This window comes from Leopardus geoffroyi, chromosome B3 (genome assembly GCF_018350155.1).
Source record: "Leopardus geoffroyi isolate Oge1 chromosome B3, O.geoffroyi_Oge1_pat1.0, whole genome shotgun sequence".
Taxonomy (NCBI): domain Eukaryota; kingdom Metazoa; phylum Chordata; class Mammalia; order Carnivora; family Felidae; genus Leopardus; species Leopardus geoffroyi.
Window position 1 is genome coordinate 97623666 of NC_059337.1, and position 104307 is coordinate 97727972.

The 104307-nt window shown below is 40.2% G+C and overlaps 6 protein-coding genes and 1 non-coding gene across 16 annotated transcripts; 2 read left to right on the forward strand and 5 right to left on the reverse strand.

Annotated features, from left to right (window-relative positions):
• Positions 1-19071: 19071 nt before the first annotated feature.
• On the reverse strand, positions 19072-20901 carry RPS29 (ribosomal protein S29). The gene is made up of 3 exons (XM_045450890.1): positions 20766-20901; positions 20432-20531; positions 19072-19207 (listed from the first exon to the last, which is right to left on the reverse strand). The coding sequence occupies exons 1-3, from the start codon at positions 20825-20827 to the stop codon at positions 19199-19201; spliced, it is 171 nt and encodes a 56-aa protein (XP_045306846.1). The 5' UTR covers positions 20828-20901; the 3' UTR covers positions 19072-19198.
• An 8142-nt stretch (positions 20902-29043) lies between these two features.
• On the forward strand, positions 29044-40243 carry LRR1 (leucine rich repeat protein 1). 4 transcript variants are annotated; one of them, XM_045450900.1, is made up of 4 exons: positions 29044-29758; positions 33074-33172; positions 35623-36344; positions 38102-40243. In XM_045450900.1, the coding sequence occupies exons 1-4, from the start codon at positions 29456-29458 to the stop codon at positions 38340-38342; spliced, it is 1365 nt and encodes a 454-aa protein (XP_045306856.1). In that variant the 5' UTR covers positions 29044-29455; the 3' UTR covers positions 38343-40243. The 4 variants fall into 4 exon arrangements, with proteins under 4 accessions (XP_045306856.1, XP_045306858.1, XP_045306857.1 ...); XM_045450902.1 differs by having other exon boundaries at positions 29077-29569; XM_045450899.1 differs by having other exon boundaries at positions 29078-29758; positions 33071-33172.
• Positions 40244-41702: 1459 nt separating this feature from the next.
• On the reverse strand, positions 41703-42103 carry RPL36AL (ribosomal protein L36a like). Its single transcript, XM_045450904.1, has one exon. It carries the CDS (start codon positions 42101-42103, stop codon positions 41783-41785), a length of 321 nt encoding a protein of 106 aa, XP_045306860.1. The 3' UTR covers positions 41703-41782.
• DNAAF2 (dynein axonemal assembly factor 2) lies at positions 41703-56525 on the reverse strand. 3 transcript variants are annotated; one of them, XM_045450892.1, is made up of 4 exons: positions 52799-56525; positions 49602-49745; positions 42865-48089; positions 41703-42134 (listed from the first exon to the last, which is right to left on the reverse strand). In XM_045450892.1, exons 1-3 carry the CDS (start codon positions 54686-54688, stop codon positions 47586-47588), a joined length of 2538 nt encoding a protein of 845 aa, XP_045306848.1. In that variant the 5' UTR covers positions 54689-56525; the 3' UTR covers positions 41703-42134; positions 42865-47585. The 3 variants fall into 3 exon arrangements, with proteins under 3 accessions (XP_045306848.1, XP_045306847.1, XP_045306849.1); XM_045450891.1 differs by having other exon boundaries at positions 52694-56525; XM_045450893.1 differs by having other exon boundaries at positions 53961-54159.
• Positions 43566-47674, forward strand: MGAT2 (alpha-1,6-mannosyl-glycoprotein 2-beta-N-acetylglucosaminyltransferase). The gene has a single exon (XM_045450903.1). It carries the CDS (start codon positions 43566-43568, stop codon positions 44904-44906), a length of 1341 nt encoding a protein of 446 aa, XP_045306859.1. The 3' UTR covers positions 44907-47674.
• A 4094-nt stretch (positions 56526-60619) lies between the features above and the next one.
• POLE2 (DNA polymerase epsilon 2, accessory subunit) lies at positions 60620-91927 on the reverse strand. 5 transcript variants are annotated; one of them, XM_045450897.1, is made up of 19 exons: positions 91807-91927; positions 87893-87993; positions 86673-86748; positions 83491-83568; positions 83266-83359; positions 79457-79531; positions 76535-76618; positions 75880-75936; positions 75409-75457; positions 74704-74776; positions 71592-71764; positions 70643-70732; positions 70413-70467; positions 69559-69615; positions 69394-69471; positions 67492-67600; positions 66262-66438; positions 64488-64555; positions 60620-60734 (listed from the first exon to the last, which is right to left on the reverse strand). In XM_045450897.1, exons 1-19 carry the CDS (start codon positions 91872-91874, stop codon positions 60716-60718), a joined length of 1581 nt encoding a protein of 526 aa, XP_045306853.1. In that variant the 5' UTR covers positions 91875-91927; the 3' UTR covers positions 60620-60715. The 5 variants fall into 5 exon arrangements, with proteins under 5 accessions (XP_045306853.1, XP_045306852.1, XP_045306851.1 ...); XM_045450896.1 differs by having other exon boundaries at positions 69559-69618; positions 91807-91926; XM_045450895.1 differs by lacking the exon at positions 91807-91927 and adding an exon at positions 91316-91437.
• On the reverse strand, positions 63595-63756 carry LOC123584690. Its single transcript, XR_006705637.1, has one exon. It is a non-coding gene; the product is annotated as a U1 spliceosomal RNA (small nuclear RNA).
• Positions 91928-104307: the final 12380 nt, after the last annotated feature.

The window sequence follows — 104307 nt, forward strand, 5'->3', positions numbered from 1 at the left end:
GGATGTGGACCAGCATCTGGAGAGCGCCTGTGCCTGGCCAAGGGCACAATCTGGCCACTGGTCTGGTAGAGAGAGGATCTGCCGAGTCCGGAGGTAGTGGGGAAACCAAAGGTGGCAGAGTTCAGGAACCTGGGGGTTCACATGGCTGGGTCAGACTGGTTCTTCCTCCAGATCACCGGGAGAATTTGTGGAGGTCAGAACTTCTGTTGCCCTTCCTTGGGACGCTGTGTTGAGGCGACTAAGACCCTAGCCTGTCCCTGTTTGTTGCAGGTAAATCATACCCAAGGGGGAAAGGTTTGGGCAATCTCTAACCAGGAGTCGATATATGAGAACTGATCAGGGTGACCTGGGTCCCCCGTAACAACATGCCAGATGCGGCAGACCATTGGGACATCTAAAGTTCTCTCCAAGGGCCATCCTACACCAAAAGTGGGCCATTCTAGCTCACATAGTGTCCTTAACTTGCGGGGGGGGGGGGGTCATCTTAATTCCATAGTCTCCCAAAAACCCCTTTTTTGCTCTGTCCTGATCCCATAATGTTCCCGTGAGATGGAGTCACAAAGAGAGGTAGGGGTGCCACCTCTAATGAGGAGAGCAGACAGATGCCCGTCTGGCCATGTCCCAAAGGAACTTAGGTGACACTTAGGTGTAGCAGTCTCAGCTTTGTGACTTATGATCAGAAACTATCCCAATGCCGCCGTAGACTATATGCAGTTCAGCATGGAATCGCAGACGGGCCCACTCAGACTCCATGAGCTTTGGGGGACCTTAAGGGTGCCCGCCCATGGAGCCACAGAATCGAACTCAGCAGGCAAGCTAGACTGAGTCACACATTCACACTCACATACACACCAGAGGTTATTACATTCCCTCCCACAGAATTCCTACCTGTGAGACGTCTGAGGTCTCCGGGGAATGATCAGGTCCCCCCTTCCATCCCTATGGGTGGGCCGGACTGAATTGGGGCCCGTACCTTACTGGTATCCGAGGTCGGGTCCAGGTCCTCACCTTCCAAGTCTCCTCGACTCCGGCGGGAAAGGCGGAGCAGGGCCAGCCTGAGGCGACGGGGCAGGAGACTGCCGACATTCAGGTAGGTCACACCTCTTCCTTCAGAATTCCTCCTTCATCACCGCCTCGCCATTTTCCCAAACGGGTGGCAACAACGGACCAGCGTGGTTGGGTTCTGGGTCAGGGAATCAAATGTTACGGAACCTGGCCTGGATCAGCCGGCGGAAAAGCAAGCGGCGCCTGGAGATCTTGGAAGGCAGGAGGTTTATTTCACACTGGCAGGGTCAGAAGAGATCACCCTCCAGAGGTCTGAGCCCCAAGAGCATAAGCAGAGGGAACGATTTATAGTGTTACTTCCGCATTCCGCATTAATAGTAATTTGGCCTGCGCAGCAAGCAGGGCAGGAAGAAGAACCCGGAAGGAGAGTCTTCGGTCTTCGGTCCGGGACTGGAATTTCCCTATCAGTCCTGTTGGCCATCTTATAACAGATTTTTCCCTTTCACCACATTATAGACAAATTGCTTAGCCCAGTGATAACTTCTCTTTTCCTTAAATAAAGATATTCCAAAAACATACTCTTCCATACCATGGATGTAGAAACTCATACAATCAAACCATACCCAGAGTTTCCCTAAAACTAAGACATCACTGGGAGTGGGAGTGGGGAACACCACAATTTATTTAACATCCCCATGTGCTTAGTCAGCAGGGCAGCGTAATTAAGACCTTACACTTTGAAGTCAGACAGCCTGAATTCAAATCCCAGCTCTACTTTTGAGCAATTGACCTGACTTCTCTGAGCCTCAAATTTGCTTGTGTGTAAAATGAGAATTTAAGTTCTCCCCTCTCAGAGCATTTGTGAAGACTTAAAAGTCTCTGGCAGAGACAGATGGCTACAAAATCCTCAACAAATGATGATGATGATATTATTCTAAACTTTTCTTTTATATAAAACATATAACTAGACTATGTCACAATAATAAATAGGGTAGGAATTGAACCTAAAGACTTTGTGATCAAAAACAAAAGGAAAACACTTTTGTTACATTTGAGACCCACCTCTCCCCCATTCCTAAGTTCTCCTCCAAAGTCTAAGCATCACTTCTTATTGTTGATATTCTCAAAAGCACTGCAAGCTTATTGTCTCCACAGAAAGAACAAATTAAGAATACCAGTGTTCCAGCTCCATTTCCCACCGATACTGAACTCATGAGGACTACTGGCTCCCAAAGCAACTCTGGAGGAACTACAAAAGGAAAACATCAAAACACAGATAATATTTTGAGAAACCCTTGGGGAGGGTTTGAACTGAGGATGGGGGGATGGGCAGGAACAGCTTATCCTGAGGCAGGAATTAGTCCCATTCAGCTGAAGGAAGAATAAAGAGAGGAGATGTTGGAGTTTTGTAGGAGAGGGCAAAACAACTCTTCCTTACTCTCCAAGGTTCAGTGGCTGGAGACCGCAAATCAAACTGATAAAGGATGTATAAACAAGAGGAAAAAACAGGGTTCATGACACATACACACAGGAGCTTACAAAGAAAAGTGTGGCTCAAGAAATAAACCATCTTCATCCAAACAAAGGAAAGGTGTCTTTTGACTTGAGGAGAAGTTGGGATGAAGAAATGTTGTAGGAAAGTGACAAGGAAATATATTTAAATTAAACAAGGCTTTTTAGTAAGGTTTGTTATGCAGATTTAAGTCAGTGCCTTCTCCATTTGTAGGAGTTATTAAGAGTCTTCCTCTTATGTGGCAAGAGAAATGGAAACTTTTTTACAAATAGAAATTTCCTTTATAAATGTAAACTTCCCTTATGAAAAGGAAACTCATGCTCTCCTTTCACAGCTTCTCAAGTATCTGTTGTTTCTCAAGATAATCAGCTCTAAGCAATCCTTTGCCAAAGACGTATATTCTGAGGTAGCATATTCTAGTCCCCTTTGAGTGCTATTCTTATTTATCTCTCCCCATAGCCTTGGGACATTCCATACCTGCCTCCATGAAATTAAGATTATTTTATGTTAGGGCACAAAACAAGTCTTAATAAATTTAAGAACATTGAAACCATATCAAGTATCTTTTTAACTATAGTGATATGAAATTAGAAATCAATAGGAGGAAAGTTATAAATTTCACAAATATGTGTAAATTAACACATTCTTGAAAAACCAATGCAGGGGCGCCTGGGTGGCTTGGTCGGTTAAGCGCCGACTTCGGCTCAGGTCATGATCTCACGATCCGTGAGTTCGAGCCCCACGTCGGGCTCTGTGCTGACAGCTCGGAGCCTGGAGCCTGCTTCAGATTCTGTGTCTCCCTCTGTCTCTGCCCCTCCCCTGTTCATGCTCTGTCTCTGTCTCAAAAATAAATAAACGTTAAAAAAAATTAAAAAAAAAAAAGAAAAACCAATGCAGCAGATAAGAAATGAAAGAATATCCTGAAATAAACAAAAATGGAAACATAATATACCAAAACCTATAGGATGCTGTAAAAATAGTTCTAAGAGGGAAGTTAGTAGTGATAAACACTTACATCAAGAAACAAGAAGGATCTTTTTTTTTTTTTTTTTTCAACGTTTATTTATTTTTGGGACAGAGAGAGACAGAGCATGAACGGGGGAGAGGCAGAGAGAGAGGGAGACACAGAATCGGAAACAGGCTCCAGGCTCCGAGCCATCAGCCCAGAGCCCGACGCGGGGCTCGAACTCACGGACCGCGAGATCGTGACCTGGCTGAAGTCGGACGCTTAACCGACTGCGCCACCCAGGCGCCCCAAGAAACAAGAAGGATCTTAAATAAACAGATAAACCTACCTTTATCTGGAATTAGGAAAAAAAAAAAAAAAGGAAGAATAAACTAAGCCCGAAGTTAGGAGAAACAAAATAATAAAAATCATACCAGAAAAACAATAGATCAAGAAAACTAAGAGCTGATCTTTTGGAAAGATTTTCTATAAATTGACCAATCCTTAGCTGAACTAAGAAAAAAAGAGAGAAGACTCAAATACATAAAATCTGAAATGAAAGAGGAGAAATTACAACTGGTACCACAGAATGTATTCTTTTTTAACTTTATTTTTTATTTTTTAAAATTTACACCCAAATTAGTTAGCATACGGTGCAACAATGATTTCAGGAGTAGATTCCTTAGTGCCCCTTACCCATTTAGCCCATCCCCCCTCCCAAAACCCCTCCAGCAACCCTCAGTTTGTTTTCCATATTCATGAGTCTCTTCTGTTTTGTCCCCTCCCTGTTTTTATATTATTTTTGTTTCCCTTCCCTATGTTCATCTGTTTTGTTTCTTCAAGTCCTCAGATGAGTGAAGTCATATGATTTTTGTCTTTCTCTGACTAATTTCACTTAGCATAATACCCTCCACTTCCATCCAATGGTGCCACAGAATTTAAATACAAAGGATCATGAAAGACTTCTATGAACAATTATATACCAACAAATTAGATAACCATGAAAAAACGGACAAATTCCTGGAAACATATACGTACCAAGACTGAGTCATAAAGAAATAGAAAATCTGAACAAACCAATAAAAAAGATTTAAGCAGTAATCAAAAACCCCCAATGAAGAAAAGTCCAGGACCAGATGTCTTCCCAGGTAAATTCTACAACATTTAAAGAAAATTAATGCCAATCCTTTTCAAACTCCTTCAAAAAATTGAGGAGGGAACTCTCCCAAACACACTTTGTAAAGCCAGCAATACCCTCACACCAAACTCAAATAAGGACGCTACAAGAAAAGAAAATTATAGGCAATATCCATGGTAAACAGAAATGCAAAAATCTTCAACAACATACTAGCAAACCAAATGCAACAGTGCATTAAGAAGATCATACATCATGATCAATGGAGTTTATTCCTGGGTTTCAAGAATGGTTCAACATATGCAAATCAATCAATATGCTACACCACATTGACAGAATGAAGGATAAAAAAATCATAAGATCATCTCAATAGATGCAGAAAAAGCACTTGATAAAATTAAACATTCTTTCATGATTAGAACTCCCAACAAATTAGATATAGAAGGAACATACCTCAACATAATAAAGGCCATGTATGAAAAACCCACAGGTCTCATATGCAATGGTAAAAAGCTGAAAACTTTTCTCTAAGACCAAGAGCAAGACAAATGTATACACTCTCTCACTTCTTTTTTTTTTTTTTTTTTTTTTTTTTTTCAACGTTTATTTATTTTTGGGACAGAGAGAGACAGAGCATGAACGGGGGAGGGGCAGAGAGAGAGGGAGACACAGAATCGGAAACAGGCTCCAGGCTCTGAGCCATCAGCCCAGAGCCTGACGCGGGGCTCTAACTCACGGACTGCGAGATCGTGACCTGGCTGAAGTCGGACGCTTAACCGACTGGGCCACCCAGGCGCCCCAACACTCTCTCACTTCTGTTCAACATATTGCTGGAAGTCCTAGCCAGAGCAATTAGGCAAGAAAAATAAATAAAAGGAAGGAATCAGAAAGGAAGAAGTTGTCTGTTTGTAAATAATAGGATATTATATATGGAAAGCCCTAAAGACCACACACGCAAACACACACAAACCTGTTAGAACTAGAACTAATAAATGAATTCAGTAAAGTTGCAGGATACAAAATCAACATAAAAAGTCACTTGTGTTTCTATACACTAACAACAAATTGAAAAAAATATTAAGTAAACAATCCCATTTGCAATAGCATTGATAAGATAAAACACTTATGTATAGCTTTAACCAAGGAGGACATAGATTATACACTGAAAACTATAAAATATTAGTGGAAGAAATTAGACACAAATAAATGGAATGATATCCCGTATTCATGGACTAGAAGAATTAATATTGTCAAAATGCCTATACTACCCACAGTGTTCTATAGATCACCACAATCCCTATCAAAATTCCAATGACGTTTTTCATAGAAATAGAACAAACAATCCTAAAATTTGTATGAAACCACAAAAGACCCCAAATAGTGAAAGCAATCCTGCAAAAGAATAAAGCTGGAAACATTACATTTCCTGATTTCAAGCTAAAAAGTGAGAGTAATCAAAACAGTATGGTACTGACATAAAAAGAGACAACATAGACCAATGGACCAGAATCAAGAGCACAAAAATAAGCTCCTGCATGTACAGTAAACTGTATATGTTTACTGTATATTTAACAAGGGAGCAAAGAATATTGAATGGGGAAAGGGTAGTTTCTAAAATAAATGGTGCTGGGAAAACTGGATAACTACCTGCAGAAAAATAAAATTGGACCTCTGTCTTACACCACTCACAAAAATTAACTCAAAGTGGATTAAAGACAAATATAAGATTTGAAACCATCGAATTCCTGGAAGAAAACACAGAGGAAGAGTTCCTTGATATTGGTATTGGTCTTGGTAATGATTTTTCAGATATGACACCAAAAATAAACACAATCAAAGGGTCACCTATGTGGTTCTGGTTAAGCATCTGACTCTTGATTTCAGCTCAGGTCACGATCTCATGGTTCATGAGATCCAGCCCCACGTAAAGCTCTGCGCTGACAGCACAGAGCCTGCTTGAAATTCTCTCTCTCCATCTCTGTCTCTGCCCCCTCCTCTGCTCATGTGTGCATATTCTCTCTCTCTCTCTCTCTCTCTCAAAATAAATAAACTTTAAGAAAAAACACAATAAATAAAAGCAAAAATCCGCTAGTAGGAGTATATCAAAAAGCTTCACCACAGCAAAAGAAATGATCAACAAAATAAAAAGGCAACCTAAAGAATGGGAGAAAATATTTGCAATTCATATATTTGATAAGGAGCAATATCTAAAATATATAAAGAACTCCTACAACTCAATAACAAAACAAAACAAAACCCAATTAAAAATGAGAGGATGAACTAAATAGACATTGCTCAAAAAAAGACATAAAATGGCCAGCAAATACATGAAAAGATGCTCAACATTACTAATCATAAGTGAAAATCAAAACCACAGTGAGATATCACCTCACACCTGTTAAAATGGCTATCATCAAAGACAAGAGGTGACAAGTGTTGGCAAAGATGTGGAAAAAGGGAACCAGTTGTGCACTGTTGGTGAGAATGCAAACTAGTGCAGCTGCTATGGCAAGCAGTATGAAGGCTACTCAAAAAATTAAAAATAGAAGTACCCTATGATGCAGACATCCCACTTCTAGATATATATCCAACGGAAGTGAAAAGATATCAGAATAGATCTGCATCTCAATGTTTTGCAGCATTATTCACAATAGCCAGAATATAGAAACAACCTAAGTGAAAATTGAAAAACCAACCTGATAGAGAATAGAATGGTGGTTACCAGGAGCTAGGGATAGGAGGATTGAGGAGAAGTTGGCCAAAGGGTACAAACTTGCAGTCAGAAGATGAATAAGTTCTGAGGACCTCATGCACAGCATTGTGATTACAACAGTACTATATTATATATTTCAAAGTTGTTAAGAAACTAGATCATAAATGTTCTCACCACAGAGTAAAATGATAATTATGGGAAATGTTGGAGCTGTTAGCTAATGCTATGGTAATCATATTGTAATATATAAATGTATCAATTAACATGTGGTACACCTTAAGCTTACACAGTATTATATGTCAACTGTATATCAATTAAAAAAAATTTTTTAACACACAGATCAATTAAACAAAATAGAAAGCCCAGAAATAAGCCCACACTTACATGGTCAATTAATCTATGACAAGGGAGGCAAGAATACTCAATGGAGAAAATATAGTCTTTTCAGTAAATGGTGCTGGGAAAACTGGACAGCTACATGTACAGGAATGAAACTGAACCACTTTCTTACACTATACGCAAAAATAAACTTCACATAGATTAAACACCTAAAATAATACCTGAAGCCATAAAAATTCTAGAAGAAAACACAGGCAGTAATTTCTCTGACATTGGCCATAGCAGCATTCTTCTAGATATATCTCCTGAGGCAAAGAAACAAAAGCAAAAATAAACTATTGTGACTACATCAAAATAAAAGGCTTTCATACAGCAAAGGAAACCATAAAAAAACAAAAACAAAAAACAGAGAGGCAACCTAGTGAATGGGAGAAGAAATCTGCAAATAATATATCTGCTAAGGGGTTAATATCCAAAATATAGAAAGAATTTAAACAACTCAGCACACACACACACACACACACACACACACACACACACACCAATCTGCTTTAAAAATGGACAGAGGGGGCGCCTGGGTGGCTCAGTCAGTTAAGCGTCCGACTTCAACTCAGGTCACAATCTCGCGGCCCGTGAGTTCGAGCCCCGCGTCTGGCTCTGGGCTGATGGCTCTGGGCTGATGGCTTGGAGCCTGGAGCCTGCTTCCTGCTTCCGATTCTGTGTCTCCCTCTCTCTCTACCCCTCCCCCGTTCATGCTCTGTCTCTCTCTGTCTCAAAAATAAATAAACGTTAAAAAATTTTTTTTAAATAAATAAATAAAAATGGACAGAGGACCTGAATAGACATTTACCCAAAGAATACATACAGATGGCCAACAAACACATGAAAATATGTTCAACATTATTCACCATCAGGGAAATGAAAATCAAAACCACAGTGAGATATTAACTTACACCTATCAGAATGGCTAGTATCAGAAAGACAAGAAATAGCAAGTGTTGGTGTGGAGAAAAAGGAACCCTCATGCTCTGTTGGTGGGAATGTAAATTGGTGCAGCCACTGTGGAAAACAGTATGGAGGTTCCTCAAAGTATTAAAAATAGAACTATGTATGATACAATAATTCAACTTCTAGGTATTTACCCAAAGAAAGGAAAACACTAAGTTGAAAAGATATATTCACCTCCTATGTTTATTGCAGCTTTATTTACAATAGCCGAGATATGGAAGCAATCTAAGTGTCCATTGATAGACAAATGGATAAGGAAGATGCATGCATGTGCGCGCGCGCGCGCGCGCACACACACACACACACACACACACACACACACACACACACACTGGAATATTATTCGTCCATAAAAAAGGATGAGATCTTGCCATTTGCGACAACATGGATGGACCTAGAGGGTATTATACTAAGTGAAATATGTCAGATTGAGATAAATACCATATGATATCACTTGTATATGGAATCTAACAAAAGAAATGAACAAACAAAAAGCAGAATAAGGCCTATAAATACAGAGAATAAACTTACAGTTGTCAGATAAATGTGAAGTGGGGGGGGGGAGGGATGGAGAAAAATAGGTGAAGGGAAGTAGAAGATACGGACTTCCAGTTATAAAATAAGTAACTCACAATAATAAAGTCACAACATAGAGAATACGGCCAATGATATTGTAAGAGTGCTGTATGGTAACCGATGGTAGCTACCCTGTGGTAAACATAGCACAATGTTTAGAGAAGTTGAATCACTATATTGTACACCTGAAAATAATGTAACATTGTGTGTCAACTATACTCAAAATTTTTTTTGATCTTAAAGAGAGACATACCATTTTGAAAAAGTTTAGAATGAATTAAAAGGATAAATGTCAATAAAAGGTAATATGTGACAAACACATACACAGAAGATATTCTTGTTGACAGTTTCTCAATGCTGACCCCTTGATAATTTGGTTTTACTCACTTTTTTCCTTCCTCAGTGTGATGTCCTGAGATTCAAAGTTCAGCCATCTCAGTGTTTTTGTCTAAGCAATGCCACAAACCTTTACCTACAGACCCAGCACCTTTGTTTAGATCAAGAGCCTGAACGTTGCAAGGACACTGGAGCAAGGAAAGCAGCAATGAAAATAAGACACTGGTCTCCAGAAAAAGTGAGACCCCTTGGGATGCTCAAGGCATTCATTCCATAATGCTTTGAGATTGCACTTCCTAGAACAGCAGTACCCAGAAGGGCCAATACACTCTTCAGGCCCTTGGGGCCATCATCATTCCAAGTCTGGGTTCCTATTTGATGGTTAGATGGACCAACAAAAATGAGTGTGTGCTCCTAGTGTGTCCAGCCTCCTCTTGGATCCTCAGATGCCTGAAGGATGATTCTAGCATCAGGTCCCCACCCTTTAAGGCCTTGCACCACCCAAAAACATCCATAGTCAACTATCTGTGCACTTTTACCCATTAACTTATTGGGTACTTGCAACCCTTCAGTGGGTACATAAAATCAATACACTTATTTTATAGATGAAGTTATTCCCTTCTAGAATGACCCACATTTCAATAACATTTGATTAGGAAGACAAATATCCAATTATTGTGTTTAAATCTAAGAGTGGGGATTTTTCACTATAAGAGTAAGAATTTAGAAAACAGTGTAAATCAATTATTTTCCGTGTACATATAAATTAAAGAAAGAGAAGTTTAACCTTGAATACCAAAAAAGGAGAGATTTTGAGGGATATTCTTTTGTTTTGTTTTGTTTTGTTTATATTTTTTCTTTTTCTTTTTCTTTTTTTCTATTTTTTATTTTAATTTTTTTTTTTTTAATTTTTTTTTTTCAACGTTTATTTATTTTTGGGACAGAGAGAGAGCATGAACGGGGGAGGGGCAGAGAGAGAGGGAGACACAGAATCGGAAACAGGCTCCAGGCTCTGAGCCATCAGCCCAGAGCCTGACGCGGGGCTCGAACTCACGGACCGCGAGATCGTGACCTGGCTGAAGTCGGACGCCCAACCGACTGCGCCACCCAGGCGCCCCTATTTTAATTTTTTTTAAATTTACATCCAAATTAGTTAGCATCTAGTGCAACAATGATTTCAGGAGTAGATTCCTTAATGCCCCTTACCCATTTAGCCCATCCCCCCTCCCAAAACCCCTCCAGCAACCCTCAGTTTGTTTTCCATATTCATGAGTCTCTTCTGTTTTGTCCCTCTCCCTGTTTTTATATTATTTTTGTTTCCCTTCCCTTATGTTCATCTGTTTTGTCTCTTAAAGTCCTCAGATGAGTGAAGTCATATGATTTTTGTCTTTCTCTGACTGACTAATTTCACTTGGCATAATACCCTCCAGTTCCATCCACGTAGTTGCAAATGGCAAGATTTCATTCTTTTTGATTGCCAAGTAGTACTCCATTGTGTATATATACCCCATCTTCTTTACCCATTCATCCATTGATGGACATTTGGGCTCTTTCCGTACTTTGGCTATTGTTGATAGTGCTGCTATAAACATGGGGGTGCAGGTGTCCCTTCGAAACAGCACACCTGTATCCCTTGGATAAATGCCTAGCAGTGCAATTGCTGGGTCATAGGGTAGTTCTATTTTTAGTTTTTTGAGGAACCTCCATACAGTTTTCCAGAGTGGCTGCACCAGCTTGCATTCCCATTGAGGAATATACTTGCCTGGCGGTTGCCACTGCTAGATCAGATGCTGAGCTATCCTACTTTTTAGGCTCTCAAGAAACAAGCTTCACAAATTATACCTCCCAACTCCTCCATCTCCATCTCTCTCTCCCTCATTTCCAGGGAGGGTTTAGCTTCAGTCTTGCCCAAAAGGAGAAGAATTACATTACCTACTAACTTTTCTCTTGGCCCAGGTATCCACACGGTACAATCAGGCTTAAATGAAGCCTCAAAACCCACGGATCTGTGCAATTATAGCAAGACAGAGGCTATGAACTTAAAAGCCCATTTCTCTCAAGAAATTTTACATTGTCTCATTTTCCCACTTTAGCATTGCATTGAGAGAGGTAGGAAGTAAACATTACCCTGCAGGTGACCTGAGGACTCCCAAGGTGTGGCTAGTATCTGAAATGAGGGCAGTCTCATTCAGGACCATGCTCTTTAACTTGGGGAATCTGTGCCAGAATTGAATTTCAGTATACCAGTTGGTGTCAGCATACTTTCAAATTGTTATTACTTTTATAAGCTTCCTTTTATTGCTTAATTGGTATACTTTTCTATTTGTGAAAATTACTTGAGTATCTTGTGGTGCAATGGAACACATCATAATTTTTTTCCAATAAAATTAATGGAATTGTAAAAAATCTAACAGCTTTTAACTTAGTGGGAGGGTTTTTAGGAACAAATTAAAGTCATTAACAAGGGATAAGATTATTTAGAAAACCCATAATGAAGGACCCAAATGAGAAGCACTCATTGTCATGATTTGCTCCCTTGGTAATAAAGAAGCTAGAATACTCTGAAATCAGATAACAAACACTCCCGACTATGTAGAAAACTTTCAAGGAAATTGTGTTCAAGGAGATTATCTACAAAAAAAGTTCTGTGTATGAATTCATTTTCACAAACCCTTTCCTGTGGTGATTGGCTGAATATGTCATCAGTGCTAGATGTCCACACTTAATCTTCATGAATAGTCATAGAAGTTAATTAGCATCCAAGGAAGAACAGATGCACAATTGTCATCATAAAATGGAATTGTGGGTATGTAAAAAGAGAACACAAGGTAAACCAGACCCAGTCTATGAAATTCAGCTAATGAGATTGCCAAGAAACAGGTTCCATTTCTTATTTTGTGCTTTGATTGATTTGTCTATACCACCATGAATGTTTATCACTTTGTCAACTAGTCCTTTGGTGTGTAATTTCTTTATTATTTAGGAAATAAAACAAACCCTCCTTCAGCATTAACGTAATGAAATCTTATTATTTATAGGTAACTGTTAGGAGTTTTAGTAACCTACATATCTTTGGTTCCCTGGGTGAAGGCTTATTGATTTTTGTAGCGCCTGCTGTTAATGTTTGATGTTTGGTGATGGAGGCTCAGCTAATCTACACAGGGGAGCTGTTTACACGATCAGCGTAATTATTATCGGGTTGTATAATGTGCATGAGGCTACTGGTACTTACATTCTTACAACTTTATTAAACAAAATGGTTCTTTCCTTTCATTGCTACAACATCTGAAACCATAAACACACCTACAGGGATCCTTTTCTGAAACCCAGATGATACAGAGTAAGAGGTTACAAAGTTAGCTCTTGAATTTGGACCTGTCCTAAACTGTGTTCAGAGAAACCAATGAGGCCCTGTATTACTGGGCCCAGAACCATGGTAATATACAAGCAGAAAGTAGGCATGATTTTTCTAAGATTGTCTGAATTAACAAAGATTTTACAATAAAACAGCTGAGTGGCAACCTGCTGCCTGTCCAAGAGAGCTGATCAAGGATATCAAAAGCACTGGTCAGGAGGAGTCAACCAGAGAGAGATGGAACGGTGAGGGTCCAAGGAAAGGAGTCCAGGGAAGTCACCAATGATATACATCCAAAAGTGAAGGCAATGTTGGTCATTTTGGCCCAGAGCACAGCTTCCTTAAATGTGTCCTTTGAACTCTAGGGCTGGAGTCCACTTGATGTCCACACAAGCCACTTCCAAGGCCAGCGATGTTTTAGTCCTTGCTCCAAGATCAGTGGTTCTCAAACATACAGGCAGGCAGGGATCTCTTTCTAAGTAGATGGAAAGGTGTCCAGAGCAAAGAGCTAGTATCCAAAATCTATAAAGAGCTCACCAAACTCCACACCGAAAAACAAATAACCCAGTGAAGAAATGGGCAGAAAACATGAATAGACACTTCTCTAAAGAAGACATCCGGATGGCCAACAGGCACATGAAAAGATGCTCAACGTCGCTCCTTATCAGGGAAATACAAATTAAAACCACACTCAGGTATCACCTCACGCCAGTCAGAGTGGCCAAAATGAACAAATCAGGAGACTATAGATGCTGGAGAGGATGTGGAGAAACGGGAACCCTCTGTTGGTGGGAATGCACTGTTGGTGGGAATGCAAATTGGTGCAGCCACTATGGAAAACAGTGTGGAGGTTCCTCAGAAAATTAAAAATAGACCTACCCTATGACCCAGCAATAGCACTGCTAGGAATTTACCCAAGGGATACAGAAGTACTGATGCATAGGGGCACTTGTACCCCAATGTTTATAGCAGCACTGTCAACAATAGCCAAATTATGGAAAGAGCCTAAATGTCCATCAACTGATGAATGGATAAAGAAATTGTGGTTTATATACACAATGGAGTACTACATGGCAATGAGAAAGAATGAAATATGGCCCTTTGTAGCAACGTGGATGGAACTGGAGAGTGTGATGCTAAGTCAAATAAGCCATACAGAGAAAGACAGATACCATATGTTTTCACTCTTATGTGGATCCTGAGAAACTTAACAGAAACCCATGGGGGAGGGGAAGGGAAAAAAAAAAAAAAAAGAGGTTAGAGTAGGAGAGAGCCAAAGCATAAGAGACTCTTAAAAACTGAGAACAAACTGAGGGTTGATGGGGGGTGGGAGGGAGGGGAGGGTGGGTGATGGGTATTGAGGAGGGCACCTTTTGGGATGAGCACTGGGTGTTGTATGGAAACCAATTTGACAATAAATTTCATATATTGGGGGAAAAAAAAAAAAGGTGTCCAGAGGCTAAGGGGACTAATGAGAACAATGGGGGCTGTAAGGGTGGGGGGCAGTGATGAACAGAAAAGGAGGGCACTGTGGTCCTACAGGCCTTCAATACGTCTGTCAGGGAATCCAGCATTTGTTTATAGGAATCAGAAGGTCCAGTCTGGAAGCAGCTCAAGGGATTGGTCACCATTGACATACATAATGGGCTAAATTTAACAAAGGATTTTCAGTAAACACAAAAGTCAGTCCTGGTTTCTTTAAATTGTTTTCTAATTAACCAAATGACTCTAAATTGAGATACCAAACGATAGTTAGCCCATCTAGATTAAGCTTGTCACTTCCAATCTGAATTCTTTTAAAGCTTTGAAAGACAAAGGACACCTAGCACTAGCACAGGTAATAATCTAGTCCAATCTTTGGCTCCTATATAGCTTTGATTCCCATATACACATATATTCAGTGATATCAACAAATTGAGCCTTTAATTTTCTAAATTAACCCTTGAGAAACACCTAGTAGCTCAGCCTTCTCTTCCTTTTTCCTGTTTTCAACTTCTGTGGATGTTAAAGAAATTCAAACACCTTGTTAAGCCCTTCTTAATTATACCACTAGAGGGGTGCCTGGGTGGCTCAGTTGGTTGAACGTCCAACTTCAGCTCAGGTCACGATCTCGTGGTCTGAGTTCAAGCCCTGCGTTGGGCTCTGGGCTGATGGCTCAGAGCCTGAAGCCTACTTCCGATTCTGTGTCTCCCTCTCTCTCTGCCCCTCCCCTGTTCATGCTCTGTCTCTCTCTGTCTCAAAAATAAATAAATGTTAAAAAAAAAATTTAATTATACCACTAGAAGAGCTTTGTTTTGCCCACCTAAAAGTCCAAATCTCTAAGGCGCTAAGGCTTAAGGATAGTTTTCAAAAAGAACTATGTCCTAAGCAGAAGTTATGCAAAGCAGACCATTTTAAAACTGTCAGGGGCATTAGCCATGCAGGTAGTTGTCCAATATGGTCTCTGGTCTCTCTGTAATGGTAAAAAAAAAAGCGCCCATAAAAAGTAAAGACACACTGATACCCAACCAAATTACAATCGTTACCAAACCTGCTCATTCACTGAATCATTCAACAAATTTTTACTGCATGCCTGCCCTGTGAAATGTGCCATGGCAGGCACTGTCAGGATCTAGAGGGAGTGGAATTAATTCAGAGAAAACCAGAGATGGCTTAAATCATGTCCTATGAGGGACAGTTGAAATAATCACAAATTAACCTAAAATAAAAAGATTCTGGGAGAACATAAGAGCTCCCATGCTGAACTTTTTTTTCTTGCAGAAAAGAGATTAGACTTGTTTTGCACAGCACCACATAGAATTAATATCAATGGGTGGAAATCAATGGAACCAATCATAGCAAAGCTAAGAAAGAACTTGCCACCACAGCAATCTAAAAAGAGAATGAACTGTTTGGGAAGGGGTATGAGCCTCACTGGCAATATTGGTACCTGGGGCACTATATACTGTAGTGACTGGATTCTCCCCCCTTAAATAAATCTTAAATCTGAATGCTTCAAATCAAATCACCCAAAGGCAATCACTGCTAATATGCTGGTATGTTTCCTTCCTTTTTTTCTGTGCATTTTTTAACATATTGAAATCGTACCACATATAATTTCCCACTTTGTATTGAAAATTTTTTCTCTAGGCTATTTTGTAAACTAAAATTTACCAAAGCTTTTCGTAATTGTTGGGACATTTACAATTTAATGATAAGAGCAGTTCTGGAGATACTCTACTTGGTTTGAACCTCACTTACTTACTATACTATCTTGGTAAATTTACTTATTCTTTTTGCCTCAGTTGCCTTATTTGCAAAATAGGGATTATACCTCACAACGTTGAATTAAAGCAGCTAATTCCAATAAAGCACTAAGAATAGAGCCTGGCATAAAACATGCACTTGAAAATTTTACCAATTATAGGTAAAAATCTGTAGAGAAAAACTGTGAAAGATTTTGACATGGACCAAAAGTTTGTTGGGTGTCTTTCAAGGAAATTAAAGCTTTTGTCTAGCACAGTCTTGAAGTGAGGGATTCTGAGCCTTTGTGTTCAAGCTATTCCACAACTTTGAAAGCTGTATATAAATTATACTTGCCCGTAGACAAGTTCTAATATTGTTTGATGGATAGTTGACTTCCTCTCATTAAAAAAGCCAGTTTTACATTTTTTTGTAAGTTTATTTCAACACCCACTAGTGATGTTTTGAATTCTTTGAATGTGCTGAAACAGTTTACTGGTTTCAGTAATGAGCTAAGTAAACTCCTTGACAGGTTCTTTGACAGGTCCCATTTAGATCTAAATTAGTAAGGGACTCAAACCTAAAAATACATTCTGTACGCTCCATTGGTTGTTTGGACCTCTCTCATAGGATCTATATTTTGCCATTGACATTATTGAGCTTTTACTAGGTTATTTCTTCAGTTAAAGACCTACTATTAATATATAAGGCACCTGTTATGTGCTGTGGTAAATATGGAAATAGTCCCTGCCTTTCTGTAATGGTCTCTGGGGAAGAGTATGGAGTAGGCATTGAGAGAATTAGCTTTGACATCAAACAGCCTCAAGTTCTAGTCCAGTTCTCATCCCTTTCTTACTTCGGGAGACTTAGGGAAAATTACTTTCCTAAGCCGGTTTCCTCAGCTGTGTAATGGGCACGTGCATGAAATAGACACTTGAGAAAAATAGCACACATAAGGCACTTCACACGTCTGGCACATACATTTAAATCTTAAGACAGTAAGTTATCCAACCTCTAGCAGAGGAGCCAGACTACCTGTTCACACCAAGCCTTCCCACTCACTCCCACCACATACACGTGGCCAGGAACGTCTAGGGTATGTTCCCTTAGCCAATGCTACGTACATGAGAATTTACACAGCGCCATCCCACTAGACTGGAGTTTAGTTCACCCAGGAGTCTCATAATCAAACTCTTCTCACCACCTCATTTGCCTAAATCACTAGATGTAGGAGCCTATCTCATCTTCACCTCAAATTTTTACATTTGCTCAGCTAACACAGGTTCTCACCCACTGTCGTTAACACCAGCTCCATTCCATTACCAGAAACTTTCTTACATCTTCAAGCTCTTCTCCCAATATTCTACCTCCTTGATGTTTAACATCTGGCTCTTCCCTAGACATTTAATCTGCAGTAACTGCAGTTTAGCTCATACTTCTAGGCCTCAAAGGTTAGGGGTAGAGATGGATTTCCTATAAAGCTCATGAAAGTTAAAGCTTCAGTTGTCCCCAACTTCCATGACCCCCTACAACAGCATGGTTGTCTTACTTTGAAAATCAATTAAGATGCTTTTTCCACTCATTTCTAGTCACATTTCCCCTCCTGTGAGATGATGTTAACTGGTTAATCAGAAGCACTTAGCTGACCACTCCCTCCTTGTCTTCTAGTATGCCACTATCTAGGTTCTCCTTCAGTCTGCTTTACTCATCTTCCCACCTGTCCCTAGAGTAACCCAGAACAGTCCTCTTCACATATTTATTCCCTAGACTTTAGGAATTGATCTTTCACTAACAAAGATCCCAAAATAGTAGCTATTATGCACACCCTGGGGACAACAGAAGCTGTATTACCAGTCCCAAGTAGTCATGGATTCCAGAGGAATGTGTACAAATAAATGCCTACCTCCTTGGGAGCTCCATATCGTATCTAAGAAGCACTCAACTTACCATGCCCCAAACTTAACTTTCCCAAACTTGTTTTTTCAGTCCTCACCTAGTAGCAACTATAACCTTCCAGTTGCTCAGGCCGAAGCTCTTGCAGTCATTCTTTATTTTGTATCCCCCACATCCATTCCTTCAACAAATCCTGTCATCTTCCTCTTCAGAGGCCATTTGTTTGTAGACTACCTCAACCACACTTTTATCCTAGCCCTAGCTAAGATCCTTGCCTAAACTATTCCAACAGACAGGCTTCCCTCCTTCCATCCTTGCCCCACTGAAGTATTTTGCTCACAAGACCCATTCGGTGAACTTTTAAACACTGGTCCCTTCCACATACAAATAATTGAGATACTTACAAACTTTTATCCATGAATTACTCCAAAAGCTAAGACGGCCACCTCTCCACCTCCAGGAAATTCCTAGAACAGGGTTTTCCTCAAAAACATATTTCAACACTTTTACTTCTACTGCCCTAGCTCACTATAGCAAATCAATTACTTCTGAGACAGTTGCGCAGGTTACATGTTGAATGCTCCTACATATAGAAGTTGCTTTATGTAACAAAAAGTTTTCTGAAGTGTAAAAACAACACTGGCATTTTTTCCCAGATTTCAGCATGGGTACTTTTACATAACTGAGGGAAATTAAGCCACACATTTTGAAGATGAACACATTGAGATACATTTTAAAATAGGGCATTTTAATTTTTTTTTTTTTCAACGTTTATTCATTTTTGGGACAGAGAGAGACAGAGCATGAACGGGGGAGGGGCAGAGAGAGAGGGAGACACAGAATCGGAAACAGGCTCCAGGCTCTGAGCCATCCGCCCAGAGCCTGATGCGGGGCTCGAACTCACAGACCGAGAGATCGTGACCTGGCTGAAGTCGGACGCCTAACCGACTGCGCCACCCAGGCGCCCCTAAAATAGGACATTTTAAATAGCACACTTTAAAAAGACTTCTATAATCAATTGACCATTCCATTCACATTAAAACACTCATAATTGAAGTATTTTTATTTTATGTACAATGAGTTGGCATTAAGATAGGTTATCTTGGATATCTTCAGTTAAGGTAGGGATCTTGGATGACCCATTCAAGGAAGTTCACTTAATCCAACTGAAAAAAAAAAAAAAAAAGGAAATTAATTCAAAATGTTTAAGTATCCTATTTTATTCTCACAAACACCAGCTCATTTTAGAAAAATGAGGTTTAAGCTGGATATGACCGACCCAAACTAGTTACCAAGATCGCAGTATTTACTGAATGCCCACAAGCCATTCCACAAACCACAACAATTACATATTTTAGACTGTAAACTTCAGTATTGGTATTCTCACTTCTTTCCTCAGTTTCCCACTAGGAAAATACTAATACATAAAATGATCTTTACCAAAACCTCTCGATAGTTATTAAGTAGGGAACTAATTACACAGCTAACGTTTTGGTACTGTGTGCCAGAAACTACTGTAGGAGGCATTCATACACTCATTTAATCTTAACCTGAGAAACTGAGGACACAAAGTTAGCTCCAAGGTCTGAGTCCATTCTCATCAGGGACACACTCACCACCTCCCACTAAGTAAGACATACAAACTTCCACACTGTAACAGCAAGCATATACTTGTTCTTTGGTCAAAATTAAAAGTCTAAGCTTAAGATACTTTGTGTCTGCCAGAGATCACACATTAATGCCAATGACTGTTAACGTATCCCAGAGACAATGAAGTAGTTTTCCCCATGGGAAGGGAGGGGGACACTAGCACGAAGAATCAAGACAGCTCCATATAAACATATACAAATTTTGCAACAATCTTGCCGTTTATTTTTCTCAGGCAGACACTGAACTTCATGACCCTGGACCAATGTCATAGGACTATTAAAAAGCAGCCTTCTGTCTGAATCCTAACAAAATTTATCTAGACCCAATCCTCAAGCTCATTCCAGTACATGATACTATTCAACATTTCAGGGCAGGAGGCAACACATGTATTTTGCTGGAAAAAAATGTCTGGGTAAGACTAAAGAGATCTAAAACTAAAGAGAACTAAAACCACTTTCAGTGGTTTCTGAAAAAGCAAGTAATTTCATCCACTATAATGCATGGCACCTAAAACTGGCAGACACTGGTCAATCGGAGTCAGACCGTTTATAAAGTCTACATGGTCCTATCCCACTGGCCTAACTACTACAACTATTTTAGCAGGGTCATCCGTCACCAAAAAAAGCCCGGCTCACAGCCAAGACAAAGAGGAAAACGGTGTTGATCGCAAGCTCACTGTAAGGAAATACTTGAACGTTCTCCGCTCACAAAACACGAGTATGGCATCCGCGGCCGCGTACCTTAATGAAGCCTATATCCTTCGCGTATTGACGGAAACACTGGCGGCACATGTTGAGGCCGTATTTCCGGATCAGACCGTGCCGGTTTGAGCAGACGCGGCTGTAAGAAAAGAGATGGCGCTACTGGAGGCCACAGAAATAAAACGATTCCGCACTCTGGGGCCACCACCCGCACCGCCCGTCTTCCCCGACCCGTCAGAGGCCCGTAATGGCGGCAAGCACAGCTCTAGAGTCGCTCTGCCCTCACGCGCCGCCTGCAGGCTCCTCTACATTAGAGTTCTGGCCGCGTCACATGCCAGCGCAACCCTTCCTAACATCACATTCTGTTTCTCACCAAGAACGAGAACCCTGGCCAAATTTCCTCGGATGGCTCCAGTAGAGCTGCTGGTGACCCATCTTGCTCTCCCGGACGCAACGAGGCAAAAGGAAAGAGCTCGCAAACGCATGCGCTCTTCAAATGTTTGAGACAGTTTACCCAGAATGCAGTGCTGACAAATGACGCGAATGCTATGCGGCCACTCTGTTAACAGAAAGGTCTTGGAAACAATCCAAGCCGGCACAGCTGATGACGTCACCGCACCGCAACCTCTAGTATCATTTTGCGCTGCCTCCGAGCGCCGGGCGCGGTGGCGCGCGCCTGTAGTCCCAGCTACTCGGGAGGCTGAGGCAGGAGGATCGCTTGAGCCCAGGAGTTCTGGGCTGTAGTGCGCTATGCCGATCGGGTGTCCGCACTAAGTTCGGCATCAATATGGTGACCTCCCGGGAGCGGGGGACCACCAGGTTGCCTAAGGAGGGGTGAACCGGCCCAGGTCGGAAACGGAGCAGGTCAAAACTCCCGTGCTGATCAGTAGTGGGATCGCGCCTGTGAATAGCCACTGCACTCCAGCCTGGGCAACATAGCGAGACCCCGTCTCTTTTGAGGCCCCTAAGGAATGAATTTTAAACTCTTAAAAATATGGACAATTTCATAATCTAAACATCTTTTCGTCGCCCGAGCCACTTACATCTCTAAAATTAAAATTTTACCCTTGGAAACACGATTTTTGCCTCAACTCAGCACTGACACCTGCTGGGACAAATTAATAAAATAACTTAAAGTCAGCTGTAATAATTAAGAGTCAACAGTAGGAGTTTCTGTTTTGTTGAACAGAATACGTTTTCAAAGCGATTTCTTATTTTTTAATTGACACACCCTAATTTTTTAATGGACACATCTACACCAGCTCAGAAAAATGATGAAAGGCTTGGTGTGTTTGATATTTAAATGTAGTTAAATTTAAAGTGAGAAGTAAATGCACAATGTATGTTCCTTTGACCAGATGATTTGGTTACAACTACAAAAAAAAAAAAAAATGCCATCTGAAAATCTGCTGGAAAATGTCTAAATTCCACAGGGACATTTATAATGTCTCTAGATAAAACTTAACTGTATATGGCTCTGAAAGCTTTGATTTATAAAATGTACCACAGGGTGAAATAATCTAACAACATTTTACACATGAACTTTTATACTGAAAGTGAAAAATACAATGCTTCTCCAAGGCATGGTATGTCAAGATTCTGGTAGGGCACCCCTCCCAATCATTAAATTAGGTACTTTGGTACATGATGAAGGAAGAGACATCCAAAATTTAAAAACCAGATGTGACTTGATTCCTGCCCTTCAAACTTGCAGATGTAGGGAGGAAAACAGGATTATCTCAAAGAGCCCTTCCTTACATTTCCAGATTGTGTGACTCAGTGACCTGTGTACAACTAAGTAAGCAGAACTTTCTGTATCCAATGGTGGGTATGCTTGTGGTGTACAAGAGGAGCAAAGAAGAGAGAAATTAATTCTAGCTTGAGGTATATTTAAGAGGCCTTTGATGTAAGCCTTAAAGAGTGGGATTTATACAGGCAGCACTAGATGGAAGGGAATGCCTAGTGAGAAGAAGACTTTAAGCCAAAGAATGGAGTTGGGGGAGGTGAACAACCTTGTGTAACTGGAGTTGAGGATGCACAAAAAACCTCGTGATAGGTAACATAGAAAAGGTATTTTGTCATAAAGCCTGATTGAAAAGGGCCCAATGTCAAACTTCTATGATTTTCCTAGAGTTTATATCAATCACTGATGTGTAGTTTCCAAAATCACGGGCTTCTCGAAAATTAATCGAATACTGCCCCAACTATAGCTTTCCCAGACATTTCCTAGCTGGTCTACATAATTTTTAAATGATTAAAATGCTTCAGAGATCAATTCCATAAATATTCAACACTTTGGTATAGAAACCTTTGGGCCTAAAGAAGTGTGAACTGATTTAAAAGCAAAAAAGAAAGGATAAATAAGCAAGAAACAATTAGTTACACTTGAACAGTCTGCTATACTATCTTGATATTCAAGTAGTTCTTTTTTTTTTTTTATAAAAAAAAATTTTTTTTTCAACGTTTATTTATTTTTGGGACAGAGAGAGACAGAGCATGAACGGGGGAGGGGCAGAGAGAGAGGGAAACACAGAATCGGAAACAGGCTCCAGGCTCTGAGCCATCAGCTCAGAGCCTGACGCGGGGCTCAAACTCACGGACCGCGAGATCGTGACCTGGCTGAAGTCAGACGCTTAACCGACTGCGCCACCCAGGCGCCCCCAAGTAGTTCTTAATGTTGAAGCCGGTGCTCACTGGCCACTCCAAAAATCATAGAGCCCTCAAGAATTATGCTAAATCTACCCTGCCTACGCTCTACAAATGGCATGACAAAGCCTGTATGACAGCACAACAATTTATAACATGGCTTACTGAATATTTTAAGCCCACAATTGAGACCTCTGCTCAGAAAAAAGGATTCCTTTCAAAACATGACTGCTCATTGATAATGCCCCTGTTCATCCAAGAGCTCTGATGGAGATGTACAATGAGATTAATCGTTGTTTTCATGGCTGATAATACCATTCATCCTGCAGCCCGTGGATCAAGGAATCATTCCAAATTTCAAGTCTTTTTATTTAAGAAATCTATTTTGTAAGGTATGGCTACCATACATAATGATTCCTCCATTGGATCCGGGGAAAGTGAATTGAAACCTCTTGGAAAGGTTCACCATTCTAGATGCCATTAAGAACATTTGTGATTTATGGGAAGAGGTCAAAATATCAACATGAACAGGAGTTTGGAAGAAGTTGATTCCAACCTTCATGGATGATTTTGAGGGTCCAAGACTTGAGTGGAGGATGTTACTGCAGATGTGCTTGAAATAACAAGAGAGCTAGAATTAGAAGTGGAGCCTGAATATGGGACTGAATTGCTGCAATCTCATGAGAAAACTTGAACAGATGAGGAATTGCTTCTTATAGATGAACAAAGAAAGTGGTTCCTTAGGATGGAATCTACTCCTATTAGAAATGCTGTGAAGAAACAAGAGAATATATGGCAAAGGGAGGGGGTAGAGAAGAGAGGGAAATAAACCACAAAAGACTCTTAATGATAGAAAACAAACTATAGTTTGATGGAGGGAGGTGGGCGGGAGATGGGCTAGATATGTGTTGGATATTAAGGGGGCACTTTTGATGAGCACTGGGTGTTGTATGTAAATGATGAGTCACTTAAACCAATATTGAACTATATGTTCAATTTAAGCAAAATTTAAATTTAAAAAAATTTTTAAAAAGATACTGTGAAGATTGTGTAAATGACAACAAAGGATTTAGAATGTTATATAACCTAAGTTAGTAAAGCAGCAGGAGGGTTTGAGAGGATTGACTACAGTTTTGGAAGAAGTTCTACCATGTGTAAGACTCTATCAAATGGTATCACATGCCACAGAGAAATTTTTCATAAAAAAAAGAATCAAATGATGTGGTAAATTTCACTGTGGTCTTATTTTAAAAAATTGCCACAGTCACCCCAACCTTTAGCAGCCACCAACCACCCTGATCAGTCAGCAACCACCAACACTGAGGTAAAAACTTCCAAAAGCAAGTGTCCCTGAGTGGCTCAGTCTGTTAAGTGCCTGACCTTGGCTCAGGTTATGATCTCACAGTTTGTGGGTTTGAGCCCTGCATCAGGCTGTGTGCTGACAACTTGGAGCCTGCTTTGGAGTCTGTGTCTCCTTCTCTCTCTGCCCCTCCCCCAATTGTGCTCTGTCTCTCAAAAATAAATAAATGTAAAAAAAGAAATTTTTTTAAAAAGGAACTTCCAAAACCAAAAAGATTACAACTCACTGAAAGCTCAGGTGATGGGTAGCATTTTTTCTTTGCTATAAAGTATTTTTTTAATTATGTACATTTTTTGGACATAATGCCATTGCACACTTAATAGACTACAGGATAGTGTAAACATGACTTTTATATGCACTGGGAAACCAAAAAATTCCTTTGGCTCTCTTTATTGTGGTATTTGCTTAATGTCAGTGCTCTGGAACTTAATCCTCAATATTAACAAGGAATACCTCTATCTGTTTCCCCACAATCTTCCTACAATGTATATTAGCAAACTTCTTTATGTTTGTCCTTCTGCTAGCCTAAAAATGGTAAGTATTGCTTCAGTCTGAATTTTGATGAGGCAGAGCATGTTTTCCTATGTTTATAAGCCAGCCATGTGTATTTGGGAATTTCTCCTTTGAGCCCACAGGCCACTTTCTTAAAGTATTGCTGATCTGTAGTTTATATATTAGTAAAGCTTATGCAGAAGAAAATGAGCACTTTGACCTTTGTATTAGTTGCAAAGTTATTTTATATTGACCATAACCCCAGATTCTTAGTAATTACTTTGTTTCTGGTATATCCTTCCATGCAGAACATTTACATTTTATGTATTAAAATTTGTCAACTTGGGGTTATGTGGGTGGCTCAGTCAGTTGAGTGTCTGACTTCAGCTGAGGTCATGATCTCATGGTTTGTGAAAGCCCACGTCGGGCTCTGTGCTGACAGCTCAGAGCGTGAAGCCTGTTTCAGATTCTGTGTCTCCCTCTCTCTCTCTGCCCCTCTCCCTTTCACGCTCTGTCTCTGTCTCTCAAAAATAAACGTTAAAAAAAACTGTTTTAATTTGTCAACTTGTTACATTACTTTTTTAGGTAGTGTCAAAATTCTAAAAAACTTCTGTGTTTTCATGTAGCACTTTTACATTTTCAGTGTTTAAGTCTTGGATCCACCTAAAATTTATTTCACTGTTCTCTAGGAGTGAAAGAGAAAGCAAGCTTCCTTCCCTTCCAAATGGCTACTTCCTTTCTCCAACACAAACAATGGTAATTGAATGCACATTAGTCTGTGAGCTTGCTCTATTTTAGCACAATGCCAGCTCTCATAAATATTTGTTACATGAATAAGTGAATAGCATATATTCATTTACATATTCATTCTTTCTACAAATATGCACTGAGTACTTACTATATGTGAACACTATGCTAGGTCTTGCATGTAACAGTAGTGACTCAGAACCCAAGGAGCTTGTAGTCTAGAGGTGAGGATAGGCATTAAATAAGTAATCATATAGCAATATTTTGGACAAGATAATCTAAGATTCTTCTTGAAGCGAACACCCAAAAGTGCTAGATTAAATATCATGTATTCCAAAATGCTGAGTTGAGCTTCCAGGAATCCCAAAGAGCTGGTGCTAAGCAGGAACTGAAAACCACAGAAACTGCCCTGGGGAGATTTGTCCAGCTAAGTAATAGGGACTAGATTCCAAAGGGAACAAGAAACAAGCCTTTGCACAACTGTACTTAATTAAATTGCAAAGAGTGGAAATCCATGAAGGTTTGCGGGGAGAATTAAGTACAGGATAGGCGACAAGTCCTAGCACTAACACTGTCTAGAAGTAGTGAGCAAATCCCTTTACTCTTTTCAGCCTCTATTCCTTTTGTGTAAAATAAGAGAATTGAATTAGAATATGTGTAAAGTATGTCTCAGCTGTAAAAGTTTAGGATTCTGTGATAGGAGACCCCCTAAAATAATTTAATTTGGCAGTAGTGTAGATGGTGGATTATTGCATTAGCCTTTCAACTGATCCCTGCCTCTAGGCTTGCTCTACCTCCTAAGTAATCTCTTTAGTGACCACAGTAACCTTTTCTAAACGGTGTGAATTTTATCCCCTGTTGAAAATTTTCAAGTTTCCCAGAACCTTCAGGCTAAAGTTCAAAGGCCTTGGTTTAGCAAACAAATTCTTTTCATCATCTGGCTACTTTATACTCCTCTAATGTCTTACACGTATCCAATTGTGGTACAATTGTTGGTTTGCTTGTCTCTCCTAAACACTGTAAAATCATCTCTGCCGTCTAAACATCTAACATAGGTACTGGCATACAGCAAGAACACCATAAATATTAAATAAAGGAATACATTTTGAGGCCAGAAGACCTGGTAAGTTTAGGAATATCTCTGGAGGGAAGTAATGCAGCTTTCAACTGACATGGTAGCACTAACAAGGGAAAATGGGTAGTAATTAGGAAATCATAGTGGAAACACAACTTATAAGATGTAATTACAGAGCATCAACAGGGACAAGGTAGCACTATACAGGTCTAATGCTTAAGTGTATATTTGTTAACTATTTAGCTTTATTTAATTTAGATGAAGTTTATGGTTAAAAAACCAACTCGAAGATCTGGTCCCAATGTGCCAGGACAGCCAAGTCTACACTGTCCACAGATGGTGACCTCACTGTTTGTTTAATAGTATGATACGACTATGATTTACCAGTTTGAACCCAAATGAGCCATAAACCTAAGGAAGTAAAGTTTACTACGGGTGCAAATGAAGGGGAAAGTCCGAGATTCAATTAATTAACTGTTGAATGCTTGTTATGGACTGGAAACTCAGTGAAATAAAAGAAATGAAAGGTAAGTTTAAGTGCAATTGAATTTGCAGACTCCAAAAAAGGAGAACAAGATGTTAGAGACAGCCAGTGGAAACTGAACAGGGTTTTGAAAGATTCATAGGGTTAATTAGTATGAACAAAACAAAAAGGAGAGAATGAGTGTCGTATGTAGGCCAGGCAGAAAAGGAATCAATTTCACAAAAGAAAATTGATCTAGATGTTATTTCTCTGACTCCTTTTGTCAAAAACTGTAGCCCACTTTAAAATGCCTTGTATTTCCATGTTCAGTCAGTCTGCAATTCAAACTAGCTTGAGCTAATTAAAGGTAGAGGAGGTCAACAGGCAGATTCTATTTGTATGGTGGTAAAGACAGAAGTGTGGATGGGCAATCAAAGAATCTTTTCTATTTTTTTAAGACTTTAAGTAATCTCTACACCCAACATAGAGTTCAAACTTACAACGCTGAGATCAAGAGTCACTCGCTCCACGAACCGAGCCGGCCAGGCACCCCTAAAGAATATTTTGCTTGGTAAACAGTCCAAGAAGACCAAAATAAACACCAGATCCAAGTATTTCAGCTATTAAAAATGAGGGAACTAAGGTGAAGATGTTGGGGGGAGGTGGAGGTGGGAGTTAAGATCCCAAAAACTGATATATGTTTATTTTACTTTCAAGCCACTATTATTTTATGTAATCTTATTTAATAAGATAATCTTATTTAAATATTTAGGGAAGCACACGCCATATTTGAGAATCTGGCAATTAGGAAGATACATTTTTGGCAATACAAACCATTGTCCTACTCCGAAATCACCTTGGAACTTTCATATGTTTAGATTATTTAACATTTACTGAATTCACTGAATCCGTGTTTCAACAACCCAGGTAACACCAAATAGAGGGTTGAGGCTTTGTTGTTGTAGTCTTGTTTTTTGTACATTTCTATTCTAATCAAAATTACATTGGTTTATACATGTAAGATTTCCCCACCTCCCAACTGTTCTTGGAAGTTCAGAGTATATTTATCGTACTTGTAATGCTTTAGGCTGGCGTTTTATTATTTTCTTCTGTATTATTATCCACTCAAAGAACAAAAGTGGGTAATTCTTGAAGTCTTTGAAAACTCTAAGTTGTGTTTGGCTTATTGTATGTTTTCACTGGCCACATGATTAACTGTTGCTAAATGAGGAGCCGTGTTTTCATGCTCTCCATGCAAGAATACTAAATAGAAAAAAAAAGAAACGTAATGTTTTATTAATTACTAATTTTTAGGAACCAGTTACGTTTTTCAGAATGAGAATCAACAGATAACACTTCAGGTTCAACACTTTGTAAACAGGGACTCACACTTAAGGATAAATCATTATATTGTCATAATTGAATTGAAAATCCGTATTTCTGTAAGCCATTTCACATTTGCAAAAGTACCGCTCAAACAAAATGAATGTTTGATAAAAGACTGGGTTTAGGATGAGGCGAGAGAGGCGTCGAGGGCACAAAATTTAAGGAGAAAGGACTGTGCTCTCAGGGAAGCACACGCCATTTTTGAGAGAGCCTCCTTAAATAAGATGTGCGCCCCGGGCGCCTCCCTCCACCAAGAAAAGTAGAGCCGGAGGTGCTTATAGGGTCTGGATAGTCTCTCCTAGTGTCAGATGTTAAACCAGTCACTCTATCCAACCTAAAAGCGGTTACAAAGAGGGAACCTGTTCAACAGAAATTGCCAAGTCAAATATTGTCCTATCAAATTCCGTTCTGACGTGGCAGGTGTTGCCTCCGGGGGGGAGCCACCCAAACCAAAACAAACACCAGCCCATCAGCACCGGGACATGCTGGCCCCGGCTGGCATTGGGCAACTCCCCAGTTCCGAAGCTATATAGGTAAGCTGACTTTCCCTTTTAACACGGGGATACCGGTTTAGCGACCCAACAAGTGCAGGAAACGCGTTAAGTTGAACCGCGGAAAACAGAGCTCCGCCCCCAACAATAACCACCTGTGCCTCCAGCCGCAAGCGTTCCCGGGAAAGGACGTTGCGGCCTCGCCAGTCGCCGGCTCGGGAGATGCGAGCCAAGTCCTCAAGGGGTCGGTATCCGCGCTCCACCGACCCGCAACCACAGTGAGGACTCGGCCCTGCAAGTGAAAGGGGAGGCCGTCCTCCCCGCAGACCCATAGAGCCACCGTACTGAGAAAACCCGAGCTGTTGGCACTCCGAGCAGGCAGGCATATCCGGGGACAGCCCGCATGCTCGAGGACCCCGGCGGCGGCGCTGCGCGGCGGGAAGGGGGCAGTTTCAAAGCCGAGTTGTGGAGCTCTTGCCGCGGGTGGCGCAAAATGAAGCTGCACTGCGAGGTCGAGGTAGTCAGTCGGCACTTGCCGGCTTTGGGAATGAGGAACCGGGGCAAGGGCATCCGGGCGGTGTTGAGCCTCTGTCAGCAGACGCCCGGGAGTCGGCCGCGGCCTCGGGCTGGAGGCGAGCGAGGCGGCCCGCTCCCTACCTGCCTGGTCATCTGCACCCTGAGGGACAAGCGCGGGACCCGCTATGAGGTGCGTGGACCGAACAGGCCCTGCCTCGGGAGTCAGCCCCGAGCTCTTCCCCTTCGAGCCTCGCGCGTTCCAGAGGCTGGAGCCTGTCTGTGGGGTACCAGCGCCCCATCACCACCCCCAGTCCTGGGCGTCTCCCTGTGGACCCGAAAGAGGAAAGCTTTTGAGAGCGCACCTTCTCCTTATTTTTCTTTCCCGTTCCTTTGGCTTCAAATTGACAGCGTTTCTGTTTAGCAGTAGGTGGCATCCCTGCTGTCTTAAAGCTTCTGGAAATTCGGCCTGCATGAAACTAATCTTCAAATGGAATAGCAATACACTTTGGGGGAACAGTAAAATAATTGCACTTTTGTTCAATAAATTATTTTCTCCCATGGTATATTCGCTAGCTTTTTTTTTTTTTTTTTTTCAAGGCTTTAAGCGATGAAGGATAGTATCCAGGATCGCTAGACCAGATTAGTACAGTAGTAAAGCAGTAGTGCTTTGGGTTGCATCTTGATATTTATACTAATGTTATTGCTCACTGCATCTTTCTTTTCCTTTCCTTTTCCTTCCTTCCTTCAAATGTTCTATTTCCTAAGACTTGACTTTCTAGGACCAGGGCTTTTTCTCATCTGTCTAGCAGTAGTAAACTCTAGAAGCTGTTGAAAGTTGAAATAGAATTTCCAAAGCACAGGTTTTATAAAATCCTTTTTCCCTCATTTCACCAGGTACTATGTTATTTTGTCAGAATGACTGGAATACCCCTGTGTCTACTGTAAGTAAAGTCGAGGGGGCAACTCATCTCCCACCCTTGCATCTGACTCTTCACTGGACTTTATACAGTTTCTAGGATTATTTCCCTTAGTGTTGTATTCCACAGTGTATACTCAGAGGTTGAGGAGAGGGGGCATTACCATCTTATTTAGGGACACTTAACATTTGATATAAGCAGTTGAAAGTGTAATTTTCCCCTCTTGTGGAATCAACTCCTATAAAATTTTCAACTTGAAAGGACTTTAGCAATCACCCAACATTCTATAGGTTAGAAAACTGTAAGGTGACAAGCAAGCTCATAGCAAGAATTGGGTCTCCCCTTTTTTTTCTTCCATTGTCTTCCCCAAACCCTCTTTCATGGTCAGTTCAGGTTCTATTTTAAGTCTGCAATGATCGCCCTTAAAACTTCTGCATTAATAATTGCAGGTGGTAACCTTAATCAGAATTTTATTGTGAACAGTGAGTTGAAGACTTGTTTTGGTCACTGTCCTTCCAACACTGGAAAGGAAATAGAAATCAGTGCTTACATTACAAGGTGGACTATGTAAGTGCTATAATAAAGGTAGAAGTAGAGCAGAATAAAAAAACGAAATGAATTCTGATTATAGGGGCTTGAGAAAGTGTTGTAGAAGAGGTGGTGCCACAGGGTTTGGGACATAGTAGGTGCCCAATAAACATTTCTTGGATGAATTAAAGTGGTGTTGGTCCTGGGCCTTGAAGACTAGGTATTAGTGCTAAGTGTGGGAAGTACCTTGGGGATCTTTCTTATACCAACTTTTCTGCCCCATGATTCAGCTGCTGCCTATCTCACTGTGATTTGCAAATCTGTATCTTTAGCTAGTCCTCTCCCTTAACTTGCAACTTGAATCTTAGTTGGAAATCTTCACTTGGATGTGTTGTAGCATTTCAAACTCAAAATATCTAAAAGTTAATTTTCTTTGCCACCCCGAAACCTACTTTTCTGATCATGTTCTGCAACTCATTAAATATTCTGCTCTATCCAGAAACCTTAAGGTTTTTGCATCCCCATGTAATATATTTTTGAATCCTTAAAATTCTACCTCCTAGGACCCTTTCAGATTTTCATACCTCCTTCCATCCCAGCTGCAGTCTAAACCACCAGAATCCCTTGTCTGGCTAGTCTCTTAAAAGATGCATCCCCACATGTAATATATTATTGAATCCTTACAATTCTACTTCCTAGGATTCTTTCAGATTTTCATACCTCCTTCCATCCCAGCTGCAGTAGAAACCACCAGAATCCCTTGTCTGGCTAGGTCTCTTAAAAGATATCCTTATGTCTCTACCAACCTCATCCCATTCTCCCCTCTCCCAAAGTTCATTCTTAGACTGTGGTTAAAGGGAACTTCCCAAATCCCAGATCTAGGATGCCTGGGTGGCCCAGTAGGTTAAGCATCCAACTCTTGATTTTGGCTCAGGTCATGATCTCATGGTTTGTGAGACCAAGCCCCACCAAGCTGATAGCACAGAGCCAGCTTGGGATTTCCCCCCACCCCTCTCTCTCAAAGTAAATAAAGATATATTTTTTAATGTAGGTGTAACTATGTTCCCAGCTTCAAGTCACTCAGTAGATATCATTTTCAGAATAAAATCCAAAATTCTTGACATGGTCTGCAAGATCTTTCACCATGCAATCCCTGTTTGCCTTTCCTGACTCACCTGCCTTTTTCCTGGATCCTTCAGCCATACTTCTTTCACCTCCTTGGAGCTGCCAAGCCCTCTTGCCTTGAAGGCTTTGCACACATTTTTCCTTATTGGTATGCTATTCTCTCTCTCTTCTCCCACTATCTTCATTTGCCCGACATCTCCTAATCCTTCAGTTCTCATCTTTAAGGTCACTTTCATATTCCTTTGCTACATAAGATCTTAGAGCAGTCTATACTTCCCTTATCTTAATATTTGTTATGTTTGTAACTACCTACTTAATAATTGTCTCTCATCAGACTGATAGCTTTATAAACATAATTACTATGTTGGTCTTATTCAAAACTATTGTTTCAAGCCCCCTATCATAGTACATGGTACAGAGTGGCTTCTCAATACATTATTGTTGAAGTCTAAAACAGAAACATCAGTCATTAAAAATTTTTGAGCACCTATTATGTGTCAGTCACTGTTGTAGCTCCATGGATACAATAGTGAACAAAGGAGACAAGATTCCTGCTTTCATGGCGTTTATAATCTTGTGGGAGGTGTGTCCACCCGAGACTACTGGACTGAAGTGAAGAAGGCAAGTAACTACTATTGACAACTTCTACAGCCACATAGTTAGAATGGGAGAAGAGGAGTATTCTCCCAAATGGGAGTCACAGGAAAGAGTTACTGGACTGATCTAACAGCAATATCTACCAGAAGCTAGATAAGAAATGTAGCTACCCAAATGCTAAAAAAGCCCACAGAAATAAAAACTAAAACTTAAAACAACAAAACATGCAGACTTAAGGAGTAAAAGCCTGGGAAAGTGACTGGCATATTCTAATTGTAATAAATATTACTGAATAACAATACCAGATTTTGTCCTTTTTTCTCATTGGTTTTAAGCAGCTAAAGGAGAACATTGAGCAATTCTTCACCAAATTTATGGAAGAGGGGAAAGCTACTGTTCGGTTAAAGGAGCCTCCTGTGGATATCTGTTTAAGTAAGGTATGGTATTACAAACACGATTAAAGGGGCAACTGGGCAGCTCAGTTAAGCATCTGACTCTTGATTTCGGTTCAGTCTTGATCTCACAGTTTGTGAGTTTGAGCCCCTGATTGGGCTCTGTGCTGAAAGTGAAGAGGCTACTTGGGATTCTGTCTCCCTCTCTCTCTGTCCCTCCCCTAATTGCTCTCTATCTCTCTCTAAATAAATAAATGTAAATATGTATAAATAATAAATGAAAATAAACTTAAAAGATTGTTTAAAAAACATAGCAATTAGGTTGGTTGGCTGTATTTTCTTTAAAGAAGAGACTATTTGAGGATCCTCGATATCCCACACAACTGAATAGAGATGTACACTTGGCAGGTGTGTTTGAAGAAGCCGTGGCAGGTCTGTGGTGGAATTCAAAAACTCACCAGACACATACACATACACAGTTTCTCTGGTATGCTGGCATGGCTCTAACAGTGTAGAGTCAGCCTGCTAAGGCGACAGGATTAGGAGGAAGGAAAATGGCTTACTTCCGTGCTCCAGATGGACCCTTACTTAGTGTGTTCCTAGAATAGAATTCTATAAAGCCAGTGGCACACGACTACATTTGCCAGCAAAGTCACCCATTACAGATCAAATTTGGTGTAAAAAAAAAAAAAAAAAAAAATGCAATTAGAACCATTTGAGGGGTATTTTTTTTTTTAATGTTTATTTATTTTGAGAGAGACAAACAATCTGAAGCAGGCTCTTTGCTGTCAGTGCAGAGCATGATGTGGGGCTCGAACTCAAAACCATGAGACTGTGACCTGAGCCAGTCAGACGCACAACTGACTAAGCCATTCAGGCCCCTCCATTCTGGGGGTATTTTATTTATTATAATTTTTAAAAATACTTAAACCACTAAAATAAAACTTTACTGTGCCCTATCCCCTTTTCCTCCCCCTCCCCCTTTCACAGAGAGTAGAAGCAATGTCTTATTCAGCCTTTCATTATCCTTAATCCAAAGCAAAGTGGTTTGTAAACAATAGAGTTTAATGACTATTTAAGGTATTTGTATTGAATGGAAACATTTTGTTCTACTTCCTCCTGTTCTTATAGTTTTTCATTTTCTCTTGATATTCAGCTTCTCCTACGAACTTTTCCTTCTACCTAAAAAAAGCTGAGGTCTAACCAATCAAAATAGAATAGACAAATTTCCCAAAGACAAGGTTAAATCCATTGCCTCCACATACTGTCTTTCAACCTTTGTTTTCAGTGGTTTATCAAAACTGTCTCAGAGATCACTGGTCTCCTTCCTTTTTTTCAATCACATTGCCATTATTTTGAGGTCTGTAGATTTCGACACTGATGACCACTCCCTTCTTAATAAAACTTTCCTTTCTTGGCATCTGACAGGACACTATCCTGGTTTACTCTTGGTTTTCTTAGCCACTCCTTTGTCTCCTATCTCTGGCATCTTTTTTTTCTATCCCCAATTAAAGGCTTTATTCTAATCTTCTGCCTATTCTTTACCATACCTGCTTTCCATTCTCATAACTCAGTCTTTACTTATATAAACTCCCAAATCTTTAAGCTGGTACCCTGTACCAGACCTACTTGACCCAGGTCTCCAGACTTCACTCACACTACTTCACTGTGTGTATTGCTGCTGAAATAATATTTAGCTTTTCTCATGTAATTCTCCTGTTCCAAGTTCTTAAAAGATTTCCACAGCCTGATCATTCCATCCTCATCATGGTATCAGGTTCATCTATACCATCTCCACACTGCATTTCTAGTCTTTTACACCTCTACAAAGCTCCCACATTCCAACTAAATAGGATCACGTACTATTCCTCAAACTTGCTGCAAGTTACCAGTCCTTCACATGTAAACTTTAGGAAACTTCTGAAATGTCCTGCAAGCATTAGATATTTCTGTTGAGAACTTAGTTCCCATACCACTTTAATAGTGATTTTTCTGTCCAGCTGGAAGCAATCTGTCTTGCTCTTGATGTTTTCCAACACTTCTTACAGTGCCATTTGGCCCTGCTTTTGAGAGGACCATTGCTTTTCATAATTCCAAGTCTTTGTGAATGGCAGCCTTGGGTATTTTGCAGTGCACAGCACCATCTCAGTCTATGTCAGAGGCACTGGGGATTTGCCTCAGTTCATGATAAACCCAAGTCTTAAGTGGAATCTTTTCATGTATTCCTGTCTTATTTTATACTCTTTTGATTCCCTTTTAAATGGTTTAAATTTAGAGTATGTCTCTCAACATATTTTTTCAAAAACTTTCAAATTTTTTTGTGTCTATATTGAAATTTATCAAAATAGTAAAAAATTTATTTTTACAGCCATTTTCAAGAAATGAGTCCATCATTTGCATGTATAACTTTATAGAATTTGTTATAGGGTAAATTAGCATGCATGTATTATCTAAAATGGAATTTATAATTGTACAACTTATTTTTATTTATTCAGGCCAATTCCAGCAGCTTAAAGAGTTTCCTGTCAGCTGTGAGACTCGCTCACAGAGGTTGTAATATTGAGGTACCACTTTCAACCTTCACACCAGTGAAGACTTCAGAATTTGAAAAATTTAAAACTAAAATGGTTATCACATCCAAAAAGGACTATCCTCTAAGCAAGAACTTCCCATATTCTCTGGAACATCTTCAGACTTCTTACTGTGGGCTTGTCCGAGTTGATATGCGTATGCTTTGCTTAAAAAACCTTAGGAAATTAGACTTGAGTCACAACCATATAAAAAAGCTTCCAGCTACAATTGGAGACCTCATCCATCTTCAAGAACTTAACTTGAGTGACAATCACTTGGAATCATTTAGTGTAACTTTGTGTCAGTCTACACTGCAGAAGTCACTTCGGAGTTTGGATCTCAGCAAGAACAAAATTAAGGCGCTCCCTGTGCAGTTTTGTCAGCTCCGAGAACTTACAGATTTAAAACTTGATGATAATGAATTGATTCGATTTCCTTTCAAGATGGGACAATTGACAAACCTGCGTTTTTTGTCAGCCGCTCGAAATAAGCTTCCATTTTTGCCTAGTGAATTTCAAAATTTATCCCTTGAGTACTTGGATCTTTTTGGAAATACTTTTGAACAACCAAAAGCCCTTCCAGTTATAATGCTGCAAACGCCATTAACTTTATTGGAATCCTCTGCACGAGCCATGTTATATAATAGGTAAGACTTTTTAATAGTCATAAAATGCAGTACCTCTGATAAGAGTCTGGTATTCTCATCATCCTCATTGTAATAGTCATAGGCTTTAACATAGTTTATAGTGCTGTGCACAGTCTGACATCTTGCTCCAGTGGCCTTCTTGTTGCTCCTTACCTCTACTTGGAATGCCTTTCTTCCAGAAAGTTCCATAGCTCACTTTCTCACTTCATTTAGTTCTTTTCCCAAGTGACACCCAGAAAGGCCTTTCCTGACCGCCCTATCTAAAGTTTTATCTCCACCCCCTTTCATTGCTTGACTTTTTGGTTATAGGATTTATTATCTGGCATTAATTTTTTTTTAATGTTTATTTATTTTTGAGACAGAGTGTGAGTGGAGGAGGGGCAGAGAGAGGGAGACACAGGATCTGAAACAGGCTGGAGGCTCTGAGTTGTCAGCACAGACAGAGCCTGACATGGGGCTCGAACCCATGAACCGTGAGATCATGACCTGAGCCAAAGTCGAGCACTTAACCGACTGAGCCACCCAGGCGCCCCTTTACTTCTTTCTATCTATCCCGTCACTTGTATTTATCAAGTGTTTTCAGCCCACTTGTTATAAAAAGGATACAGATCCAAAGCTATGAGAATAATGCCTATTATCTAGCCTTTGGTAACTTGTCTTCACTACTGGTTACAAACATAAACTTATGGTCTATTAGAAAAATACGTGGGAATTTAAATTATGTTAGATAGAAAATACAGTTTTTAACAGTATTACACTATTACCTCTTTCCTTAGGGTATAACTAGTAGCTTGAAACAGGTTAATATACACATGTGGTAGACACTTCTTAGACAGTTTTTTAAAAAATTGTTATTTATAGAAGGAACAAACTAGTACATGTGAAAAAAAATGAATTGCCAACAAGACCAGTCCCAAATCCCTATGAAATGCAAACTTTTTTATTTGATATGTATCTTTTCAGACTTTTCCTGATAGGGTTTTGAACTCCAGTTTAAATTATAGAGTAGGTTTTATTTATTTGTTGAAAAAATATGAACACCTATTATGTGCCAGCCTAGGCTAGGGACTAGAGAACAAAAAAAAGACTGGAAGACAAAGTGACTTGGGGCATGGTTGAGTCAGGAGTTGGGCAGTGGGCAGGCAAAACAGTGTCTCGGAGATGAGGGTAAAAGAGTTTGACTTTTTCGGGTTTTTGAGTTTGACTTGATTTTAATAGCAAGTAAGTGATTTAAGCAAGGTGAGGTCAGCACTTGCTCAGCCAGTAAAGTAAAAATACCTGAAACAATATATGTTTTAAATCTGTTTCACAGTTTAAAATTCCCTTTTAAACAGTTGATGCCTAGGAGAGTGTTTGGATTTATTTAAATAAATGTTTCTTCACAGATAGAACTCAGTAATTCTCCCATTGCCATTATGAGAATTGTATACTAGAGCTGTAGCTTTAAATGATCATGTTATACTGATAATACAATGTAGATTTCTTCATACTATTCCATGGGTTATGGTATTAGGTGACAGTGCTAAAAGATACTTTATGGAGTAGTATAGATACTCTTAGGTTTACAATATGCCATATGGTGTTTTCCCCATTCTTAACAGTTTGGAAGAAAGAACAATATACTGAGCCACTTAATAGAGTAATCTTATTTTTCCATGGTTATAATTCAGTATCCGGTAATTCATGACCCAATACATGAAGTTCTGAATCTAGTAACATGCTAAATATTTTTTCAACTTTTTTTTTTTTTCCAATAGGATTCCATATGGCTCTCATATCATTCCTTTTCATCTTTGCCAAGATTTGGATACTGCTAAAACCTGTGTCTGTGGAAGATTCTGTCTAAGCTGTTTTATTCAGGGAACTACTACCATGAATCTACACTCTGTTGCTCACACTGTGGTCTTAGTGGATAATATGGGTGGTACTGAAGCACCTATTATCTCTTACTTCTGTTCTCTAGCCTGTTACGTAAATTCCTGTGATATGTTAAAGTAACTGGTGATAACACAAAAACAAATTCCATTTAGTTACAGATGACCTTGGGATTCATTTATGGTTTAATAGTATCAAATTAGAGAAAGGGAAGCTTTTTGTATACTTACTTGAGGGCAGGAATGTATTACTCTAACATTTTCAATCATTTGACTGTAAAACCTTAATTTCATTAAAACCTATAATTTTACTGTGAAAGTAGACTTTTTTCAGTTTATTTCACTTGTGTTGATGTCAGCCTAGTGTTTCCAGAATGAGTTGTAGGGCTATCTTTTAATGTTAAACAGATATTGATCCCTATCACTCTGGTCATAGAATTTTCTTACCAGTTTCCTTCTTGAATTTCACTTAAAGAAATTGACTTTCTGTATACAGAAAATATATGTTGGAGGACTAATAGAGTCTAAGTTTTAGAGAAAACTTGTTTGCTGTGAAACTTTGTTTTTCAGGTATATTAATCTACATCTGGAATTCTATATTCACCAAGCATAAAGTTGGAGTTGCTTTGGGATAAGCAGGCTTCAGCTTTTATAAGTTTTATAATGTTAATCACATAATCTTTGTTGTGATTTTTGTAACTTTTAGAGTTGGAACAGGATTTTAGGGTTGGGTAGGAAGAACAGAAAATTGCTTTTTACTGATTATATCCTATATTTGAGGGTTGTTCTTTTTCTGATTATTATTTTAGTTAATATTTTCAAGTTAAAAAAATATTTTTTTAATGTTTGTTTATTTTTGAGAGAGAGAGAGAGAGACAGAGCATAAGTGGGGGAGGAGCAGAGAGAGAGGGAGACACAGAATCCAAAGCAGGGTCCAGGATCTGAGCTGTCAGCACAGATGCAGGGCTCAAACCCATAAACCGTGAGATTAGGACCTGAGCCGAAGTCAGATGCTTAACCAGCCACCCAGGTGCCCCAATATTTTCAAGTTTTTACTTTAAAAAGTGGTAGTGATACACCAGCTGAACTATGATCAGAATTTTAACTAGGTTAGAGGAAATATAAAATGTAGCTGCTTGAAAGAGATGTGGAAAATGGAATTAGTAGAACTCCATTCTATACATTTACACTGCCCTTTTTCAAATCAGCCTCATAACTGGTTTCTGGGAACAAAAGAGGTGAAAGAGTAAAAGTTACTGGAGAAAACCCTCCCTAGTGTTAGCATATCATTTTTGTTCTAGGCCTGGAGTTACAGGTTGAGTCTGCGTAAGACTGTTTCTTATGGCTTTAGGTAACTATATTTCCTCTGTCTTCCTAAAATATTTATTTGGAGCATCTTACTCTTTTTTGAAAATACAAGCATTGAGTAAATACTGTTTTAAATGTTAGAATATTTAAAAAAAAAATTTTTTTTTTTTCAACGTTTATTTATTTTTGGGACAGAGAGAGACAGAGCATGAACGGGGGAGGGGCAGAGAGAGAGGGAGACACAGAATTGGAAACAGGCTCCAGGCTCTGAGCCATCAGCACAGAGCCCGACGCGGGGCTCGAACTCACGGACCGCAAGATCGTTACCTGGCTGAAGTCGGACGCTTAACCAACTGCGCCACCCAGGCGCCCCTAAATGTTAGAATATTTTTAAGGAATTTTTAAAAAATGTTTATCTTTGAGAGAGAGGGGGACACAGAATCCAAAGCAGCTTCAGGCTCCAAGCTGTCAGCAGAGAGCTTCACACCAGGACCAAACTCATGGACCGTGAGATATGACCTGAGCCAAAGTCAGATCCTTAACTGACTGAGCTACCCAGGCACCCCTAAATATTAGAAGATTTTTATTAAAACTTTATGTATATGATCTCCAAAATATGGTTTCTTCTCAGAGCAGATTCTTTGGTCCAGAGCCATAATTCTTTGGGTGACCTTAAATTTGTATTGCTTGTGGTCAATTAAATTCTTCCTGCAAAAATTTCTATATTCTGGTTTTTTATTTTAAAAAATCATATATATAATGCAAACATGGCTTACATAAAAAGAGCTGCCATTTAGCAGAGTATTTGTCACAAGTGTTTTACATAATTTTATTTAATCCTCACAAATTACCCTAGGAGGTCAGTACCATAAACCCAGATCAGATTTTAAGTCCAGGCTTTATACTGCCTTCTAAAGTTAATTCACTTTTGCTCTTTAAAACCAAGAATTCTGTAAGTATAATATCTTAGTTTTTTCTGAACAAAACGGCGAGGAATTACCCAGGTTATGTGACTACTTTAAAACATAGTTCTTTAAAAAATGTATTGTGACATATTTAACTTGTATCTGATTTTTACATGTTCTTGAAGAAAAAGTTCCTTCAATAACAAATGCAGATGTGTCTGTGTTGGGACTAAGTGCTGGCCATCTGTTACTCCTACACCCTAGCCCTTTGTCTTTGCATCCTTACTCATCTAAAAGCCATCCCATGCAACTATCTTGGCCAACTTAAAATTCTTGTACAGAATGCAGAATTTGTCTTCTCATAACCCATACCCTTTGTCAGTTTATTTCTCCTTTTGATTTTTTTTTTTTTTTTTTTTTGCCTTTCATGGGTTATAAGTTTCACTTCTTTGAGTTTCAGCCTTCCATTCTATTTTCAGTAGTAACTGCTTGCTTCCTCAAACCTCCCAATAACCAAGTTGTAACATTTGAGTACCTCCCAGAATAGCTTCTAAAAGATTCAAAAAGCAGTCAATACTATTATGGACTCATGGTTCTTCACTAGCTTCAGAACATTTTGCAGTTAGAAGTCAGTTTTTAACTCCTGCCTTACATTCAGGACCAGTCTAAAAACCATGCCATCCAAAAAAACCGTAATGGAAATGTTCTGTATCTTTGTTATCCAATAGGGTAGTCACTCAGCACATGTGGCTATTGAGCACTAAATGTAGCTGCTAGTGTTAACTGAGGAACTGCTTTTTAATTTAAATATCTGTATGACTAGTGGTCCTTACTGGACACTAATTTGCAAAAAGTCAGCTCTTTTTATCCCTCATCTTTGATACTCTGCCCCACTGAGTCTGCTATACACAGGCTTAATTTAGCCTGTTCACTTTTTTTTTAAATCTGATTTGACTTCCCAGGAGCTCTTCAATCATGATTATGAATTTGCCTAACCTATTTGAAATTGACCAGAAAAGGTAAAGAAGGTCTGAGTTTTTTTCCCTGATAGAGTTCCATAACCTAGTTGTAAAGTTGGAGGTGGTACTCCTGTCTTTGTGTGTGTGTGTGTGTGTGTGAGAGACACATAAACAATATTCCAATTCTTATGAAACTAAATTTAAATAAATTTGAGAAGAGGATAAATCTTAGTTCAACAAATTTGCTGTTATTTCCTTAATTTTGAATCACATTAAATGTCATTCTATTTGTATTTCAGAAAACACAGAATATTTGAGCAAAAATATTACTGCATTTATTTTCATACAGATAACGTTGCTACAAGTGTCAACGAAAAGAAGAATCCCAAAGCTTAGAACTGGATCACTTGGCCCTTTCTCTTCTTATCTCCTCCCAGTTCAAAATGCTTGCATCTTTTAATGGCCAGCATCCTCTTGGACCTGCAGTTAGGTTCGACACATTCAAGCCTCAGCACAATCTTCTTTGTGGTTTTAGCCTTCTTCCGGAAAATTGGCTTCGTCTGCCCACCATAGCCACTCTGCTTCCGATCGTAGCGCCTCTTTCCCTGGGCATACAGGGAATCCTTGCCCTTCTTATACTGGGTCACTTTGTGAGGCTGATGCTTTCCACACTTCTTACAGAAAGTCCTTCGGGTTTTCGGAACATTGACCATCTTTGCAGCAGGGCTGTCAGCACGATTCAAACTGGTAAAACATTTAAAATTACAGTGGCAGACGTTAAACATTTTGAATAAAACGTTTTAAAAATTCAGGAAAACATTACATGTATCACTAAGGTATAGACCCACCAAGTACTCATTTCATATAAGAATAAATTACACAGAAAAGTGCACACCTTTTGGAATGCTTAAATTATCAGAGCATGTATAGAATGAGACTCAATAAAAATTAGCATGCAATGCAGCAGCACAGGGGGCTCAGGAGCCAGTTTCCCCGTACAAAGCGAGTTCCTTTGGAGTTTAATTTACTGTGGCTACCCCAAAAGAAAAGAAGTGGTTTCTATCTAATTTTCTTTCTCAGCGAGGGCCAAAGCTAGAGCCTCCGGCTCTTCCTCGCACCCTCTTCCCCCACGTTCTAGCGCCCGGGCATTCCCGGTTCAGCGCGCGATACAGTGGCTTCGGCTACGGCCCGCCTACGCTCCTTCTCCGGGAACCAAATCAGTCTGGTTTCACTTTTCCTCTCAGAAGCACAGCCACCCGTCAGAGCAGCCCTGAAGGCTGACGTGTCCTTAATATGTGCCTCCCGGCCCACTAGCCGCCATTCCTGAGACCTTCCAAAGGGAGAAGCCAGTTCTTTGGCTCTAGCAAACCAGGCAGCGGGTCTCGCCCTCCAGTTCCCACAAGGGCCTCGTCCATCCCCAGGTTCCCATCACTGGAGGCTCCTGCTGAGACGCTACACTACCGTCTTAGCTCACCGGCAAATTCGGCGTCCGCGATCCTCGCCTGGCCTCGCCTCGCCTCGCTCGCGCCTAACAGGAAAGGGAGGAACAAGGCGGAAGCAGGAACTGTGCGTGAGCGACAGTACTAAAGGCCAATAGGCAGCAGGCAGCGGCGGCCTGGCGTCCCCGGACGCGTCCGGGAAGCTCCAACCAGGGGCCCAAGGGGCGGGCCGGAGGGGTGTGGGCCGGAGGGCCGCGGCGCTCCGCGGGCCAGTCGCGGGTTGTCAGAACGGTCGCCGCCGGAGTGGGGCGAGGCTGCGTCGCTCGGTCTTGGCGGTGTAGGGCCCGTGTAAGGATGAGAGCGCAGAGGACGCAGGGCCGCTGGAGGCGCAGGTAACCAAGCGGGAGTGCGGTGGGGCCGCTGCGGGGCTTCTTCCGGGACCCTTGCTGAATGGAGAGGACCGAGGCGATGCCGAGCCGCGGCTCCTAGCCGCGGGGCCGCTGCCCGAGCTGCAGCTGCCAGGCGAGGATGTGTGGAGCCCGGGCGGCGCGGGGGAGCTGAGACCCTTCGGGCCCCAGGACCCCCGGGGCCCGGGATGAGTTAGCTAGGGCAACCGCGGGGTCCAGTTCCGACTGCCTCAGGCCAAGGCGACGGCCGCCACCCGCCCGCCCCTTCTGTGCAGAAGCCGCTAGCTCCTTTTCGCGCCCGCCCGCCAGCGCTCCCGGCCCTGGAGACCATGAGGTTCCGCATCTACAAGCGGAAGGTGCTGATCCTGACGCTCGTGGTGGCCGCCTGCGGCTTCGTCCTCTGGAGCAGCAATGGGCGACAAAGGAAAAACGAGGCCCTCGCCCCGCCGCTGCTGGACGCCGAGCCCGCGCGAGGTGCGGGCGGCCGGGGCGGGGACCATTCGGCTGTGTCCGTGGGCATCCGCCGGGTCTCCAACGAGTCGGCGGCTCCGCTGGTCCCCGCGGCCCCGCAGCCGGAGGCGGACAACCTGACGCTGCGGTACAGGTCCCTGGTGTACCAGCTGAACTTCGACCAGACGCTGAAGAATGTAGATAAGGCCGGCTCCTGGACCCCTCGAGAGCTGGTGCTGGTGGTCCAGGTGCATAACCGGCCCGATTACCTCAGACTGCTGCTGGACTCCCTCCGGAAAGCCCAGGGCATCGACAGCGTCCTCGTCATCTTTAGCCATGACTTCTGGTCGACAGAAATCAATCAACTGATCGCTGGGGTGGATTTCTGTCCGGTTCTGCAGGTGTTCTTTCCTTTCAGCATTCAGTTGTACCCCAACGAGTTTCCAGGCAGCGACCCCAGAGATTGCCCCCGAGACCTGGAGAAGAATGCAGCTTTGAAGATGGGATGCATTAATGCTGAGTATCCCGACTCCTTTGGCCATTATAGAGAGGCCAAGTTCTCCCAAACCAAACACCATTGGTGGTGGAAGCTGCATTTTGTATGGGAAAGGGTCAAAGTTCTTCGAGACTATGCTGGCCTCATACTTTTCCTAGAGGAGGATCACTACTTAGCCCCAGACTTTTACCATGTCTTCAAAAAGATGTGGAAGTTAAAGCAGCAAGAGTGTCCTGAGTGTGATGTTCTCTCCCTGGGGACCTATACGGCCAGTCGCAGTTTCCATGGCATTGCTGACAAGGTAGACGTGAAAACTTGGAAATCCACAGAGCACAATATGGGTCTAGCCTTGACCCGGGATGCGTATCAGAAGTTGATTGAGTGCACAGACACTTTCTGTACTTATGATGATTATAACTGGGACTGGACTCTTCAATATTTAACTGTATCCTGTCTTCCAAAATTCTGGAAAGTGCTGGTTCCTCAAGTTCCTAGGATATTTCATGCTGGAGACTGTGGTATGCACCACAAGAAAACCTGTAGACCATCCACCCAGAGTGCCCAAATTGAGTCACTCTTAAATAATAACAAACAGTACTTGTTTCCAGACACTCTAACTATCAGTGAGAAGTTTGTGGCAGCCATTTCCCCACCTAGGAAAAATGGAGGGTGGGGAGATATTAGGGACCATGAACTCTGTAAAAGTTATAGAAGACTGCAGTGAAAAATCACAATTACAAAAGCAAAAGTGACAGTCTTCTATTTTTGATATTTGTCCAAACAGGATAAACAATTGAATAAAAAGGGTTTAGGAACTGGTTTCTGCTTTAATACAAAAAAAAACAAAAACAAAAAAATAATTCTTGTAAAAGATGTCCAAATATAGTAATCTTTTCCTTCTATGTCTGACAAAAATTTAAACAGAAGTTTTCATTTCAGGAGTTGGGTTTTAAAGTTCAATCTGTATCAGCTAAAGGTAATCATTGTTAACCGGTAAAAGAAAAGAGGAGAAATTTTATTTAAATTGCATCTCTTAATCTTTTTATCTGGAACTTTGTACACTTTTCCACTTTCAAAACTTATTTTAAGTACAGCAAACTTTATTTAAAATTGTCATAACAGTAAAAAGTATTACAATAGAATCATTAGAGTATTAATGGAGCAAGCCCAATTTCACTCGACACGGTTACTAGGAAGGGTTTGCTTCGCTGGTTTTATAATTCAAAAGTTATGTTTGTTAAACACCCTATCAGAACAGACATTTTCAGTATTACAGATTCCTGTATTATTGTGTTAAGATTTGCCTGTGCTTTGGAACCTTCATAGAACACACTTTCTTTTGGAATGTATTTGATAAGAAAGTTGAAACACTGTTTTCACCTCAATGTAGAAATACAGTGGGTTTTTTTTTTTTCTTTTAGTGCTGCCAAAATAAAATAACTCATTTTTGCATAAAAAGTTCCTAATCATTTTGTAGAAGAAATTTTGTTTACTCTTTACACCAAAATTCAGTAAAGGCATTCTAGAAGTTTTATAGTTTGCATCATATCTTCATATGAACCCTTTGTACATCATACAACTGAATTTGAATTAAAGAAAACCCCACTCTTGACAATGCATTCCCTTTGGAAGAAACTGGCTTTCAAATTAGCCAAGCATAGCCAATGAACAATAAAAAGCTGCCTTGTAAGTGAAATACAGCCTAAATTGTTTTCGAGAACCAGCAATGATAGAAAGTTCAGTCATGCTACAGTGAAACATGTTCTAGTGCTGGCTTTATTTTAACTGAAATCATACTTTTTAAAAAGGCACACACAATAATAGGAAACAGGCTTAAAATTTATTCTATATTTAATGTGGAAGTTTCTCTTAACAGTATATAATTGCATTCAACCAGAAATTACTCAAAGATTAATTTCTGTGTAGATATGACATCATTTCAACCCCATGGAAATTATGTATTAAATGGACAGTTTTGAAATGATTTCATCAAATTAAGAGTCATTATGGCGGAAAAATGCATACGGTCATTTTAGGTGGACCAAATAGTTCTCTTACTTTATATGCTACCTTTATATTACCCTCATAGCCCAATCTGGTTCCAGATTTTAGAGGGGTTATAAATATAAATCAGGATGAATTGCCAGGTTTTGTACTACCTTTTGGTGCTCTGATCTGACTTTCCCCAGTTCAAAGGACTAAAGAGATTAGGTAATTTCCAGGACTAAGGTAGGGCCAGACCTTTGAATTAGTATCTTTTTTTGAAACATAGATAAATCAGCTCATGGTCTTGGTGTCAGCAATTAGATCAACAAATTCTTTCCTTTCTACATTCATGCTGTATTAAAAATTTTTGTGAGAAAAAAATTATTCGGATTTTCTCCTGGCCTCCAATAAAAATATTATTCCACAAAACTAATAATTTAAGATACATTATCTGCTACCCTTTTTGAGATATTGCAAGAAAAACTAACTAGAAACCACTGGCTGTTTTGTTTCCATGTAATACAGCAAAGACAGTTTTCCTATGGGAACAAATTCCCAGATTTTTTATTATTCTAATATTAGTAAATGTAGGCTGGCTGGCTGGCTGCATCAGTTGGAGTATGTGACTCTCAATATCGGGCTTATCAATTCAAGCCCCACGTTTGGGTGTAGGGATTACTTAAAAGCTTTTAAAAATATTCATAAATGTATTCTGTAAGACCAAGAAATGTCTTAATACTGCAATAGTAACTTCCAAAAACACCTTTTAAGAAGTTCAGTTTCCAAAAGTATCACTATATCACCTGTATTTTGTGTGTGACAGATATGAGAAGAGTAAAATACAGAGTTGAAGCAAAAATACTAAATTTCATTCAGTGTATTTGTATTGTAATTGTTTGGATCGTTAATATTGGTTGGTAAACTTCTAAGAATCTCTGTTTCAAACATAAATATGTTCTATTTAGTGAAACTTATAAATGCATAGTTTTGAGATTCTATCCCACCACACACACACACTGATTAATTTCCAGTTAATTGCATTCTTGAGAATTTTTGTAACAGACACAACTTAGTGAATATTTACTTTAAAACTTTATTAAAAGTTATGGTAAAGAAAAGAAGCCAAAAACAAACAGAAGCAAATATATACAGGTTGTATTAAAACTATATGTTTAATAACCCTCCATTAGAAAAAGTACACATCTATCAGAGGAATCACAAAAATCACCATAATTAAGGAAACTCTGTATAAATTATACATGCAAAAAATATCGCCAGTTTCCCCATTAGAATCAAAATTGAAAATTTTAATTTTATACTTTTTTAAGTACTTTGTTTTACAATAATAGTTAACAGAAAAATAATCTAAGTCCAAAAAACTTTACTCTTAACTTTTAAATTCTAAAATTATATAGAATTAATCCAAGTCATACAGCAAAGAATTATGAAAACTGAATGCACATTGAGTCACATGATCTTTAATAAACTGCACACTACCATCCTGCATATTGGTTTCTTTTATGTTGTCAAGACCAGGTACATTGTGAACTGTTGTTTCGTTTAGTAATGATTGATGGTCTCCATGTAATTCTTTCTCTTCTGTTATCACTGGTTCTTTTAAATTATCTTTTTCCTCATTTGAGTAAACGGGACTTTTTTCTTTTATAAATTCAGGTTCCATTTTTGACTCAGGTTGCTGAGACTTTCCAAATAGCATATGAGAAACATCAAGAGACTCTTGTTGCAAGCATACAACTGAACCACAACCGTCTGTTTCTAGTACTTTAACTGCCACAGATGAATCAGAATCAGTTGTTGAGGTGGTAGGATGTTCTGTATTTTCTTTTTCAGTTACAGGACTTCCTTCATTGACTTTTTCTTCCTTTTCATGAAGCTGCTCAGAGTTACTACATTCTTGCAACTAGGTCAAGAGAAACAATAAATTAAGAATTCTTTGAAACAAATAGAAAATTAAATTGTAGTACTCTCTGGGTATAGATTTTTTTTTTAATTGGGAGGGAACAACCCTTGCAGAACTGCGGATTTCCAGGCTTCTCCCTCAAACTCATCTTCCAAATGCTGCCAGTTATTTTTTAATAATGCAGACAATGCAAACCTGGCATTAATTCTTGATTAATTCCTTCCAGTGATTCCTCATGTCCTTCAAGATAAAATAATCCTGGCCTACCAACCCTTTAGTAATCTTTCTAATAAGGTCATTCTTGAATTTCTTGAGTTTTCTTGAATTTCTGTGATTCTTTAGAACCACTCCCTCCCCACATTCATATATAAATTAACTGTGCTAGTTACTAAATTATCTCTGTGTCCAATATTGAAGACTAAAAATAACCAAACTAGGGGTAGGTGGGTGGCTCAGTGGGTTAAACGTGGGCTCAGGTCATGATTCCACAGCCTAGAGTCATGGGATAAAGCCACACATCAGGCTCCACCCTGAGCAGACGGCCTGCTTAAGATTGTCTCTCCCAGGACATGGGGCGCCTGGGTGGCACAGTCGGTTAAGCGTCCGACTTCAGCCAGGTCACGATCTCGCAGTCCGTGAGTTCGAGCCCCGCGTCAGGCTCTGGGCTGATGGCTCAGAGCCTAGAGCCTGTTTCCGATTCTGTGTCTCCCTCTCTCTCTGCCCCTTCCCTGTTCATGCTTGCCCCTTCCCCGTTCATGCTCTGTCTCTCTCTGTCCCAAAAATAAATAAATGTTGAAAAAATTAAAAAAAAAAAAAAAAAAAAGATTGTCTCTCCCAGGACAGCTGGGTGGCTCAGTCGGTTGAGCAACCAACTCTTGATTTGGGCTTAGGTCATGATCTCACAGTCTGTGAGATCAAGCCTCGCATTGGGCTCTACACTGACAGTGTGGTGCCTGCTTGGGATTCCAGCTCTTCCTCTCTCTCTCTGCCCCTCCCCCTACTGTGCAGGCATGTGCATGCAATCTCTCTCAAAATAAATAAACTTAAAAAAAAAAACAAAAAAACATGCTTTCTCCCTTGCCCCTCTCCCCCATGCTCGCTCTCTCCCTTTCTAAAATATAATTAATTAAGTAATTAATTTTACAAAATAACCAAACTTATGGTTCAACTAGAAATAATGAACAAACAGAATGACACAGCTCCTTCCCACGGTTTGAGAGTCAAAAAGACTTGTTTGTCCCTGGACTGGTACTCAAACTTCCTAAATGTTGGTCTCACTCTATTCCTCAATGGAGAGTTACTTTGGGATGAAATGATATCTGTGTGAAAATAAATCACAAAGTGCATGGCACACAGTAAAATACATACAAAGAGGTCTTTACTCCTAAGTCTTCCCAGATACTATGTACATTTGATTTAAAGTTATGACATCAAGAAATCAAAAATTAAGATATTGGTCAGGCTTTAACCTGGTCCTAAATCACTACTCTACAAAGGCCACCAAATCCTTACCTTTGCGTGAATCTGAATCTTACTATCAGTAACCTGAAGAACTTCAATTAATGGTGGGGTTAAGGACATTGTCTGTTTAAATGGAGAGCTCAGGACCTCTTCAAGTACCTCATTAACATTTTCTTCATTGACAAACAGCTTTTCCTAAAATAAGAGAAAAAAAAATCTGCCTCATAAGTTATTCTTGACACATTTGATCTAAGAACAGCTCATAAAAGTTCTTAACACAGTTCAGGATTATACTTTTAAATGTTTAATGTTACTCCTATGCTGTTTTGGCAGAAGAAAACAGTATTGAGTAGTTAAGAGTAGCAAGAGTATATACATATAACGGCAAAGGCGCTAAAAGAAAAGTCTTTAAAAAATCCTAGTTCCTTTTCTAAGTCTCTGTTAACAATCTTATATAAATGATATTTTTCTTTCTTTTTTCTCAATACTGTATAAGAATAACATCACCACTAGGTCTATAAATGCAGTCACAGCTATAAAATGTAATTTAATTTTAGAATACTTCCTAATGAGTCAGCTAAGAAAAATACATGACAGGATTTATTCAAATTTTGTGTGACCAGTTTGCGTTTTAGTTCTTGGCCAGGTAACAGCCAAATATAATATTTTACTTGAGAAGTAGATTCTAATTTTACACATTGAGATAATCCAGCGTGACACTAGCAATATAGCTATTTATAAGAATGAAACAGATTTCAAGAGACATAGGAAAGATTTCCAAACTACTACTAGGAAATGCATAAATCACTTTTACCAGACTCTCAAACACAAAGCAGTTTGTGCATATTCATGTGAAATGAATATAGGTATATAGTTAGGGTGTTGAAGGGATAACCATATTTAAAATTCATAAAATCAGTTTATTGTTGCCTGAAATAAAATACTTACATAAAAACAAATTTCCAAATAAACACAGTTCATTATTTGGTCCAAATAGGAGGGCAAAATCAGAAAGAGACAAGTTTCAAGTTCCCTTATTTTATACAGTATCTACATTTGTGAATGCCTACCAAAGTGAACCTTGGGTACAGAAAAATCTTACCCAAAAATTTGGAGTAATTTCATTCCTATTATTTTAAGTTCCAAAATAACTGATGATAGAAACATTCCCCAATTAAAAGCATTTCTAAGGTTCCTGTCTCTGGAAAAACACATTAATTGCACAAAAATACACCAAATACGTTAGTCTTTAGTAAACCCAAGGAAAAGTAATATTTATAATGGAAATGGTTATGATTAAAATATAGAGGATTTGCATAAGCTTGCCTTATTCTAATGGCTGATTTTACTCTAATAAAAGATATTCAATTTAGTGGTCCTATATCTCTAGGAAAATTTCCAGTGGATATTTAAGGCTTTTATAAATAATATTGTACTTATGTGTAAAGTAACAATTCTGACCTTGACCATCACAATCCAGTCTCTTTATAATTATTTCCATATAATGCATATAATTTAATCATTATATATTCTATGTCTACCCACCTATTACTCTTGTGATTTTAAAATAATTTTACTTTAATACTTAGAGCCTAGTCCAGTGAAGTGTAAAGAAGAATAATTGAGTATTATGGTTCCATCAGCCTTAGCAAATGTGATGACTAATGAAGTAATTATAAATCTATTTCAGGCATCAAAGATGTAACACACAGTTGCCCTAATCCCATTTTGGTCTAATTTCCTTGCTAAAATAATGTTAGCTTTCTAGAAAATTAGATTAAAATATATTCTTTAGTATTCTCTCAACTGCTTATCCATAAAGCCTTCTTCCCAGTTTTAAGTTATTTTTACATTTATTAAAACAATTACAGGGGCACCTGGCTGGCTCATTCAGAAGGGCATACGACTCATGATCTCAGATTGTGAGTTCAAGGCCCACGTTAGGTGTAGAGATTACTTAAATAAACTTTAAAAATAAGTAAAGAAATAAAACAATTGCAGGAAACAACTGCCCTTTCCTAAATGTCCCCTTTCTGATGATATAAACAGTCAATTTCTTTTTTTTTTTTTTTTTTTTCAATTTCATATTATATTCTCACAAAGTATTTTACCTAGTCCTGGCTTATTTACTATTTTGGGATGGTTTCAAATTAACCACTTCTCACAGAAGATGCCCCTCATAAAATATAACTCATTAGCAAATATCTAGGAAAATAACAGGAAGAAGTGAAAATTTCTGGCAAGTTAAAGCCCAAGACCAGCAAGTTAATTTTCAATATATACTCTGCAACAAGTTTTATTTCTGGGAATTAGTACTTTGGTACTATTAATTTTTTTTAAAAACTGTAAAATTTGAAGTTCTAAGGAACTTTTTAAACTCATAAATTAACAACTGGTGGTTTGCATTGAGGTATTCATCTGTTACATGTAATTTTTTTTTTAGCTTTTGACAAATTCAAGGGTTAGAATCTGAAATTCAAGAACCTCAATAACCTTGAAAGTGTAGTAGCAACTACAATAGAACATACTATTCATGAAAACTGTATCCTGAGTAAACTAGATAATGCTCAGCCCCAAGTTCTAGAGTACCCGCCCATAAGAGGTGTAGTTGATCTTGATGTTCAGTTTAACAATATTTATTCGGTTAATCCTTCAACAAGGGTGGCGGGGTGGGGGGTGTTGAGGCGCCCCCCATCCCACAGTTGAAAACTCCACCTACAACTTTTGACTGCCCTAACGCTTAACTACTAATAGTCTACTGCAGATTGGAAGCCTTACTGATAACATAAACAGTCCATTAACACATATTTTGCATTTATACTATGTCCTTATAATGTAAACTAGAGAAAACAAAATGTTATTAATAAAATCATAAAAGAAAAATACATTTAGGGGCACCTGGCTGGCTAAGTCAATGGAGCCTGATGTTGATCTCTGGTGGTGATTTCGAGCCCCAGGTGGGGTACAGAGATCACTTGAAAATAAAATCTTAACAAAATACACTTAAAGCTTTTCAAAAAAGATCTGCTTGTAAGTGGATCCAGGCAGTTCCAACTTCTGTTGTTCAAGGGCCAGTTTTAATAGTAAATTTTAAAAGTAGGATGGAATATTTCAAATATTAAGAATCTAGAAAGAACTGTTACCTCCAAAGAATCTTTGTTTAAACCATAATACCACTCTCTCCAATGTCCATGGCATTCTGGAGATTTGGCCAGTTCTATCACTGCATTGTTTGAAGAAATACTAACCACAGGTTCTTTGGTATTCAATTTATTCTCTGGAGCGAATTGCAAAAAGAAAGAATAATAAACTAAGTCTTGGGTGGAGAAGCACAATTTGTACCGGAAGGGGCTCACATCCCCTTGAAGGCTTTGCGGTTGGATCCGAGGCACTTGAATTAGCAGAGTCAGGGATTCTTCATCCTGATTACACTGCAAAGGAGGACACAGTGGTTCCCTGCTGCCCGTCCCGGGACGACCCATGGCTCGATCAGATGGAACACCTTCCCCGATCACGCGCGTCTCAACACTGAGATCTCCCCGCGCACTCCCTCTTCCTGCAGAAGACCCCCTGTCAAGGTCCCCAGATGAAGTACAAGGGGAGCCTCCTCCACCGTCCCCAGGTGAGCTCCCTGCTACGGAAGGCGGCTCCTCCTCGATGCCCGTTGTCCACACAGCTTGCTCGTCCAAGTCCCGCTCCTCGGGCTGGGAGACAAGCTCCTCCACAGCGGCGGCCGGACTAGTGCTCTGTAAATCCGCAGCGCCAGGGAGCCTGGGTTCCGGGCCGCCAATCCCGGCACAACCCCCTGCCGGGCCCGCCTCCCCTTCGCGAGCGGAAGAGCACGCCGCGCCGTCAGTTCCGGGTGTGTAGACGGCCTCTTCCGGCTCCGCCGTGGGTTTCTGGCGCGCTGGGGGTAGTGCCACGGGAAGCGTGACCACCAGCTGTCGCCGGGCCTTGTTGAACTGCGCCTTGCCGCGGCTGTCGTCCACCGGGTACGGGAGCGAGAGCCTTAGCCGGTAGTCGGGCTTCCTTGAATCAAGGCACAGCCGCTTTCCCGTCACCTCCAGCGCCGCCTGCTCGGCCGAGCGCAACAGCGGCAGCTCGATGGTGACCACCAGCTCCCGGGGCACCGGACTGGGGGCCGAATCCCGGGAACAGCGGTAATCCTGGAGGTCCACGTGGTGGCGCTGCACCACGCTGTAGCGAGGTTCTGTGGGGGCGGGCTGCCGGACCGCCTCGGGAGGGGAGGGCGCCTGGGTCCGGGGGACCACAGAGTTCCCGGCCACCGCCGGGCACCGGTAGGGGTAGGGGAAATCGGGGAGAGGGCTCTCCGGCTCCCCTTCGGGCCGGGCCGGGACACCCCCGGGCAGGGCTGTGCGCAGGACGGCGGCCTCCGGAGTCCCCTTGTACCTGATCTTCAGAGTCTTGGCATTCCTGCGGTCTAACTTCACGTCGAACTGCTTCTCGATGGCCTCCAGGGCCGTGGTGTCCAGCATCTGGCGGAAGCGCTCGTGGCGCCGGGCTAGCGTGAGCGCGTCTGGGTGGAAGACTACGTCGTAGACAGTGTAGCGGGTGCCTCGGCCCCCAGCGTACTCGCGGCCGGGAGCCAGGCTGTAGGGCAGGGACCACTGGCTGCCGGTCGCCGCGCCCCCAGGGCCGGGTCGGCTGCTGGGCGCGCCCACCAGTGCGTTGCTGCACACGTTCACGAAGCAGCGCTGCGCCCCGTCGAGGCTAGTGCGCAGCACGTGGCCAGGTTGCGGGTGTACGAACCGCACATCCACTCCACGTTCACGCTCTAGCGCGGTGATTTCCTCCTCGTAGCGCCGCCGGTTCTCGGGGTCTGTGAGCTCTTCTGCGTACTCGGAGAACATTCGCCGGAACTCCGGGTCCTGGAAGGCGGAGGTGAGCCGCTGGACCTCTTCTCCGCTCAGGTCCAAGTCCTCCAGCGACGAAGAGGCTCCCGCCTTGGCCATCCTGCCCCGTGGCTCCTGGCCTTCGAGCCAGGGGAGATTTACCCGAGACCAGGTGGTCGGGACGCGCGGTGCAGTCGCTGGTCTGCGGAGAGTGGGGTGGTGGCGGAGTTCAGTAACCGCCAGAGAACTGAGCCTACGGCAGCGGCAGCGCGTGGTCGTTGCCATAGTGACACTACCAGCACCCGGGAGGAGGGGCAGAAATTGGAGTGGGATGGTGGAAATGCCGCAAATAGCCTCTTAGTTTCTTCAAATCAATTACTCTACATACTGCATTTTTAGATTCCTGTGCCATGGTGCAATTGCTTATGCAGAATAACTGTCATAATAATTGTTGTAATTTCCAGTATTTATGTAAGTTATTGTTCACAACACTTCAAGGTAGACCTGATCACCATTTCCCAAAGACTATGGGACCTGAGAAGTTACCTGACCAAGGTCACTTAGCTAGTATACTGGCAAGCTGTAATTCAGTTTAAGCTTATCTACATTTTTTTAAGTTTATTTATTTATTTTGAGAGATAGAGCAAGTGGGGGAAGTGCAGAAAGGGAGGGAGAGAATTCCAAGCAGGCTCTGTGCTGTCAGCGTCGACCCCACTGGGGGGCTGGAACCCACCAACCCTGAGATCATGATCTGAGCCGGAACCAAGAGTCCCACTATAACAGACTGAGCCACCCAGGTACCCTTAAGCTTATCTACATTTTTTTTTTTTTTTTTTACTTTACACCAACATTTCAGATTTCTGGATATATCACCAGTTTGCCCTATAAACAACTCACATTTGGGGCAAGAGATATGTGCAGGCTATTCATATATGACCAATGAGCAATAAACATTCAGGACTGTTTAAGTTGATTGATTGATTGATTGTAATCTCTACACACCCAGGGTGGGGCTGGAACTCACAACCCCAAGATCAAGAGTCACCTGCTCCTCCAGCTGAGCCAGCCAGGTGCCCCAGGACCTTAATAACAAAAATGCAACTGTAAGATCCCATATATCACTGATCAAAATGGCAAAGGCAGTTTTTGCAATTACTGTGTTTCCTTGGGGTGGTATAGAATTTAATAAAACCTTTCTAGAGAGTAGTTTGGTAGCTATATCAAAAGCCTTGAGAAGATACATACTCTTTTCATCTAGCAATTTCAAATCTAAGAGTGTGGTCAAGGCAACATTACCCATAATTGTCAAGGTTTGGGAAGAATCTAAGAATTCCAACAATGAGACCGGGTGAGCGGATTTAGCTACTGCCATACAATGGGATTCTGTGCAGTCATTCACAGTGATGTTTTAGAAGAATATTTACTGACTAAGGTAGTTATTAATTGGTAGTTATTAAATCCAGTGATTGTTAGTTTCTGTTCTCATTTTGTTGAAACTGTCCTCAGCATTTAACACAGTTAATGTTGGCATTACCTCAGTGGCAACACACTTTCCAAGTCTCTCTCCTACCTCATGAGACACTTGACTCTGTATCATGTTTTGTAAATGTTTGCCTCTGTTCCGCTTTGCAGTAGAAATGCCTCAGGGCTGGAACCCAGTCTCTTATCCATTTACATTCTCTCCTTCACAAATACATTTACACTCACAAATACCAGGCTTATATATCAGGTTCTAAACACTGGACTCCTATATCCGGTTATCTATATGAGGTCTCAATGTGAATGATTTAATGTTTAAGTCCCTCAGGTTTTAAATAACCAAAAATCTAACTCCTTTCCCAGCCTCTGCCCCCATCTTACAATCTCTTGGCAGCATTCAAAAACAGTTGACTGCCCCCTCCTTGAAACCTACTTTACTCTTGAAGAACTTCATGCTCTCCCATTTTCCTCCTCTGCTTGTTCTCTCCTGCCTGGTCTCTAACTGTAGGAGTCACCCAAAGTTTGTTCATCAGCCCTGTTATCTAATTGAATTTTTAGGGGACGCCTGGATGGCTCAGTCAGTTAAGTGTCCGACCCTTGGTCTCGGCTCAGGTCATTGTCTCCCAGTTCATGAGATCGATCTCCGTGTCAGGCTCTGCACTGACAGCATGGAGCCTGCTTGGGATTCTCTCTGCCTCTCCCTGGCTCATGATCTCCCCGCCCCCCCTCAAAAATAAATAAACATTAAAAAAAAAATTGCATTTCTTTCCAGATGATTTTTTTTTTTTTTTTTTTTTTTTTTTGAGAGGAAGAGGGCCAGAGAGCGGCAGAAAGAGAGAGAATCCCAATCAGGCTCTGCACTGTCAGCGTGGATCCTGATGCAGGGCTCAAACTCGTGAACTGTGAGATCATGACCTGAACTGAAACCAGGAGTTGGTCACTTGACTGACAGCCATCCAAGTGTCCCTCTTCACAGATGATCTTAATCAAGGCCACAGCTTTAAATGCCATGTAAGTTCAGATTCATTCTTTGAACAGATATTTATTGCACAGTTGCTGCACCTACTGCTTAGATGGCTTAGGCACTGGAACAAAACAAAATCATTGTGCTCCAAGGATGTGAAGCAACTGACACTCTAGTATGCTGGAAGTATCTTTTGGATTAATCACTTTGGAAAATTTCTGTTGACTGTAATGTATATCTCATGACTAGGAAGTTCTACTTCCATGTATATATCCAACAGAAACATATCTCTATCAAAAGACATACACTAAAATGTGCATATTTATAATAGCAATATTCGTAATAGACAAACAGTAGAAACTACCCAAATTCTCATCAGTACTAGAATGGACAAATAAAATGTGTATATCCACACAATGGACATGAATGAATAATGTGGATAAATGTTATTAACAAGGTTGTGTGAAAGAAACCAGATGCAAAATAATACATATCATATGATCCCGTTGTACAATAGGCAAAGCTTGGCAAGATAAATCTTCCTGCTAGAAATCAGGCTAGTGATTGTCCTTTTGGGAGGAGTGGGGTGTTGGCCTGATATCCACTAAAGCAAGTGAGACAGCTCTGACAACATGCCAACTCCTGACTGGCACATGATTGAAACAATAGTATCATGCAACAATACTTAACACCTTAGAATTCTCTATTCTGGGGGCGCCTGGGTGGCGCAGTCGGTTAAGCGTCCGACTTCAGCCAGGTCACGATCTCGCGGTCCGTGAGTTCGAGCTCCGCGTCAGGCTCTGGGCTGATGGCTCAGAGCCTGGATCCTGTTTCCGATTCTGTGTCTCCCTCTCTCTCTGCCCCTCCCCCGTTCATGCTCTGTCTCTCTCTGTCCCAAAAATAAATAAACGTCGGAAAAAAAAAAAAAAAAAAAAAGAATTCTCTATTCTGCTGTGACCTATTTATTTTAACCCACTGATGAACTCAACCTTCAATTTAAAACACAGCTCTAGATAGATGATCCTGTATAACTTCTGAAGTGTGGAGTAAAAATTACTGTTTAGTAAGGGAGTAGAAGGGAAACAATACACGATGAAGTGAACTTGTCTCTGACCTTTACCAGCTGTGTGACCTTGGCAACTTATTTAATCTCCCTGTTCCTGTCTGTTCACTTACAAATTAAAGGTAATGGTGACCTAAAGGAGCCTAAATAGCACAGTAAGCACTTAGCTTAGTGTCTAGCATGGTAAACATTTAACAATGTATTAAAGAATTAGAGTGGCAGTTTCCTACCCCTTTCCAAGCCCGACCACCTTTTTTATTCAGGCTTGTCTAAAAATAAAGCCCAAAGTATAAGAACAATAAAAATGGAGCTTTACTGGTTGAATATGGTAGGAGGAGGCCTACGCTCCATGGAAAACACACGAATGTGCACAGGGTCAGAACTGAAACATTGCATTTTAATTTTACCCTGCCTGTGGCCCCCTCACTCTACGAAAACACAGCAGATTCCACAATAAATTTTAGTGATTGAATGATTGGGACCCAACTCATCTTACTTAATAGGTGTATTTTATAGAACACAAGATTACAATTTCTGTGCTTGTAAGGCAGAGAAAGCAATTCACGGGCATAATCCAGTCTGTAATCATGTCGTCTTTGGTGCAAACTTTGGTGATTTCAATTAGTCACCAGTGCTTGAACACTCGGGATGCTTTTCCTGACAGTACGGATTTCTCCAAAATGGCAGACTGGGCTAGGCTTCCCGTGTGGCCATGACTGGCTGATGGCAGAACAACAGCAGGTGCCGTCCTTAGCGGGGCCTGCGCGCTCCAGTCTGCACTTCCTGTGGATTCCCCACTCGAGACCAAGTGTTCGCTTTTCTCATAGAAGAGAAATCTTACCCACTCCCGTCTTGTGAACTACCTGGCCCCTGCTCGAAGGCACACCTTCCTATGACAGGGACTCATACCCAGATTTCTGCAGTGAGGTGGGCCACGCTCCAGCTGAGTAAGCACCAAGTCGGGGAGCACAACACCCCTCTGATTTGCCCCAAAGCAGCCCAGGATGCCCTTTGAGTGCTCCTCCTCTACTGCTCCATCTTTCAGACTTCTGCTTTATGTTTCTGGACAACACTGATTCCCACCTGGTTCTAGTTACTATCTTATTCTTGTTGCCTGGTTTTGGCAACTTCTCTGCTCATAGTTAACTACCCTGCTTCATTTCACTTCACCTTGCTAACTCCTAAATGCACCCTGTCTTTCTAGCCATTAAATGTAAAAAGATCTCAAAAAGTTCACTTTATTGAAACAATTATTTGTTAAATGAAGGAGTTAATGAATGAGGGAACACGTATCAATTTCCATTTATAACTTTTGACCCATCATCTTTCATAGGTAGCTCTCGTTCTCATAACTGGACCAACGTTACAGTGTTTATTTCGCTACCACTTTTAAGGCCCAAATTGTACATATTCCAAGCAATATATATATAGCATTTGACCTTATGCCTTGATTTCTTCTTTAACTTTTTCTAGGTTATTCTTTTTTTTTTTTTTTTTAATGTTTATTTTTTGAGAAATAGAGTGTGGGCAGGGGAGGGGCAGAGAGGGAGACAGGGGATCTGAAGAGAGCTCTGTGCTGACAGCAAGGAGCCCGATGCCGGGCTGGAACTCAAGGGCCATGAGATCATGACCTGAGCCGAAGTTGGACAGTTAACTGACTGAGCCACCTAGGCACCCCTCTCTAGGTTATTCTTGAAATTAAAGCTAAATCTTCCTCTTCTAACATCAGGCCTCTACTAATGCTCTCCCCAAATTTTCCATCTTCAAACCACTTCTTAAGTTGCCACTTCACTCTTAACTACTAATTCACTTATCACTACATTCAGATTAAATTTCCTTGAGGAGTTTTCCTTTCAGTATGTCATTTTTATTTTCTATCACTCTCTATTCTCCCAAAAGCTAATTTTCTTTCAAAGAAATGTCTTCCATTCCAGGCTCTTTGTAATATTAAGATACTCCTACATTTGAGAAATTCTTTGTACCTCTAACAACTTCCTGTCATTCAGATTCATTTCTAGGCTATTATTGCAATGCCATAAACTAAAAGGTAAGTGAGGGGATGGTATTAAAATAAACACTGTGTCTTCTAAATGTAAAATCTAGGGGGACTATGTGTTTTTAAATTTCCAGTGCCAGAAGATAATTATGAAATTATCATAGTAATATCCTGACACAAAGGTTTTCACTATTAGAATAAATTCTGTGACTTGAAATTTAAACAGTTTGAAAATTGCTGAATATACCATTAGGACTCTTATGGTGATAAAAACCTAAGTTAGACTAAAACAAGGGTTCAGAAAATTTTAAATATTTGTACTTTTCTTAAAATGAATATTGGTATATGGCTAGACAATAAATAATTAAACCTTAAAAAAAATTTTTTTTTAATGTTTATTTTCGAGAGAGAGAGACACAGAATCTGAAGCAGGCTCCAAGCTTTCAGCACAGAGCCCAAAGCGGGGCCTGAACTCAGGAACTGCGAGATCATGACCTGAGCCGGAGTCAGACGCTCAACCAACTAGGCCACCCAGGTGCCCCAAAACTTCAGTTTTTAACCATAAATGTATAATCAGATTACATCTTCATACATACTTTCACATGTTTCTTAATACTATGCAGAAAATATTTTTGCTACAAAACCTTGTAAAGTGTACCATGTTTATTATAACTTAATAACAAAATTCCATAAAATACAAATTTAAGAACATTCTAAGTTTATCATAATTTTATTGTAACATCAAAATTACATAGATACAAAATTAAGCAGAAACTGATGAATTTTCTGTCTTTAGATGGTCTTAGAATCTCAGAAACCTTGAAGTTTGCTGAAAATAGAAATTCATAAAATTAAATAGTTTGGAAACCTAATTTATTATACATTTCTTAATATTTAATTGTAGTTCATTTTAAAAATAGGTCATTACATGAACATTGTTCCAAATTTAGAAGGGGACACAGTGAAAAATCAGTCAGTCTCACACTCCGTCTCTGCTCCCAGAAGCAATTATTTGTCCTTACAAAGATAATGTAATTATATGTAAGCATGTATTGTGAGGGTATATGCTTTAAAAACACTTAAGTGGTAGAATACAATAAGCACTATTCTACACCTTTTTTCAATTAGTAACAAGTATATTTATAATTTTTAATCCCTTCCTTTAAGGCTTTGGAATTTAAATTCAAAAAGTTCTGAAGAAGCACGCACATTTACATGGATACACGTTTACACTGTTTGTTTTGCTATTACAAAACCTACAGTAAAGTGCCAGTACCTACTTTTATTTTATTTTTTTAATTTTTTTTTTTAAACATTTATTTATTTTTGAGACAGAGAGAGACAGAGCATGAGCAGGGGAGGGTCAGAGAGAGAGGGAGACACAGAATCCGAAACAGGCTCCAGGCTCTGAGCTGTCAGCCCAGAGCCCGATGCGGGGCTCGAACTCACGGACCGCGAGATCATGACCTGAGCCGAAGTCGGACTCCCAACCGACTGAGCCACCCAGGCGCCCCTTAATGTTTATTTTTGAGAGAGATAGACAGCATGAGCAGGGGAGGGGAGGAGAGAGAGGGAGACACAGAATCTGAAGCAGCCTCCAGGCTCAGAGCCTGATGTGAGGCTCGAACTCACGAACGGTGAGATCATGACCTGAGCTAAAGTCGGACGCTTAACTGACTGAGCCACCCAGGCACCCCACCAGTACCTACTTTTAAACATAAACCTAAGTATACCTGGAGGATAAATTCCTAAAAATGGAATCGCTGGTATATATAGTCTAGGTGTTAAGAAATCCTGTCAAATTCCCTTCCATAAAAGTTTTTACCACTTTTTATTCTGGCCAACTATGTGTGAAAATGGGTATTTATTTCTCCACCACATCACCAATACTGTGTTTTAAAACAAACAACTGTATTTGAGAGTACATATGGAAACAGGGTTAACCTTATCTACTTTGACTACAGTTTCTGTGATTAAGTCTACAGTATGATTTCACAAATAATCTACTAAACGATTTCTTCTAAGGAGAAACTAAAAATAGCAGGAAGACCAAATTATTCCACTGTATCTTCAAATTGTCTTCTGTTCTCTTGAAAATAAATGTACATCAACCCGTTTGAGCCAGCACTGAAAAGATTCCTTCAATTATAACTACTAAATTATAGTTTGGAAATCATGTCAAAACTTTTCAGCAGCTGAGTCCATAGAAGATAAAGGAGCCAACTATTTCAACTCAACCAACAGTGAGCGTCAACTGCAAGTCAAAGGCTATGCTAGAAACTTTTAAGGAAGACGGGTACACACATGACTTCTAACACAATAATGTCAGGAACTGTCAAAGAGTTCTGCAAAAAGTGCTTAGAACGCAAACAATTCTGCATGTCAATCGGGCAACATTACCAGAAACAGCTGAAGTCTTTGCCATCATAATTAATACATCAGTTCATTTCCTGTTGTGATTTACTTACTTGTATCCTGACTCATTTTTTAAGAAAAGAGTATAAAATGGCTTGCAGAGATGTCATAAAAAGATAAAAGTAAATGAGGAAATTCAAGGGCAAAATACAGGGGAGAGAAGATGAAGCCAGAGCTGCACCCAAAATTTATGCTAGTAATTCCTCTGCTGCTATCAAAGTGGGCTACACATCTGGGTTGTACTTCCTAGCAGCTAAAGCAAAGAGAGCTTCTCAGAAGATTCACAGTCTCCCCTAAGATAAACAGTTGCTTGGGACAGACACAGAATTCTCTTGTCCTGAGACCTACTGAAAGTTCCCAGTACTGGTTTTCACAGCAGAGTAAGTTTCATATCAAATCGCAGTTCAGTAAAAGTCATCCTGAAGGTGGACAAAATATGCTCCTGGCAGACACCCCTCAGAGGTGACTTAATCCTGGGATCACAAAATCAGATGCCCTCAGGGGCATCCAGGTGTGACAATAGGGAGCCATGAGACTGGAGACAGGTGCTTCCTCTTACCTAAGGGCATTCCAAATCAGGTGGGGGGGGGGGCAGTTTAGGATTCAGTGCGGGCTAGGTAGAGTCAGACATTTGTTGGGCTTATAGAATAGACTAGAATATCTGCGACCTTAATGAGTATCTGTCTGGCTGTATTCATTCCACAAATTAAGCAGTGTCTGGAATGCCGTAAGAGTCAAATATGTGTCAAGTGAGTGAATCCAAGAATAAAATTTACAGTATCTCAAAGAGAATGGACTTAAATCCTCCATGAGTTATTGAGCAGCAAGAACAATGCATTTTTTTTTCAAGAAATATGTAAGAAACTTAATCATGGTTTCAGGGTTAGGAAGCATATGTATTTTTCCTTTCCAATTTTATACTTTTAAACATCGAAATTTTTATAATGTACTCATGTTTGTTTTTATTTGAGTAAATATGTTAATTGCCCCCCAAAAATGAAAGACAACTGGGCTGTGTGTTCAAGATTATATTCTCTGACAAGAACCCAGAAGGCAGTTACTTGCTCACTTGTTCTTATCTGAATGTGGGAGCATTTTCAAAATATGATTAACTGAGAAATCGCATGTTAGGATGCCCGAATCCAAGAGAAATAGGGTCAATAATGCATATTCTTGGGCCCTAAACTAGAGACATTTGATAGGTCTGGAGCAGAATCCTGGAATTTAACAGGATTAAGTTCCAGCTTAATCCTGGATTAAGTTCCCGCCTCCAGCAGGGAACACAAAAGCAGTTCCCCACTGCCACAAATTATGCAGCCGGGCTTCCCACATTCAGGGACATCGCAGGGGTTGGCACACCCGGAGTGCAATGGATAAGACTTGCCCTGGGAAAACCACTTTCATGACCATGGTATCTCCTGGGCCAGGGTAAGAAACTTTTTTGTTTTGTTTTTAAGTGTTAATTTATTTTGGGAGACAGAGAATCCCAATCAGGCTCTGCGATGTCAGTGCAGAGCCCAATGCAGGGCTCAAACCCCCGAACCCTCAGATCATGACCTGAGCTGAAATCAAGAATTGGTCACTTAAACCAACTGGGCCACCGATGCTCCGCACCCCAGAAACATAACATTTTTAACAAGGATTCCAGAAGATTTGGATGAGAGTGGTCTATAGATCACCCTTTGAAAACCACTGCCCTCCCAGGTCATTATTCTTTTTTCCCAAGACAGCCTCCCAACCCCAACCCCTCACCATCACCACACACACATCCAGTCCCTGCACCCCCCCCCCACCACACACACACACACTTGTTTGCTGCCAATTTAAGGCAGACTACCTAGGTTTTGAGAATCAACCATGTGGAGGGTGGGGCTGACCTCTCTGAATAATGATGTTATCAGAAGTCAGCCTATAAAAGAACTAACCCAGCTCCAGAGCTGTTCTGAGATATTCCTCAGAAAACAGTTCTTAATCTGTTTTATCACAAATGTGCCATCAAGTACATACAATTCTATGTCCCACAGCATGACCAGAAATTCAGCCTAGAACATTCCAAAAGACAATTACAGATATTTTAAAAACCTCAGCACACCTACAGGACTTGTGATTTTCAGCAATACACTACTAAAAGACACCTCTTTCTTGTTGTTTCTGGGGGTACACTTACCTGTCTTCTACTATTTTACTGGATGGATAAAAAACTTTGAATGAAAATCCACTTCTTGGAAAAGATCCCTTTGGGAGAAAAAAATGCCTGTAAGTGAACACTCAACTGTCCTAAAAAGAATTCCTACTTTTAAAATCAAACTCCTTGCTCATGACTTAAAAAGAAAGTTGTAAGATGTGACTATAAAGTAATGAGGCAGATGTTCCCCCCCCCCATCTTTGCTGAGAGAAGATATTACTATAAAATGGCTCCACCTGAAGCAAAAGTCTTTCAAGTTGGCTAGACTGTCTTCTACTAACATGTATCGGGAAATGCTTAGGGTGGCTCTACCTAGCCTAAAAAATGCTGTACTGTGCAATGCTACATACACCTATAAGACACGTAAACATCATGTTGAAGAAAGTTTTCCTGCCCCTCTCTCCCTCCAGTGAAAAATCTAGGTTGATACCCCTCTCAGGTGCCCCCAAAGCAACTGAGCAGTAATCCCACAATGCGTCCACTACTAAACTCTAGGGCAGAGATGGTCTTTTTGTTTCAATCTCTGTGTGCCTGGCACCAACTCAATGTCTGGCCTGTTGCGGGCATTCGTTAGTAGAAGTGTCAAGAAGGGAAGGAGCAATGTCAAAGGCAAGTTTGGGGCTTGCCCAAAAGGTATAAATAAGGTAAAAAAGGATAGAATGATGGTGTAGAGAGGGCTGTTTACCGGCCTACCGGATGAGAAAGTGGAAAAATTCAGAAATAAGGTGTTATCAAATAAAGCATTAACTATGAGAACACCCAAAGAGTAAAATTTAAATAAGAAATAGCCTCATTGTGAAAGAATATTGGAAAAGTGGATAAAGGTTCTAAAAAAATCAGGCCACAAATTTCAAACAGTGAAAGCAAATTGTTGACTGTGCCCCTCCTCAGAGCAGTTCTCAACCACAGAAAATTGTGTCCCCCAAGGGGACATTTGGCAAATATCCTGAGACATTTCCCACTGTTAATAACTGGGGGCTGCTACTGGCATCTAGAGGGGAGAGGTCAAGGATGCTGCTAAGTACCCTTCTGACGCACAGGACAGTGCTCCCCAAGAAAAAATTCTTTGGTTCAAAATGTCAACAGTTGCATGGTTAAGAAACCCTGTCTTAGAGAAAGCTGGACAAAATAAATGAGTGTTTGAGGAAAGCAGTAACCAATAGTAAATCATGATGTTTCTAGAAATGGCCTAGACAAAACAAAAAAGTATTAAAATAGGTCTAACATTCATAAGAATCAATGAAGAATACAAAGTAAAAATCACTACTGAAGATAGTTTGTATCACATCAACAGTGTTTATGCAGTAATTCCCCAAATATGAAAAGGCAATTCTACTTCTGTAGAAATTGTGTCCGAGTAAGAATTCCCACATTCATCCAGCTTAGGTTTCTGGGACTTGCACAAATTTCCAAAAGTCAAAATCATCCACAAAGGACATTAAAATATTTAAAGAGAATGAGATACAGGCTCTGAAAGCAATTCCCAGAAAGGAATCCTAAGATAAGTTACCTTGAAGGGGAAAAATACTCATTTGGATTTATAAGCTTTGGTGTCTTCTTTTTTTTAAGTTACATTACTTTACAGTCACATGCTATCTGAAAGTTGAAGAACTTTCTGTGTGTACCACATTAATTCAATGTTTCCTTAATAGCATATTTTTACTCCTAACAGTGATTTTACTAAATTTTTTAATGTAAAGAAATAACACTCCAGTCTTGACGAACTATGCCCATATAAGGTTGATGACGTTCTTACCGGGTTCATACAGAGGCATTCTGTATTGGTCACAGTGAAAGGATCGTATTTGTCTGCAACGACCAGGAGATCAGGCACAGGGTACACTCTCAGAGCATAGTCATATGCCCAGTACACTGGGCAGACATAGAGGGGGAGAGGGGTCAGGTGTCCTTGGGATAAGATCGTCTTTACAAACTACAAAAGAATGATATAAAACAAACTTCAGCTCATTTGTAAAAGTTAAAATTGCTAACAAATAACTTTACGTTAAATATCAATTACCAGAAGTACTTAGAAAATTTGAGAAACAATTAGGAGAAGTTTAAATCACAGAACTTTGAGAAACACTGATATGAAATGAAATAAGCTATCCTGTATTTTAGGAAAAAATCTGTGAGTTTTCATTTAACACCACTTATCATAAAAGCTACTCCCCCAAAATAGTCACACTGGAACAGTTGTACTTTTAACTGTATAATAAACTCAGTTATTAATTATGTTCATCTAAAAATAATTCCACAGCTTGAGTAATGCCAAGAATAGATACGTAGCCTACATAAACTTTAAATATTATAAAATAAATACTAAAAATGCTCTGTAAGATGTACCTCCACATTTCCCCAAATGGTACATGGGGATCCATGTACCACTTCAAGGAACCCTGAAGCTACAAGATAAACATTACATACCCTCCCGATGTGGACAGATCATATAGATCATATAAAATAATGAACGTGATGAGGTAAACATTAAAAAAAAATTTTTTTTAATGTTTATTTTATTTTTAAGAGACAGAGAAGGAGTGGGGCAGGGTCAGAGAGAGGAGACACAGGCTCCAGGCTCCAAGCTGTCAGCACAGAGCCCGACGTGGGGCTTGAACTCATGAACCGTGAGATCACGGGCTGAGCTGAAGTCGGATGCTTAACCAACTGAGACACCCAGGTGCCCCGAGGTAAATACTTTTTAAAATAAATACATATATATTTTGAAGTACAACGTAAGATTTATGAGTTTTAAGGCAAAAAAGGAAGACTCAAAGAAATTTCTGGTTCATTCTGGGCTTCCCTCTGCCCATTAGGGGATACTTCAGTGAGAAAGTTGAGAAACACTGACTTAGTAACAAAAATTAACTTACTGGCAAAAGTAGTTGGAACCATAAACATAAAAGGTCAAATTATTAAGTGACTTAACAGTATTTTATATAATGCAACACTTACGATAGCTTAATAAAGAAGACTCTTAACTTACATGATTAGGAATATCCAAATTGCTACTAGGGAAGCGGACACAGTTTCTGCACATTTTATTCACTAAGTCCTCACGGAAGACAATAATTTCTTGTGTACAGTACTGAATTCTGAAATGAAAGCAGTAGTTGAATTTGACTTCCTCAGCAAAAAAAAAAAAAAAAGGAGATAGTTTAAAAGGCAAAATGTTTTATGATACAAAACTATTCCCACTACCCATCGTTTACCACAGCAAAAATTCAGCTGGACTCTATCCTTCCATTCATTCAACAGTAATTTACTGAGCTCTCCGTATGTGTCCAGCACTACCGTAGGGATGAGTGAACAAAACAAAAAGATCCCAGCCATGATGCAGTTTATATTCTAATGGAGGGAGGGCAGTCAGAAAAAATATCAATAAACATGATAATTATATGGGATGTTGGGAGATGACTAAGTGTATGGGAAAAAGAAAAACAGGCTATCAGGGATCATTTGTGAGGTAAGAAGGGCTAGATGGCTGGAGGATTAAACAGGATGATGAAAATAGGTAGGGCTGATAATGGAGTCTGATTTGAGCACAGACGTGAAGGAGGTGAGAGAGTCAAGCAGATATGCAGAGGAAGAACACTGCAGGCAAAGGAGGAACACAGGACAGGCAGAGGGAGCGGCTACAGTAGAGGCCCCGAGACAGAGCATGGCTGGCATGTCTGAGGAACAGAAAGGAGGCTGTGGTGACTGGAATAAATGAGGAAGAGAGGAGCAGGAATAGGAGGCCAGATCATGCTGGGCCCTGACCACCACTGCAAGAATATGGGCTGTTACTGAATGGCACGAGGAGCGCCCAAATTTCAGGATCAGTAAGGCGGAGGTGACATGCTTATGTGTCAGAGGATCACTCTAACACAGCGTTAAGAACTGACTACCGAGGGGCAGGGGTAGACGCTCGAGACCAACAAGGAGGCTATTACAGTAATCCAGGCTAGAGCAGATGGTAGAGGGTCACAGAGGCGGTGAGAGGTGGCCAGATTCTGCATATATTTTGGTCTTCCTTCACATTTTTGAAGGACTTCCTGAAACACTACATGTGAGAGAAACCCAAAAAGTTTTGGCCCGAGTGACTGGAAGGACTAAGGTGTCATGAACTCTAATGAGGAAGAGTACAGAACAGGTTGGGAGCTGACGGGTGGGAAGTAGACGAGCAGCTCAGTGTGAGATTGTCTGCTAGACATACACGGGGGATGATGAGCAGGCATCTGGATGCATAAGTCTGGAGTTTGGGAGAAAGGTTAAATGTGGGAGTTGTCAATACACAGATGGCACTGAGCGCTTTGGGAGTAGCTAAGGTCACCAAAGGAGTGAATGCAGGCAGAAAAGAGAGAACCAAGGACTGTAACCTCTGACTATAGTAAGTGGCATGTGCAGTAAAACATAATCTGTTTCACTCTTCCATTGTAGCTTTTCTTAAAGGATGTGTAATGAGAATATCGATTTTTAAATCTCCATCTGTTTTTCAGCTTCTAAATTCATTATCAGTGAATTCAATAGTAATAAAATATTTTTAATTTTATTTTTTTAAGTTTATTTATTTATTTTGAGAGAGAAAGCATGAGTCAGGGAGGGGCAGAGAGAGAAAAGGAGAGAATCCCGAGCAGGCTCGTCCCTGACAGCAGAGAGCCCGATGTGGGGCTCGAACCCACAAACCGTGAGATCATGACCTAAGCCAAAGTCAGAAGCTCAACTGACTGAGCCACCCAGGTGCCCAGTGATAAAATATTTCTAAAGTTTTGAGAAACCTAAAATAAAGAGAAATTTTCGCTTTATATTTACCTCATAGTAGTCAAAGTTCGGAGACAAAGTTTAAGAAGCAAGTTAGTTTCGAAATGAAACGAAAAAAAGCATAACACAAAATGGTAATATTTACCTGCAAGGATTGGTAGTAAAAATTGAAAATGGTACTCTTTGTCTGAATTCATCAGTGATGCTTTCAGCAAGTGGTGGCCTATAGAAACAATTTATGTGGTATAGGATATATTTTTAAATTTGACAAAATATTTTTAACTGTCAGAAAAATCTAAACACAACTTACCTTGGTAAGATGGAACCAAATCCAGGATCCTCTGGACCAGGAACAAACACAAAACGACTACTGTAGCAAAATTCAATATAATTCATTAAAAAAAAAAATTATTGCAACCATATCCAGTAGTCTAAAGACGAGTTACTGCCTTGAATTAAATAATAATTTTTAATATTTTTTAAATTGCATGCATTTTAATAAATGAACTAAGTCTCTAGACTACCACTGTCCAGCAGACCTTTCTGCAGTGATGGAAATGTCTCTATGTGCACTGTCCAGTTATTGAGTGCTTGAACTGTGGCTAGTGTGAGTGAATTTTTAATTATATTTAACTTTAAATAATTTAACTTTAATTTTTTTTGAGAGACAGAGTGAGAGAGTGCTAGAGAGAAAGTGGGGGGAGGGGTAGAGGGAAAGAGAAACTTAAGCAGGCTCCACCCCCCAGCGCAGAGCCACAGGGCTCAATCTCGCAGTGGTGAGATCATGACCTGAGCCGAAATCAAGAGTCTGGACACTTAACTGACTGAGCCACCCAGGAACCTCTAAATAATTTAAATTTAAAGAGACACATGTGGCTAGTGACCATCATATTGAAGAGTACAGCTCTAGACAAAGTACTGTCACCAAGAAATTAAAAATATAGTTGAAAGTATCACTCTTTCCTTTTCAATATTTTTCACTATAAATCTCTAGTACAGTATAACATACATTATCATGATGTGAGGATAATTTTTTCTTAGCATACTAATTTTCTCAAACTTTTGTTCCATTCATTTCTTAATAATCTTGGATATAAAATTTAGAATTCACTTTTTGTTTGTTTTTTGAAAAACTTTTAAAAATATAGCAATAGAAATCATTACCTTTGGTGGATATTTGGATATTCACATATTATGTCTGCCAAAGTTTTTAAGGAATCTAAAATTTTAAAGGGACATTAAATTTAATTTGCATTTAATGCACATAAAAGTCAAATTATATTTGCTTAGCTACAACTCTACATCTTTTAAATGAAATGAAAATATTATAGACCATTTCTTATCAATTTCATTTATCTAAATGTAGAAACATTTATTCAATAGACCTTCAATACCTTTCAAAGCTTGAACTTGATTTTTTCCATATGGTGCAGATGAAAAATTACCACACAGAATAAAGCAGGTTGGAGGTGCTGGTGAATAACCTAAAAATAAGAGAATAAAATGAATATCACTTTTCTAGTCTAGAAATCAGATTAAAAACCCTTTAACCATGAGGTTTTTCTTTTGTTTGTTTTGTTTCCTAAGTAAACTTTGGGCCCAACATGGGACTTGAACTCAAAACCCTGAGATCAAGAGTCACATGCTCCACTGACTGAGCCAGCCAGGAGCCCCTAACCATGAGTTTTTAATAACAAAAACTTACTAGTTTAATAATACCTTATTTTAATAACCAGTATTTTTAAACAATAGTAACAATACTGCCCATTTATTGAACACTTACTATATGCCAGGCCCTGTAATAGCTTGATTCTCACAACATCCCTATAAACTGAGAGAGAGATTAAGTAACCTGCCCAAGGTATCAGGCTGCAATTTAAACCCAGTTCTGAGTGGCTTAATCAGTTGAACATATGATTCTTGGTTTCAGCTCAGATTATGATCTCCAGGTTCATGAGATAGAGCCCTGACTTGGGCTCTGCACTGACAGCGTGGAGCCTGCTTGGGATTCTCTACCCCCCATCCTCAAAATAAATAAATAAATAAACATTAAAAAATAAATAAATAAACCCAGTTCTGTCAGACTCCAAACCCAAGCTCTTATCCATTCTTATGCTATACTTAGGACTAATTCTTAGCTCTCATGAACACACATACGCACGCACAATTATTTTTCAAATGTAAAAATTTAAGTTTTTTAAGATGGGCTCATTTAAAATATCTCACTGCTGAATCAACATTTACAGGAAAATAGACTACTCAAAAAGATACATTTTTAACAATTTAGTTTTAAGACATGAACCCTCGTTCGAGTTTAAAAGGGTAGAAAAGAATGGCACCCACCAGAAAACATGGTGTGAAGTTTTCCCAACACTTCTCCTTGGTCTAACCAAACATCAGATATAAACACAAACATGGCATCTTTATTCTCTTCTTCTAGTTGTTTCAGTTTTGCAGAAGTCTTCACAGATGTATTAGAAGGCCCTCCAAAAAAATTAATATTTCCATAGTATGCCCTAGGTAATTATGACATAATTATTAGCTTCTATCCTATATTCTGTTGGAGATGTTTTTCTTTCTTTCTTTTTCTTAAAGATTTTATTTTTAAGTAATCTCTACACCCAGCATGGAGCTCAAACCCACAACCTCGAGATCATGAGTCACGTGCTCTACTGACTGAGCCAGCCCCATGTTGGAGATGTTTTTCTAATAATTTTACAAATTTAGTTTCTTTCTACCTAATGAGGTTATTTTCCCATCAGTGTAAATAGTGCCATGAAAATGTACTACTTGTAGCACTTAAAAACAAATAAGTTTATTCAAATGCCCTAAAATAAGAAAAACAGAAGCAGTGAATAAATACTTAATAGGCTGTTTCTGTGTCTTTTAAAACCGACTAAAGCAAACATTAAACTTCCTATGTAATTGAAAGTAGGAGGAATGCACATTTGATTTAAACAATATCTAATAAAAGTGCTCAAAATAAGTACTAACCATTTAACCGAACAATTCCATGTTTAGAAATTTGTTCTAAGGGATTAAGGAGGTCTACAGAGACTAACGTACATGGCAGAATTATAAAAATTTGGATGTTACAAAGCAATGTATGTGTCCATTATTAATGTCAAAAAAAAAAAGGATATAAACATGCGTAGTCACACATAAAAAGAAACTCTCTCCTTGGATGGATGGACGGATGGATGGATGGATGGATGAATGATGTGGTTCCTAAGTAAATTATGTACATATATAAACATATCTCAGATTACAATCTTAAATCCTTAATACACCTCATTTTAGGAGATTTTATTTTCTTTATTTTACAAAAGAGAAAAAAAGGTTCAGGAGGGTTAAGTGATTTGCCTGCGGCCCGTCCCAGTTAACAGATGCAAGTGCTCAGTTTCGGACCCTGTCTGACAGCCAGGGCCAGAGCTTCGTGCACTACTCTGCACTGCCCCCTATCGTCTCCACTGCCTGGCAGGCTCTGTATGAGGCTGAAACCGAAGGGTTACTGCTCACGGCCAGCTTCCTTGATTATACCTCTCATTCCAAAGTAGTAGTTTTGAAGCCTGTATGGAAATAAAATGTCAAAAGCGACAGAAATTTTGCTCTAAATATATCCCAAAGAAAACCTACCACGTTGTAAAAAGCCACAAACTGGCACTAAACGCATTCACTTAAAAGTGAGTTGGTTTGATGAAGGCTTGTGTCCTCATTTGCATGAACGGCACTTTCCCCTCGGTTACCTCAACAGGAAGAGAAGTTGCCCTGACAGTAACTTCCAGCCAGCAAACGTGGCCTCTATACCTTGATTTTGTACAGGTATACTAGGACTAGAATCTTAATTCTTACACTTCTTGAAATCACTTTCACCACAGACAGAATCTCAAGATTAGGAGGCAACTTTAATTCCCCCAAAGGTGGCAAACTCAAATGTTCACAGGCTTCAGGAAGGGAACACTGAATAAGGAAGCAGCAACCAGCTGAGGCCTCCTAGGTATGAGCTAGGGTGCACTGACATGTCCTGCCCAAAGCGCCATCACTGCAGTAGAGTGATAGCTGGGGGAGAATTCAGGGACCATGGTACCAGATCTGGTTGTTCAAGACGACTCAGAAATCTAGACTTTTATGAGAAATCTCTTAATTTTTAAACAATGGAAACAAAAGATACCTCAAAGGGGAATACCTCAAAGGGTAAAAAAAGAAAGAAAGCTCTTCAGACTACATTCAACCCACAGGCCACCAGCTACAACTTTTACACCATCGTTTAGCCTCTGCTCAAAAACCTGAGTGACAGGGGTGCCTGGGTGGCTCAAGTCAGTTAAGCATCCGACTTCAGCTCAGGCCATGATCTCACAGCTCGTGAGTTTGAGCCCCGTATCAGGTTCTGTACTGACAGCTAAGAACCTGGAGCCCACTTTGGATTCTGTGTCTCCCTCTCTCTCTGCCGTTCCCCTGCTCACACACTGTCCCGCTCTCCTTCAAAAATAAATAAACATTAAAAAAAAAATTAAAAAAAAACAAAAAACAAAAACCCTGAGTGACAGGGAACTCTCTCTTCTCAGAAAAGGTCCTTTTGGAATGGCTCTAACATTATGATGCTTTTGCTTACATTAAAGAGCTTTTTCATCTGCCTCTTGTAACCTTTTTTTTTTATGTTTATTTATTTTTGAGAGAGACAGAGAGACAGTATGAGCGGGGGAGGGGCAGAGAGAGAGGGAGACACAGAATCTGAAGCAGGCTCCAGGCTCTGAGCTGTCAGCAGAACCCAACATGGGGCTCCAACCCACGACTGCGAGATCATAATCTGAGCTGAAATCAGCCACTTAGTTGACTGAACCACCCAGGTGCCCCTGCCTCTTGTAACTTTTAATCATTAGTAGAAAAATAAGGCTTTATATTAACATGAAAATTATATTCTTCTTTTTTTTTTTTTTTCAACGTTTATTTATTCTTTTTGGGATAGAGAGAGACAGAGCATGAACGGGGGAGGGGCAGAGAGAGAGGGAGACACAGAATCGGAAACAGGCTCCAGGCTCTGAGCCACCAGCCCAGAGCCCGACGCGGGGCTCGAACTCACGGACCGCGAGATCGTGACCTGGCTGAAGTCGGACGCTTAACCGACTGCGCCACCCAGGCGCCCCGAAAATTATATTCTTCTAAGTGTTTTCCTATCTCTTACCTCAGTTGAACTTCTAATCAACCCCATAGATAAGCGAGACAGGAAGACTGGAACATGTGCCCATAAAAGCCAAGGTAGGGAGATATGAATACAACTAACCAGGAATCAATGTGCTAGTTTTCAGATGCACATATAACCCAGTCTTCCAACTCTTTCTATTACTCTTTGCATTCTGACACAAAGCCTGAGTAACCGACAAATGATACACACTCTTAAAACCACTACTGCCAGTATTATGAAATTCCTGTAGGGCTTCAGCCAAACATTTTATACCTAGTAGTACTAGAGGGTTCAGTGGGTGGAAATCCGAAGGCATTGACATGAAACACCTGATCTTCAAACCAGCCTGAAAAAAGATAAGTAACAAGTCACTTTCATTTGTCCAATTCTTCTTGTCTGAAAGGAAGGAAGTTATGGAAGACAAAGCAGTAATGCTAAGTTGCTGTCTCATCTTCTGTCAACTAACTACAGAGGTTGCCAGTCCCACCTAGCTACAGATCCAAAGGTAGTCTCAGTTCTATATTTTTAAAAAGTCATGAAGTAGAAACAGACTCAGAAGTAAAACTTTTCACTTTTTAATTTCACAATACATGTTAGAGTACAGAGACATGAGGTACAAAGATTAGGAAATGTCTCACTTTATGACCCTAAGTAAAATCTGGTTTGTTTGGGTTTTTTTTCAATTTTATTAAGACATCATTCACATATCCTTACACTTCACCCTTTAAGGTATACAAATTCAGTGGTTTTTAGTATATTCGCAAGTTGAATAACCATCACCACTAATTTCAGAATATTTTTATCACCCCAAAAAGAAACCCCAGGCCCATCACCAGTCTGAGTTTTTTAATGTTGTCAAAAGTATGCTCTTATAAACAATGTTCTCCCAAATGATATCATGTTAATACATTTTAACCAATGTAGAAATGGTTTTACCATAGAACGATGAGGAGGACAGCAAAAGGTATACTGACTTACCTTCTGCTAAGACAAAGCATGACTCTGTGTATAAACCACTATGGAACTGGTATACAGCAGTTGAGGAAAATAATTCTATTTCTATGCTTGAGGTGGTGATAAAGTCAACATAAATTCTGGGCTCAAAGGACTTCTGACTAATAAATTCAAAGACTTCACATTTGAAACTGTGAGTAGATCATAGCTTAAAACATTTTAGGTTTAAATTTCCCCATTCTAAGATGTAGCTTGGTAATAATGTCAGTATAGATCATTCTTAGCATGGTATAAACTTCCTCACTGACTTGTTTGGATTCTCCAAATAAGGGAGAATTACAGTTTCTTTTGTCTCTGGCTAGAATTATGTCTCGATTCCTGCATCATCATCATACGTAAGTTACAATAGGAAACCAAATAGGTTAACTTAAGAATGATGTGTAATCAATATCCCCAACTCATATAACATAATTTAAAAAAATATATAAAGGATATAGCTTTACTAATATCCAGTTGTACGGTTCCCGTAGGATCTTCCAGAAAAAATTTTCCCTAAAAAAGTTAAAAGAAATATGTCCACATTTATGTAAAAATGGATACTCTGACAAAATAATTAAAATACTGACAACTTTGACAACAGAATACAGTAGAGTACAGTAGATTTCTCAGAACTAGCAATTCCTGGCCCACGTGTTTCATTTGCTAGTCTGGTAGCCTCAGATTAATCACTTGATGGAGACTGAGACTCCTAAGAGGGAAATGGAGAATGACCTCTGCAGATCAAGAGACGGCAAGAGGGATGCTCGGTGGTGGCCGTACGGGCCTCACCAGGTGCCTCCACCTAAGAGAGCCAACAGTGTCCTTCTCTGAGGGAGCAGGATGTGGTCTGCAGCTTTGCTTGTTAGAAACTCAGTACTCTCAGAGGTCACTGAGGACTAATTTCAGGCTATGCAAACTGGCGGCCTGTCAAAGACACTCCCTGATGTCTACTCAGGAAACCAAATGCAGGTGCAAAGGCTACTTGGTAACTGAGACAGGAGCCTTCAATGAAGAATACATCCCTGTACCCTCTGCAGAAATGCTATACAGAACTGGCATTTCATCAGTCCAAAGGCTGAAAACAGTTTGATGCTTATGAAGTTTAACTTACCTCTTTTAACTGGGTTATCATTCCAAGAACAATCACATCTCCAATTTTGGTTGTACTGCCCAATAGGGTTTCTACCGTTTTAAGCTTAAAATGAGACAAAATAAATTCTTAAAGGTTGAAAATTTGTCCTTTGAAGAAACTACTCTTTTTATAAATAAGTGAATTTTTAGTGCGCATTAACTCAGATATAATTTATCCTATAAAAAGCTAAAATACCAACTCAGGCTCTTAGCAATGAAGTCTCATCTCATATTACAGGAGGTTCTGCCTTATCCAGTTTTGCTTTTCATAATTTCAGTTACCCTCTGTCAACCATGGTCTGGAAGCAGATGGTCTTCCTTCTGATGAATCACCAGAAGGTCAATAGTAGTCTAAAGCTATGTCATGTTTACATCATTCACCTCCTATCTCATCATGTAGCCATTTTATCATCTCACATCATCATAAGAAAGGTGAGTATAGTACAGTAAGATATTTTGACAGAGAGACCACATTCACATAACTTTTATTATAGTATATTGTTATAATTGTTTTATTTTATTATTATTGTTGTTAATCTCTCACTGTGCCTAATTTATAAATTAGGCTTTATCACAGGTATGTACATAGAGGAAAAAACATAGTATATACAGGTTTTGATACTATCTGTGCTTTGAAGCATCCACTGGGGGTCTTGGAACATACCACCCTTGGATAAAGAGGGACTACTGTATTCTGAATAATGATAAGTACATTTACCTTTAAAATATAGAAAAGAATATAAATTTTATTTATTTGGTCAATACATCTTGCAAATTAGTAGGCTATTTAAAAAGTTATACTAGCATTTCAAAAGGTTGTCATTATTATTTATTTACATCCTCAATCTGACCATTATATTTTTATCTTTAAGTTAAAGGTAGTAACAATTGGGGCACCATTTTAAAAAATCCTTTCTGATGCTTTTCTATACACAATCTTACATATATGTTAATACATATACCATTTCTAAACACATACAGTTTTTGTTTTATTTGCAAAGATTAAACCATATTATTACTAATATTATACAACTTAACTTTTTAAATTTAATATCTCTAAGAAATCGTTTTATTTAACTATGTATAGATATACTTCATTCTTTTTAATGGATATAGATATGTACAGTACATATACAAGAATTTATGTTGCCAAGTTCCTATTAAAGGACACATAAGGTGCTCAGTTTTCTGTTGGTAAAAACAGTGCTTAATGTTTCTTGCACCTCTCTTGGCCTAGTGCATGGGTATAACTGTTGCACATACTTCTACAAATTCCAGAAACAGAATTGCTGAATGAAAGGGTGTATAATGTTTCATTCTTATAGGAATTACCAAGTGAAGCTTCTTTTTGTCTGTAAAATTTTTTTTATTACAAATACTGCCTGTTTACTACTCAAAAATTTTAAAAATATAGAGAAGGAAAAATAAAGTCAGATATAATCACATTAACCCATAACATTTTTTTTAATGTCTATTTATTTTTGAGAGAGAGAGAGAGACAGAGTGTGAGTGAGGGAGGGGCAGAGAGAGAGGGGGACACAGAATCTGAAGCAGGCTCCAGGCTGTAAGCTATCAGGACAGAGCCTGATGCAGGGCTCAAACTCACAAACTGTGAGATCATGACCTGAGCCAAAGTCAGACACTTAACCAACTGAGCCACCCAGGTCTCCCAAATAATTTAGCTAAGTCTTAAAGTTAGTTTGGGAAAAAGGAGAGGAGAAATAATGCTTCTGGGCTGTGGGCAACTGAGTTGCCACAGGAAACCTAATATATATAAGAAAACACATAGATGGTCTTTGGTAGGGAAATATAAGTAATGTCAATTTCCAAAAGTGAATACAATTTTTTCTCTCATAAAAGTTAAAAGCAGAAACTGTCAAACACTATAAATGTTTTCTCCTATGTTGCTACCATCGAACCTTAATTTGTGCATTGTGTAGTATTATATTTTAGTATCAGACTACTCATCATCATGACTTCTGATCTGTCATGGCAGAGAATGTAATGAACCTTAAAAGAGGCTGGGCCTCTTCAGAATCTATACGGAACCTCAGAGAACTGGCAGGGCCTAGAAGTAGCAAAGGACTGTCTCCTGGCAGGACTCTGTGTGCTAAGAGAGGAATAAAGCCACAGCCGGGCTGACAGTGACTAGGTGTGTGGCTGGAACAAGTAAACAAAGGGCATAGGAGTACAAAAGTGGAAGGAGCCCATGTGACAGAAAACATTCTCCCTTCCACCTCTTCCTCAGGCCCCAGCAACCCTGTGGCCTGTCTGTGCTGTCTCATTTATCCTATAAATGTTCTTTCCTTAGTGCCTTAAGTAAACTTTTTACTCCAACGGACAAAGCACATTTTAGATGAGTAAGTGTGTGGGCTAGACAAGGACCAGGATTTTGGAGTTTGAGTGAGAGCAGGAAGGGTAACGTTGAGAGTTGGTCAGAAAGCCAGTGTCGTATCCAGCAAATGGACCAGAAGGACCAGGGATCTGTGTTGGTGGCCAGAGACGGTCTGGGGGTTACCGTAATCTCAGGGCCTTCCCTCCCCGCTGTTTTTTTTTTTTTTTTTTTTTTTTTTAAGTAAGCTTCATACCCAGTGCAGAGCCCAATGCAGGGCTTGAACTCATGACCCTGAGATCAAGACCTGAGCTGAGATCAAGAGTCGAACACTTAACCAACCAAGCCAGCCAGGTGTCTCAGGGCCTGTCCCAAAGAAGGAAGTGGTAGCTTCTATTAGAGATTTGCAGGGCCCAGGACACAGACAATGGTCTTTCTCAAGAGTGAGAATGCACAGGTCAATTAGCTAGCTAAACAGTTACCAGCGGTCCATTCTCATTTAAATTTCAATAAGTAAGAATTAAGCAATAAATATTTAACTTGTACACTTACGCCTCCTAAATAACTAACCTGGAATTTGCTTCCGGTTTCATCAGGATGAGAACCTATCACTGGAGGAGTAAATAATTCATGTCTGTGTGTCCTCTATAAAAAAGACAGATTCAAATGAATTACTGAATCAGACATTTTATTTTTAAAAAAAAATTTTTTTTTTCAACGTTTATTTATTTTTGGGACAGAGAGAGACAGAGCATGAACGGGGGAGGGGCAGAGAGAGAGGGAGACACAGAATCGGAAACAGGCTCCAGGCTCTGAGCCATCAGCCCAGAGCCTGACGCGGGGCTCGAACTCACGGAACGCGAGATCGTGACCTGGCTGAAGTCGGACGCTTAACCGACTGCGCCACCCAGGCGCCCCTGAATCAGACATTTTAAACTAAAATTCATTAAAATAGTACTCTGACAAAATCTTGTCCTTAAATGAATGTTAATATTGCCTATTCTCAATAAATTTGAAAGCCCACATATTTTAATATACAAATACCTAAAAGTGTAATTTGGAAAATAAAAAAATTATTTCAAAGAATTTTTTTTAAAGAAAAAGCTCTATCGTATAGCTGCCAGCAGCACACTCTGGACTGAGTGTCAGTATGAAGTATGTATGAAGACAACAAACCAAGGGTCACCCTCAAAGCACAGGGGTTTGTGAGACAGGAAAGTAGAGGGCCACCCTTCTACGAAGGACCCTAGGCAAAAGGAGGCATTTAACGAGATCCTAAGTGATAAGTAAGACTTTGCTAGTAAGAAACCATATGAGGCTGAGACAAGACATTTCAGGCAGAGGACAGGACGCGTCACAAGAAAGACTTACAAGAGTAAAGGAGTGTTTGGGAAGTGACGCAAAGTGTAGTATAGTTGGAATCTGAGGTACACAAAGCAGAATGTCAGACAGGGCAAGAGATTAGCTGGAGCCTCTATTTGGGGAACCATATCCCCTGCCCCACTGTGGTCCATGTGGTTTAGGCAAGGCTGGTGTCTCTTCTCCCTTCTATAAATAGGCCTAGTGAATAAGTACCCCACCTCTTGGCCAGTGAATGGTCCAGGCTCAAGCTAAGAGCCACTAAGAGACCTTTGCTAGAACTACCAGAAGAGAGGAACTTTCTCCAAGTGCAGCTGAGGCTACTAGGGGCCTCTGTCATCTCGTAGGGAGAACCTGTTTGAAAGTAAAATCAATTTTTATAAAATTGCCAAGAGATGGAGACAGGTAGATGCCTCAAGACGTGGGATATCCTGGATCCAGCCATGCTTGAAACTGGTGGACCTCCAGACCTCACCACAAGTCAATAAATGCCTCTTTCTGTTTTAGTCAGTTTGAGTTTCTGTAACCTCCAATAAAAGAGCCCTGACGATACCGACTTTACATGCTAAGTCAGGAAATTTATCTGGTAGACAATAGAAAACAAAGATATTGAAATAGGATAAAAATAACATCAGATTTGCTTATAGGAAGATAATTGTGATAAAAATGTGAATGGACGAAAATGCAACACTTTCATTTCACAGATAAGAAAAAATGAGGCTCAGAACGGTTACGTGACACACCCAAAATAATATGATAGGCTTTAAAATCAAATTTTTAAAAAGAAAGAAAAAAGAAATGTAGTATTTACTTGGGCATCTTCTCTGTGAACAGCATTGTGCCAAGCAAGTGTGGCAGAGGAAATACACAAGGAGCATCTCATAATGGGGATAAGCACCCCAAAGGCAAGGCAGGGCCAACTCCAGTAAATGATGCACAAGACAGACTGACATAGTCAGTGCTTTAAGGCAGAAGGAGATTGCATCCAACTCATCAAGAAGAGTTTCAGAAAAGAGGAGGAATTTGCGAAGGTTAGGAGGGTTTCAATAGCAGAGAAAAGTGGGAAGGGAAGAGCAGCCCAGAGAGTGAAGAATAAAAGCAAAGTTACAGAAGAAGGAGAAGAAATGAACAATAGTTTATGTTTCATTTTTGGCTCTAGTATGGTACGATTAGAGGAAAAGTAGAGGTTTTGGCCAAAAAGGTGCGATGGAAGATCTCAAACCCTAAGTATATATAGTTTGTATTTAATTCCATAGGCAGTAAACCTCCTTGAAAGACTGTGCAAACTCATACCAATATCAGAGCTACACATCAAGGAAGACTGATCTGGCAACATTACGCAGGTGATGGAAGGAGAGGACAGGCATCCTCAGGGTTCACTCTCTTCATCCTTTTTCAGAGCTTACTCGCACTGACCATCCTGTCCTTAAAACCTTCTCCCGTATACCACCACCCTGTCCTGGCCCCCACATTCTCCTTTCTTCCCTTCTCTCCCCACCGCCCCATAGGGTCTCACCCATCCCTGCAGTTCCATCCACTCCTCTGGGCAGATGCCCTCTAAATCTGTCTTCCCACATCTCTTTCTTTAGCTCTATATGTACTTTTCACCTGATTTCCCACTGACAACCTTAATTCAAAAATGTTTAAGACAGTACCTGTGTCATCTGAATCATCTTCCCCAAACATTCTCTTTTTCTTATTTGTTACCATATTATTCTACTGTCCTACTCTCTGACTCAAAACCTTAATCATCTCTGAGTCTTTACTCTCTGCCTTCCCCTTCACATCCACTCTGTCACCATGAATGATGGCTTCCAGTGCTCCAGTGCGGTCCACCGTCTACAACCGTTGCCACTTCCTTCCCCCCAGCTATCATTTATGGCAGGACTAATAACAGACTCCTCTAAGGCTTCTCTTCCATTCTTTGTGGTTGTTTTATTTTTAATGTTTATTTCTTTTTGAGAGAGAGAAACAGAGCATGAGCAAGGGAGGGGCAGAGAGAGAGAAGGAAACACAGGATGTGAAGCAGGCTCCAGGTTCTGAGCTGTCAGCACAGAGCCTGACACACGGCTCAAACTCACGAACTATGAGATCATGACCCGAGCTGAAGTCGGATGCTTAACCGACTGAGCCACCCAGGCGCCCCTTCTCTCATATTTTTAACCCATCCCCAAATCTGCTGGTGGAGAAGGGCTCAAAAAACCCAGCCGTGATGGAGTCTCGCTGGTATTCCAAGGCTCCTTGTACCAAGAAAACAGAGTCCCAAACGCCAAGAGTGGCATCCACAGCGCTCTGACCACCTGGCTCCCGCTTGCCTTTCCAAACCAATCCCATGCTACTCTTCTTCACGAGCCTTCTCTACACACAAAAATGGACCCACTGCGTATCATTTCCTGCAGAGTTCACTCTTTCCCTTTGCTGTGTCTTTGTTCACCTTGTTACCACTACCTTTTCCCCATTTCACAAGATCAAAGCAACCAAGGCCCTGATTTTCCCAATGAATACATTCTGTTTATGTCTCTTTCACAGCACATAAAACTCTACTTTATATCTTGTTTGTGCAAATGTCTTTAACTTCATAGACTGTAAACTGCACAAAGCTAGCATAGTGTAGTAGGTAAAGGCCAGACTCCAGAGTCAGACGAACTGGGTTCAAATCCGGTCTGTACTTACTATATGTGATCTTTGGTAAATTTCCTAAATTTATCTAGGTCTCAGTTTCCTCATCTGTAAAATGAGGATAATAGCTTTTATACCTACACTGATGTTGTGATGATTAAATGAGGTAAGTAATGTCTGTAACATACTGGACACAGTGCTCAGCATGTTAAAAACCAGTAATAAATGTTAGCTATTTTTATCATCACATTTGTTAATTGTTAATTGTATCCTCCATCTGGTCTCAAACACAGGCCAATAACAGTCTATTGAACAAGCTTTGGACCACAAAATTCCATGCTTTAAATTAACTCTGAGTGTTACCTAATCTTAAACAGTCTCATTTTCTACCCTCAGCTTACCTGGTGCAAAATAGTATATCGTTCACGAAACAGCTCTGCTTTATCTCTTGCTGTCCCAAATAAATTTGGTGCAGGGTGGTTGGTCATTAATAGACTAGAAAAAAAAAAAGGAATGCTTATTTATAACTATCATAGTACACAAAGGTAGGCCAAAAATGAATCATGGGCTGTATGCCTTCTCAAAGAAATGTCCATCTGAAATTACCTTAAAATCAATATACTTACGGAAGAAATTTTTTTCTTTCTGAACTGTACACAAAGCGTGGAATATCAAATGCTCCTATGATATTGAAAATATGTTCCCTGAAAAACATCCCACAAAAACACAGATCTGATTTACTAACACATACGAATTCTAGATGAGCACAAAAACTTGTATTACAATCTTATGGCATATAAATTAAATATACTTTCCACAGGTCATATACACAATTTCTCTTTTTTTTAAGCTTATTTATTAAGTTTGAGAGAGAAAGTGAGTGAGAGAGTGGGGGAGGAGCAGAGAGAGAGAGGGAGAGAGAGAATCCCAAGCAGGCTCCACAGTGTCAGTGCAGAGCCTGACATGGGGCTCGATCCCACGAACTATGAGATCATGACCTGAGCCGGCACCAAGAGCTGGATGCTCAACCAACTGAGACACCCAGGCACCCCCACAATTTCTTATAGTGTCATAATATGGGGATAAAATTTTCCTTTCAGAGACAAGAAAGCATTGCCAATACTCTCAAGAAAAAAAAATCAAGTTAACTTTTTTTTTAATTTTGAGAGAGAGAGCACAAGAGCACACACAAGTGGGGGAGGGATACAGAGGCAGAATGGGGGAGAGGGGGACAGTGAGTGAGAGAGAGAGAGAGAGAGAGAGAAAGAGAATGTGAATCTTTTTAAAAAAAAAATTTTTTTCAACGTTTATTTATTTTTGGGACAGAGAGAGACAGAGCATGAACGGGGGAGGGGCAGAGAGAGAGGGAGACACAGAATCGGAAACAGGCTCCAGGCTCTGAGCCATCAGCCCAGAGCCCGACGCGGGGCTTGAACTCACGGACCGCGAGATCGTGACCTGGCTGAAGTCGGACGCTTAACCGACTGCGCCACCCAGGCGCCCGAGAATGTGAATCTTAAGCAGGCTCCAAGCTTAGTGCAGAGCCCCACTCGGGCTCAATTCCACGACCCCAGGACCATGACCTGAGCCAAAATCTAGAGTCAGAATGCTGAACCAACTGAGCTATCCAGGCGCCCCTAATCAAGTTAACTTCTTTTTCTTTCTTTTTTTTTTTTTTTTTTTAGTTTTCTTTGATTTCCAAATCTCTTTATTTTGCTTTCGTTCTTTTTCAAAACATCTTTATTTATTTTTTAATTTACATCCAAGTTAGTTAGCAATATGGTAAAATAATGATTTCAGGAGTAGAATCCAGTGATTCATCCCCTATGTATAACACCCAGTGCTCATCCCAACAAGTGTCTTCCTTAGTGCCCCTTACCCATTTAGCCCACCCCCCACCTACAGCCCTTCCAGCAACCCTCAGTTTGTTCTCTATATTTAAGCATCTCTTATGTTTTGTCCCCCTCCCTGTTTTTACATTATTTTTGCTTCCCTTCCCTCATGTTCATCTATTTTATGTCTTAAATCTCACATATAAATGAAGTCATATATTTGTCTTTCTTTGACTAATTTCACTTAGCATAATACCCTCCAGTTCCATCCACGTTGTTGTAAATGGCTAATCAAGTTAACTTGTAATTAAGAATGTCATCTGTTGAAAAAGAACATGTACGTATAAAATAGTTATGTCTTAAAAGAAGTCTCTCCCCATGGGTACTACTTTTATGAGCTATAATATTAAAGAATATCATTTCCAACAATTTTCTAATCCAAAATTATGCAATGTTATGCAAAAGTGTCCCAGGAACCAGGTATAACATAGAAAAAGACACCCCCCCCCCAAATACTGGCATATTGTTGACACAGTGTTAGAGAAGGAAATTCAACAAAATAACTTCCTTTCAGTGTTAATAACATAACCACATTTGAAAGAGGTTTCAAAAAAACTGACAGCACTATTGTAGAAACAGTCCAACCTAAAAAAACCTTCCCTAAAATTTTATGTTAATCTACCAGATTGAATATGGTCAAAAACGTTCTTGCTGCATTGGTGGCAGTACCTAGCGTAGAGCAGCCTAGAACGGGTGGACGTGAAGAAAACCTAGATTCCAGGTACAGTGCTGCTATTTTCTAGCAGATCAATCTTGACAGGTTACTGGGCTTGTCACGCCACCTCTTCATCTATAAAAATGAAAGCCTCTCTTCTGTGATAATTAGTAACTTTCTGACAACTGAAATTGCAAAGACTGTTTACCTTTTAGTCCCACTGGACCTCCACATTGGCTAACTGTGGCATATAAAGGGCTAGACAGAAACAACAGTTAACTCAATGCTTATTTTATGATTATAATCCTTACACTTCCATACAGTCATTTTGGATTTCTGTTGATGGCTGTACCCTGGTATCTTAAATAATGAGTTTGCAAAGTTAAAATTAAAATTCTTCAGTTTTCTTTGTTCTTAGCAGCTCTACTATGGTAATGACTCTTTTCAATGATCTCCATTGCCCCAAAGAGGAAAAAACTGTTAAAGTTATTACTCTGTCCATTTCCCCAGTTGTTTTCCTCCCAGTTAAACCCTGTGAATCTAGAAAGAAGTCATATTCAAAAGAGGAAAGGGAGGGCACGGGCTCGTTTGTGGTTCAGTCACTTAAGCGACCGACTTTGGCTCTGGTTGTGATCTTGAAGTTCGTGAGTTCGAGCCCCTCATCGGACTCTCTACTGTCAGCACAGAGCCCACTTCAGGAACTCTGTCCCCATCTCTCTTCCCCTCCCCCACTCTCTCTCTCCTTCTCTCTCAATAAACATCAAAAGAGGAAAGGAAAGATGGACGCTTGGAAATAAAACCCAGAAAAATTACTGCCATATGAATTTATCAGCTCTAATAGCATGACTTAGTGGCAAGAATCAAAAAACTAAGGTTCCACCCTCTTTGCTATTCACCATGTGACCCAACATAAGTCGCTGAACTCTTCTGGATGCAGCACTTTCCTAAGAGCAAAAGCAAAGTATATGTCTACATATTCAATTCAATCCAGGAGTAGCATGCAGAATATAAAGTCAGATCAGATGGGTAGTGGCAAAAGTTGGTAATGGCATAAACAAGACTCTAATCTCAAATCTTAGGGAAAAAATAGTAAAGATGAGTCATTTAATGAGGTTTATAATGCAAACTATCAGTTAAAAAGAAATACGAAGAAATAACCACTGTACAAATGCTGACCACTAATTATTTCCCCAAGAAAATAATTTAAAATAAGATTCATAGCATCTCCGGCAGGGGGGAAGAGTTCATTTTATCCACATACATAGTTTCATCTACAGACTGACTGCATTCCTGGACTGCTGCTTCCACTACAGATCGTTCAATCATGTTTGATGACACTGAAAAGAGAATTTAAAGTCAAATTTTAGAAACAGACAAAAAAATTACTTATTTCCACAGGTAGCTTTTTTCTTAAAAATAATCTGCAAACACCAACCCTGAGATTCTCATTACCTAGTTCTTATGACAAAGGGTTAGGTCAGAACAATAACAAAAGCCGTATCTCAAAAACCTTAAATCTTCTACACCCAAAGACACTTGTGGTATCATAATACAAGTCAAGTGCCTTACTTTTCTAAATACTGTTTACTAACAAATTCAGTTATGCAAACACTTCTGTAAACTCCTAGGATTAAGAAGGTTACATTAGTATAACTTTCTATCACAATTGCTATGTTTCCATAGGCATGATAGTAACAATTATAACAGCAACCACTTATTAAGCCCTAAGAAAAGCGTGACACTATGCTCAGGACTTTACAAGCATTATTTCATTAGATTAGATGTCCTTATGGATAGATTGTTGTTTATATGCTCATATCTTTTTTTTAAATTTTTTTTTTCAACGTTTATTTATTTTTGGGACAGAGAGAGACAGAGCATGAACGGGGGAGGGGCAGAGAGAGAGGGAGACACAGAATCGGAAACAGGCTCCAGGCTCTAAGCCATCAGCCCAGAGCCTGACGCGGGGCTCGAACTCACAGACCGCGAGATCGTGACCTGGCTGAAGTCGGACGCTAAACCGACTGCGCCACCCAGGAGCCCCAATATGCTCATATCTTAAAAGGGGGAATGGGTGCCTGGGTGGCTCAGTTGGTTAAGCGTCCAACTTCAGCTTCAACTCTTTGTTTCCCCCAAACTTTTAGGAGTACTGAATCTAAGTAAGACAAAGTAGAAAGCACACAGAGAGACAAAAGTGGCCATGAGGACTAGATCAAAATCAGGAGTCAAGTGCTGGAAAGCTGGCAGTGACACGGCTCCGTGAGTGGGAAGAATTTTAACAGCCTGGGCGGGGGGGAATGTCCTGAGTTCCAACAGAACTAGAGGTTACCCCTTGGGAAGAAGTGCTACCTACCATGCATGTGTCTCATAACGCAGGAAAATTTTAATAGGGAATCTTCAGCTTCCACTTAAATCCATAAATCTAACTGAGGACATAGAACTCTAGAAATGATTTAAGAGCTATCGGAAAATGTTACTTACAGGGTTGCTTTTCAACTGCATCAATGATCTTTTCCAGCACATCTTCAAGTTCTATTTCACTGATAGGTGTAAGAGCTTCTGTGAGGTACTTAACAGCTTCACTGAGAAGGAAAGAAAAGATGAGGCATGTCATTGGTAATTGAGGCTACAAGTTTGATGCCAAAAACTGGCACTTATCAATCTAGCACTGAAATTAAGATCTACTCACTCCTCTCTGCAAGCGGTGCTCATCTCTCCTGCCCTTTCTGAACAAATTCTTCCTTCTATCCCCTGCCAACAAAACCATTCTTTTTTTTTTTTTATTTTTTAAAAATTTTTTTTTTTTCAACGTTTATTTATTTTGGGGACAGAGAGAGACAGAGCATGAACGGGGGAGGGGCAGAGAGAGAGGGAGACACAGAATCGGAAACAGGCTCCAGGCTCTGAGCCATCAGCCCAGAGCCCGACGCGGGGCTCGAACTCACGGACCGCGAGATCGTGACCTGGCTGAAGTCGGACGCTTAACCGACTGCGCCACCCAGGCGCCCCTCAACAAAACCATTCTTAAAGCCCCAAATCACATCCTTCTTTTAAGAATGCTTCCTAGGCATGGGGTGCCTGAGTGGCTCAGTTGGTTAAGGGTCCAGCTCTTGATTCTGGCTCAGGTCATGATCTCACAGTTTGTGAAACTGACCCCCAGATCAGGCTCTGTGCTGACAGCGCGGAGCCTGCTTGGTATTCTCTCTCTCCCTCTCTTTCTGTTCCTCCCCTGCTCTCTTTCTCTCTCTCTCAAAAATAAATAAACTTAAAAAAAAAAAAAAAAAAAGGCGGCTTCCTAGGCCAGCTCTCTCTGCTGCAATCTCCCCTTCCTTCTGAATTGTTAAAATTCCTATACATCTCAGGTCTGATACATCACATTAGCTTTGTACTATTTATCACCTTACATTTTTTTTATCTCCTTAGATTTAAGGAAGACTTCATTTGCTTCAATGTCCTGAACACAGCAGACACTTAAGCATATATTTATTAACTTGATAATGCATTTGCTTAAATTCTAGTAATCTCATCATTGTTTTCCATTTTAAAATTTAAAAATTAGACTAGAAAAAATTATGATATATGACTAGTCATAGAAGCAATGTTCATATTGAAATCACATGAATCCCCCCCATGACTCCAAAAGAACTCAATAAAGCTGAACTTTAAAAAGAAAAAAAAATTCTGCATGAATCCCTGATTTAAATGCCAAGAGGGCTCAGAATGAACACTGTCTAAACAATTAGCTAATTGCATGCCATTCTGTGTTTGTAGCACACAACTTCACACTTCACATCAATGTTATTGTTATAGTCACCCCACTAATTGTTTTTATTTTGGGTTGCTTATTGATTGTTTCATGTGTGGGTATTACCTCTCCAATTTATCATAGATAAATTGGTCCTTGAAAACTGGAACCATGCCATCCTTTGGCAGAATGCCAAACAAATTTGAAGGTGATCCATTAGATATTTAATGACTAAGTCCCTAAAGTCACACACATTTTGGGTGAATTGGGACAGCTCTTAGGACAGCTCAAAGCCTATAGACCTATAGAGGACCTGGCCCCTACCAAATCTTGTTAGGCTCCCTCAGTGCTCTCCTGCCTCAGAGACTTTATATGGTCATTTCTCCCCACTCTTTTCTTCATCTAGTGAAGTCATCTTGAACAGTCAGCTCAAACCACTTCCTTAATGATGGACTTCTTTAACTCTAGAGTAGTTACCTTGTTGTACATTATCAGAGCACTACTTTCCTGGGATCTTTTTAAAGTTGAAATTAAATAACTGAATTATTTAATATCCATGGTAGAAAGACTTCTAAGACAACCCCTAATAATCCAGGCCTCCTGGTATTCACATCCATGTGCAACCCTTCCCCTTGAGTATGGGCTGGACCTCGGAACTTGCTTCTAACAACAGAATATGGTAAAAGTAATGGAACATTTTACTGTATTGCAGTTTTAAAAGAAAAGATTTTAAAGCAACAAGATGTCACAAAACTCTTGCTGGCTTTGATGAATTAAGCTGCTATACTGGAGAGGACCACATGGCCAAGAACTGAGGGTAGCCTTCGGCCAACAGGCAGCAAGGACTGAGGCCCCAAGTCTAATAGTTCTGGAGGAACTGAATCTTGCCAACCACTGAATGAGCTTGGAAGCAAATCTCACCCAAATGACCTTTGAGATGAGAGACTGAGAGGCCCTGAAGCTGAGGACCCAGCTACCTGAACTCCTGACCCACAGAAAACGTGAGTTAGTAAGTGTGTGCTGTTTTAAACCTCTAAGTTTTGGGGTAATTTGTCACACAGCAATAAATAACTAATACACTATCTATCCCCCAATTTCCACAGTGTCTTACTCTCTCTTGTACTCCTTGCTCCAGCACAGTGATCTTATGATAGACTAAAGCCTGTAAAGCTATACAGATCTGGCCCAGATCCTGTATAGATAGCATTTCAGTGTATTTCTGACTAAATTCATTAATGAATGACAGCTTAATATTCTAAGGGAATAAATTCTAAGGGGTCAAATTCTAAGGGAAAAGAGAACAGTTTATTGATCAATTGCTCATATTTTCAAAATGTCAGAGACGAACTGAACAAAATTCATTATTTTCTCTCCACCCTTGCCCTTGTTTACCACTAATCCAAAAGCAAAGTTAAAGTCTCGTAAAAGTCGAGGTGTCTGGGTGGCTCGGTCAGTAGCGCATGTGACTCTTATCCTTGGGTCTTGAGTTGAAGCTCCTCCATGTTGGATATAGAGCCCACTTAAAAAAAATTAATTAATTTAAGAAAAAGTCTCATAAGGAGCGCCTGGGTGGTTCAATAGGTTAAGCGTTGGACTTCGCTCTCAGGTCATGATCTCACCACGGTTTGTGAGTTCAAGCCCCACACTGGGCTCTCTGATACCGGCGTGGAGCCTTCTTCGGATCCTCTGTCCCCTTCTCTCTCTGCCCCTCCCCTGCTCTTCCTCTGTCTCTCTCAAAAATGAATAAACATTAAAAAAAATTTTTTTTAAGTTTCATACAACTCATTATTCCAAAACCAAAAACTTTCCACATACAGCAAAAGCGATCAAAGCCTGGTACAAAAAAAGTACATTCTATCCAGCAGGTATTTAAATATGTCTGTAAAAAACACTGTATTCTAAAAGACAACAACAACAACAAACAGATTTAGTGAGGAAAATCTTAACAAGAGTGCATTCTGTAGGGACTAGAAAACATGATTATGGCCAGGAAACCTGACTATCCGAGAAGTTCCAAAGGAAATGTTCAAGGGGGTTGGAGGAGGAAGACCTAGGAAAAGATCTAGTAACATGCTTCAAATTTAGCCACTTCTTAACTCTCTAGGAATTGTCACTCAGGAGTAATGCCTAATCCAAAATTTAGAAAGGGGAGGGCTCACAATTTTCTCAAAACTGTAGGTTGATAACTACAGACACTCATGTGGGCTTTCCCAGGTTGCTCAACTGACGACTCGGTAACTACGTGTAGTCGCTCTATTATTCCCATTTAGGGGAGGCAGAGACTAGGCGGGACGCGTGGAGGGGGTGGGGTGGAGAGGGGAGGGAGACGGATACCGAGAGGCGCTCAAGCCACAATGCCAAAAAACCGCTGCTGCGACACAGCCGCTTCTCCGGTTCATTGTGGCACTTTGCAGGAGGAGACCATGTCCCACCCGGGAGTAACGTTTCGATTCCACGCGAACGTCGGGAAATCTAAGTCCTCGAAGCCTTTAAGACCCTGCCAGATCGATTTCACTCTAGACTTTTTCAAGGGTCTCTGTAATTTAAGGCCAAGCCTTAAATCGGCGCGCGGCGCGTCCCTCTGCCCGGCGCGGTCGCCTGACCCTGGCCCTCCTGGTCCTTCCGTTAAACTGCCCCCAGGGAGACTCACCCCCGGAGCAGCAAGCCACGCAGCTTGAAGGCGTTAACTGCCCGGTTCCTCAGCCGCTCAGGCGCCATGTTCGCGTTTTGGCGCCACGGCCGCTGCCCCGCCCCTGCCACGCCCCTTCCCGGGATCGCCCCGCCCCCGCGCGGCGACTGCCCAGGCTTGGGTGCCACAAGCCCAGCCTGGGCTCCAGCCCCCGAGCCGAGAGCTCGGCGCCCCCGGGTGCCTGGCGCGTCGCAGCCCGTGACCCTGTAGGCTAAAAGAAGAGACGACACCGCACGCTTTTGTTGCCCAGAGACTGAAAGGAGAAGGTGTCCTTTCCTGGTGTCTGGTTGGTAGTGTGCTTCCCTCCCCCACGCGCGGTATTGACCTACCGTCACATCGCTGCCCTCATCGCTGTCATCTTCCGGGACTCCGATCCGGCTCATCCCAGACCCGGGAGTCCTGTGTACTCCTGCTCTCTACTTCACACGGGTTCTGGAAACATTATAGGGTTTTCCCCAACATTCACTCGAAGCTGCTACAAAAATCACCACCATTCCCACCCACCCCGCTTTGTATTTGAGAACTTCCTTTGTTCCATGCAATGTCATAAGCATGAAGTATATTAACTGTCGTATTGCTCCTAAACCGAATGAGCTGTGTGCTATTTTTTCAACACCCTCATTTTACAGATGAGAAAACTGAGACGCAAAAATGGGAGATGCTTCCCTCAAGATGAAACCTTCACTAAGTGGTGATGCCAGGATATGAACTTAGTCTGATTCCAGCAAGCGAATTTGCCACACTTTAAAAACACTTGTTTCGGGGCGCCTGGGTGGCTCAGTCGGTTAAGCGGCCGACTTCAGCTCAGGTCACGATCTCATGGTCGGTGAGTTTGAGCCCCGCGTAGGGCCCTGGGCTGATGGCTCGGAGCCTGGAGCCTGCTTCCGATTCTGTGTCTCCCTCTCTCTGCCCCTCCCCTGTTCATGCTCTGTCTCTGTCTCAAATATAAATAAACGTTAAAAAAAAAAAATGAAAAAAAAAAAAACACTTGTTTCAGTGAGTTGAACAAAACCATAGAGTGCTTATAAGTGAACACGCAGCCTTATAAAACATGAGAACAATTTCTGAGTACTGATATACAGTGACTTCCAACGTACATGACTTACTTCTTTAAAGGTATGGTAAAGGAGGGGCGCCCGGGTGGCTCAGTGGGTTAAGTGGCCCACTTTGGTTCAGGTCATGATCTCACAGTTTGTGAGCTTGAGCCTCACGTGGAGCTCTGTGCTGACAGCTCAGAGCCTGGAACCTATTTCAGATTCTGTGTTTCTCTCTCTCTGACTCTCCCCTGTTCACACTCTGTGTGTGTCTCTCTCTCAAAAATAAACATTAAAAAAAATTTAAGTATGGTAAAAGGAGAGAAAATAAGAATATACACATGTATATGTATTTACTTGGGTTTGTATTTTAAAACACTTGAATGTTACACTAGACACTGAAAAAAATGGTTAACTGTAAAGGACAGGAGGGTATAAGGATAGAATGAGACTTTCTTTTTGGTAAGACTTTCAACTGTAGACCCATTTATATGTCTTACATATTTAAAAAAATATAAAGGAAACACGTAAACTTAAAATTGAAAGCACACCCAAATCAATACACTTAACTGTGCATTAAATTGGAAATATAACATCTTGGAGAACACTGGTTATTAAGCACAATTTCCTGTATATTTTCAATAAAATATATTCTGAAGGCAAAAAAAAAATTGCAAAGAAAAATTGAGCTCTTATGTAAGAAGGGAGAGGAAATAAAAATAGATAAACATACAGTCTGATTCTCATTATTTGAGGTAGTTATGTTGCATAAAGTCACCACCAACACTGAATTAGCAAATAGTTAATCATTGCTACCAGAGGGAATATAAAGCCTCTGGTCATATTTTCATCAATGGTTAGATACATAACCTTGTTTGATGGATGCTTCCATTTCAAGACACTTTTAATACATATTATTGATGCATTGACATTGAACTCAAGACCAACAGCACTATTATTCATGCCTGAAGGAAACTTATCTAACATATGTATTAGCCGCTCAGACGCCATGTTGTGCCTTGAAACACCAGAAAGCACTTTAGCACTATGCTTGGAGGCCATTTTAAACAGCAAAATCACCATCAAAAATCACAAAAATGCAGAAAATGTAGCACTAAATATACCTCGAAAAAGACACCTGTTTATATGTGAGAGATGAAAAAAGAAACCAAAGTGTCGTCTTGTTCAGTCTCAGCCACAAACGTGTGTGATGGGCAATGAAAATTTTGCACTGCTCTGTGCATGTCTTCGAATGACTGTGAAAACCCCCAGTATGATTTAGGAGTTACAAATAAATTTTATCAATTAGGTAAATTCACAAACATGAAATGTACAAATAATGATGACTGTATCTGCTTAACCACTAGATAGATAAACAGAAAACAAATGGTTATCTATGGGTAGTAAAGTGGAGGGAATAGGGATATAAAATGTTAAAAACATCAGATAAGAGTTTTAGGGAACAGATATTTGTGCGGTCCCAAAGTGTTACCCTACAGGTTACTAGCTAATAATACAAAGGATAGAACTTACCTTTTACAATGGATCATTCAGAGGTTACCACTTTAACCAAGTATCACACTTAGCATCATTAATAGTGGGCTACTTTGAAGTTTTGTTATTGTTATAATGCAATATGACATATACAGTGTCACCTATGAAGCATGCTTGCCAAAAAGGTTAAGCTAAATTTAATCAAACCTAGATCTAATTTCTGGCTTAAGGAAATACAGAGAGGGAACTAAGCCAAATTACACCATGAGGACAATCAGACAAATCCAGAATGTGGGACAATCTAAAAGCCAACTGGCCTATTCTGTTAGTGTCAATGGAGGAAAACAGATGAAAGCAACCATTCGGATTGTGGATAGCCCCCCAGTGATTTTTGCTTCTGGGTGTTCATAACTTACATACTTGCCTCCCACACTGAAGAGGACTGACCCATAACACCAAAAGGATATTGTAGAAAGGACAGGTTATAGCTTCCAAAACCAGGTCATAAAAGATATTGCTATTTCCATCTTGCTTTCTCTTGGGTCACTAGCTCTTGGGGAAGCCAACTGCCCTCAAGAACCTTTATGAAAAGTCCACGTGTTAAGATATCAAGGTCTCCTGCCACCGCCAGCACCAACTTGCTAACCATATCTCCTTCACCTGGCTACCTCATAAAGTCCTGATACTTCAGTGAACAACTCTATGCTGATGACTCCAAAATCCGTATTTCTTATTCCTCTCTGCTTTAAAACCAACTCAATATGCCCGCACGTGAACTCACCATTATCCCTTTCAAATCTGTTCCTCTTCTCTTGTTCACCACCCAAATTCGTTACCTTTTCATCCACTGACCAAGCTAGAAAACTAGGCAGCATCCTTTTCTCCCTCCTCTGCTTCATCCCCCATAAACCAATCAGCCACCAAATCCCTTGAGTCCTACTTTTTTTTTTTAAGTAATCTCTACACCCAACATGGGGCTTGAACTCACAGATCTCACTCTGATATCAAGAGTTGTATACTTCGCCAACTGAGACAGCCAGGCACCCCAGTATTTCTCAAACCTGTCCACCTCTATCTCCATGAGGCCTCATTCAGGACACCAGCCTCTCTAGCCAGCAGCGCCTGACCTGCCAACTGGTCTCTTTGTCTCCAATCTTGCCATCAGAATAAACTTTCTAAAAATAATTATTTCACTTCCCAAGTTAAAACACATCAAACTCTTGACGTTAGGATAAAATGAACAGGACATTTTTCTTTCTCCTCTCATGTTCCATCTTCCAGGAACACTTCTCTCCCTCTTCCCCTCCGTTTGCCTGAACAACTTCTGCTCATCCTTCAGCTTCTAGCTTAGATTGTATGTTCTCTCAGGAATCTTCCCTGACTCTCCCAAACCTGAGTTAGTGGCTTTCCTATGCACCTCCAAGGTGCCCTTGACTTTGGCTATCATCACACTTTCTACATAGTATGATAGTTGTCTGTTTGCTGCTCTATAGCCCCCACTGGACTTTAAGGTCCAGAAAGACAAGTGGGACATTTCAAAAATACAATATCAATATTACTAGCAATAAGAAAATGATAGAGTGAGGACTTTTAGAAACTATTTTTTTTTTACATACATTGCACATATGGGAAGAATGCTATTCAATGGGTTTTGATGAATGCGTAAACCCATGTAACCATGATCCCAACCAAGATATAGAACATCTCCATCACCCCAGAATGTTTCCTTATACTCCTTTTTACAAATCCCCTCTCCTTACCCGCAAACGCCCACTTTCCCGCTTTCTATTGACATAGATTAGTTTCGTATATCTTAAACTTCATGGAAATGAAATCACATAACATATTTTTTTGTGTCTTGCTTCTTTCTTTCCCTCCAGATTTATGAGGAATTACTGACAAATAAAAACTGTACATATTTAAGGTGTACAACGTGATGTTTTTTTTTTTTAATTTTTTTTTTCAACGTTTATTTATTTTTGGGACAGAGAGAGACACAGCATGAACGGGGGAGGGGCAGAGAGAGAGGGAGACACAGAATCGGAAACAGGCTCCAGGCTCTGAGCCATCAGCCCAGAGCCTGACGCGGGGCTCGAACTCACGGACCGCGAGATCGTGACCTGGCTGAAGTCGGACGCTTAACCGACTGCGCCACCCAGGCGCCCCACGTGATGTTTTGATATATGCATACATTGTGAAATGATCACCACAATCAAGTTAATTAACATATCCATCACCTCACATAGTTACCATTTTATGTGTGTGGTGAGAATGGTTAAGACCTACTCTCTTAGCAGATTTCAAGTATGTATTACATTATTATTATCTTTAGTCACAATGCTGTATATTAGGTCTCCAGAGTCTATTCGTTTAACTGAAAGTTTGTACCCTTGACCAACATCCCCTCTTTTCCCACACCCCTTAGCTACTGGTAACCACATTCTACTCTCTGTCTCTATAAATTAGATATTTTCAGGTTCCACATATAAGTGAGATTATGCAATACTTGTCTTTCTGTACCTGGCTTATTTAAATTAGCATAATGTTCTCCAGGGTCACCCTTATTGTTACAGTGCAGGATTTCCTTCTTTTTTTTTTTTAAAGCTGAATAATATTCCATTGTACATATATTTATATATCACAGTTTTTTTATCCATTCATCCATTGACAGACACTTAACACTGCTCACATATCTCAGCTATCGTCTAATACTGCTGCAATGAGTGCAAGAGAGCAGATATAGCTCTTCAAGATAGTGATTTCATTTCCTGTGGGTAGAAGTGAGACTGTTGGATCATAAGGTAGTTCTATTTTTAATTTTCTGAAGCACATACATATACTGTTTTCCATTATAGCTATACCAATTTGCATTCCCAAAAACAGTGCACAAGGGTTTCCATTTCTCCACATCCTCGTCAGCACTTATCTTTTGATGTTTTGAAAACAGCCAACCTATTAGATATGAGGTGATGTCTCATTGACATTTTGATCTGCATTTCCCTGATTCGTGATATTGAGCACCGTTTCATATACCTGATGGCTATTTGTATGTCTTCTTTGGAAAAACGTCTATTAAGGTCTTTGCCCATTTTATAATAGTTTTTTTTTTTGTTTCTTGCTCATTTTTGCTATTGAGTTGTATGAATTCCTCACAGATTTTGCATATTAACCTTTATATTGGGTATATAATCTGCAAATATTTTCTCCTATTCTGTAGGTTGCTTTTCATCTTGCTGATTGTTTCCTTTATTGTGTACAATCTTTTTAGTTTGATGCAGTCCTCCTTGTGTATTTATACTTTTTCTGCCTGTGCTTCTGGTGTCATCTCCAAAAAAATCACTGCCAAGACCAATGTCAGACAGCTTTTCCTCTATTTTTTTTTTCCTAGGTATTTATGGTTTGGAGTTGTGTGTTTTAGTTTAACCCATTTTGAGTTGATTTTTGTATATGGTGTAAGTTATGGTTCTACTTTGATTCTTCTGTATGTGCTGTTCAGTTTTCCCAACACTGTTTATTGAAGAGATATACTTTCCCCATTGTATATCCTTGGCTCCTTTGTCATAAATTAATTAGCCATATATACATGGGTTTATTTCCAAGCTCTATTTTGTTCCATTGATCTACATATCTATTTTTATGCTAATACCATATTGTTTTGATTACTATAGCTTTGTAATATAGTTTGAAATCAGGAAGATACACTTTTTTATAGTCATCAGATTGGCAAAAAATTAAAAAGGTAGATGATATCAAGGATTAAAAGCAATTGGACTTGTTATCTGCTGCTGATGGGCATATAGACTGTTACAATTACTTTAGAAAGCAAATTAGTATTAACCAGTAAACTTGAAAAAATAGCTACTTTGTTACAAAGAAAGAGTTGAATAGTTCTGACAGATACTTTGTGGTGCACAAACCCTAGAATATTTACTAATAGCCTTGTTGTTATAGTAAAAATGAGGACGAACTTAGGTGACTTTCAACAGTACAAAGGATAAATATATTCTGAAATGTTCATACCATAAAATGCGATAGCAATGGAAAAACAGAATTACACCCCTACACGCATGAAGTAGCCTCAGGCGTATGTTGCGTGAATAAAACCAAACCATAGGACAATATATACACCATGATTCCATTTATACAAAGTTCAAAAAATAATCTATATGGTAAACTATAAAGAAAAGCTAGGGAATAAGTAATGTGAAATTCAGCCTAGTGATTATGCTGGGGTGGTGGTGGGGAGGGGCTGAGAGGAAGAGACAGCAAAGGGGTTATCTTCTTCTTCTTCTTTTTTTTTTTTTTTTTGAAAGAAAGTGGTGAATACAGAGATGCTCATTTTTGTCATTATTTTTTTTTTTTGCTTTAAAATATTGTTTGCCTTTCTTCATTATTAAATACAAGCCATTAAAAATTGCAACAGCTCTGAAGGGAAGTTGGGTCTTGTTCATGCCTTTTTGTTGTCCAATATTGATGGGGTTAGTTAGACAAGGAAAGATGCTCTTAGACTCAAGTTTGGGAGTTTGGGAGAGGAGTTTGGTAGCCTGAGTTCATCTAAATAATAGAGAAGAATTTAGCATTCCTTGGGGACAATCTTGGAGGGAAAGAATGTAGAGAGGAGTCAGCAAAAGGTTCTGAGGCTGGGGACTAAGAGAAGGCCAGTGCAAAAGTGATCAAGTCTCTCTTCTTTTTTTTTTATTTTTTGAAGGTGGGAGAGGGGCAGAGAGAGAGGGAGAGAGACGCAGGACTTGACCCACAAACTGTGAGATCATGACCTGAACCAAAATCAAGAGTCAGTCACTTAATTGACTGAGGCACCCAGGCACCCCAACTCTCTCTTTTTCTTTTTCTTTTTCTTTGAAATATTTATTTAAATTATTTTACTTCATAGATAATCACAATACCCCCCCCAAAGGCAACATTACCTTGAATGAGTTATCAAAATTTAGGAAGAAACAAAGTTCTTATGTATGTATGTATGTATTTATTTATTTATATTTTTAAATATATATCCGAGTTAGTTAGCATAGTGCAATAATGATTTCAGGAGTACATTCCAGTGATTTGTCCCCTATGTATAACATCCAGTGCTCTTCCCAACAAGTGTCTTCTTTAACGTTCCTTACCCATTTAGCTCATCCCCCACCCACAACCCCTCCAGCAAACCCTCAGTTTGTTCTCTATATTTAAGAGTCTTTTATGTTTTGTCCCCTTCCCTGTTTTTATATTATTTTTGCTTCCTTTCCCTTATGTTCATCTATTTTATGTCTTAAATTCCATATATGAATGAAGTCATATGATATTTGTCTTTCTCTGACTAATTTCACTTAGGATAATACCCTCTAGTTCCATCCACATAGTTGCAAATGGCAAGATTTCATTCTTTTTGATTGCCAAATAATACTCCATTGTGTGTGTGTATACATATATATATACATACATATATACACATATATAGTATTTATATTGTATATATATGTACAAATTGTATATATACATATATACACAAATACATACACACATATGTATACATATACATACATACATATAGACATACACACACACAAATATATATATACCACATATTCTTTATCCATTCATCCATCGATGGACAGTTGGGCTCTTTCCATACTTTGGCTATTGTCAATAGCACTGCTATAAACATTGGGGTGCATGTACCCCTTGAAACAGCACTCCTGTATCTTTCGGATAAATACCTAGTAGTGCAATTGCTGGGTTGTGAGGTAGTTCTATTTTTAACTTTTTGAGGACCCTCCATTCTGTTTTCCAGGGTGGCTGCACCAGTTTGCATTCCCACCAGCAGTGCAAAAGAGATCCTTTCTCCGTATCCTTGCCAACATCTGTTGTTGCCTGAGTTGTTCATTTTAGCTATTCTGACAGGTGTGAGGTGGTATCTTCCTGTGGTTTTGATTTGCACTTCCCTGATGATGAGTGATATTGAGCATCTTTTCATGTGTCTATTGGCCATGTGGATGTCTTCTTTGAAGAAGTGTCTATTCATGTCTTTGCCCATTTCTTCACTGGATTACTTGTTTTTTGGTGTTGAGTTTGAGAAGCTCTTCATAGATTTTGGATACTAACCCTTTATCTGATATGTCATTTGCAAATATCTTCTCCCATTCCGTTGGTTGCCTTTTAGTTTTGCTGATTGTTTCCTTCTCTGTGCAGAAGGTTTTTATCTTGATGAGGTCCTAATAGTTCATGTTTGCTTTTGTTTTCCTTGTCTCTGGAGACAGGTCAAGTAAGAAGTTGCTGTGGCGGGGGTCAAAGAGGTTTTTGCCTGCTTTCTCCTCTAGAATTGTGATGGCATCCTGTCTTACATTTAGGTCTTTCATCCATTTTGATGTAATCCATTTTATTTTTGTGTATGGTGTAAGAAAGTGGTCCAAATTTGGTTTTCTGCATGTCTCTGTCCAGTTTTGCCAACACCATTTGGTGAAGAGACTGTCTTTATTCCATTGGATACTCTTCCCTCCAAGACCGTCTTCTTGACCAAACTCTAGGCAAGTTCTCCTGAGCACTATTCTCAGCTAAGCTTCAACCTTGGCCGATGGAAACTGCTTACTCTCTGCAGAAATGATTTCACTCTCCACCCCCCCACCCCCACATACATACACTTAGAGACTTGAACACTAGCATAGTTTCTAATAGCTCAAGGCCATACCACCTAGAATGACCCCAGGACCCCTTAGAGTGCCTTCTGGGAGGGGGGGATAGCTCAAGGCTGTCAGGAGAATTTTGTTTGTTCCAGCCCCAAAGCTGGTGATAGGCAGACAGATCCCCTCATAAAAGCCCCCTCTTGGAGCAGTTACTTTGGAAAGTTTGTGATTATAAATACTTTCTCTGCCTTTAAGATGTAAACCTACCACCCAAAAAATGTTTCTTTGAAGACCAGAGAGCTGTCTTTTTGAAATGCAAACATTCAGGGAGATAACTGTCCCTCTCAATCCCAGTTCCTGAGTGGGGAAAATAAAGGCTTATCTTTGGTGGGTGTCTTGCTTTAACTTGCACCAAGATAGAAGTTTGTTTTTTCTCTGGGTAGGCTCCAATTAACAAGCCCAGATGGCTTAGTCACATGGCTTAGCACTTAGCAATCCGTGCCTTCCCTTAGCAAACCCTAGCCTTTCAAAAGTCTCCTGCCTTCTGTTTCCACAAGTTGATTTCAGGTCACACTGGACCCTCTTCCTTATTGCAGTAGTTTACTACTGGGGGAAAAATAATCTATCTTCACCTCTGTAACTAGTGTCTGACTTCATCTTTGACAAAGGCTACAATGATGGCGTGGCTAGTGGAGTTTTAGAAACAAGGGTATACAATGTTCCAGTTGAAATGATTTCTTTCTATGCTATAAACCCCATCATCTTTTTACTTTTACCTTTTATGTCAGTAAAATTTAGTAGAAATACAAATGACTTTGTATTGCTCTTGAAATGACTTTTAAGAGTGGGCTTTTATCTTATTTAAGTTTTTTTGAAGGAGATGTGTTTATGCATGTTTTTACTTTTTAAGAGTAGGCTTTTCAAGAAAATAAGGCATGCTTCTGATTTTCATGTCTGGAGTGATGCATCAGAGAAGAGATGTAGCATGCTCCAGCGATAGAAGATCCATGCATCTGTGAGTGGAATTATTCCAGTAGCAGTAGGAGTTTAAAGCCAGAAGTGACTATGAGATTATAATCCTTGTAAGAATTCACGGAAATCCTCCAGAGGGCTTTGGAATTCTGCTGCCGGTGGAAAGAGGGTTGCTGGGACAAAGACCACCAGTGGGCATGTGGGTAATATGGTAATAACAACAAGCTACTACTGCTAACACCATATACTGAGGGCCTACTTTACACCAGACTTGTGCGATGTGCTGTCCATCTTTCTGTCTTCAGTCCTGACTTCCCCGTTTGCCCCACAAGCCAAAGCAAATGTTCTAATAATTAAGTTACATTGTTTACTCCCTGCTTAAGACCCTTTGGGCCTTAAAGTTGAGACTCCTTAGCATCAGCAAGGCTGTGTGATCGCCTGTCCCACCTTTATCCTTGGCTAGTCTCTACTATCTAGAAGTATTCTAGTCATCCTCAACTATTTACACAACTTGTAAGAAAATGCAAGTGTCTCTCTTTGTGCACTCCCTTCATTAATCGCAAATTTCCTTCCCATTTTTCTGCTGTATTTTGTCCACATTTCTACTATACCACTTCTCCTCCCACACTGCATTTATTTCTTTATGTATCTTTCCCTCTGACTGGATTTTGAAGCCCCTGTGGTAGAACTATGTCTTATTCATCTTAAAATTCACTTTGTCTTTGGGGCGCCTGGGTGGCGCAGTCGGTTGGGCATCCGACTTCAGCCAGGTCACGATCTCGCAGTCCGTGAGTTCGAGCCCCGCATCGGGCTCTGGGCTGATGGCTCAGAGCCTGGAGCCTGTTTCCGATTCTGTGTCTCCCTCTCTCTCTGCCCCTCCCCCATTCATGCTCTGTCTCTCTCTGTCCCAAAAATAAATAAACATTGAAAAAAAAAATTTAAAAAAAAAAATTCACTTTGTCTTTTTGCTCATTTAATCCACAAATATTTATTTAGTACCTACTTGGTATCAGGGTCTGGGGAGTCAGTAATAATAAGATTCCTTCAGAGTTTCCCATCTAATAGAACCTGAGAACGAACTATCTACATTAAGCAGGTACTTAATAAATGTGTACTGAATAAATGAATAAGTGAATGGAACTTGCTCTGGGTAATGGGCATTCACAAGTTCTTCAAGCGCATTTATAGACACTGGTAGAATTATTATCTTCCCTCCTGACTGTAGTTTTACTTCAGTAGCATCATTTACTAACAAGGGTTAGCCAGCTTTGTCTGTAGGAGGTCAGACAGTAAATATTTTCAGCAGTATGGACTATATGCTCTTTGTTGCAACTGCTCAACTCAGGCTACTCAGCCCTGCAATTATGGTATAAAAACAGCCATAGTCAACACTTAAATGAATTAGGGTGCCTGTGTGCCAATAAAACTTTATGTACAGATGATGAAATTTGAATTCTTATCATCTTCACAAGTCACAAAACGGCATTCTTCTTTTGATTTTTCTCAACCATTTTGTTTATTTATTTATTTATTTATTTATTTATTTATTTATTTATTTAGAGTGCATGAGAGTGGGGAAGGGACAGAGAGAGAAAGGAAGAGAGAATCCCAAGCAGGCTCCGTGCTGTCAATGATGAGCCCAAGGCCAGGCTCAAACTCACCAATTGGGAAATCATGACCCGAGCCCAAATCAAGTGTCCCAGGCTTAACTGACTGAGCCACCCAGGCACCCCTTTTTTCCAACCATTTAAAAATGTAAGACCATGGGAATGCAAGCTGGTGCAGCCACTCTGGAAAACAGTATGGAAGGTCCTCAAAAAAACTAAAAGTAGAACTACACTAGGACCCAGCAATTGCACTACTAGGTATTCATTCAAGGGATACAGGTGTGCTGTTCTAAAGGGACACATGCACCCCCATGTTTATAGCAACACTGTCAACAATAGCCAAAGTATGGAAAGAGCCCAAATGTCCATCGATGGATGAATGGATAAAGAAGATGTGGTATACACACACACACACACACACACACACACACACACACACACAATGGAGTATTACTCGGCAATCAAAAAGAATGAAATCTTGCCATTGCAACTATGTGGATGGAACTGGAGGGTATTTGTAAAATTAGTCAGAGAAAGACAAAAATCATATGACTTCACTCATCTGAGGACTTTAAGAGACAAAACAGATGAACATAAGGGAAGGGAAACAAAAATAATATAAAAACAGGGAGGGGGACAAAACAGAAGAGACTCTTAAATATGGAGAACAAACAGAAGGTTGGTTGCTGGAGGGGTTGTGGGAGGGGGGGTGGGCTAAAAGGGTAAGCGGCATTA

Excerpts from the sequence above, each read along its gene's own strand:
- MGAT2 (XM_045450903.1), top strand. The coding sequence starts at position 43,566 with ATGAGGTTCCGCATCTACAAGCGGAAGGTGCTGATCCTGACGCTCGTG.
- DNAAF2 (XM_045450891.1), bottom strand. The coding sequence starts at position 54,688 with ATGGCAACGACCACGCGCTGCCGCTGCCGTAGGCTCAGTTCTCTGGCG. Across the intron at positions 49,746-52,693 it reads TAAACAAAGATTCTTTGGAG|GAAAAGCTGTTTGTCAATGA; the intron begins GTAACAGTTCTT and ends CTCTTATTTTAG. Across the intron at positions 48,090-49,601 it reads AGATTCAGATTCACGCAAAG|TTGCAAGAATGTAGTAACTC; the intron begins GTAAGGATTTGG and ends CTCTTGACCTAG.
- RPS29 (XM_045450890.1), bottom strand. The coding sequence starts at position 20,827 with ATGGGTCACCAGCAGCTCTACTGGAGCCATCCGAGGAAATTTGGCCAG. Across the intron at positions 20,532-20,765 it reads GGCCAGGGTTCTCGTTCTTG|CCGCGTCTGCTCAAACCGGC; the intron begins GTGAGAAACAGA and ends CTTTTCTTACAG.
- LRR1 (XM_045450899.1), top strand. The coding sequence starts at position 29,456 with ATGCTCGAGGACCCCGGCGGCGGCGCTGCGCGGCGGGAAGGGGGCAGT. Across the intron at positions 29,759-33,070 it reads AGCGCGGGACCCGCTATGAG|CAGCTAAAGGAGAACATTGA; the intron begins GTGCGTGGACCG and ends ATTGGTTTTAAG. Across the intron at positions 36,345-38,101 it reads CGAGCCATGTTATATAATAG|GATTCCATATGGCTCTCATA; the intron begins GTAAGACTTTTT and ends TTTTTCCAATAG.
- RPL36AL (XM_045450904.1), bottom strand. The coding sequence starts at position 42,103 with ATGGTCAATGTTCCGAAAACCCGAAGGACTTTCTGTAAGAAGTGTGGA.
- POLE2 (XM_045450894.1), bottom strand. The coding sequence starts at position 91,422 with ATGGGAATAATAGAGCGACTACACGTAGTTACCGAGTCGTCAGTTGAG. Across the intron at positions 86,749-87,892 it reads TGCAGTTGAAAAGCAACCCT|TGTCATCAAACATGATTGAA; the intron begins GTAAGTAACATT and ends TTCTCTTTTCAG. Across the intron at positions 69,472-69,558 it reads TTTGGTTCCATCTTACCAAG|GCCACCACTTGCTGAAAGCA; the intron begins GTAAGTTGTGTT and ends TTGTTTCTATAG.